The 121896-nt window shown below is 36.3% G+C and overlaps 1 protein-coding gene and 1 long non-coding RNA gene across 3 annotated transcripts; one reads left to right on the top strand and one right to left on the bottom strand.

Moving 5' to 3' along the window:
* Positions 1–10951: 10951 nt before the first annotated feature.
* SIM1 (SIM bHLH transcription factor 1) lies at positions 10952–95122 on the top strand. Of its 2 annotated transcripts, none has more exons than XM_074187237.1 (12): positions 10952–11281; positions 15848–16499; positions 28180–28262; positions 30240–30333; positions 30971–31075; positions 31164–31249; positions 31918–32117; positions 32703–32809; positions 33992–34139; positions 59579–59744; positions 85080–85482; positions 88648–95122. In XM_074187237.1, exons 2-12 carry the CDS (start codon positions 16325–16327, stop codon positions 89376–89378), a joined length of 2298 nt encoding a protein of 765 aa, XP_074043338.1. In that variant the 5' UTR covers positions 10952–11281; positions 15848–16324; the 3' UTR covers positions 89379–95122. The 2 variants fall into 2 exon arrangements, with proteins under 2 accessions (XP_074043338.1, XP_074043337.1); XM_074187236.1 differs by lacking the exon at positions 10952–11281 and adding an exon at positions 14546–15067.
* On the bottom strand, positions 29543–31452 carry LOC141487731 (uncharacterized). Its single transcript, XR_012468500.1, has 3 exons — positions 31108–31452; positions 30221–30376; positions 29543–29940 (listed from the first exon to the last, which is right to left on the bottom strand). It is a non-coding gene; the product is annotated as an uncharacterized LOC141487731 (long non-coding RNA).
* Positions 95123–121896: the final 26774 nt, after the last annotated feature.

Here is a 121896-nt window from a genome sequence, read left to right as displayed (position 1 = left end):
CAGTGCCTTCCAGACAGTTCTCTAAACATGAAATCTTTGGAACAGTCAATAATTAAAAAAAAATTTTATTTATTTTATTCTGAACTTAAAAATAAAACAAACATTTCCATAACATGGTAGAATAGAAATGAAAGATGAGTGTATATGAAGCTGAAAATTTAACAACTGTTCACTTTCAGAGAGAGAATTTCTTCACTATATCCCCAACACCAATGAAATCATAGCTTCAAAATACCAAAAGATGGTAATTCCTTCTGGAGAAACTCCTTTATTGATGCACTTCAGCAATTATAGTCTTATAAATTATACCCCAGCTGAAAAGAACTAGTTTTCAGTACATGTAACATTTCTTACTTAGCCTACCTTCTGGAATATTTAAATTAATAAATTCACTAGAAATTTTTTAAATGGGAATTGAATTTTAGTACACTGAAAATTCTTATATTAGAATGAAATTCTGAAATTCCACAATTCCAAAGTTCTATTTGGAATAGTTTGGATGAGGAACCTATGAAGATGGTGGTGGTGATGGTGGACTTGGTGATGATGATAATAGCCAACTTGAAGTACTTTAAGATTTACAAAGCACTAGAATTAGAATCAAAAGACATGTACTGGAATTCTAGTTCTGCTCCTTGTTGACTTGTTACCTTCCTGCCTTTGGAAGGTCACTTCATCTTCCTTGAATTATTTCTTCATCTGTAAAATATACTCAGAGAGTTGCCTGGGGCGCCAAGGGATTAAGTGACATTCACATACACCTTGCTTCAGAGGGAGGACTTCTTGATCTTCTTGACTTAAAGGACAATCCTATCAGTTATGCTACAATGCCCTATGGAAGTAATAAAAAAGACATTCAGATGATTGGGAGAGGACAACCTGGGTTCTATATCATAATGGGGAGATGGAAATCCTGGGAAACTGGTCCTTTTTGGGAGAGATGCTGAAACACTTCAAAACTGCTGTTGGAGATATCACAGATCTAGCTGTTGTAGGAGGCAGAGCATTATAAGAATGGATCGTGGAGGAGTTTACTTGTAACATGGCTTGGAATCATGGAGGAGAAGCAGAATTATTTTAAGTAATTACTCATACTAACTAGGTGCTAATCTTAGTTGTTTTTATGATGCTATCAAAATATAAATATAACAAAATTTAAAAGTCTAAACTCTTAAACCATTGTTTTAAATGTTTACACATCTAAATTCTAGCAATCTAGGACACAGCCTTGCTTATCCACTCCTACTCCCAGTTACAGCTCTGGGGTTTTAAAGATATTTCTATGGCACACCCAACTGTTTTATTTAACTGCTAGACTTCAGAAGCATGAGATAATTCAAGTCAACTGAATTTCAAAAAAATTAAAAAATCAGTGAGTTACCAATGAGCAGAACAGATCTTCATTAAACCAGAAGTTCCTTTGGATGTGACTCATTAATAATGTCTTGGCATAGTTATACAGACAACATGGTGCAGTGAATAGAGATGGCCTCATAATCAAGAAAACCTGATTCAAGTCCTAATTCTTAATCACATGTGTTGTGTGTGACCCTAGGCAAGTCTTCTAACTTCTTAGTGCTGGAAGCACCACTGTAAAACTAACTAATTTACAGATCAGTTGTTCATTTGCCCTAGGTTTTCTCTATAGCACACAAATCACATTGGGAAGAAAAAAATCTTATACTGAATTTTGTTATAAATATTGCTACCATATTTCATAAGAGGAAATTTGGTTTCTGGTTTCCCTCTCTAAATGGAATTTAAGAAATTGTAAACATATTATATTTATATAATAGAGTCAGAAATGGAAAGATAGTAGGTATATTATGAAGTCTTACAACATTCAATTTATTCCAAGTGAATTTTTTGCTCTAGTTAATCTCTACATTATTTTTTCTAAAGTTAAAAAAAATCCCACATTCCTATGATGGATGAAAATATGAAGTCATTTTAATTGTCTCCTCCAAATTCAGGACACCATGAACCTTTAAATTCATTTTATAAAACAAGAAACTGAGTCCCCAAAAGGAGAAGTGACATGGCCGAGGTTACAAAAGTAACAAATTACAAAACTAGGATTTCATCCAGGGATGTGCTGGGGCCAGCTCAAACCTGCTAGAGCCAAATGTTAAATTTTAGAGTGAATAAATAAGTTATACATAGAAACTTGCAAATACTGTACTTGATCTATTGTTTGTTGATTTTCTAAACTTAGGAAGTAATGGAGAAAATAAAAATAATTCAAATTAAACATTTTTTAAAATGGGTCCTGCCTTTTCAGACTCGATTCTAACCCAGATTGACTACAGCCTCAATACCTTAGCAAAACATGCAGCCTGGGTCAATATGCACCCAGAATACTTCTTAGTATGAACAGAACATATTAAAATATAATTTATAACTTATAAAATAGATAAAACAAAATAGAGATTAATTAATGTTTTATAAATATATTATAAATCATATATAAGAGTGTATTTTGCATGTTAAAATTATAACAATGTGTTATGGATTAATTAATACATTATAACATATAAATAAATAAAATACAACAAAGCAGAAATTATATAATATGAACTATGATTATTATTATTATCATGAGATAGTTACATGAAATATTTGCATTGTAGAAATTAGAATTTCATCCTATTTTTAAAATGATGTAATTCAGTTCTCTTAAAAGATTAATTACATTATTTTTAACCTGTAGTGAATCTAGACATGTTGTTCTAAGAAGAGTGAAAGTAAGAAATTTCTGTGTTTTTTAAAACTGATCTTTCACTGATCCTACTTTTGTAGATATCAAAGTGGTAGCCAATATCATTTAGTTTCTTCACCAACTTATGGGTGACTATTTAGGAGTAATCTCACCAGATTCTGGCATTTTGTTGGGGACAGAAGTAACTGGAGAAGAAAAGTCCAATAAGGTCTCAAGAAGCTGCCTCTTCTGACTCATCCTCATGAAATTGGTGTGACATGTTATTCAGTGTCCAAAAATAGAGTTTGATTGTCTGGCTCATGGATGTGTAGCTATATGGAATGTTCACATGGACTTCTGTTTATCTGGTGGTGAATGAAGGGTTAAAAATGTGAGTGTTTCTAAAGCTCCTCAAAGGCATACATAATAAACGATCTTTTCCCCCTCATAACATGTCTGTCTGCAGGCTGATCTCAAAATAATCTTCACAAATAGCACTGATCGGCAAATGGGTGATACTGACAAAATGTTTCAGAACTAGGATCTTTAAGATTATCTTGTAGACCAAAAATTTCAATTTACAACTGAGGAAACTGAAGCCTGAAAAGACATCCATTTATACAACACAGATAATTAGTGGTAGTGGAAACAATCATGGATCTCCTTATTCTCAAGCAAGTTCCCTTTCTACTCTTCCTTGATACTTTTTGGTCTTCCAGTTGTGGGAAGAAATGGACACAAAAAGCTCAAGGGAGCTCTCCAGTTTTCTTTGAAGAAAGAAGGAATCCTGAAAATGGGTCTCCCATCACACCTTGCAGTTGATGTTATTGCTCCAAGAACAGAATTCCTTTGAACTCTAAAAATTTTCCTTCATCTTCATTCAACTCCACTAGAAATTTAATTTAGCTAGAGACTAAGAATGTGGACTTTGTTAAAAAAAAAAAAAAAGAAAAGAAAAGAAAGAAAAAGAAAAAGAAAAAAGGGGAAAGAAATCCTATTCTCAAAGCATTTATATTCTATTTATACTTCCCCCACCCCCAACTCTAAGCCTACTCCACCAATACTCATACATAATTTTTTTTTTTAGTAAAACCCAAGTTAAAGGTTAGGGGAACTGAAAAAGTCAGAAAAATCTTAAAACTGGATCAGACAAACGCTAATTGAAATCAATAAATAATGCCCTGGACTGCTGGAACCATTACAACAAATCCTGAAAGAAAATACTTTGCCAAGTAATTAAATTGTGAACTCCCTATTATCATGAGGGTAACATAAAAGATATAGAAGGTGCCAAATATTCTATATTTAGTGCCCTAACCATAGTATTCATTTGATGCATATTTATTGAAAGATATGATCAATGTCATTTCAATTCACCATTGTCTTTTTCTTTAAAAGGCTTTGTAGCTATTCTAAGGCTTTGTCTTAATGTTCCTGAATCCCTATGAGACTATGTTACTGAGGGGCCTCCATTCTCAAGTTTTATAAGTATGCCTATTAGGAAACATGGGAGAAATTTTCATCTGCAATTTGGAAAACAGATAGTCCTGAATCCCATGGGGACACTTAAGTCATGGATAAGGCCATTTAGGTAATACTGTTGTTATTTCTTACCTCTTCTCCCCCACCAGCCAATTTCTCATTTATTCAAGTTTGAACATACAGAGATAAAGATCTCATATATGGAGAATCTGATAAGTGAAGTTCAGTTCCACCTCAAGAAGCAACATGGTTAAGAAGAAAAGCTAGACTTGAGTCTGGAGAGAGCTAGATTTGATTTTCATCTCTAACACAAAATGTATGATCATGGACAAGCCAATCAATTTTTCCATGACTCAGGCTCTTTAACTATCAGTTAGAGATAATAATACCTGTAGTACTTACCTCACAGCTTTGTTGGGAGAATTAAATGAGATAATGCATATAAAGTGCTTTGCAAATCAATGTGCCACAGAAATGATTAGTGCTTGAGAGGCATGCATTATCATTCTGGTTTTAATGCAAGACAGTAACATAGATTTAGAGCTGGTAAGAATCTTAGAAGCCATCAAGATTAATGCTCTCATTTTGTAGGTGAAAGAACTGAGGTTGAGAGATGGTAAATGACTTGCCCAAAGTCACAAAGATAACAAATGTCTAAGGTGAGATTGGAACTTTTATGTTAGAATTCCTGACTTCGAGTCTAATGCTCTATCTACTATATCACAATTATGATTTCCAGGATTCCTTTCAGTTCTAAAATTGTTACATTGTTTTTCCATTTCCTAAATGGAACCTACTAGCCAGGGCTATAATATGCTGTCCCCTCTGCCTAGATTTAATAATTTGAAACTATATTAAGAGTTTTGAGACATTGTTCCTCTCTAGTAGACACAGCCAGAAAACAATGACACTGTTTGTGTGTGTGTGTGTGTGTGTGTGTGTGTCTTTGGTGGGAAAAGTGGAGGGAGAAACGAAAGAAAATTCACCAACATTCTTTCAACCAATCCATCAACAAACACTTATTAATTGATTATTATATACTATCATTCTGCATTAAGCCCTGGAGGATATAAAGAAAAAAATATTTTTGCCCTCAAGGAGTTTATATTTTAATGGGAGGGAAAAATTGTACATAAATAGGCAAATTTAAGGCACATACAAAACATAACTTTTGCCAGATTGTTTCTTGCCATGGGGAGGAGGGAGAGAAGAAAGGGTGGTAGAAAAATGTGGAACTCATAAATTTGTAAATGGATGAATGTTGAAAACTACCTTTGCATGTAATTGGAAAAATAATATAAAATATAAAAAATAATTTTTTAAGTAAAATAAAATAAACTTGTTAAAAATACATACAAAAAGGGTTAAAGGTAAAGATAGAGGGTTTGTTATTAGCATCTAGGGGCAAACTGACATCTCATGCAAGGCTACTTGAAACTGAATCTTGAAGAAAGACAGAAATTCAGGGACAGTTAGATGACTTAGGAGATAGAGCACTATGCTTGGAGTCAAAGAGAGATGTGTTCAAAGACATTCACTAGCTTGTGATCCTGGGCAAGTCACCTTTTCTTTTTTGGTTTCAGTTTATGGGTCTAGAAAATGGGGATATATTTATGGGGGGTATTTCATTTACTCTTAAATAAGAATATTTTATTAATGTAAAAAGAACATTATTTGTACAAAATGAGAATAAATATTAAAGAAAAAAAATGAAGGAAAAAAGTAGCACCCAATGCAATTCCTCTCAGCAGTTCAGAGATCAAAATAACCAAGAGAGACCTGCCCTGGACAATGCCATCCACATCCAGAGGGAAAAAACACCAAAGAATCGGAATGTTCAGATGTTCACTTTTTAAAAACTTCTCATGTTTTTCTTCCTTTCTCATGGTCCCCCCCCCTTTACCTTTAGTTCTAATTTATCTTTCACAAAATGACTAATATGAAAATGTTAAACACAAATATATACATATATATGTATATATATATATATATATGTACATATATATGTACAACTTTTATCAGACTGTTTGCTGCCATGGGGAGGGGGAGGGAAGGAAGGGTGGTAGAAAAAATGTGTAACATATAAATTTGTAAATGAATGAATGAATGAATGCTGAAAAACTACCACTATCATGTAATTGGAAAAATAAAATAAAATTTCAGTTAAAAAAAGCAGCCAACTCCTAGGGTTATTATGAGAAGCAAATGAGATACTAATTGTAAATTGCTTAGCACAGTATAAATGCTATATGGATTTTAGCTATTGTTATTCTGGGAGTCTGAGGTAAAGAGGGAGCATGAGGTACAACTAATAGAAAAGCACTGAAAAATGACTGAACAACCACTATAGCTGGATTATGGCTATCATGGAAAGGGGTCATATGGAAGAAAACTGGGAAGATAGAAAGAAACCAGGTTGGGAAGAGTTTTGTTTATTTTTAATTTTTTTGTTTTTTTTCCAATTAATTAAAAATATTTTTTTTAAAGTTTGAGTTTCAGATTCTCTTCCTCTCTCCTCCTCCTATTGAGAAAGTAAGCAATTTGATTTAGATTGTATACGTACAATCATGCAAAACATATTTCCATGTGCCTTAAAAAAGATCAAGAAAAAAAAACAAGGAAAAATAAAGTTTAAATGTTATGCTTTAATCTGCATTTAGAGTCCATCAGTTCTTTCTTTGGAGGTGTATAGTGTTTTTTCATTTTAAGTCCTTCAGAATTGTCTTGGGTAACTGCATTGCTGAGAATAACTAAGTCATTACAGTTGATTATCATACAATATTGGATAACCTGTATAATGTACTCCTGGTTCTGTGTACTTCACCTTGCATCAATGCATTTAAACCTTTCCAGGTTTTTCTGAAATCATCCTGCTTATTATTTTGTAAATATTTTTTTAATTTTCCAATTACATGCTCATCACTTCTTATGGCATAATAATATTCTATGTGAAGAGCTCTAAATGCCAAATAGAGTAATTTATATTTAATCCTAAAAGTAATAGAGAGTCATTGGATTTAATTGAGTAGGGGGGATGAGATGATTAGATCTGAGATTTAGGAAGATTACTTTGGCGTCTTTGTGGAGGATGGAAACATCCACCCGAGCTCTTGTGCAGTTAGTTGTTTTTTTTTTTTAAATACAATTGTAGATATTGCTTGTCCTTATTTGCTTTCATCTTGTTAACTTTTGACTACTGATCCAGCCTGGAGGGGAGGAATTTGTTATGGTTTAACTCTGGATGCACAGAATAACAAGAACATATTGAACCTAGTTCATGGAAAGTTCTACCCAGTTTATACCTGGTTAATTTCGCAGCCAGAATGACAATAAATGTTAGATCACGATTGGGCTATAATTAGTAAGAGTTATTTAAGAATTAATGGGGTAAATGTGCGGCTAGTTGGATAGGCTCCATTGAAGTCTTCTCCTAATATGTCATCATGATGACATGCGGTTTAACCTCGGTTTTTGAAGGGTATGGCAGTGGAGAGAAAGCCTAGGAAGAGCCTCTAATCTGAAAAAGACTTTAAGTAGGAGATGAATGAGAGTTTCATTAAGTTCAGTCAATCCATCTCCAGGTTGTGATTATAATATACAAAGGGTCTTGTGATCTTTGGTTTCTTTCTTTTTTCTTTTTTTTGGACTGGGGAGAGGGTGAAGGAAAATGAGACCCAGAAAGAGAGAAAAAGAGATTCAGTTGAAGAGGGTCTTAGATTTCTTCTGGTCTGACATCTTAGACTAGAACATCCTAAGGCCTTTCTTTCTTTTGACCCTTAATTGACAAGATTCAAAGCCCTTAATAACTTTACATTATCTTCCTCTGCCTTGTTTCTCTTAACTGTTCTAGAGGTACAGATGACAGTTTGTGGTAGTGGATAAAAGGCTGAACTTAGAGTCATTAGGAAGATCTGAATTCAAATGTTACCAACACATAACTAGCAATGTGACACGGGCAAGTAATTTAAGTTCACATTGCAACTTTACACAGCCAGGCTTTTCAATTACCCACACCTTGTTAGTCAGCATAGATGGAGGGAGTTTCCATTCTGGGATCTGCCTTTACAAGAAAATAACAGGTTCTGACCTTTAAAAAAAACATGTTCAAGACTTATTGGGTATCCCGGCAAGAAAGGTCATACGAAGTACATATGCAGTGGGGGACTGTGTCCACCTGGAGGCACCCAAAGTATGCGCCAAGGAACTTCTCCCCTTTCAGGAGTAGAAATTTGTCAAATTTCTACTAATTCTTTATTTATTGAATTCTTTTTAAAGATTAGAATCTACATGCAACCATAAAAAAACTGGTGCACAATTTTATTATTTTCCAGTCATAGTGATCAGCTGGGGTTATCTGGAAGTTTGAACAGTGGTTGGAAAATATGTAGAGTTATTATATGAAGCAACATTAAGATTTACGTATGATAATTAAAACAATGAAAATAACATTGATTTATATTCATATAGATGATGAGTATATATGGGTATATTTATATGTGAATTTATAGGAAGATAATATTTCAATGGGCAGCACTTTTTGCTAGTATAAGACATTTCCTTCTGGAATAAGATATTTTCAGAAAATTTCAAATGTCTGAGACTTCAGTGCCCTAATGGAATAATAAATAATTCACTGAGAATATATGTTGTGATGTCACTATCAAATTCAAGAGAATTTTTAAGAAGGATTTACTAAATATGTATTTTCCACCTGATGTTTCAACTTTCATACAATTATGTGTGTGTGTGTGTGTGTGTGTGTGTGTCTGAAAGTGAGAGATACATATACAGTTTAAGGATTATCTCAATGTCTAGATAAATCTATTTCTTGAATTAAACAGCTCTAATTGTCCTTTCCTTTACCTGAACTAGTCCACCTTACTTTAGACTAGGGAATCATGGATTCTCAGCATTATAAAGTGTCTCAGATGACTATCTAGTGTTCAACTTCCATTCAGGAATCTGTTCTCCAATCCCCCAGTCAGAGATTTTGGAGAGGTAACAAATAGAACTGATTTGGGGCTGGTCTAAGGGTAGAAGAGTAGCAAAATAAAGTTATTTTTATAGGAAATAGTTCTGTTGTTTTTCTTTAGAAACACACACACATATCAGTGTCTATGCATTTCTACCTTCATAATGCCCCACACAAATACTTATGTGGCAGTGTTAGATTTTAGGATCTTGGTTAATCATAAATGTGTCCTTCACATTTATAAGGTCTGATTAAAGATCATAGAGCAAACACTTACCAGCACAAAATACAACAGGGGCTTTCCAACCTGTCTTTCATCTTTTAGTTCCCTCAAATCTGATTGCCATCCCGATCATCTCCTACCCAAATACTATCCATTCATTCAAGACCCAGCTCAAATGATACTTCTTCCAAGACTTCCTTGATTATCTCGGTTCTGGGGAGGAGAGAGTGGATTTTTTTCCCTTTATACATTCCATATAGTAAAAAGACAGGAAGTTTATGAAGTAGCTGGGAACATAAGCTCATTGGAAAAAGAGACAGAAGAGATTGCACTCATCAGGCTTTTCTTTCACTAGAAGAAACTGAAACCCAGAGAAATTGAGTAATTGACCTTAGTCCACAGTTATTAGGTATCAATACTCTTACCACTGTAACATACCAATCCTATAGGCAAGACAAACTTAATGAAGCTACTCTTCACTGTGACTGTTAAAGAGCATCTAAGTTTCTGCTCGTAAGAAATGCAAGATGTTTTTGTTATTCCTGTCTCAAAAAAGAGAAAGCAGTCAAGCTCTTTCTTGTTTTTAAAATGTTGGGCAAACTGGATCACCAAAATGAGAAACATTTGGTCACTTTGGAGAACTACTATTAGACAGGTTATTAGGTTTGGGGGACCTTAAAGTAACAGGCAGATTACAGCAGTCATAGTGTAATGTTTGAAATCTGGTTACCATAATTGTATCCTGGGCCTGCCTGATCTAACCTACAGGATTTGCCATCCTATTTCTATTTTTTTAAAAGCCATATTAGTGTTTGTTATACTACAGTGAAGGATGCAATGTACATTCTGGATAACGGCAGGATTTTCCAAGTGTCTCCTGAACAATTTAGTTTCTTTTTTTTTTCCCATTAGGAAGTTCCCACTGACCCTGGGATCAGGATCTACTTAAAATTCAAATTTCTACTTAAAACCCAAACTCTGAAGAATCCCTTTACTCTTAGCTTGCTTGCATAGATCCAGACAGGTTAGGCTTGGAGAGCTGAGGATTCTGAGGTGTGACAAACTCTTGGCCCCAGTGAGGGAGTGCATTTGAGCTCTAACTGAAAAGCTTAGAAAAAGTCTGTATCTCCCCCCCCCACACACACACACACATTCACTCACCCCAACTATCCCACTGCGTTCCTAAATTAAGTGGCCGTAAGGGGATCTAGCATTTTCTGCCGGCCTTGGGGCATGAAAAGGGCCAGTCTCTAAACCTGTAGAAGAGAGTTCCCTAGCTCCTGGCGGAGCGTGCATCTCACTACGTTGGGCAACATTGTAATTAAGTGGAAGTCTGGCTGTGTTTTTTAGCAGTGCAATCATTCTGAAGAGGCAACAAAGCGGGCTGCAGGATCGTAAATCTCTTTAGGAGAAATACAGAAATAAAGATTACAAGCCTGAATTGATTATAGAAGGAAGGGGGAGAGTGGTTTTAAATTGCCTTTCTCAACTCCGCCCTACCACTACCTCTCTCCACCCCACCCTTCCCTTACTTTTTCCACACTTTCCTTTGAAAGAAATAAGCCTCAGACTAAATGGCAAACCAGGGAGCTGTCCCATAGAGGACAGGATAATGAGCTAAAAGGCTCTTTTACGATTCTAGTTTAGTTTTTCCGAGGAGACTGGCAGGTATTGCCCTCCTGTGTCTTGAGAGGGCATTCCCCCTGATCTTTGCATGCCTGGGCTTTGGAGAAGCCATATATGTCAAGAAGTCCTGGAGTTCCTGCCTGATGAAGTCTCCGGAAATGTCTTTAGATTTTTCTTATTTTATGAAATCAAATGTAAAAATTCTCTGATCACATGTGGGTGAGCTGTGGCTGCAATTCACTTTCTTTTTACGGATACTGAAATGTTTGCAGTTTTAAAGGTGAGTGGATCCAGGTGATCTTGGAATATTGCTGCTGTATAGCTTAAATGACGAGCAGTAACTCCTCATCTCGTGTTTGTTTGTTTCTGTGCGTGTGTGTGTGTGAATGCGTGCATGTATGAAGGGCTAGCTTTTCTGCAGGATTTTATTTATTTATTGCCACTTTAACCGTGAGAAACTTCAGAGACGAAGAATAAATGCGTGTGTCTTTTTGTGCACGACTGTTTTGCGTGCGTGTGCACGAATGTTCAGGAGTCGATGCTTCTGGGTGTCGGAGGAGGGCGGGGCGAGAGTGAGGGTAACCAAAAGGACTCTCTCAACTCTCTCTCTCTCTCTCTCTCTCTCTCTCTCTCTCTCTCTCTCTCTCTCTGCATCGTATTCCTTTGCTGAGGTTCAAAGATTAGAATAACAGGTGTTATTTCTCGCTGCTAATTTGCCCTCTTTGGCAAACTCAGTTCCGAACCATTGTATGCTTGGGATTTATCGTGGTACCCAACTCTCATGACTGTGCATTCACTTTGTTTATTAAACAAAATAATCCACTCCATTCTTGGACAAATGAGCTTCATTGGGACTCTAGAACAGCCCTGCTTAGCCCACCATGACGTCGGCCTTTGAATTGATTCGAAGACTTACATACTAATTTTGTCCACCTTGCTACAGAGGACTAGATATTGAATTTCTGGTGGGTCAAATATACCTTACATCAGGTAGTCGGGGCACTGATAAGACTTCATACAGTCACTAACACAGATTGGCATTATATACCATAGAAAAGGAGCGGAAGCCAAGAAGTCGTTTTGAAGTTTGGAGTTTGTTATTTTAAAGCAACGGATGACATGTCTGCAATCTCTTTAGAAAACATTTGAGGTTAGAATACACACACTAACCTCTCACGGTTCCCATCTGGATTGGTGTTACTGAAAAAACTGGATACGTGGTAATTGTTCTTCACGCGGCTGCTCCTTTTTCACCCCGCTGCTTCGCTGAGGGAGTTACTTTGTTGATTATGGAAGGTTCCTTTACAATTCTCTCCTTTCCTCTCCAGCCCCCATTAAAATGAAATCAGGTCTGATTTCGTCTCTTAAAGTTTGGACTTTGGGGGTCAAGTGTAAAACAAGTGAGTTGTTTTCTTCCAAAAGAAAGAAGAAAAGCAAGCTTCTGTTGAAAGTATTTGGTCGCTTGAATTCTTCTCAACCCAAGAAGTAATCTGTGAATTACTATAATCTCTATATTCCTTCCTCTTTCCCCCTCCTTTTCCTTTTTCCTTCCATCCCTTTTTTTTTCTTTGCTACTTTCTTTCCTGATCAAGAATTCATTGATTTGATATCTAAAGTGAATCTTTCACAAAATCTCTATGTTTGATTTCTTTTTTCTTTACCCAAAATTGAAAAACAATCAACCATTTTCCTCGGCGCCGATGGTTGTATGTCCTGGACAGCGTTCATTCTTTTTCTGCCCAGATGTTGCCCAGATGTGTAAATACCCTCCAAGAGACGCCCTATCATTCCAAGAGTTTTCTGCCGTAGGATGGCAACGAGGTGGCAGATGTCGATATTTCTGAGCAAACACTTTTAAAGTTTTTCAGAATATTGGTAAAATGTCAGGCATTCTTCCCTGATGTATTTGTTTTTCCCGAAGCAGTTCCCGTTATAAACCAAGGGGTATTTGATGTTTGTAGTTGTTTTTCTCACCTTCACCTACAGTATTGTGAATGAATTGCCTTTCATACACCTGAAGCAGCAATAGCTTGGCCCAACCCAGGCACAAGGCAACAGTAAATCGAGAGGCTATTTAGGAATTGACGCATCAGTCTGGAAGTCATTTGCCCGCAGTACTAATTGATTTCTAGTATTATAAACATTTTCCGTACTGTCCACTGTTTCCTCTTGTGATAGTGGTAGAAGTAAACTGGGTGTTTTAAAATATAAACTGTTGCAGCATCCGTAGTTGCGTTATAAGACCCGTGCAAATACTTGCTAGAAAAGTTTGAAGCAAGGTTATTCATTCTCGGTGCCATTGTGTAGAGACAGCCCCCCTTTTTATGGAAAAAAATTCCTTGCAAAAATAGGGATTTTTTAATCGTTCCCCCAAAGGGTGTCTCTTTCCATACTATGTATGAATGAGCGACTGTGATTAGCATCGTGGGTTGTTGGGGTTATTTCACCATTAAAACAATGTATTATTTATTTTGGCCTGGATCATAATCCTCCTTGCTCCTTCCCCCAAAGCTCCTAGTAAGGAAAGTTGAACTTAAACCCTCTCTACCTCTACCCCTAACCACGAAAAATAAAACAAGAAACCTGACTCATATGCACGGATGTACCCTCATTTGGGACTAAATTTAGGAGAGATATTAAATATCCCTCCTTTAGCGTGGAAGGCTGTAGCTTTGCACCCTTCAAGGAAACGCGGGAAAACACTCAGTCGCCCAGGTTCCTGGTTCTCAGGGCTGGCCCAGCCCGTCTGTCAGAACCGTCAGAGAACAGCAAGGTCTTCTTGAGGCGATCAGAAAAGCCACAGCTCACATTTCACGAGGAATACCTTCAGGTGGTGGTGGAACGTGCGTGGAGGTGGAGGGCAGCGAAGGAGTAAGCAACACACACACACACAAACACACAGAAGCATGTAATCCTAGTTTTAAAGACTAACCGCTCTACCCGGTAATAAGTTAATGGCATTAACTACGGCAGCGTCCCCCCTCCCCCTCTCCAGTCCATGCACACTCACCCCCTCCCCTGTTCTCAACTGGCTTCTGTTCCCAGGCTGTTCCTGGCAACTTTGCGTCTTCGGCTGGGGAAGTGTGACCCTCGCAGCTTGCCGGCTTATTGCCGCCTGCTGCTGCTACTGTTAGAACTTGACGGCCCGCCCATGCACCTTGCACCCCAGAAGCTGCCAGTGCTACTGGACCGCCTCGGGGACTTCCCCAAGGGCTAGGCCTCCTTGTCTGGCCGCAGGTTCGGCCACCTCCACTAACTGCACGAAGGAGATCTGAGAGGTGGGAGGCCAGAAGCACCGACAACTTTCCTCCCCCACCCCCACCCTAGCTGCTATCTGCACACCCGCTCCGCCCCTTGCCCAGAGAAGGCTACAGGCTGAAGACCAGGCAGGCCGGAGCACCGCCCGGGCCACAGCAGACCAAGGGGCCCGAGAGCTGGAGCAGCGGCTTGGAGGGTCCGGGTCCGGCCAGCAAATCCCGGGATCCCCTGTGCTCGCCCGCCCCCAGAGCTCGGATCGCATTAGGAGCCCTGGCGGCCACGCGGGTCAGAGGGCGGACGCTGCCCCCCGAAAGAGGAGGGGGACTGAGAAAGGGGAGGGTAGCTGGGGACGTGCTAGCGTCACTCAGCCATCCGGCCAATGAGTATCTGGCTTTGGAGTCGCTTCGGACCAATAGGAAGAAAGGGGGCCCTGTGAGTGGCATTAAGGGAGGGCTGGAGACAGGGAGACTAGGAGTGAAGTTGAGGCTAAAACCCTTTAAGCTATAAAGAAGTTATTTGGGGTATATTTTTGCTTTCAATTAAGCAAAACTGCAACTTCATGACAATTACCAAAGAAGATTCTAAGGCCCGAATCAGAACCTATAATATCTTCTAAGTCCCCTTCTCCCACGCATCTCCCTAAAAAAAGAAAACCAAACCCCCAGACCTAATACCTAATATAAAGGAAGCAGAAACCCTCTCTGCCTGTGAGTAGCAGAGAAGAGGGCAAGTTTCTCTAAGTGGATGGTAGTAATGGTTTCGATTAAGAGATGGGCTCCTTACCTACTGCAGACTTCGGGGACTGAAGGTAGGTGGAAGCAGAAGACTTATCCCCCCAATGTTACGGTGGGCTCCTTTATAGACTGTTTACCTTGGGCTAGAAAGATTAAGATAGACACCTCGTTGGATGAGCTTTAAAATGGTCTATGACCTTTAAAATTATGGGGGAGGAGGGGGCTGGTGCTGAGGGACCAACCTGTTATTTGTGTTGTCTTTTTGCCTTTACTCCTGAGAAAGAAGAGAACGCACTGGGTCCCGTTTGCCTTAAAGTTTAAATCAATTAACAGTCTATGTCACTCAGTGTCTTAGAAACCAGTTCCTAGCTCTCATGACAGAAAACCGGGACCGACATGGGTACATTCAAAATGTGCTGAGATTTAGCCAGTGTGTCACTGTTTAGGGGAATTTCTACACTGTCTTACTGGCACATTTAGTCCAGTTCGGAGACCTGCTGTTCTGACGTTGAGGGTGATGGTTCATCTGTCTTGGGACTGGGGGGGGAGAGGGCATAAGAGGCGAGAGCAGGGTAACAGAATTTATTTATTTGAACATGAGTTATTTGTAGTTTGATCAGGTTCACACGACCGGAGGAACTGAGTAGCTGCTAGCGAGAGGAGCAATGTGCGAGTGTTGTGCTGCGGAACGCTCAGTTAAGCTAGCCGCTTTCTCCAGATCTTTAAAAACAAACAGAAACCGCGGAAACTCCCGGGCACCTTCTTGACCATTTTCTCCCGGCCCCAGCCTGTATGCATGTGTAAGACTATTCGGCGGCACATCTTTTACCCTTTCGATGCTGTTGTCTTTACAGTGGCCTGAAAGAAGTTGTATGAATACCTGATTCACCTTCAAGAAACCGGAGCCGTCCTTGTGGCCTGGGGATTGAGAGCTGAAATTAAAAAGACTGGAATTAGTATGTCTGTTTTGCGAGGACCGACGTTTGCTGCCTGGAACAGAAGAGAAGCTTGGTTCCTCGATGGTCCTATTACCATATAGTGCCCTGCAGACAGACTTGGTTCTCCAATCTGCCTTGGAAAATCACCTTTCCTATCCTCTTGTTTCCTACCTTTTGATTTTGTTTTATTTTGCTTTTGGTAAATATTTTTATTGTCCAGCTCGGGTCTTTTATTGCTATTATATATCCCTCAAGTTAAAAAAGACGTAAACTACTTCACTCAAGGTATGTTTCATGTTTTTGCCAAACATGACCTGTAGTTGAAAATTTCTGTGTTTTTTTGGATGAATCTGCGGAGCTTAAATTCAAAGAAGAAAGGGGGAAAAAGACACAATGAAAGAGAAGTCCAAAAATGCTGCCCGGACTAGACGGGAGAAGGAAAACAGTGAATTTTATGAACTGGCTAAATTACTACCTTTGCCCTCAGCCATCACCTCTCAGCTGGACAAAGCATCCATAATCAGGCTTACCACCAGCTATCTAAAAATGAGAGTGGTTTTCCCAGAAGGTAAGTGACTTTGCTTAAATTCGATTTCAGAAAGAACATGAGAAATGTTTTGTAAAATATATTCATATGCTGATAAATATTCCATACCATATGTGTAAATATACTCATGTGCACGAAGATTTAAGTTGTATACACATGTGAATATGCCTAACAAGAATGGGAATTTATTGAGACTATTTGCACAAGGACCTTCCTAAAGTCAGTGTTAGACTTTGCCTCTTCATTCTTTCCTCTTCTGTTCCATTAATACTTTCACTTCACTCCAGAGATGTTTGGCTGGGAAGCAGACCAACAGTGCTTTTGTCAACACTTCAGACACTGAGCTCAACTGAAAGTGTACTCCTAAAGCAAACAGGACTTTCTTTTTTATTCCCTAAGTGAGAGTTGCATCCAGTAGAAAACACATGCATTGCCAGCATGCTTAGTTGTATGTGCACAAGAATAGACACTGAACGAAGTACACAGATTTAATATGGGTGGGTAAATTCTATTGGGAAATCAGCCAAATCTTTCAAGACTTTGCTTCTTGCAAATATTGGAGAGGTACCATCTTCAGGTTGACTTTTTGGACTCAGCCCAAAGGAACCTTACTGCTTTGGAAGCTTGGTGATTTTTGGCATCTGAAATTTCTGAAAACCATTTCTTGACTTTGCTTTCTAACAGTCTCAGAGATGTTCCTGAAGGACTGGGCTAACTCAAAATTTAATGAAGTAACTATTTCTAACGCCCTTTTCAGAATAAGTTAAGACATTGCAGTCAGTAACCCGTTTACAAAGTAAGCTCTTGTTGGCTGACTGTGAAAGGAGCTGTGGGAGAATTGTCTGACACGTTTAAGAAATTGTTCAAAATAATCAGTTTCATCCAGGATATAAAGTCTGTGTGTGGAGGGTCAGGAGTCACCCCAAAAACCAATAAAAAAATTCAGTGAAATAAAGGAGTATGTATGAAACCTACCTAATTAATTGTTACTCTAATTAAAGATGTAGCTGTTAATCATGGAAATAAAAGCCCTTAATATTTCCCCTTCCTTAATAAAAATAACAAAAATAGGAAGGAAGGAAAGAAGAAAAAAGAACAAATAGGGTTACAAAAATGTATGGAGTTTGTTTAGGGTAAACAGAAAGTTTGAAAAAGAGAAATAGATGGCTCATAAGATCTAATGATTTTAAAATAATTAAAGCAAGAATCACTCCAGTAATCCTTTTTAGTGCCTTCCCTCTGAAGCTATGCCCAATTAATCCTATATAGCTCATTTGTTATGTATATAGTTGTTTGTATATTGTCTCCCCAGCTAGATTGTGAGCTCCCTGAGAGCAGGAACATTTAAAATATATATGTATATATGTATATATGTATATATATATATATATATATATATATAGTATCCCCAGTGCTTGAAATATAGTAGGCAATTAATAAATGTAGCTGATTGACTGACTAACAAAGATAGAGAATTGTGTTTATTTATGAGTGAGCCAGTATCATTCCTTAGGGAGAAAGGAGCTCTGGGGTTTTGTTTTTTTTTGGATTCTACTGTTTGGGGTTGCTGGCATTTTTTTAAAATGGGAAATTGGAAGGAAATGTGTGAAATTTGTGTTTCACTTAACTTGTTCAGAAAAAAAATTTAATCGTTCATCTGTTGGAGGAACCAGCCTCAGAAATGTGTGTTGTCAATCCAGTCTGGGCTAGAAAGGAAACCCTTTGGAAATCTCCCTGAAACTAAAAATATTGTTCTAAGTCAATTATATCTTAAATAGCTTTCCTTGAACCAATGGGCGTCATAGACTCAAAAGTCAGTTTGAAAGCTAACTAAAGTTAGCACTTGAAAAGGAAAATTTTTTTAATTTAAAATTATTATCGCAACTCAAATTCCATTTTTGCATGGGAAATTACTGGAGAGAAGATAAAGCTAGGCTCCAGTCTTCTGATTTAAAGGAGAGAAAAGACCTGGTTTGTCTTTTATATTGTCAGCACCCACTTTATAAAAATAAAGCTATTGCAAACTCTGATGGCCGTGATGGGCCTAAAAGGATTATTAGCAGTGATTTGTCAACTCCTGCAGTCTCAGTAGGCTACCTTTCTTCGTGATTTCTAGCAGGTCTCGTCAATTATTGGTGCCTATGTAGCGAGTTGTTTGATCAGAAGAAGCATATGGTACTGCTTGTAGGGCTGTAAGTAATCATGGGAAGAGAAGAATAGCGGATCCCCGTCCCTCCGTGGCCAAACAGAATGTCTACATGCACTAGGGAATTGTGTGGCAAAGTGCATAGGAGCCGGAGTTGCCTCCCTCCAAAGCATATGCTAATTTGTGCCGGAAAGAAATTGAGGAGGAGCTTATGATCAAAGTTGGGTGGGGTTGTGTGGTTTTCTTTTCTTTTTTCTTTTTTGATGGTGGTTTTTAGTTTTATTTTGCCTTTTAAAAAACTGCAAGCTTCCTTAATCTAATGAAGTGCGAACAATAACTCAAAATGAATTAATTAATTAACGCGGAATACACTCGAGTCAACTCTAGATCCTAGTCAAGATTTAAGTTAACCAACCTTTCTTTAACTGCCAGGGGCTGTGGTTTCCGCAGTTCCCTCTTCCCACAATACCACCTCGCCCTGCGCAATCTTTTCTTCTGGTTTGCGAGTGACGGTACCTTTATGGAGATAAAGGGGAGAGACAAAGTGCTAATTCTGGGCACCTCATTTATAGTTATTGATGAGCTCATAATTCACTGGAGGCTGAGTGACACCAAGTCGCCTGATGCAGGATTATCAGAGAAAAGTTGAAAATACAGGAGGCCTCGAAATAATCCATTCCCAGCATGTGCTGGGTGGGTTTCATTTAATGTGGATAGCTGGATTGAAACACTTTTAAAAAGGAAGGAAAGTTTCAGAGTCCGGCTCTGCCAGCAGGGGGTGCTGAATTAGGATGTGGAGGAGTAAAAGAGGGAATAGAGACAGAAAGATAGGGTTGGAAAGCTGAAAGGAACAGTTAGTACTAAGGGGAGGGTAAATTCTTTGATGCTTTGAGAAAGGGAACTGTAGAACTAAATTAGAGTTGTGAGACTGTCCCAAAGACTGAAAATTTAAGTGATGTCGAAAGTGACTTACATATCACTCATAGTCAACTTTAAATTACACAACTTTGAAACTCACCCTCAACACATGAAACAGCTTGAACATGTATAACAATTACTGTAGAAGCTAACTCCATGTGCAAATATCCCTTTTTGGAGGCTGTTTTTCATGTTGCTTGAAAGAAAAAATAGATTGTATACAAATATTCAACATTTTCCCTCAAAAGCAGCGAGGAAGGTCAGAAAATCAAAAAAAGGAAATACTCCCATTTCCATGGAAGCCTTCTTTTAAAGAACTCAAGACTTTTAAATAGAAAAGTCTTTCTAAAAAAGTCTTCTAAAAGCATAGTTCGCTGACTATTTTTTTTGTTCACTGACTTAATTAAAAAAAGATATAAAGACTGCTAAACTGTTTTCCAAGAACTCTCAGGATTTTAGAATGGTTAGCGACTTCAACTCCCTGTGATTATGACCCAAACCCAAAGAGATCAGTTTCTATCAGAATCTTGAATAGAAAGAATGAGAAAAAGGACAAAAGAAGGAAAGGGAATAAGGAAGGAAAAAAAAAGAAAGGAAAGCTTAAAAGAGGTTAAAACTTAAAAATGGAAGGAAAAATAAAGGAGAGAATAGAAAGGACAGAAAAAAGGAAGATAAAGGCAAAGAAATGACCGAAAGAGGAAGACAAGTGGGAAAACAGGAAGGGAGAAAAAAGAGAAAGGAGGAATATAATGATAACAAGAAAGTAGGGGGGGAAAAAAGTGAAGTTAGCTGGTGGATTAGGTCCCCGGGGGAGTTTAGAATGCAGCCGCTAGAGCGGAGACTCTAATATATAAACCCCAGCAGAAGAAAACTAGGAAGATTGCTGTGAAATCATTAAAACGGCCATGTCTTCCAACTGGTAACATAATCTTTTCTTAAACAGCCTTGCAGAGGAAAAACTGAGACGTGTAGAAATGAATAAATCTTTAGTGTATCAAAGACTGGAATGGGGAAGGAGTAAAGAGGGACGATAAAAGGAAGGTTACAATCTTTTTTGTATAAAGTGGGTTCACCCAACCTTAAAAGAAACATAAATGTGTGAGTGAATTAACAAAGCATTTTGCTTGGAAACAGTGGGTAACTCAGAATAACCTCTGAGAGGCATCAGACACCGTTTTGTTTTGCTCAGCTATTTGGCAAAATCCCTACCATTTTGGTGTCAAGATGGCTTGGAGAAAATAAAAACAATTGCAGATTTGAAATTAAAGTCACAAAAAGAAGGGCACACTCTCAGAGGACTGGAGGGACCATATTTAAACAAATCTTTGGGTGTGGAAGTGTGCTCTATTATGTTCAACTCAATATTCAAATAATTAATCATGTTAGATTTTAGGAACCAAGAACTAAAAGGGAACAAGAAACCCCCCTTTCCCACGTGGGCCCGTGATTTAAAGCTGTTTTCCCTACCGCTCATGGAAATGATTGAGCATTAGGTTTCAATGTTTATTTTCTTACAGAAGTTTTTCTCATTTAAAAGCCTTTAAGCAGCAATTTACTCTCCACGCTGCTTTTCCCTGTTTAATTCCAGTTTTGACGTAACCTTAAAATGCGAAGTGCATGAGTAAACTTGCCGAAAAGGCAAGATGTATGTGTCAGAAATTACAGATCAGATCAGTAGGAGAACACATTTTTTTTTTCTTTTTAGGAGTTTATCACTTGGCTTTTTCTTTAAAAAACAAAACAACACAAACAAAAAACCCCCAACACACGGTTCCTTCAGGCTAGCCGATGCTTTCATCAAACAGTACAAACACCGGCCTGGAATTGAAAAAGGCCTAGATCTTTCTCTGGTCTGTTTCATGGTATCGGGCTTGTGAAAAAGCCCGGTTAATCTCTGGCTAAGGAAGTTTTTGATTTAGTGATTTCCGAAACGACTTTGACCACTGAGCAGAAGAGTTTTAAGGTCAACTCTTGGCTGGGCTTGCAGGCCCTTCTGGCTATATGTTGCTCCTTTCTGCACAGCTGATCCGCTTGGTATCTAAAAAGGTCCTAGACTCTTCTCACTTGGGTACCAGAAAGCTCGCATTTTAGTCATGCCAGTAATTACTCGAATTGGGGAAATCATTCTTTCAGGCTTCTCAAGTAGAAGCCTCAGCCTTATTTAGAAGGCAGGCCTCACTAGAACCGGTGTCTACATCCTGAGGCATTAACTTGGAATTCAGAGAAAATCGCCTAAATTTGGTACCCAGGTGGCAGCGATTTCCTTCGCACCCTATTAGATGCTTCTTGTGGTGTCCTTTTCCGGTGGTGTCCTTTCTAACCCATCCCCCGACAAAAAAACAACATCCATGTTCCCTAGACTGATTCTGTTTTTTCACCAACCCTTTACATTCAGCCACATTCATTGAATAGGTTGGGGTTTTCCAGGACCGAAGAAAAGGTGTTCAGGTCTTGGGGGGGGGGGGGGTGAGAGAGAACCAACCTTTCTTCATCCATTTCCATCTCTTCCCGTCGCCTTTCTTTTCCCTTACTACCCGTCTTGAGTTCCCGAGAACCTGGTAAAGCTCTCCACCAGTAGCTAGGCCTGCCTAGGAGAACAATGCAAAAGGTACGGTTTATGAGCTGACTGGGAACTAACCGAGTGTTATGGGGAGTGAGGTGAGAGGCGAAGAGCTGATACCCGACAGTCATTAAGGTTTATGAAGCGGCTTCACCTGGTTCCCCAAGGAGTTGCCTCTGGCTGCGGGAGCTTACAAGCCTTAGTCTGCTTCGTAGCCCTGGGAGAATTTCCTCCCTCTCTCACCTTCTCCCCAGCCCTCTGACTCCGGCTTGGATGAACCGAGATCTGCAAGCACGGCAGCAACGGGGCCCCAAGCCTAGGCCTCCTCTGGGAAAACTGCAACCAGGGCTTAACAGGGTAATAACAGTGATTACTCACTCCCCACCCCCTAAGCTCACCTCCTAGAACTGGGGGAGGGGGGGAAGAGGAAGGAGCAGAGAGGCCGGGAGAGGGACAAAATGTCCTAGCTAAATGGCCTCCTGGAGAGTCTACTGAGTTTAAAAGTTACCGAGTTAAAGTTACTTCCTTCCTCTTTTCTCTCCGTTAGCTCCCCCTCTAATAATAATGGAGATGATCGCTGGGCCGAGAAGTCTGTCTATCCGCGTGGGCATGAAAGGATGCTGGTCCTTGGGGGACTTTTCCAGCTTCTGTTAGATTTGTCCCTCCCAACTACTAAAGGCTACTTGTTATGTAGTCACTTCTGATTAAATGTGGAAGCGGCGTGTTGAACTAGCCGGAGTGGGGAGGACTTGGGCGGGGAATAAGGGGACCCAGTTTACCGGGTAGCTGGGGGTTGAGCTGAGTGGGCGCCGCTTAGACCCCTGGGCCACTGAGAGATACCAGTTCCCACCCGCCTCCACCGCTCCCACAACACATTCTCAAGGCCCAGTGACGGGATCAAGGAATTGGGTCCCCACATTTGCCGCAGGGCTAGAAGATTGTACCCAAATGCAGAAATAGGAGCTAGAGCGATGCCACGGGTCTACCAAAAACTTTGCCCTCCAGAAAGAAAAGCTCTTTTGATACCCACAGCTGAGGTTGACGGAAACTTTTGAAAAAATATTTACTTTTCTCCTCCATATTTTAAACAAGTCTTCCATCTCAATCCCCTGCCTGCAAGCCCAACAAGCTCTTCTGATCTTTTCCTGGGACAGAGGTATTCATACGCTGTTTGATTTGGCAACCAGAATCACAGACTGTCCTCTTGATCAGGCCCACATTCTTCTTGAAAGGTTTTCCCTGGCGGAAAAACGTGGCTCAGATCTGTAGAAAAGGCCAGCTAGTCCAGAAATCCTCTTTCTCTCTAGAGACAATAACCTGTTTACTCAGAGACATACAGATCTCCAAAAACAGAGTCCCCCTCTCCTAGATTCCTTATTAAGAATCTGGGTAGGAAGGGAGGATGGGACAAGGCAAAGCTGCTAACCTCTAGGGTTCAGATTACAGTCTTAGGGTACAAGTTGGTGACTAAACTTGTTCAGAGTTTTTTCTTAACCCTGCATACCTAATGGGATTTCCCTTGCCTTGTGCCCTACCTCAGTTCCCTTTCCCTTTTAGGCACTGGAGCCACTAGTTCCAGTGAGCAGGTGGGCTGAACTCTAGCATGACAGGTCTCAAACCTTGTCTGTCTCTCTTGGACTGAAGAAAGTACAGGAGGTAGGTTGGGTATGGACTATGTACATTGGAATTTCACTTAAGGTAGTGGGCATCTGGATCTCCATGTGCAACATTTTGAGATGCAATTTCTTTTTCTGCTCTTCCCATTGTTTTCCTTTTAGTCCCCAGTCTCACTCCATCTCCCCATTTCTTCCTGAGCAAAATCTATGACTGAAGATTGCATTTGTCCTGAGGTTGAAAGTGGATAGGCATCTTTGCCAGTAATCATTGGGTCATGTTCAGGTCATGACAAGAGATGAGTGCTGTGACCTTCCTACCCCTGTCCCCTGTCCCCTATCCCACATGACGGTTGAAAGGACTATCAGGAGCAATGGAGAAAACTGAAGTAGCCCTAGCAAAATTATCAAATGAATTTGTGATATATTCAGTATAAATATTCCCTACAACTATGCAGATCGAAATCTATCCATCAACTTGTACTTATTGCAAAGGAAGAAAAATGTGTATGTGTATTACTTTTCTGGGGGAGGGTTAAAAAAACAATAATAATACCAAGCACTTCTTTTCCTCCTCCTCTTCCTGTTTGAGTGGAGGAAGCTCTGATGCTGGGGCCATAATCTATATTTTGTCAAGGATATGAAATTCATTCTAAAGGAAAAGCTCGATCAATTTATTTTTGCTGCTTGCAATAACACAGCTGGATGATGCTTTGAGCCTATGCTAGACTGGGGGCTCATCATTCATTCGCCAAGAACTGGCCTAAATGGTGCCTATGGGATTAGGTCAATTTTAGTGGATCTACTTCGCCTCATTTGGTTACTAATTGGTTTCTTGTTTTATAAATCGAAATCTCATTTTCAGGAAATTACAAAACCCGTGCAGTCAGTCCATTGAGGTAATCCTTGGGTCAGGGGGTATTTAAATGGAAATGGCTCTACAATGCATCAAGTATACAGCAACAGAGAAACTTCTCCTAGGTTTTCTAATGAAATGTGAGCTAGTCCTTTAGATCCATAATAGATACATCCCCCTCTAATGCTACTTATGTAAATATGATAAACCAGACTTAAAGGGGAAATGGGGGAGGGTAAAAAAAAGCAAAATTTATCTGCTAAGGTTAATGTGGCATATCTTGGAAATCTTCCAAAATAGATTATGTTTTCCTTTGTCTTCGACCACTTTAGCTGAGGAAAATCCTTTTGCCTAAAAAACGATTTAGTTATCCTCTCCCTCACAGAGCTACTTGTTCCCCTTGCAAACCCTTTATTCCTTCGGCCTCTCCAAATTACAAGGGAATCTTTAGATCTAGTTTCCACTGTAATCCGGCAGCAAAGGAAGCTGCTTCCCTTCTTGTTTTTTAAAAAAAGACAATCAACGGATTTGCAGAATTTTCTGCGGTAGGTCAAGTGCAAAAAAATCACAGCTTACCCCCCTGATTAAAAGAAATTGGACAGAGAAACGGATCCAAGGACCTACTGACTTGACTGTATAGGAAAAGAGCATGTTAGGAGACTCTCCAACAGGAACTAAGGAAGCTGAAGGGGGGTTGCTTTGTTTTATGCACTCCCTTCTTCCCATTTTTTCTGGTGGTGTGAAGAGGAGAAGACTAGCAATTGGGAAGGTGCCCCATGAAGCACAAAGAATTAGGGTTAGGAAAAGTCATGCCAGGTAAAAAAGAGGGCACATTACATAATAAAACATTAACTCAATCCCAAGGTAGAGATTTTTACCAGAAACTTAAGGTGCAGTGCAATACTCCGTGAAAAAAAAGTTCATTAAAAATAAAGAAAAAGAGGCCTGTATTAACCTGTAATAGAAATGAGCTATTCATTAACTTGCAATGGAAGTTTTACTTTCCCTAGTAGGAGCATACTAATTAGACCCGTAAACTTGGATTAATAATCAGCCCAGAGCCTAAAGCAGGAGTACTGAACCAGTATATCATATGTAGCCTACCGAATTTGTGTCTTTCCCAGTTGCTCAGGTAGGGAAACCTCCTTAGACTGTTTTCCATCCATCTCTTGCGAACCTTTTGTTTTTAAAAAGAACATAAAGTGTTTCACACTTGATTCTGGACTGATTCGGAAAGACTGTTCATTCTCCAAAACTGCGGTGACCCTCCGCTCTGGTCTACGGGTTCGCACCTTACTCACTACTTTTTAACCTGAGGTTTCAATACATCAGAAAGCATGTCCTTGTGGGTAGCTGTCGCTCAACTTGTAGGTACCTCGATGATCCGACACTGTCACTCAAGTCAGGCATACACACAGTGAAGGCAGACAATCCTTCGCTGCAGCCCCACAGTCAACACACACTTTCCACTCCGCCTCCCCTCGCATCCACTTTCTGATAATGAAAAGAAGGGCAGTTCCGAAGATCAGAAGAGAGGAAAAAAGAGGAGAATTGACAGGGAAGTTGAGGAAAGGGACGAAGGAGAGGAAAGTGTCAGACAAACTGTGTGTTTGTGTGGATTCACGAATTGACGTGGGGTCTCTTTGCATAAAAGCTCAAGAGAAAATTTGTAAAGAGGATGGAGGGGCCAAAACTGAGGCTGGAAAACAAGGTCAAGGGAAGGGTCGGAGAAGGATTGCGTTGGGAGAGCTTTAGCTAGAGACCAGGAGGGATGGAGAAGAATCAAGGAGGGTTACAGAAGAGGGAGGTAGGCAGGGAGCATTAATGTTTGCATAGCTGTGGGGAAATCGTTAGGTTTATTTAGATGTGCAAACACTTAGGTAAATCGGGTCCAGGATGAAAGAGAACTAACCGTACTGCGTTGCCCAGATTTTGATCACTTGTTTATTTGTCCCTACTTCGGTGCATAAACGGGAAGTAGCACCTGGCAGGCCGTTTTTTTAAACAATCAGATTTCATGCTCTAAATTAGAGCAGTAGTACCTAGCCCCTGGTAAGACATCATAATGCACGTGTTTGTCATTGTGTACTTCATGGTGATTTGCACTGTACTGCAATCAATCACTTTTTTTTTGTCACGTTAAGCCCTGTTTAATGGGGTAGGCATAAAAGGTTTTAACTGCCCAGTTTAAATTATTTCAGCAGCAACATTGTTAAAAGATATTACCCATAAATAGCTTAACTCCGTCTCGACCAATTCCCCATGGCTTTCCTTTTTATATCAGCAAACGAAAAAAATACCAGAAATACTGTTATGTACTATAAATACATTTAATGTAATATATGTACACATAATAGATACATACACAAAATATAGGTATATATCTTGTATGAGTGTATATACACGTATGGATTATATATTGAGGAACGAAGCAATTTATCATTCCGACATAATCGGAGAATTTGACTGCAAAATTTGAGAAGTCTAAGACAGTAAGGAAATGGAGTGCCTATATTTCTAAAATTTGATATTTAGAGGTCTGGGGAATGAGGTCCATATTTCTAGTATTTGATGTTTAGAGGTCTGGGAAATGAAATCAAGAACAGTGTTAATATTAAGGCATCATCTAGACCTCTAGAACCTCTTGGTGCCCCCAGGAAACTAACTTCAGAAAAGTATATGAAAGGGAGAAATTGGGATGAGGGTGGGAGTGGGGAAAGGTTGACTGGTGTTTGCAAAACCTGCGACTGGCGACAGAGCCTAAGAGCTACCTCAAAGCTGAAAGCAAACTCATTTTTAATAAGGGGGGATTAATTTCGGAGCTTTAAGGAGAGGAGAATGACAAGAGAATCATTAAGGCCAATCAGAAAATCCTGTCGGAAGCTAAAATGACGAAGAATTCCTAGATTACTCCATGTGGATGTACACAAGTTCTTTCTGTGCTGTTAGTTTCCTTCTGTTCTTGTTACTGATGAGGATGAAAAATGTGAATGAAGAATAAAGTGGGTTTTTTTTTCTTGTAGACACACAAATGAAGTACGCAAAACGCATCGATAGCACACAGTATCAGGGGAATCGCTAAGTAGTTATAATCAGATGCAACCCCAAACGGACCATTTCCTTTATCCTCTATTATGGTCGCCTCACTGTTTCCGGGGAGGGAGGGAGATGTTGAAGCTGGACAAAATAGTTTGTTCCATCTTTCTGTGGCTCCTTACTGTAAGAGAAACCCGACGCTTTCTTCAGCGAAAGAAGCAAGTTAGGTGAGATAGGGTAGTGTGAAGGGTCTGATTATCTTCATCCCTGGACTCTGGCAACCCGACTGGAGTTCACTTAGCCCTTGGAATTAGAAAGTAAGGTCAGTTCCACAATCCATCGCTATTGTCTTTCTAGTTTTACTGGGGAATGCTATTTATGATCACTCGCTACACCACCATATGGCACTTGCCCTAACAGTGCTACTAATGATCCTAGGCACAGTATTTAGGGTGGTTGCTGATGCTGCCCCCCCCTCCCCCCCAACAACCGGCAATTCTTCCCACGTGGAGGACCCGGAATCTTGTCAACCATTTCTATTTAAGAGTTTTCTCTGTGTCTTCCGTACCCAGGGCTCGGAGAAGCGTGGGGCCATTCGACCCGTACCAGTCCCTTGGATAACGTCGGTCGGGAGCTGGGGTCCCATCTCTTACAGGTAACTGGCCTTGAAATCAAAACCCCATTTTCCGAAAAGATTAATAACGACCGCGGATTCTATTTGTAGCTTGTGTAATTCTTTAAAAACCGTTCATACATCAAAGGAAGTAGAACTCAATTCTGGATTTCTTTCCTTTACTATCAGTCTCTCTTGTTGTCTGTATAACTTTATTTAAAAAAAAACATTTCTCGGGTCTTCCATTTTGCATTTTTGTTAAGGTCACAGTTCAAAGCTTACAGGTAGTGTTTCCTTAGGGATGATGGGGCAGGTTAGCAGGAGTGGAGTTGGGTTGGCTTCCAATTTTAGTAGAAAGTAAGCTCTTGGAGGGCAGATTATTATTATTATTATTATTATTTTTAATGGTATCCCCAAGCAAATAGTACGGTGCCTTGGAAGTTTAGTTGATTAAAAAAAGTTTATAGAATTGGATTGAATAAAATACTCATCTTTTTTGCTCCACCTTTTGTGCCATCCAGACATACATTTCTGGTCTGCGGACAGACAAGTTTCTCGGACCTCTCAATTGTACTTTTGTTAGGTGCCTGATGATCGAAAATACACGGCCTTATTTTCTTAGATCTCTTCCCAGAGATCGATAGACAGAGGGAGAGTCACAGACACCGCAAAACTCCGTGGGGTTGGACAGATTTCGGTAGGCCTTTGAAAAGGTACAAGAAATGTGAATAAAAGTCCTTCATAGAAACAGAGTTCTTTTGGCCTGCATATGTTGTAAGAAACAATGTCAGCCACAGAATCTCGTCCAGAGTGCTTTTTTCGAGGCCAATGACTCAGGAAATAGGGAAATGCAATCACCTATTAATGAATCTAAAAATTTGATAAGATTTTGAATAAATTTGCATTCCAAAACGAATTTTCATCTGCTGTCACAGCCCTTCTTCTGTCGGACACTCCGCCCCTCCTCTCCCAGACCCCAGCTTCTGTATTTAGCATTGTAGAGACACGCACATGCGCAGGTGCACACCATACTACATTCAGGTAATGTGTATGACCAATGTGTAGGTCCTATTATAGCATTGTTTGCAGTGCAGACCGTTTTAAATTGCCCGTTGCCCACTTAAGTCGCAGAGCAAATATTTAAAATAGTAAAACTCCCGTTGGCATTTTTAGGCTTGACACTTCTCCCTGCTCCTTCATCCCCTTAATTGTCATTCAAGTCCACCATGAGCTTCTTGACTGATAGCCTTGAAAAGAAGTTTGAAGCTTTGAAACTGAGAACTGATTTCTCTTTTTCGGGGCCATATACCCAAACCCTCCCTGAAATAATTTCATCAACCTTAAGAAACTGTATTTATTGATGGTTATGTAATCAGGACACAATAAGAGATGAGTGCCTGATAAATGTAAATGTACACATACATGTATGCATGCTTATCTCTTTACCTAGGATGGACCTAGGAGGAATAGGATAGATTCAGAGCATAAGGGGCAATATGGGTGGCTGCTATTATACGTATGTGTACCTGAACTTCTTATTTTCTCCTAAACCCCGAAGCCAGTTTTTCATTCTGACCAAACAAACCCTTTTATGTTTCCAGGAGCACAACTTATTCAATCCACTTCGTTTACACCTGCTTGTGGTCTTTACATTCACTCCACTTGGTGTTTTCTCTTATTCATTTTTCTGATCTGCTGCTTTTGTTCTCTTTCTTAGATCCTGGAAGGCAAGGGTTAGGGTTAAAATGATTTCTCCAAAATGCTCTGCATTAGAGAAGAGCTTAAGGAGTGTTGAAGGACTTGGGTCACTTTTAGCCCTCTCAGGTGTCATGCTTCCTATTCTCAAGGACCAGTTAACTTTTCTTGGTTTCTTCTTCCCTCTATATTGCCTTATATTTGCTGGGCCTCATTCCACCCCCCCCCACCCCCACAGAATGCTCTGACTCTTAAAAATGCTCTCAAGTTAGTCTCTAACTCTACCTCTAGGGTCTCTTACGTACTTTCTGTCTCCTTCCCTAGACCTTGGATGGTTTCATCTTTGTGGTGGCTCCGGATGGGAAGATCATGTACATATCAGAGACTGCATCTGTCCACCTGGGTCTTTCTCAGGTAGGTGGGTAGGTTCACAGATCCTCAGTTCTTCATTCTTTCCCCTTCTATGACAGTGATGAGGGAATAAGAAATAGTTTAGGCTTTTATTCTCTTCAGGCCACTTCCCTGAAAGACTTTACTTTTTCTGAAACCTGGAAGTTTCCAATGGGCAGGGCAGAATTGTATCTTTCAATGAGACACACGTATTTATTTATATGTTTCCAGTGCTAAATGAAGTTTCCAGATACGAATCCCAACTTTACTGTTTACTGTCTCTAGGACTTTGGGTAAATACTTTACCAAAATAAATGCTTATTCAGAACCCACTTATATGAGAGGCACTGGAGATACAAAAGGGTAAAAATGACAATCTTTCTGGGCTTCAGTTTCCTCATCTGTATAAATAAAGGTGCTTGGACTAGAGAAACTTTAAGAACTTTTCAAACTCTTGTTCTCATTATTCTGTTCCAAATTATATGAATATTTTCCCCAAAGAACAGTTAGAGAAATTTTAAAGAGTTGTTATAGGATGAAAGTCTACCCTTTCAAGAGTAAAGAACTCCCTGCCCACTCCATCCTCCTCCAGCCAAGCTTTTTTTTTTCTTACTTTTCCCTAATTCAAAGCAGGTAACTATGAAATCCTTATATACAACAGGTAGAACTGACTGGGAACAGCATTTATGAATATATCCACCCAGCTGACCACGATGAGATGACTGCAGTGCTCACAGCCCACCAGCCCTACCATTCCCATTTTGTACAGGGTAAAGAACATACTTATAAACTCTTAACATACCTAATTCCCCTCAGCTTTCCCCTTCTCACTCAAACCTCTCCCCTTTTCTCTTTCAGAGTATGAGATAGAGCGCTCCTTTTTCCTGAGGATGAAGTGTGTCTTGGCCAAGAGGAACGCTGGTCTCACTTGTGGGGGTTATAAGGTGTGTGTTTGCTGGTGGATTCTGAAGTCCCAGTTGCTGCTGCAGCTGCCAAGAACTCCCCTCGCCCCTCGTCATATTGTAGTGGTGGAATATCCTGGACAATGAGATTTAGGAGGACAATTATGTATGTATGATTTAGAGAGAGGACATCTGGGCTTAAAGATGATTTTTAAAAAGACCAACAATTCATATTATTTGCACACTTGAAGCATTACTATATTCTCTTGGAAAAAGGATACACCTGGAGAGTAAATGTGTGAGGATTTGGGGGAGGAGAGGAAGAGAAGATGAATTAGGGAACTCTAGTGTGGAACACCCCCCCCCCCCAAAAGGAATTTACTGATCTGAGGCAGAAATGGGCTAAATGATTTGCTCCAGGTTGCTACAAAATTACTCCTAAGTATAGACACACTTGTTTTGTTTAGGGAAATACACACAATCTAACAATTCATCTTCTAGGAATTTAGATTTTTAAACCTTAATCTTAACTTTTTGCAAAAATCTTGGTTTATAGGTCAGGGGTAGACACTTCAACCAGAAAAGTGAACTAGCCCCTCTAGAGCCCCTACAGTGCCCCTTGTCCCCTCTGGAGTGTCTGAAGTGGGACTCTGACTCAGGCAGAAAGGGTGGAGATGGTGGAATGTCTCAATTTCCCTCTTTCTTCGCAGGTCATTCATTGCAGTGGTTACCTAAAGATCCGCCAGTATAGCCTGGACATGTCCCCTTTTGATGGCTGCTACCAGAACGTGGGCTTGGTAGCCGTGGGTCATTCACTGCCCCCCAGTGCTGTGACAGAGATCAAACTACACAGCAATATGTTCATGTTTCGTGCCAGTCTGGACATGAAGCTCATATTTTTGGATTCCAGGTAGGACTAGGCAGATCTGGTACTGAAACTGAAGCTGTCCTGCAGCTTACCTCAATGCCTTAAAAAATACCTGCCAAAAGTATGTATGTTGGTGAACCATTGGGCTGACAGAAGTCAGAGACAGGTTCTGGTCCTGGCTCTGTCATAGCCTCCTTGCACAGGTGTTCCGTGGTGAGAATGTGGTTAAATGTCCTAATTGTTCTGGGCTGGTGTCCTCATCTGTTGCATCACAGGTTGGATTTAGCTTTACTAAAGTCCCTTTCTGCTCTAATGTTGAATTCCATTCTCTGAGCTGAACGCTTTTCATTTAGAGGAGCTAAGGTAGTTAAAAGTACTTTACATTTGCAATCTCATTTCATTCTTTTATGGGTCTGTGGATAGGTAGAAAAGGATAGATAAAAATCAGCTTCCTTCAATTGTTACCCAGGAGCTAACAATTGAGGCTCAGATGTGAAGTGACTTGCGTACCGTCTGTAATGGAATGACCATAGTAGAGCCAATAAAAGACCCAAGTCTTCTTTTCTCCTAGTCGCCTATTTCAGTGTCTTTCCCCCACTACTTAATTCCCCTTCTTGTGCTCCTCAGGGTGGCAGAACTAACCGGCTATGAGCCGCAGGACCTGATTGAGAAGACCCTTTATCATCACGTCCACGGTTGTGACACCTTCCATTTGCGCTGCGCGCATCACCTGCGTAAGCCATTTCTCATCACTATTTAACATTCCCTCCCTTCCCTTCTTCCCCCACCTCCCCATGGAAACGTCAACCGTTGTACTGTCCCTTTTGGGAACAATTCTGGTGACTGCTTAGGAAATAATCCGGAGTCAGGGATGTGAGACCTAAGTGCTCCAGGCTTCCAGAGACGAGGCTTTTCGGCTTGAGGAAAATGGATCTTTATAACAAAGATCAAACCCAAACGAGCCTGTATCTTCTCTCTTTTGCCGCCCCCCCCCCCCAAGTAAAGTCAGCGTAGCTCCCCTAGCAAAGGCTTAGGCATCCGGGATTGTTAAAAGGAGCCCTTTTATTTAACAACAGTCTCTACTACCAATAAACAATCCCTAAACTCAATCTACAAATAGAGGTCACGTATTTGTAAGCATTGCGGGTCCCGCACTCCAGGCTCGGTTTTTTTAACTTTCGCTGAAAAATCTCCACAAAAGGAAGAATATGACAGAAACATTTTTTTCCGGATCTCTTCATTATAAATACAGATTTTGGCTCAATCAGTTTCGGCAAATCTATAATTATGCCCGTGGGCCCTTTTTAAGAGCTTAATCTCCGAGCCTAGAAAGGAAGTAGGAAATGGAAAAATAGGAGTCTGATTTAAGTTTCCAGGAAGAGGATTTACCACCAAGCCCCTTGGGTTAGTTGAAAGTATGGATTTGGGGTGTGGATATCTTGTGGTTAATACCCAAATATTCCATTTTTCCTCCTACTGCAAACAGAGAAGTAATCGAGCAGGTGAACGGTAACTTTAGCTCCTCTCAAAAAAAGGGGGGGGGGGAAGCGTGTCAAAATGATCGAATGAATTTGATACAAATTAACATTGTCTGATCCTTTAGTTCTGTAAATTTCCTGTGGTCTTCGTTTCCCTGGTAATTAGTATCCCTGTCAAGATTCTTCCTAATTCCCCAGACCCCCAGTTCCTTGCTGATTATTTCAGTTATGATTTTTGAGTCTGCCCAACATCCAGGAGAGGGCTTGGTGGCATCTCCCAGCTTGTAGATGCAGCTGTTGCTTCGGGGCATCGGCGTTGAAGGGTGGGGTTATGTTTAATCAGGAAACTGGAAATCTAGCAGACTAGTCCCGGGGTTTTGGTACAGTATTTTCTGTTTCCCACTCTGCTTTTTTCTTTGTTTTCCTCTCTCACCTCAGTGCTGGTGAAAGGGCAGGTGACCACGAAATACTACCGGTTCCTGGCAAAACACGGGGGCTGGGTGTGGGTACAAAGCTACGCCACCATTGTGCACAACAGCCGTTCCTCTAGGCCTCATTGCATCGTCAGCGTCAACTATGTGCTCACGTAAGTTCAATGATAAGTTTCCCGCTGCCATTTGAGGTTGCTTAGACGGGAGGATGCCCAGTGACCGTTTGGAATGTCCTTTCTGCTCCAGTCACACTTAGAATAATAAGAACAATAGCAGACAGCTAGTGTCTAAGCTTTATATGTTCTCTCAGTTGATCTCGTCCCCCCCCCCCCATCCCATCTTGTCATACCCACCTTTTTCACAGCTAGGGCGCTTAAATTTAGAAATAGAAAAGATAAAGTGAGGACACAGAGAAAGGCAGGCTCTAGACACTATCCAGTTAGACTTTTAGTAGTTTATAGGTTAAGCTTGAGAGGAAATAGCTCCACTTACTACTTGTATTTTTCTGAAAAAAGCTCTCTTTATTTTTATTTCTCAGAGGAGGATTTAGGGATTTTCCATCCTCAGTACATATTTTGTTTTTTAATTTCTTTTAAGTGTACCCTGCATGAAATAAAACTGAGAGAGAGAGAGAGAGAGAGAGAGAGAGAGAGAGAGAGAAGAGTGAGAGAGTGTTTCTCCGTAAGGAGCCATTTATAGTTAACAAACAGGACATCTGTTTCACTTTTTCAAATCTGGGGTTTGAAGTTCTTAATTTTAACCAGAGTCTCCAATCAAAGCTGAGAGTTTTGAGAGACTGATTCTTACACTGAACCACAAAGAAGGTTTAAGTGACCAAAAGGGTCTGAATTTAACCCACAGAAAGAAAGGAGATTCAAGTTAATGCTGAAAATCTTGGCTAACACTCAGCTCTTAACTCTTCCCCTTGTACTTCTGGATTGCAAGGGTATGAGATCCCTATGTATGGGATGCTACCTGCTGGTACTTCAAGACCTTGGGCCAGTAGGGCCAGGTCTAATCTCCAGCAGGCTGACTGAAGTTGCAATATTTGATTCATATTTTTCCCCCTGGAAATAATCATAGTTTCTGGTTGCCAGTATGCCAATGCATGCTAGGTCACGTGGCCTGTTGTGTTCTTGGTGGAGAAGCACGTACTCTATGTGAGGGCTGGGTTGCCTGCTTCATTTTTAAGCCTAAGTGGAAAGACCTTTTTGGTTTGGTTTACCTATTTTGGGGGGAAGGGGAGGCAGGAAATAAGATGGGGAAATAGAAACGATGCTGATTTTAGGGTATGGCAATCATCATGCAAATATTGACAGAACAGAGGCTTAGTAGAAATGAATTTTTCTATTGGAAGGAAATGTGTGGATTCTAATTGTATGAATAAGGGTAAATTCATTTCAGGTTATTTTAAAATATAAAGTTAAAAAATGTAGTGGTTGGCAATATTGTACCTAGTAATAGTACTATTTATTCTGTGCCTTATTTGATAAAAGAATTCAGCTTGATGGACTTGGGAAATGAATTTGGTTGAGATGAGGGGTCAGTGTCTGGGTAGGATGATTTGTAGTTGTGAACCTTCTTTAGCATTCTCCTTTTCTAGGAAACAGAATAAATGATTCTGTAATGGTAGGAATACTGTAAGGTTTTAACAAAGACTAAGACAAATCAGTAATGTTTTGGTTACTGTGCACCCCTTCAAAAGATAACCATTTATTTTATGTTTGCTATTTTTAATATGATTAAAATAAACATGAAGGAAAATGGCAAAGTGCATGTCATATAATAAAGCACTTTTGGGAAGCAAAAAGTATTAAAGAGTGAAAAATGATGTCTGCCTACCATGAAAAGGAAGCTTACATACTTGAAGAAGGCACTTTGTATGTCTGAGACATAACCAGTATTATATATATCCTGTTTCCCTGTGGATGCCTGTGGCTAGTAATCATTTTTTATCAAACAGCAGGCTACACAGTCACATAGGCCCATATAAATGACCAGAATGCCAGTTAGATCTCCCAATGGGGAAGCTTAATTTACGTTTAGAGTCATTTTGAAAAATTTTGTTTTGTTTTTCAGTGAATGTGTACTTTCTTTTTTTGTTGACTCTGTCTTTTTTCACTTTGCATACTTCTTCACTGCCATAGAAATAGGCTAGAAACTATACATTAAATAAAAGAGGCTTAATGACTACAGAGCGATGATTTATTGAAGGAAAATAGTATGTCACATTTTTTTTAATGTTTTATCCCTCCCAAATGAAAAGTCACAGAACCACACAGAAGCCTGTATAAGTCTACATATAAAAGATGAATAGTTGAAATTGATTGCACCATTATGGGTTTATAACGCCCATTTCTTTGTACAGAAATCCTCAGGACAATTTTCATAACCACTAATGGGGAAACCACAGTAGATAAAATGTCATCAGGCAGCTCTGTGTGTGCTGACGGGATTTTCATAATGAACAGGTTGCAGTTTGTTTGATGTGTACATCACACATCTGGTTGGAAGTTACTAATTTACATTGTCTTAGCAAATTAAATAGATGACTATTGATTCTCAATGGTAGCAGCAGACTAGAACTTACATTTGTTTTCTGTGCTGATTCTTTATGAAGCACTAGAATGATAAGTGAGTTCTTTCCAAACACAACACCTCCAACAATACTTTTAAAACCACAATCCTCCAAATAATTTGAAATGCCAGATGGATTCCAAATTTAAGCATTTGAGAGCATATATAATATAGAGCATTGCTATGAAACTTAAGAATGTGTAATTCAAATAGGCCTTGACTAAATGAAGATGTCTCTTTAGTGAAGCCTGTTTACTCCTAGTACATCAGAAAATTTGTTAAAATTTCAGATCAGCTGTCACTTTCTTTTTAAGCACATTACTATCTTCCCCTCCCCCCATTAACATGTACCTAGAAAACTCATATAGTATTTTCTAACATTTTCACTATGAATTAATCTATTTAAGACTCTTGGATTGTTTAAATTAATTGCTTCATCAGTGTGGATAGGAAAACTATTATTTCAGAGGCAGATGGCAAATGTTCTGGTGCTATTATTGGTCCTTGTGTGGCTTCTGTGTGATTTGGAAAGACTGGAAACTATAGTGTAAAGATACTGTGAATTAATATCTACTGGTGGGTCTAGGTCCCCGAGGCTCCATGACATTTGACTAGCTCTTCATTCCTTGTTCATGTTTTTCTCCAGCATGCCTATCATAATAGCTGTATGGGCAGCATTTCTAAGTTGTTCAAATGTTTTGCAATATGGTAAACTGTAGTAAATGTCTGCTTTGTGATACTTTTCAGAGAGGCCTTTGAATGAAGTTTGTAGCCATTAATCAATGAAGTTTGGAAATACCATGAGTCAGGATGGGGAGTAGGAAGAAAATTTTTTTGGAAGAAAGTCCATTTTTTAAAAGAGTTAAGTAGTTTTCTTGAATTCATATTTTGAACTCATTCATCATTTGAATTCATTCATTATCTTGAATTCCTTTCATTGAGACTTTAATTAGAGAGATTACTTATTCATACCCATATCTGTTAGCTTCTTTTTATTTGGATAGGAATATTTGGTCTTGAAATATATTGGTAAAGAAAAATGTGACACACCTAATAAACCCTAAAATATGTTTTCTAAAAAGAGAATAGAAGCAAAGGCTTTGATGTAAATATAATTTTTATACATTCAGAGTGTTTTCCTCCTACTTAAGAAATAATATAATTTTTATGATAAGGTTGAGCTTTGCTTCACCAGTAAAATGAAAAAGATTATGTGAAAGGCTCGTATTATAACTATATGTTTAAATATATGACTGTCTGTGTCTGTATATATGTATGTGTATACATGTATTTATATATACATATAAAACTATTTTTGGAAGTGTTTTATTTGAAACACTATAGTATTTAATTTGTTGGAAATCCACTTAGCACAAATATGGATGCTATTTCTCTCACTTCTACTCAATGACTAATATCTAATACTCAATAGTCAGAAATAGCTTCACAGAGCTTATTTTTTGCAAAAAGTGCTTGCATTTAAATTAGAATTCCATTGAGAATTATAAATTCCAGTGAGAATTATTGACAAAGCATTAATATTAAGGGTAGAGATTTAAAATAAAAGATATTTGAATTAGAGATTGATTTGATAATTAGTAACTCAGGCATAGATTTAAATCCCTAAACCCTACTGGTATGTGCAACATTGTTTCAGGGACAAGTGCTATTCAATGTCTTTCAGTGATTATTTAAGCACAGGAAAGAAAATAGGTATAGGTCAAAAACATTTTCTACTTTAACTTTTTATTTCACTGTAATTAAAAGCAAAATAAATCCAGGTAATTTGTATTATAGCACGTAACATAGTTTTTGTTCAACATTTCTGTGAATTTATTAAAAAACAAAAGAGACTGAATAGAAGGAAAAGAGAATCTTTATGCCCATATCACAGATACTAGAATTCTTTTTGTTTAGAACATCATAGGCCTCATGATTTAAAAAAATGCATCTCATTGCTAACTTACTTTTTAATTAAAACCTTAACTTTTCTCACACGTAAACTGTAGACAGTATGGAACTGAAATTGTTGGCTTTTCTTGACATATTAAAGACTTTTGTATGCATTTGAAGGAGGCTATTTTCATGTGCATATTTTCCATTTTTATATAAGGTACTTTTAGCAAAACATTTAAAAAATGGATTTAGCTAGTAAAATACAATTCTAGACATTAAATTTATTCTTAGTGTATCTAAAATCTTTTACTTAAGAGATCATATCAGATTCTTTTAGCCTCTCAGAGTTCTGTAAATATGAAAATAATTTATTCCCACCTACCAACTCCCCAAGCTGGGGAATAATTGCAGTATAGCAATAATCTTTTTCTTAACACTAAAAAAATGTTTATAACAGTAATACATACTCATAACTTGGATTATATCTTTAATTGTACATAATTTCTATTATAATATTGTATATAAAAGTCCAAGTTGTCTTCAAATGATCTTGTTTTATATAACTCAGTGATTAAAAACACAAATTGGAAAGATATTCTATATGAAAGATAAATTATTACTACCTTTTGAAATTTTTTTAAAGATTATTATATAAAATAATATACATTCAGTTTAGTTCATACCATTTCTTGCACTTAACATTAAAAAGGGATTGCTATTTCATTTTAAAGTAATTCCTTCTTTGTAAAAATTATAATAGCCAAATATGGATATTATATATATATATATACATATATGTATATATATAAGCATTCACATATGAAATGCATTGTATGTATATATTTACAAAGCCACATATACATGAGAGAAGCTATTTTAACAGAGAAGTAACTGCTGCTACTTGTTAACTTGTTTTTGCTACTCAGTGTTTTACTTTTTCCTCTTCTTTTCTATCATTTCAAAGCATCAAATACCAAAAGCCTAGTTTATGGAAAAACCCTAGGAATATCTGTGCTCATGCTGGTTTGAATTACCTCTGAAGATTAAACAAAAGTTCTTTGACTTGTGTCCTTGATCTCCTCTATCCCCATGTATGTTTAGGTCATGTTAGTGGAGTTACCTTCCTTTTTTTGTATTCTTTTGAGAAGTATTGGCAAGGTTCCATAGCCCTCCAACTTCTACCTAGGGGCTAGCAGGTGAGAAATAGCTCAGTTTGCTTCATAGGAGTTCACCCTCCTCTCATCATAGCTATTGCCTGTCAGCTACCTCAATGCACTGTTTTCTTCCGCTTTCTCCTATGCTCTTGCTATTGTCTAAGACTTCCAGTAGTTTTTTCTTGGCCATAGTCATTTCTATCTCACTTTCAAGAACAGAGACCTAGATAAGTTCTTGCTAAATTGGAACTTGGTTGCCATTCATTTATTACCTCTTAGCCTGACAAGCAAAAAGAATATAAGATGTTTTTGTCTGACTTACATCATAGGCTTTAAAGGAGCTCCATCTAAATTGTTATTCTTTGTTTTCTGGTATAACTTCACTAATGTTATTTCAGACAGATGAAAAATTCAAGTGATAGGTTTACTTTAATGGGAAAGTTGACAAGAGTTGACTTAGTCAACAGAAGTTTCTGAAAATACCATGGTAAATAATTTAAAAATCTTCCCATTTCTGTTCCTTTTCTAATCTCTCTCTCTCTCTCTCTCTCTCTCTCTCTCTCTCTCTCTCTCTCTCTCTCTCTCTCACACACACACACACACACACACACACACACACACACGCAAACATAAAGTTGAGGAACAATGAGAAAGGTGTAGAGCTTGATTTTGTTTTGACTTTTTACCTATAATTATGATTTTTTCAAATCTGTATTTGTATCAGCAAACCATCTTCTAAGAGTGATAATGCAAAACAGTCATGATTTTGGATGTGTTAGTGATGTTTTCCGACTTCTCCTTGTACCTACCCTCTCTTCTTCTCTTCTATTTTCAGAGAATGAGATGCTCTTCCCACTTGTCATAACTACTCTTTCAGGATTCTGATGGTTTCCTTTCTCTCCTTATCTTTTTTTTCCCTCTCATGTTCACGTCTCTCCCATCAATAATATAAAATGAAACAAAACCCAAGCAAAAATAATATCTTTCTTTGACAACTTTCTTCAACTTTCATCCTACTTCTTTTCTCTCTTTACTACTAAACTTCTAGAAAGAATAGTCTTATACTTGCTGTCTTCATGTTATTACGTACTCCTCAGGCTCAAGGTGAATTTATCCAAGGGAATAAAAAGCTGAGTATATTCCTGTTCTCTAGGATAATTTGACTGTTTTTCCTTTTTTTTTTTTTTTTGTTGTTCCTGATCTTTTTTCTGGGGGCAATAGAGAAGAAAAGATGGGAAAGAGTAGCAGTGCTTGACAATCAACCAGGTCTTTTTGGATTATTCATTGTCCTTTTCCTGGTCTCCAAATCTGGTGTTCCCCTAAGCCTTTATCCTCAATTCTCTTTTCTATTTTCTGTACTCACTCCTATGATTTTAGTCATTCTCACTAAGGAGATTATTCCCAAATCTATATTCTAGCCTTAGTCTCCAACTAGGCTTCAGAGTCATAGCTCCATTTGACTGTTGGATATCTGTCTCTAGACTGGTCAGCTAGCACTTCAAGTTCAACATGTCTAAAACTGAAAATATCTGTCCCTAGCCTGCCCAAATCTGCTCCACCCCTTCCAACTTTTGTTTATGGCAATGCTAGTGAATAGAGTGCTGGGCCTGGAGTCAGGAATATCTGAATTCAAATATGACCTTAGATATTTACTAACTGCATAACTCTGAGCAAATCACATAACTTTTACCAGCCTCAGTTTCTTCAAAAATATACTTATTATTGAGGATCAAATAAAGTATTTTTAAAGTGCTTAGCATAGGATATGACACATAGCAAGCACTATATGATTGCTAATTATGATGATAACTCAAAACTTCAAAATGCTCTGACTCTTTTCTTCAACCTCTTACTTCTCTCTTATTTCCAGTCAGTTGTAATTTTCACTGGGCAGTATCTTTCACATCTATTCTTTATTCCTCATTCACATGGCCACTCATCAAATCTATGGCTTCATTATCTTTTATACATACTATTGTAGTAGCCTCCTGACTTTTTTCTCTTTTCTCTTCCTCATTCAATCTCTTCTTACAGCTGCCAAAATAATCATTCTAATACCCAGGTCACTATTCCATTCCAAAACCTTCAAAGATTGTCAGTTGTCTTTAAATTAAAATATCATTTTCATTTAAGGCTATCTGAAGCTCTAAATTACCTTTCCAATTTCCTCCATTTACCAAATTAGCTTTCATTTTATGTTCCAACCTAACTGGACTATTTACTATTCATCTATTTCTTTCTATTTTCTCCTGCTTTTGTGTACTCCTAAAAATGATTAGTACTCCTAGTCTTTTTACAAACCTGCAAGGTGAAATCTTCCTCTTTTTCTAAGGCTCAGAGGCTCAAAGGGAATCACTCAGTAAACCCTTCTTTAATTTCCAAAATTGAATGTGGTAGCCCCCCCTTTCTTATTCCTTTGAGGTCTTTCTTTTGTGTTGTACTTACTTGTATATTTGATTCCTCTATTAGAGGGTAAGCTCCTTGAAGGCAGGGATCATGTTGAATTTCAACTTTGTATTTCAGACTTTTGCATGTCCTTAAGCTAAAATGGATCATATTATAATAGTATTTACAGATGAAAGAGATCATTTTGTCTAGTGCCCTATTTTGTAGAGTGACATTCAGAGTTTAAATAACTTATCCATTTTCACCCATGGAGGACTTGAGTTTGGAATTGGGACTTGAGACTGGAACCTGAGCACAGGTCTTTTAACCCTAAATTCATGCTCTTTCTATTACACCATGATTTGTTGCATGCATGTGTTTTAAACTGCAGGTTTTATGTAGCAACTTGTCTTCAACATCATTTTGCCATTTATTTCCCATCAGTTAATGTACTTTGGAAGAATGAAAAGTTAAGTTGGACTTAATTTAATGGAAAATTTTAAATTCTCATACATTGAGAGTTAAAGAAAATTCTTATGCTTAGTGTTCTCTTCCTGTGAGTGTTTTTCTAGCTTTTAAACTACCAACTCCCCACCACCACAACATTTAATCATTGTGGAGTCTGCCATTTGCTAACTGAGAAATAATGCTGTAATATTGAATAATATAGTCCAACAAGCATTAACTAAAAGCCTCTTCTGTACCAGACATTGCAGACAAAAGGACAGTATGAGAATAATTCTATCATGAAGGAGTCTATATGTTCTGTAGGAGAAACACATGTAAACAGAAGTATAGAAATATATTATACACACACACACACACACATATATACACACGCATATATTTATTTGTGTGTTTATGCATATTAGATGTGTCTATCTGACTATCTACCTAATAATTTCAAGGGGGAGAGAAGTGAGGATTAAAGTGAATTGCTTTCAGGTATTTTTAAATCCCTTTTCCAATCCCTTCCTTTTCTTTGTTTTTTATCTTCAATAAAATTGATAGAATTCCACACTATCAGAAATCTTTGTGATTATTTAAGCCCTTGTTTCAAAGATGAGGAAATTGAGACCTAGAGAATTTAGGTGATGTACTTAAAGTTAATGGTTACTAATTCCCTTGCATTCATGTTGGAGACCCTTATGGATAAGGTAGCAAATAGTAACATTCATAGGTCTTTGATGAGGCCTCTCTGTTTTTTGTTGTTGTTGTGTTTTGCTGAATTTTATCCCTACTTATTTTGTAGAAAAAAAAATTTGCCTATGTTCTTTCTAGTGAGGTCCTTTGGTAGAGGTGTGATTTCATGACTATGGATACTCCCTTCATTGATAGAGTGCCAGTTGGGCCGTCCATCTGTTCTCTCTCATTCTCACTTCATGACCAGTCCACCTTTTTTCCAGTCACACATATTCTTGACGACATCTTTTGCACCACTTCTTAAACATGTTGTGAGTGATAACTTGCTGTGGCTTAAGTCTTCGTATTGCCCTTTGAGTTGTTTGTAATTTTAATTCTTCAGAGATTATGGTGTTCCATGCTTCCCATTCTTCTTACCCCTCCTGGGAGAATATTGGTGTCAAGGATATGGGCTTTCGGATCCACAGGATATCTGCTGTCAAAGAGAGCATTGTACAAAGTTTATAAGTGCACTCCAACTTCATTTTTCTTTATTTGATTCCTAGCCTAAATAATTATCCATTTATACAATAGTTAAAAGATAAATTTAATGATACAGCTTTACTAATAGTCAGACAACAATTACTAAATAACAACTGCACTGAAGGACATCAAAAGAAGTAGAAAATAAGGTCTCTCCTTTCAAGAGGCTTAGATCTAGTTAGGTTTAGTTAGAAAATCTATTTCAAAAAAGAATTAATAAAAACAATGAAAATATTATTATACAGAATGATATAGAAAGTCTTTTTTAGATTAGGTAGCTATTAAATACAATCAGTAATACTTTTTAAATTAGATTCAGAGGGTGATGACTTTATAATCTATGTTTTTGTCACAATTTGTCTTTATTTTTAACTTATTTGCCAGTCCTGATCATGATATTTTTATTTTAGAAGGTTGTGGAATGATTTCTTCCCCCCCCCTCAAAATCTTTACTTATGTGACATGAAAATTTTGTCAATATGTTTCAGTATACTTAAGTATTACATGAGATTTTGTAATTCATTTAAGTGGGATTTATAGAGACACAAAAATGATGTATCATACCAAGATTTTGTTCAAATGGTTACATACTTGTGAATAGAAGGATTATGTTTTAAAAAATATGTAGAAAATATTTTATCTCATTTTATCTTTTCATTTTACCAAAGAATAAACTGAGATTCAGGTTTAGTGACTTGTCCAAGGTCACACAAGTACTGAGAATCATAGGATAATAGATCTAGAAGGAAAGAAATATAAAGTCACTGACTCTAAAAGCAGTGATTTTTTATGCTATCTCTCTTTAACAGGTATTTTATGTATAGATTAATATTGTTACATAGAAGGAGAAAAAACATTAAAATGTGTTCCATGTTTCAAAACTGCAGTACCTAATAATAAATAATACTACTTGTCTTTTTCCTATAATTGTGTTTCAATTACAGAAATAGTTCCGGTGTGATAATATTTCTAAAAATAAGAGTGTATTCCAGTAAAATCTTTTTGAGTCAGAAATTTTATAACTTCAAGTGGAATATATTTTTTATAATTTATTATAAATTATTATAATATTTTTTATAATTTATAACTTCAAGTGGAATAAATAACATTCTCGTACTACTTTATCTAGGTATAGGGACATTTTTCAGTTCATTATGATTGTATCAACTTAGATAATAACTTAATATCATATTTAACAGAAATTATATCAGCATTAGTATTAATTTATATTAATATATTTATTATTATTTTATTATTATATCAATATATTATATATATAATTAATATATAATTATATTTAATATATTTAATCTTGGAGCAGAAATACAGGGTTGGGATAAGGAAAGGGGACCTGATGTGTCAGGTGAGAAGATAGGGGCCTGGCTTTTGTTTTTGTTTGCTGTTATAGATGGCTGTTAACAGACCTGTCCTTAGACCAGGGTAAGTTCTAGGTTCTGGAAAAAGTTGGTGATGTTCTTCACCAAACAGCACTAAGAGCAGTAACAACCTCTGAGACAATGTATTTAGCAGGAGTCAGCTTCAGTTTGTTCTTCCTAGGAGAATATGTCTGTCTTCAGGGTGGAGATCAACAATTCATCCTTTCATTCTTTCCCTTTCATTCCTATAAAACCCAAAAAGAAACAAAGAAGATTGACTTTTAGTTGGGCTAAGCAGGTCTAGTATTACTCAAGGGCTTATTTGCCTCCTTCCCTCAACTTTAGTTTGCTTCTCTCCATAATTCCTTTAATAAGACAAAAAGCTATTCCTATATAAAAAAGACCTGGTTGTTATAACACTACCATCCAAACAAATTTCAATGAAAATGTAATCACTTAGCCAGTAACTAGAAATGATGGTTGACAGATACTTCACTGTTTTAATGGAGAGGAAGTGATAAAGAGCATTGAGTCCCAGAAGCAGGGGAAAACTAGGAATGTCTAAGATAGACTTCAAAAGTTTCACAGAATTGCCCAATTTGGGCACTGTTTATTTCTATTTGGGTAGGGAGTCAGCTCAGAGTTCTGTACTAAGGTATTTTTTGGAATGCAGTTGCAAATACTCCTAGTTCTACTTCTACTAGTTTATGTGTAGCGCTTGGTTTTGTTTTGTTTTGTTTTGTTTTTTTAAACATGACTGATGTGCCTAAGATAGATTCTAGGGAATCTATTAATGATAGTTTATTGGAGTATAAGAACTGGAATTGGAAATCCATGTAGCCCAATCTCTTTATTTTATAGATGATGAACTTGAGAGGCCCAGGGAGATCAAAGTACTTGCCTTGGGGGTAACCAAGTATAAGGTATAGATGAGGTTTGGACCCATGTTCTTCGACTTCAGCACCTGTACTCTTCCGGATAATGTGTTTTAGGGTTTTTTTGGGGTTTTTTTGCAAGGCAAACGGGGTTAAGTGGCTTGCCCAAGGCCACACAGCTAAGGTAATTATTAAGTGTCTGAGACCGGACTTGAACCCAGGTACTCCTGACTCCAGGGCTGGTGCTCTATCCACTACACCACCTAGCCACCCAGATAATGTTTTAAATATATATTTATTTTTTTATTCTTTAAGATGTGTTGGCATAGTTTTTTAAGGTTTAAATTTTTTATTTTTTTGGATGGAGGGTTAATGGGAGTAACTCAAAGCTATTGGTCCCATGCATGAGAACTATAAAATATAAGGATTCTGAAGAGCTCAAGGTAGAGACAAATTCAAAAGTACTTTTGCTACTTTGTGAAGAAATCTGAGCTAAATCAAAATGGTGAAATGATGGGTCAGGAAGCAAACTAATGATTCTGGGCCAAGCTCATCATATAGTTTAATGCCCTCCTAAAACTAGGACCTCTACAGTGCAGCTGAGGGCCCTTCTCAGTTTGTGTCTGCCTTAACTTGTTTTTTGCCCTGGCTAAAATTAAGCTGATTCTTGGTCAGGACACAGACATAGATAGCCTTATGATATTGAATTTGGGTGTTACGTATTAAGACCGAATTCAAATTCTTTTATTCAAACATTGATAGTCAAGTTTTTTGATACTTATATTTTTCTGTGACATGAGTAACACTGTTTGGTTATGCTGTCAGAGAACAGCTTTCTTGAAACTAATTTGATCTTGAGTTTTGAAATTTTTTTGACAGAACCCATCAATGCTGCTTCAAGGGACTTAGAACTACTACTATGGAAACAGGGACATTTTGGAGTAAAATAGAGGAAAATGAGCTTCTTTTCATATTTAAAGATGGTCCTGTTTGAACAGCAAGGTGGTGCAGTGGATAGAGCACCGGCCCTGAAGTCAGAAGGACCTGAGTTCAAATCCAGCCTCAGACACAATATTTACCTAGCTGTGTGACCTTGGGCAAGTCACTTAACCCCATTGCCTTGCAAAAACAAAAAAAGGGGTCATGTGTGTTAAGTATTTTTGACATACGATTTCTTGTTTTATGTCTTGGGGCAGGGGAATATCACTAGTACTGATATTTTTTTCATGGCATCGCCAGGGTTTTGTGTAATTTTCTGAGAAACCTTATCCTAGGCTGTTGGTAACTATGATTTTTCCCTCTTCTGAAGATATAGTTGAAGGCACTTGTATTGTTTTTTTAAGTTTAAGGCAATGGGGTTAAGTAACTTGCTCAAGGTCACACAGCTAGGTAATTACTATGTGTCCGAGGCTGGATTTGAACTCAGGTCCTCCTGACTCCAGGGCCAGTGCTCTATCTACTGTACTACCTAGTTGCCCTAGGTATTGTGTTTTAATCATAGACTTTCTCCTCAAAGTCTCTTGTCATCCCTGCTTTATGTCATTCTTCCTTCCTCTTTGATTTTGCTAATTTACCAACTGTTGTGTTGCTATAATGGCTAAAGGGAAGAAGCAAACTTGAGTTTGCTTGTTTTCCATTTTTGTTAATTAATTGATATTTGTGTCCTTTAATAATCTCAACAGATAACATTAAAAGGGCAGTTTTCTTGCAGAACCAATAAAGTACAACAGCAGTTTTTTTTTATTCTCATCTCTTGTAAACCACTAAGAGACCAACACTATGGAAACAAACAGAATTTGTAATAACTGTTGAAATCTTATCACAGCCTGGGTAGAATGCAGTACTAATTTGTTTTACTGGATTTGGATACTGCTGAACCCCTGTGGGGTTCCAAGGATGCTCTGGGGGATGGTGACTCAAAGCTACCCAGAGCATATGTCAATCATCAAATTAGGGTAGTTAAAGAAATAGCAGGGTGCAGGGTAGTGCTATTTTTTGAGGGCTAACTGTAAATCAGGTAAAAATGTTAGAAAAGCTAAGTGTTGTTTCATGGTAGAGTCTTCCTTGTCTAGGCATCTCCTATTTTGAATGAACTATATATACCTGAATTGTGGTGGAGCCTTCTGAGCTTGTATTGTATTGTATTCTGAGCCACAGTTGGACACTTTGCAACTTGATCACAGGATTGTGATGTCATTTTGGTTCTCTTCAAGCACAAAGTACAGCAACCAAACCAAACCGATTTGAATAAGAAGGCTCTTCTATATGAACTCTGGTATGGGAAACACTTCAATCTGTGTTTCTTTTTTATATAGGGAATGATATACAACATATTAAAAATAATTCTTTATAAAATATTTGTCTCAATGAGTTGGGGCTGATTCTGAGATCCACATTTAAAGTTTTCTACTCAATGATTATATTACTTTAGGTGGGTCAGTCAGCTTTTTGTGGGTTTTCATTAACAGTTTCTGGCACATAGTAGTTGTTTTATAAATGTTTATTAATTGATCTCTAAAATAAGAACATTGGAAATGAATTGCTTTCTCATGTCAATAGGACTGCTCTCCCCTCTAATACTACTGCTCAAGAAGCAATAAAGTATGGAACACTAGATTTGGAGCTAAAGAATGTGGGTCCAAATCTTAGGCTCTCTCTTTTTTTTTTTTGTTAAATCTGTGTAACATTGAGAAAGTCATCATTTCCTCATCTGTAGGACAAAAAGGTTGTTGAAAAGAGGTAAAGCCATGTCACAGGTGAAATTAGGAAGTAGTTCGAGTTTGTCTTTATAGCCATTATCTTTCCTTTCCATCTGCCTTCTCCCCTTCTCTCTGGGACCTATTGATGTTCTCTCAGTTACTGAAGTTCCTCAGATGCTCTCCATTTTCCCAAGTCAAAATATGTTTTCAGGGAAGAAAAAACTGATAAAATAGGTCTCATATTGGAAGCAAGAAGAACTGGGTTGAAGTTGCATATCAACATATAATAGCTATGTTATCCTGGGATATTCACTTAACTTCAGTGTCCCCAACATCTATGTAAAGTGATGCTATTCAGTTAGTTCCATATCAGTGAAATCACAGGTATAGACCAAGAAGAAAGGAAAAGAAAAGGGAGAAAGAATGAATGGTAGAAATAAAGGAAAAAAAAGCAGGAAAAAAGAGAGTGAGAAATGTGATAATAAAGAGCTGAAAAAGCTTAATATTTATGCTTCTTAGAAGATATTTTAATGGAAGGCAAAGTCTTAAATAACAGAAATAAATCATTATTGGTGGAATTTTAGACAACACACTTGAGGACACTGTTTTTCAGTGTTTTCCCATATCCTTCAGATCTCATTGTATTGGTAACCTAAATGTAATGTCTAACCCCATTGAACAAAATCTGTAAACCCTATGTGTTTTTGCATTGATCTGTGACAGTTCACATAAAGATAACTTAAAAAGAGACTCTCATTTTTATGCAACCCAAAATTCCCCAGCAATCATTCATTTCCCCCCACAGATATAACAAAAGCTTGCATCCCAGACCATTTCTAATAATTTGTGAACAGTGAGGCACATAACAACAATGGTAGAACATGTGTTCAATTAAGTATTTTTATTCATGAAACGCATTTCAAATTTATTTTAGCAGTTTAAATAAAAGAGTTTAATGTATATTTAGTCAAGCATTACAGGAGTAAGGGCTTAAGCAGATTAGAAATAAATGAATCCAATTAAAGAACATGTCTTTGAGATTTGATATGTCCTAGGTATGAATGAGCTGTTTGCATAGCAACAGTAAAGAAACCATTAATGATTAACTATCTGGAAGAAGCTTAATCAACGATAAATGCTATCGAACATACCACAAAATGTTTAAGTTAAATAAACGGAGATTTGTACATTTAAAAACATTGTTTGCCTCAGTAAAAATTTTTTTGACATACTTTTTTTTTCCCCTCGTTAAGTCCAAAGTATTGTGTTCACTTTATTTATCATTAGATAATAGTTTCAGCCACTGTACAATGTCAGAATGACTTTCCCAGGGGCTGTTGAAATGCTCTGTTTCATAATGTGTTGTGACAAGAAAAGCATTGCAACTCCAGAAGGAGGTAGAACTAGGGTCTAGACTAGATATGCTACTAACATTAGCCATGTGAGACTGAGTAATCCCTTCACCTCTGCAGGCTTAAGTTTTTTCATCTGTATGTAAAGTGAAATAATGGCTTTCAAGGTCCTTTCCAGTCCTATCATTCTTTGATCTGCTGTAAAATGTCAAACCAAACCTTGACTGATTCAAGTGTCATTACCTTGTTCTTTCCCTATTTTTGTTTTCCTGGGATCATAGATTTGCTGGGCTGGAATGGACCTTTGACTCAATTTAATTCCATCCCTAATTACAGAGAAGAAAACTAAGGCATAAGGAAAGGACGTTAGAAATAAGGAAGATGTGGTAAGATAGTAGTCTATATGAAAACAATTTCGATATTTCAGTGAATTGATAGCATTTTTATCTTAGACTTCTTAAGAGATACAGTGTCTGGGACTAGAAAGATGATGTCTGGTTATACTCTGTCAGCCCATATGTCTGGCATTGTGTTCAGTTCAGTGTGCCAAATTTTAGGAAGGACATTGGCAAACTGGAAAATTTCTAGCATACGGTTCCAGCATAGTGAGGATCCTGGAGAAATAGTTTAAAGAATTGAGGAGAGAGATTATGGGTTGACAGGGTAAGTGTTTCACAATTGCTTTGGGGATGGGGGCAAAGAATGATGTATGTATGACACACTTTTGTTTTTTTTATCTACATTATTAACATTTCCCCATCACTTTATTAAATCTAGGTATTCAAAAAAATAATTAATCAAGCCCAACTTTGTAGCTGTAAACGTTCACACTGAAAATTTGACAACCAACTCTACATCTGGTATGAGCTAGATCAAGCACACTTCTGGGGTGTTGAAAGTAAAAGTGAAAGATAGTGGTTTTATTAGACCTGAGTTCAAAAGTAGTCGAAGACTGTTACTAACTGCATGACCCTGGGCAAATCACTTTTGTCTGCCTCATTTTCCTCATCTGTAAAATGACTTAATGTAAGGAAAAAGCTTCTTAACAATAAAAGATATAAAATAATGAAATGAAACTACTTAAATGCACTGAGTTCTTCCCTCAATAGAGACCTACAAGAAAATGTTTTCTTCCTGAAACTTCTGTAGAAATTCCTGTTGAATTACCTTTACATTCTGAGAAACTTGGATTCTGTGATTCTGGAAAGCGATTTACTAAGGTATCGCACAAGTTGCAAGTAGCAAAGCCTTTATTAAAATCCAGGTTCTTGGACTACAGACCTAGTGCCCATTGCACTATTTCATGAGGATATTACTTTTTTGGCCACCTTCCTAAAAAGTGGTTGAGGTTTGAGGAAGGAAAGTGATTTGAAGTCTTGTAGGATTTAAAAATTTTAATTTTCATAGATGAATATCATAGTAATATAGCATGTTTTTATTTTTTGATCCCCTATATTGAGCCCCCCAAAGCAGCAAAACAGCCAAAAAAATTGGGAATAGCAAGATTTGGAGAATTAACAAATTGAAGAATATAATTCATAATAAGTAGAAGCTATCTACAAATAGGTATATAAGGTACTCTGAGCATGAAAAATCATGGATGAGATCCAAAGAAAAATAAACTGGGGTTGATTTAATTTAGATTATGTGTATTTTTAAATTTATTGGTGATTTAACTATTTGCTCAAACCACAGGGCAAAATTTCATTGCTTCTTTTCATTTTTGGTAATGGTTTAAAATACTTTTTTTTCCCAAAGAGGGACCTGGGAAACTTTTGTGTGTGTGTGTGTGTGTGTGTGTGTGTGTGTGTGTGTGTGTGTGTGTTTTCATGGAAACACTGAAGTTGTTTAGCCTGATAACTGCAAGGTAGGGAAGATAGAAAAACAGAATAGAAAGTGAGAACTCTATGTGGGTGAGAGAAAGGGAAAAAAGACTAGGATATGGATATGGATGGATAAAAAATAAGCATTGGATAGAGGAGAAACAAGGCAGCCGCTGCAGGTGTAAGAGACATGTTACACAGTTGAACCATGTGGATAAGGGAATGTTGGATGAGAACAATTAGAAGTATGCTAGTTTATGTGAGTATTATATCAATAATGATATGAACTATTTGTGTTTGAACTGTTGTAGTAATGTCTGAGATACTATTGGTCTGATCACCCACAGTCGGATACAAGATAAGTGATGTTATTTTGATCCTCTTTTGAGAAAGGACAAGAACCAATCAACCACCCATATGAATAATGATTGCCTATCTTTGCAGCATTTGGGGGTCTAGCAAAAAGAGAGCCCCTGCTAGAGGCATATGGAAGTATGTGTCTGGGGTTTTTGACTTAAAAAAGTGTCCTTTAGATTATTTTAGTAGGAATTCAAAATTTCAGTTTATAATTTGAGGAGGTAATTGAGTGAATTCATATAATTTGCCTGGATCTCACATTTGGAGTAAAATTTTTTCCTCCAAAAAAAGGAAACTCACTTTTGGAGAGGAGGGTTTCTGAGATAGTTTGACCAAATAAGCAAACAATAAAAGGAAAAATGAGTTACATTACACTGATTTTGTCATGCTTTTATAGCTATGGATTTTTATTTACCTTCTGTCTAGGAATGAACACAAATACATACTTATGTTTAATTTAATGTAGTGTTTTTTCAAAAATCAGTAAATTAATCATTTAAAAACAACATGATACTAAATCATCAGTGTGTCTGAATTTTTTCTTTTTCTACTTAATTTTCTTTTCATTATGGACTTTAGGTTTTTGATGTCCTATATCAAGTAAGAATGATGTAAGAGAATTACTTTCCTACCCATCAACTTTCTTATTCAAAGTCATTATTATAATCATAAGTAAGAAATATTTTAGAACAGAACAATATAATTCTATATAAATCCACAAGGTAACCATTTTTGTGAATACCATCATATTTAATAATTTATAATATAGTGAATTAAACATTTATTTTATTATTCAGGATCATGTAGAATCTTAGGGATCATCATGAGTTAAAGAACATACAAGATGGGGAATAGAATCCATTTCTACAAAGTGTACTAGAAGTTATGCAGTAATAAATCCTTGACATAAGCTTGTTTACTTGGCATTGGCCTCTCATAAAAAGCAAAAAGTTACTGGAAAAATTGTTCTGTTTATTTGAACTTTACGGTTTGGGTTTTGCATAAGTGGCAATTTATTATAATAAAGATGATGTGAAACATTTGAAAATATTTATTGTATGTTTACTGTATTTTGTAAAGAATTTTATCACATGATTTGGGGTAAGGAGATAGGTATTAGGTACTCACAGGAATGTCTAGTTGAAGAAGGGAAAACCTTCCCTCCCCCCCACCACAACTCACCCTCTATATCCAATAGGATAAGGAAATATATAAAAATATATAATAATTGATATAGACAGTAGGTTCTTCAAGATTTCTGAAGTGGGAGAGATCATCAAGATCTGGGCTCCCCATAAGAAGTCACAATGAAATAAGACTAAAGACAGTATTAGGACTGTTATGAACTAGATTCTGTTTTAAAGGGAGGAACTTAGCAAAAGTCCAAGGAAAGTACTTGTTGATTGCCTTAGATGTCCTATTATTCATGTGGATATTTGTACAAATGGCATTCGGCTATCCAATGCTCTTTAAAATGTTTCTTAGTCTCTGGTTTTAACTTTTAAAAATATTTGATGACGAACACTTAGATCCTTTCTTTTAGACATTGAAATAAAATCATGAGTTTTAGCCAATAAATATCATTTATTTAATTTATTTTTTTTGGTAAACTGAACTGGGTGATTTTGCTAGCAGCAGCTTTACAGTGGATCTGAGCATGCATAGGAATGGAAGAAGATAGATGGATGTTACAGAGTCAACGTTTATGTAAAGCAAATTATATTTGGGAACTAGTAGAAGTGCCAAATCAAGTGGTGAAAACCACAAGGAGGAAACACAAATCCACTTATTAGTATGAAACCATTACATTTCCAAGGGTGCCTTAGTGTAATTTCCCTGCAGGACTCTGTTGTCTGTGAGGCCCTCACAGTAAGGAATCCTGCTTATCAGCCTGAAGGCTGGGCACCATAGGAGCCTGGAAATGAAGCACAAAGTAAGTCTCTCTGCTGCAGAGGTTGGAACTGTGGACAGTTAGTCATGGTGCCAGATTATAAGGAAGGTCATGGACTTCGTGTAAGAGTGACTATAGAATCCAATTAAAAAGTTTAGTATAGGCAGTCATTCCCACTTAATCCCATCACTGCTTAATGCAATACTCTGCTTATTTCAATCAACATCTTTTTGAGCCAAATCAGTTGTATGTCTTTGTTTTCACGTTTTTCAAAGTAATTTGATCACCTTCGGCTGTATAAAAAAATGGATAGCTCAATTGGGAAATCTGGCAACATCTATTAATAATTATAATATAACATAAAATAGGCAAAGAGGAGCCAAATTCTGTTAGACATTATGCAAAAATATCAAGAAGTAAAATAAAAAGTTGTCTAAAATGGAGATGAAAAACGCTGACTGATAACAGGAAGAAAGAGAAAGCTTCAAGAATCCCCAATAAGAACAAACTCAAAATATTTAGATCTACAATTCAGGTGTTTGCTTTAAGACCATAGAGGTTGTTCTTCATAGTGTTATGAAGTACACAGTTCCAGACCCTTTCTTAAGTACTACCAGAATGATTTTATAATCTTTTTTTTATGATTGGTACCAAAGTTTATAGCAGGGACTCCTAAAACTGTCTTAAAGGAAGGATAATCTGTTTGAAGGAAAAATTACAAAAAATATTTGCGAAGAGAAGGGGCTACATTGAGTAGGTTAGTAATTGTGTGGTGGAATTGTGTTGTGTAGCATGTTACTTGAGTGTAGGCTAAAAAGACCTATGACAATGAGATTACACAGTTGTTTTACAAAAAAAAGGTGAATCTGGAACCATTTTTAAAGTTTAAAATAAAGTCAGATGACACAATTTGTGACTTGAGTGGTTCTTGCCTTCCTATAGTTGAATGATACTATGCTTGCTCACTTGTGCAAATGGGGGACAAAATTGGTCAATTCCAAGCTATAGTGATTGCAGATTATCTATGTTCCACAGCTTTTAGATCCAGAACCCCATTGGAGTAGTTGCAAAGCTAGTTTTAGAAAGCAGAAGACTAATTCTCTGATATCCAACAGTAGGAGAAAAAGAACTTTTGTCTTTAACTTGGTAGCAATCATTTTTTTTTTATTTTTCAAGGCAATGGGGTTAAGTGGCTTGCCCAAGGCCACAGGGCTAGGTAATTATTGGGTGTCTGAGGCTGGATTTGAACTCAGGTGCTCCTGACTCCAAGGCCAGTGCTCTATCCACTGCACCACCTAGCCACCCCCAGCAGTCATTTTAAAATATGAGTCCAATGGCTTATTGTATTGATTTTCTTACATTATTGTATTTGAGAGAATTGAACTAACTCTTCCTTGAAGTGATCACCACTCTATAATGATTTAACTAAGGTCTTTTAACAAAAAAAGCATTTCTAAGGAGTTTTATATGATGGAATTCATGCATTATAGATGTCAAAACTCTGTTATCTACTGAATGATCATCACGATATACTAAATTCTTTTATCTAAAGCACTTTTTTACATTTAATATTTATTTTTTCTCACTTACATGTAAACAACTTTTCTTTAACATTTGGCTTTCTAAAATTATGAATTCGAAATTCTCTCTCTCCCCTCCCTCCCTTCCCCCCTTCTTGAGAAAGCAAGCAATTTGGTATCGATATATACATGTGCAGTCCTTAGTATGCATACTTTTAAGCTTAGCAGTTAAGACTTTATCTTTGCAAATGTTTTAATCCCTACACTGAAGTGAATGGTCATGGAAAATTAGAGTAAAATAGTAGAAGAATCATAATCAGAATATGAGCTGCTTGAGTAGGGATTATTTTATTCATTGTGTTTGTTTCCCCAAAATTTTGTGTAGTGCTAGGCATTTGTTGGTATTTAATAATTATTGGTTGATTGATAAGTAGTTTGTTTCAGTGGAAAGAGCTGTGATATTTACTAAAATATAGAAATCATTTCCTTGCTATGAACTTGAGGGATTATTTACTTCAGAATTCTAGAGGGTGTCATTATTTTTGTTTTTAATACAGAAACAGCAGTTTTTTGATTTTCTATATTTTCATTTTCTTTATATAGTGAATCAAAGCATAACTATTTCCCATTTTATATGTCTTAGTAACCAGAATTGAAGAATTCTATTAGTGTCTTTCATCACATGGTTTGGAACTAATGCTTCTTTTTACAATCTGGTGGCATGTGTGGTGCTTCTCTTCCTTCATGCAAATGTTTTGTTTGTCTCCGAAGTTAGGATTTGAGAAAACAGCCTTGTGATAGCAGTGGTCACGCATCAGTGACATATTCATTAACAGTGTGGAGAAACTCAATGTGTAACATACAAATGGGGGGATGAGCAGTGTTTTCCATTTCTGGGCTCTCATCTGTGCTTTGTGTATCTGTCGAACTACTCTTCTTGATTATCAGAAGTAGTTAATTCTTCTAACAAGTTTCTTCCCTATTCATTGTTCTTTTTAGAAGCATTTCCCAGACTTATAAAAATAAAAATTGCCATAATGAGAGGTGATAACCTATTCATTTAATAGGTTTATTTGTCAAACTGTTAAGACTTACTATATTGTCCCCATTATGAATATTTTGACATTTTTGGCCATTTATTAATTTAAAGAGATTTTTCTGAGTACTGTTTCAGGACTAAAGTTCTATTCCAATTGCTTTTTTTTTTTTTTTAATGGCATGGGGATGACAACTTCTTGAATAGCATGTCAGTGGATTGTGAGTTCCTGCAGGACAGGGACTGACTTAAACCTTTCTTTGAATTCCCAGTGTTTGACACAGAGTAGGCTGGGTAACTAGATGGCACAGAAAATAGAGTCCTAAGCCTGGAAATTAGGAAGACTCATCTTTCTGAGTCATCTTCTGGAGAAGGAAATGGCAAACCACTCTAATATTTTTGCCAAGAAAACACCAAAATGGAGTCATAAGGAGTTGTATACGACTGAACAAGAATGAATAAATATTTATTGATTAGAATGATTGAGTATAAGATTTGGCAAGTCCTTTCAAACTGGAGAGGCTTTGAGTAGGGACCACTTAACAGATTATAACTGTGGTTGGAAGATCAGCCTAGTTTAGATTAGAAGGGCTCCTTACCAGGTTGGGTCATAGGATGATGAATTTTTCAGACATAGCTAGAAACACTAATATGTTATAGGAGGGTTGAGATTTGTATGGGCAGGAGGAGTATCCACACCAGTAAAACATATTTCCTTAATATACTGCTATCACATGAGAAATGCTCAGTAAAAGACTGTTACATTGTATTGAATCCAGAAATAATGGAAAATTTTTAGAATATTCTAATTATTGTTTCAATATGGATAGGAAGCTGGTCTTGAAACCAGGAAGACCCAAGTTCAAGATTCCCCACTATGACATTGGCTATGTTTTTCTGGGTAAATCACTTAACCTCTCAGTGTCTAGGCAACTCTCTAAGATTTTAAATTGCAGACAAGGTACCTGTCTATGCTGATGGAACACTTCACTCAGGAATTCCTTGTGTTTATAAAATCACATCTAACTTATGATCCCACTTATCTTGGAAATTTGACTACATTCTTTGTGTTTTAGAAGCAATTAGCTGGTATAGTAGATAGAGAACTGGACCCAAAATAACATACCTCCCATGGTTATTATGAAAATATAATAGGATAATATTTGTAAAGAACTTTACAAACTTTCAAGCATTATATAAGTACTAATTATTACATTACAGGGCAAAATAAATAAAGTTTTCTTTTTTTCTTCAATGTCTTTAGCCTCAATGTGATTGAGCTATAATATAGATGTAGTAGTCATTTCAGAGATAGTCACAGACATTTTCAGGAGCTCATAATCCTTACCATAAACCAACCCTTTTCCTATCAGGGCACATTCAATTTGGATCTTTGTTCTTGAGTAAAAATTCACAGTAATACTCAGGATGCTCTTTGCAAGTGAATATCTCTGTGTTTTAATAAAAAACAATTTACAAGAAAAGATACATGAGAAACAGGAGACAACAGTTATGTTCCTGATTGCCTAGCCAGTAAAGGAGAAACCAGGATACTTTGCCTTCTGCTTTTTCATTGCTTTTTGACAAAATGGCAAATTATGGAAGATTCTAAACTGATTGTTTAGGTACCTGCTTGTTCAGCAGACAACCTTCACTTACCTTGCTTTCACAGTGGACAGCGAGGTGACTGGGTACTTCATAGGATATTTTGGATCTGTCCATGAGTTTTTTCTTATAAAGGGAGACCATTTGGTTAGCAGATGCCTTGTTGGGAAAAAATAACTCAACTCTGAAAGGCTTTCTTACTCCTCCAAATTTCTGCTTTAGCCACAGAGATACAGGAAATAGTAATCAGAAGATATTTCTTAGCACTTGCTGTATATACTAGGTTCTATACTATATGTAGGAAATGCAAAGATATATGAGATGTGATCTCTGCTCTCCAGAAGTTTATAAGGTCTTGTACAGTTTTGTATATACATGAAAACCAGGTACAAAGATTAAAAACCAACTAGTCAGGAAAGATTTCACAGAAGTATCAGATTTGATTTGGGACCTGAGATAGATAGGTTTGTGATGGAAAGGAGATAGAGAGGTCATTAGAGTAAGGAAAAATTGCATGAGCAAAGGCTTGAAGAGTATAAAGTCTGTTCAGAGAACACAATTTGACCCCCCAAAACGGTATAGTAGATAATAAAACTGGAAAGATAAGGGTTAGAAAGCAAATGATAATAAATGTCTGACAAAGGAATCTGGAGTAAGTAAAATCCTTGTTTTTTTTAACCAAACCTTGATTCATCAAACAATTATTGAGTACTTGCCTAGACAAGATACATAAAAAAGTTTTAAAAAGACATGGGTTCTCTTCTCATAAACCTTATAATCTAGTAACTATGAGTTATTAATTCATATTTTCCTGTCTTCCATATTTTTATTCATTTAGGAGGATTTTTACTTGTCCTGAGTTAGTGAATAGGAAGACAGTCTCTTAAATGATTATTGTAATATTCTAAAACAGTACTACAGTACAGTTCCTTGGAAATCGATAATCTGGGAGCTGACACTTTGAGGGGCTTTCATTTCTAGTGTGGTTGCATTAACGTCCCAAAGTACATCATCTAATTTTTACTCATCAAATAACTATGTTGCAGGAAGTCCAGTAGAATTTAATCTATTGTTTTGAACTTGAAAAGATAATAATATAATAAAAATTGATGAATTATGAATTGGTATAGGTTAGTTACATTAATCAAATATTATAATTATTCTGTGATAACTATGATAGCTAAGTATAAATTTGTTGGTTGAATTTTTGTTCCTTTCTTGTGATTAACATTAGAAAATGTAAGAAATTTGAAGACATTGTCCATTTTTCTCATCTTTTCAAATACTTAAAAATCCTCACTTGTTTCAAACACAGACTTTTATTTCTAATGAAAAACTCATGACTTCAGTATTTAAGTCTCTACTTTTTTTTATTCCTTGCAGAGATACAGAATATAAAGGACTGCAACTCTCTTTGGATCAGATCACAGCCACCAAACCATCTTTCTCCTATGCCAACACCACACCCACCATAACTGACAACCGAAAGGGGAACAAACCCCGCCTCTCAAACACAAAATCAAAATCCAGGACATCTCCATACCCTCAGGTATGTGTGAAAAGGTTACTGTAGATATTTTTCTTTTCATTTGATTTGGTTTAATTCTGTGTTTTAGGAAACCATGGAACTGATTGGAATGAGTCAACTTTTGAAATTTCCATATGTCTAGAAGTTTTTCTTCTCATTGATGAGTTTTTAAATAACCTGTTTCCTCTTAAGCCATGGGACTTACTCTCTTTCCAGCTAGCAGAAACAAATTTCAGAGGATACCCTGGTTTGGTTTGGTTTGTTTTGTTTGGTTTGGTTGCATTTCTTTCAGAGTACTGAATTACATGGAGCAGTCCATAGCATACTCCAGCTTGTTGGCTAAATATCCTTTCCAAGAAATTTTATGCTAAAGAATTTTAAGGAAGCAGCCAATTTGCCAAGATATAGAAAGGGCAGGAGTTTGGAATACAAAATTCTAATCCTATGACCAAGAATTGAAGGGGAGCAAAGTAAGTGACTTAGGCAAAAGAATCAAGGATGTGATCCCTGGTGCAGTTTAGAAACAGATGGGCTGTTCATGAAGAAGCAGAAAGGCTATTCCAGATGGTAAGAATGATCAAAAAAGTAGCTCTGTACTCACTTATCTTTGTCAAAGGTGTGGATAGAGACCCAGAGGTAGTGTCATAGAAATAACAAAAAATAGTAATAGAAATGAGAAGAAATAAATGTTCTGATTCTTTTTTTGGTACACAGGGTCTAGAATTTGGCAGGATAAATCAGAAAGTGAAGGAATATCTTCTCTTACCTGAAGAATTCACTAGAGGACTCAGGATTCTAAACTTCAAATACCCAATACCCTGTGGCCCTCTCAATTTTTCATTTTATCTTCAAAGAATCATCTCTAGTTTCCAATAGCTCCCTTGAGCAGCAAAAGCTAAGCAATGGTCTCTGAGGTTCTAACAAAAAGAATAACTTTATACAACAGAACAAAACTAGATTTATGAGATTTCCCTTTCCTCAACTTGTCACTTAAAATTTTTTTGTCTGTTAACATCCTTTAAAAGGAATGAAATTGGAATGTCAGTGACTTAAGGAATTATCAAATCTTTATGGCTAAGTGAACCTGTTGCCTGATTTTTTCATTGCTGCAAGCACTGATTGAGTTAGAGAGGTTTAAATTTTTCCATTGGGGGACTTGGTAGTAAAGTTTCTCAGTGCTAAAGAAGAAAATGACAATTTTTCATTAACCTCAGATGTTGATCGGCATATGCCTTCAATTTTGAGGACTGAAATCATTGCAAATTGTATTGTAGTTAAAATGACTATAGTTGACATTCCCTCTCTTTTAGGTAAAGATCTTAATGAAATTTTTCTTAGCTTTTGTCAAAGATTTTTACTCTTTATTTCAAAATTTGGGAGAATCTGTTCTGCCCTCATATAACTTTATCTAACTTCCTTTACTTAAATCTAAGTACTGGACTATATATGAGGGGAAAAATAGATTCTGAAAAACTAGGGTAAAGAGAGACTTGTTCATTATTGTATATGTCTTTTAAAAATTACAAATTTGGAACTAGAATGCAGGCTCCTGATTACTAATCTAGATGTATCACTGAGACTGTTTTATGGTTTTTCTTAAACATTCAGTTTTATGCATCTCAGATTAATATTGCCTTGTTCATATGACAAATGGAGTGCTCAAGATTTTGCATTCTTTTGTACTCTTTTGGGACTACTATGCAGTGAAATCTGGTTAATCTTCTCTGGTGAACACCTGTACACTTTGAATTTTTATAGGATGGTATATTTTCAGTGTTTCATAAAAGTGAATTGGGTAATTTAGCCGTTATGTGTCTAATCAAAGTTCTCCTTCAGGTTTAGGTAGTCAGTTAATTCTGTAGAATGTGGTTTAAATGTGGCTCTTGGCAAGTCCTGTGCCATTACTGAGGGAAAATAACTGAAATGTACAAAGTCGTATATATATATATATATATACATATATATATATATATGTATATATATATATATACACATACACACACACACATATATATGTGTGTGTGTGTGTATGTGTGTGTGTATATTTCATAGTGTTGCAATTAATAGTTGAAGGTTCCAATTTCTAGTCTTTATTACAAATGAATAAATAGGCTTTTCTGTGGGGGAAAAATAGTCATTTAATTTCTCTAGAATATTCCTATTTGTTCCAAGAGGTCCATCTGCCTCATAGTATTTTTCTGTACTCATTAACCTAAGTTTGTCATATAAATCAGTAGTCATTTATCAAGCACCTATTGTGTGTCATTTCCTGTGTGTGGTGTTGAAGATACAAAGACAAAAATAATATCTACCCTTTAGGAGTTGTCATTCTAATAGTGAAAAAATATGTACTTAGGATAGTTTTAGGATAGTATTTGCTTTCATAGTAATCAACAAATATTTATTAAGTAACTCCTATGAAAATGTACATTATTCACTGCTCTGAGATATAAAAAGAAGTGTACTGCATGATTCTTTCCTTCAAAGAGCTTACAGTTTAATTGGGAAAATAAGATACATACACATGAAAAATTAGACAATAAATACTACAAGGTTTTAAATATAGAATGAAAATCATATGAATGAATATGATAGTTTAAAATAGTTTAAATAGAATAGTTTAAAAGAATGAGAAACCACTTGATGGTCAAGGGAGTCTTAATGGAGAAGCAAAATTTGAAAGGCAAGATTTGGGTAGACATCATGGAGAGGATTTGGTTTTGTCTGTGTGTGTCTGTATGTGTGTGTGTGTGTGTGTGTGTGTGTGTGTGTGTGTGTGTGATCATACAATAAAAATGTATTTAAAGGAGAACTGTGACTATGCCAGCCTATATAGTGTAGAGGATTCATGTTGAGAAAACATAAAGATGGAGATCAGAGTGTAGAAGTGTTTGAATGCTAAACCAAGAAGTCTAGATCTTATTTTGTAGATTCTGGGGGAACTTAACAGTTTTTGAATTGCATCCTAATAAGGTTTAATAAGGTTAATTTGGAGAAGTACACAGGATGGATTGTAGAGGGGAGGTTGAAAGGAAATGCAGTAAAGGGAAAACAGTATTGTAGTAGTTCAATTGCAAGGTGCTGAGTGAGTGAACTAAGGTGGCAAGAGTGGAAATGGAAGTAATGAATAGATTTGAGAACCAGACAAAGAAAGAAGTAATAGTATTCTGTATAGTCAATTTACTTTAACAATTCAAAATGTATTTCTGAATTACTACTAAATTCAGTCTTCTAGGTGTGCTAGGGATCCAGAGAGAGAATAAATAGCAACCAAATAGCCTTTGCTCTCAGGGAGCTTACATTCTACTGTAAAGGTGCAGTTTTACTTATAAAACTCTGATGTAAATTCAAAGTAACTTTAGAAGTAAGATAGTACTAAAACTGAGAGGATCATAAAAATTTAGGAGGAAACATCTGCATTTTTCCTCCAAAGAAATTAGGAATTATTTAAAAAATAAACAAACAAAACACCAGAAATGAGAGTTGGAATGTTGAGTTGGGGATTAAACCAGCAGGCCTATTTAACAAAAAAAATGTTGTTATTCAATTGTATTTGACTCTTTCATACCCCATTTGGAATTTTATAAGTAAAAATTCTGGAGTGGTTTGCCTCTCCAGCTCATTTTTATGAATGAGGAAACTGAGGGAGACAGGATTAAATGACTTACTTGCACAGGGTTGTAGAGCTAGTAAATGTTTGAGGCCAGATTTGACCTCAGGAAGTCTTCCTGACTTCAGGCCTTACACTCTATCCATTGTACCACCTACTTGCCCCTTAACAAGAAAGAGTATTTTAAAGGGAATAATAATAAAATAAGTCTTAAAGTATAGATGAAAGCACGATTGGGAGCAAAGCTGAGATGCCTTCCTGAACCTAGAAGCTATAAGAAGACACTAAAATTTTTTGAGCAAGGAAGTGACATGGTTAAATTATGCTTTAGGAATATTAAATTACCAGTTACATTGAGAATTGATTTGGATAAGGAGATTAATTAGGGGACTGTTAAAGCAGTTTGGGTGAGCAGTTATGTTGGTCTTAACTAAGGTGATGGCCATGTGAGTTGAAAAACAGTAAAAACTGTAAAAATTTGTGAAAGTGGAAAAACTTGTGAAAGTGGAATTGACCACTTGGAAACTGATTGAATATGGGAATGCTTATTGTGGTATTGAGTTTTTAAAATAATGCTATTTTTAAAAACAATGACAACAACAATAAATAAAACAAAATCTGTGTGGATTCATACTCAGTTGTTTATGTTCATAATCTTGGGGCTGAGGGGGCAGGGGGAGAGGTCGGGAAGGGACAATGATTTATATTGAATATTCTGAGTGGAAGTATCTTAGGATTCCTAGGATCACAGTTCTAGAGGTACTAGGGCTCTTAGACATCATTTTGTCAAGTTCTCTCATAAATAAAAATGAGGCCAGGAGGTTAAGGGATTTGTCTGTGATCACACAGGTAGTGAGTAGTTAAGGCAGGATATGAACCTCAGTCCTCTGACTCCAGCACTAATCTGTTTTAATTAATAGATATTTATTTAGTCCCTGCCATGTGCCAGACACTGTGCTGAGCTCTTGAGATATAAAAAAAGGCAAAAAACACTTCCTTCTCACAAGGAACTCATACTCTAATGGAGAAGACAACATGAAAACAACCAGGTACATCCAAGATAAATACTGGGTTATAAAAGCAATACCACAATACCTGAGAAGAGAAGATACCAGGAGCTGGGGCATTGGGAAAATTGCCATGCTATAGCAATTCTTAAGGACATAGAGGAGATCCTGTGCTTCTAAAAAGCATTTACATGATAGTGTGCAGATTCTATGATATAAATGCTTTGTCTTCAGGATTTTCCTATTTAAGAGCTTGTCTTTTTAGGAATGATCAGAAATTTCAACTAGTTCTGAGAGGAAACAGAAATGATAACGCAACATTTTGATTGTTGTTCAGAAAACATTTATTATAATTAAACTAAAAGGAATACATCCCACTCTTTACAAACCAAACCACAATTTACTGGTGTGATCACTTAAATTCAAGTGCTTAGGGTAAACTGATGAGCATTTTCCTATGTGAAATCTGAGGTTTGATAGATTTAATTGAATAATTTCCCCACTTCTAAGACTATAGTGTCAATTTCAAAACCATGTGGAGGGTCCAATGCCATCTCCATGCTGAGATCTGAATGGTGACTCCCAAGGGACACCAAGAGGTGAAACAAACCCTTAGATACTGAACTTTATCCAAAACCTTCCCCATCCCACAATTTTTTTTAAACCAGGGAATGAAATATTTTGTCATGAAAAAGGTTCCACAGATATTAGAAGTTTCAAATGGAAAAAATGAAATTCTACTTTTTGGTGGGGATCAGTTCTCTTTAGTGTCTCTACATAAGCACTATATATTTTAGAACTTTGACCCTGTCCCAGTGAGGAAAGAAGATACAGCCTTATTCACCAGAAACTCATGAATACACATATTGGCACAAACATGCATGCAAGCATATATCAAGTTTAAAACTATAAAGAGACAAAAGCTGTATCTTAAGTATATAATCATACTACTCTGATATGCCCAAGGAGTTAAAAAATGATCCCAGAATTTACTTTTATGCCAAAAAGATGTAATAAAAATAGCAAAGGGAGAAAAATATCCCCAAATGACTTCTTTTAATTGATGGGAAAACATTAGGGTATAGAAACAAGCCTGTACCCTGGGCTAACACCCTCAGAAAAAAGAGGTTAGGGGCCTTAAAGTTTGAACTCATCTAGAGGAGAGAGGAGGAGTCAGACACTGCTGTTTGATTCTCTGTGTGTGACTTGCAATACCATTTTCATTTTTGGTGAGGCATACTTATTAGCATGGGTGAGATCAGAGTCAACTAGCATTTCTCTGTCCTCCTAACCAGATTATTTGTGGAAGTAAATGATGAGCCAGCCCTTCATCCCATATCTTGGTGTGATGATCCCCTTGGGAATGAGTTCAGACTTGATTACATTATAGTCACCTTAATGAATGGCTCAATCAACTTTCCACCTCTTGTAATACTATGGACAGGAGAGGTCAAAAAAGAAAGCCCTTGTTTTGAATGGTCTTGGAAAAACTCATATAAGCATCATTGAAGATAATTTTCAACAATTCTGCTCAGATCTATTGGGTTGTATTCACCCATCTCCACTTCAGCTGAATTATCCTGCCATTGAATTTGTATTTATGGAAATCATATATTCATTATATGCATATCATTCAGAGTTCTTTTGATCCAGAAATACTGAATATATAGAACTTACTTTCCAGCTCAGTCTAATGCATAATATTAATATTTCAGGCTAGCATTTATAGATTTAACTTGCTATTTCTTACTTTATCTGTATTTTACATAGCTACTTACATGTTTCCATGTTGTTTCCCCAGCTAGAATATAAGCTTCTTGAGGGCAGGAGGTGTTTTGTTTTTGGATTCTTACTATGTATCTCAGTACCTGGCACATAGTAGGTCCTTAACAAATTTTGAATGATTGATTACCCTGGGTCTCGTGGCATAGGAAAATGGCTTCTGGGCTTCAAGTCCTTCTGACATACTGGCAGTGTGATCTTAGTCCAGAAAGTTTCCTTATTTAGGGCATCTTTTATTGCAGTGAAAACATAAGTTCAATGCCTATTTCTTTCCCTGTTCTTTAGTTACTAAGATGAGGTGTCAGTATTAGGGAATAGAAAACAGGGCTTAGAGTCAGGAAGAATTGAATTCACATCCACTCTCAGATACTTCCTAGTTGTGTGATCCTGGGCAAATCCCCTACCTCTGATTGCCTGACAAAATGAATTCACTGGAGATCTTTACCAAAAATCAAGCAAACCCAAATGGAACATCACTGGAATGATTGAACAACAAACTAGCTACATTTTATTAGATACCCATATGTTTCCAAGAAGTTTATGGTTAATTTGATCAGACAAAAATCTTCTAAGAGGAATAACTAGGAAGCAATATATTAACAGCTAAAGACTTTGTAAGAGTTCTTTGATTTCTGGAACAAATGATAAGCTGGATATTCATCACAGAGCCAAGTCTTTATTTTTAGTTAACATTTTGCCACTTTTTCCAACTCTGAGCATCATATATGATCTTGGCCATGTCACCTTGAATGCATTTAATTTCACTTGATCTTGAAATCTAACCAGAATCAGACATGGTTAGTACAAAGATGGGAGACAGTTGGGGAATGAGAGTTATAGGCTTTTCCTTAGAGAGGCAGTGTGGTATAGGAGATACTTCACCAGTCCTGGAGCAATAATATCTGTGTTTAAAACTTACTTCCAAGGCTGACTCCCTTTGTGACCATAGATAAGTCTGTATTGGTTCTTTTTCTTTTTAAGTAATATTTTATTTCCCCCCCATTTAATGTAAAAACAATTTTTAGCATTAATTTTTAAAAATATTTGATTTCCAAATTCCCTCCTTCCCTTATTCTCCTCCCTCAGACAATGAGCAATGTTACATGGGTAATAGATGTGAAAATCATGCAAACAAAATTTCCATATTAGCCATGTTGTGAAAGAAAACATAGACCAAAAAACTCACTTAAAAATAAAGTGAAAAATACTATGCTTCAATCTGCCTTTAGACTTCACTCAGTTCTTTGAAGGTGGATAGCATTTTTCATCATGAGTCTTTTGGAATCAATATGTTATTTGAGAATAGCTGAGGCACTCATAATTGATCATACAATTTTGCTGTTCCCTTGCACAATTTTCTCCTGGTTTTGCTCACTTTACTTTGCATCAGTTCATATATATGTCTTTCCAGGTTTTTCTGAAATAATCTTGCATGTAATTTTTTAATAGCACAATAATATATCACAATTTTTTTTCAGCCAATCTTCAATTAAAGGACATCCCCTCAATTTCTAGTTCTTTTCCACCACAAAAATCTGTTTTTTTGAACAGATAGTTCTCCACCCCCTTCCCCTTCTTTTGATCCCTTTGGGGTATTATTGGATCCAAAGAGGTTACACAGTATTAATTTTTTAGTTGAAATTTTGTTTTATATTTTCAGTTACATGCAATGGTAACTTTTCAACATTCATCCACTTGCAAATTATTAATTTCATGTTTTTCTACCACTCTTCCTTCCCTCTCCCCTCCCCTCCCCATGGTGGCTAATAGTATGGTAAAAGTTTCAAATGTACAATTGTGTTTAGCATATTTCCATCTTAACCATGTTGTGAAAGAGGAATTAGAACAAAGGGGAAAGAAAAAAGTCTTGAGAAAGAAAGGAAGAACATAAAATAATTTTTTTAAAAAAGTGAGCATAATATGCTTTGCTCTGCATTCAGACTCCATAGGTTTTTCTCTGGATAATGGATGGTGTTGTCCATAGCAGGTCTCTTAGAATTGTCCTTTATCTCTGAACTGCTGAGAGGAGCTACATCCATCATAGTTGATCATCTCACAATAGTGTTGTTAATGTTTACAATGTTCTCTTGGTTCCACTCACTTCACTCAGCATCAGTTCATGCAAGTCTTTCCAGGCTACTGTAAAGTACTGTTGCTCATGATTTATTTTGATTTTGATTTTTTATTTTATTTTATTTTGTTTTTGCTCATGATTTTTTACATAACATTAGTACTCAACATTCATATACCATAAATTGTTCAGCCATTTCCCAATTGAAGGACATCCTCTCAATTTCCAATTCTTTGCAACTACAAAAAGAACTGCTATAAATATTTATAACATTTGATATTTTCTCTTTTTTAAATGATTTCTTTGGGATATAGGCCTAGTATTGGTATTGTTTGGTCAAAGGGTATGAATAATTTTATTGCTCCTTGGAAATCCAAATTGCTCTCCAGAATGACCGAATCATTTCACAACTCCATCCACAGATTGCACCATATTACTGCCTTTTGGCATAGTTCCAAATTACTCTCTGGAATGGTTGGATCTGTTCATTACTCCACCAGTAGTCCATGAGTGTCCCAATTTTCCCATATCCCTTCCAACTTTTATCATTTTCCTTTCCTGTCATATGAACCATTGCATCTCAGAGTTGTTTTAATTTGTATTTCTCTAAACAATAGAAATTTAGAGCATTTTTTTATGACTGTAGATAAGTGTTCTTAGTAATTACAAGGCATCATAGTGATGAACTATGATTGATTATACACAAGAAATGGCAAAAAGATTTAGCAAAGAAATGAATGACTGAAAAAGGGATAGCTTAGTTATGCAACAGGACCCATGAATATACATATATTATATACACATACACACACATATACCTATACACACTTATATTTGAATTCAAATGTGGCCACAGACACTTGATACTTAATAGCTGTGTAACCTTGGGTAAGTCACTTAACCCCATTGCCTCACAAAAAATAAACAAAGAAAAAGATAAAATAATAGCAATTATTATTTTTACGTATGAGGAGAGAATATGGTCATTTCCATTTATCATAGACACATATGTATTTACCTGTAGAAGACATAGTAATTTATAACCTCATTATTATTTTTGAATACATAACTATCAGAACTTTTCTATTATAAAGTCAGAGATACTTTGATTTCTGTTTCTGAAGGAAAGTATTTTAAAGATATGCTTAAATCCTATTTTTATCAACTGGTTATTGATTTTTCCTTTTATCATAATCTTATCAACTGGTTATTGATTTTCCTGTTTATTGTTTTTCCCTTTTATCATCATCTCATCAACTGGATTGTAGGGCATTGTTTGTGTTTACATGACCATCTGCCATGGCCATATCAATATTCCAATGCATTGATTTTAACCTATCACATTACTGCTTAATGGCTGCTCACTGGTCAAAACCATTGATTAGCCTGTCATTTAAGATATTCCATTACCTAGATCCCAACCTCATCTCACTCCACTTCTCTTTGTGAATCGAATATCCCAGACAAATCAGACTATACTTTAAGTATTTCAGGTACGGAATGGCTGGAAACTCTTGGTTAATGCCATTCTTTCCACCTATCAAGTTTTGCCCACCATCCACATTGAATAAAGCCCCAATCATCTTTAAGCACTGAACTCAAATGCTATTTTGCCATAAAGTTAATCTCTTATCTATTATCTAGAAGCAATATTTTCTTTTTTTTAATTTGTGATATTCAACTCTTACTATGTATGTTGCTTTGTTTCCTAGACATTTGTGACCAGTTAGATTGTAATCAGTCTCTTTTCCAGCATATGGCAATATATTATGTTGCACATGCTTGATAATAAAGAAACATTTCTGAATTTAAAAAAATAAGTGGATGAATTTATTGAGCACCTGTTGTTGCAGAATGCAGAAATAGTTACCCTGGGGGTAGGGAGTTAGGGGTTGTACTCCAGATCAGCATATCAGGGGAACTCTCCTGATGACTCCCATTACACCATAATCATATTGTCATTATATTCCAAGGTTTGGAAATAGTGAGAGAAAGTGTACCCCTCAATCCCTTCTTGACCTTTTTTATTAAGATTCAATTTTTTTTATGCTCAATGGCCCTAGAAGATATTATTGAGGTCAAAGCATATATATATATATATATCCTTCCTTCATAATATATCTTACTTACATTCCTTTTTTAAAATCCCTGCTGTAATTCAGACCTTTATCATCTTACTGCAATGATTTTCTAATAGATTTCCTTGCCTCTAGTGTTTTCTCTTTCTTGATCCTGCCTAATGAATATTTTTAAAGGGCACCTTATCAAGTTATTTCCTTGCTGAAAAACATAGGCTACAACTTTGTGACCTGGCACACCAGTCTCTTCATAGTCTAGTCTCAACCAATTTTTCAAACTGCATTTTCCTCCTATTGCTTCTCAATGCCAACTTTCTATTCACTTCAGTCAAACTTGTTTTCTCACTAAATGTAGTATCCACACTGTTTTTTTTTCCTTCAGTTATTATTCATACTGTTCTTCTTTTGTCATTACCTATCTCAATCCTTTCATCCTATAAGCTCATTATATACTTCTCCGTGAAGATTTATTTGACTATGCCAATCATAATTATCTTCTTCTTAGATCCAAAGACTTACTTCTTATTAATATGATCATATTCTACTCTGTAATATAGTTTAAATTATTTATTATATTGTTTGGCTTTTTTCTTGCCAGAATATAAACTCCTTGAGGACAGTGACTATGCTTTGCAATAAATTCCAAGGAACCTAAGAATACTCCTATGTTAAGTGGCCTAAATAAATAACAAATATATGAGATTCCCATTTGCTTGTTTAATTCATTTGCAAAGTAGTTATGAGGCTTATTGTAAATTACTACTGGAGGCACTGGAGGGAGCCTAAAAATTAATAAGACGTGATCTTATTCTAAAGGTGGTTTGTAATTGAGAGAGGAGGGAAGACCCCAAAGATAATACAAAGTAGATTTTTTAAGTGGTCAAAGAAATGTAAAGCACTGGAAGAGTTCACAGATGGCAGATGTTACTTTTGTCTAGAAAAGAGAAAGTCATGTTGACAAATAACCAGCTAGTATTTGATAGTCAAGATAGATGTAGTGCATTCCAGACATGTACAAATGAAAGTAGAAAAGTTAAATAGATGGTTAAGGAGATAGGATTCTAGTTAGGATATTGCATAGGATACATTTAAGAAGACAGAAAAAGGTAAGGCTGGAAATTTCGACATGTTCCAGACTATGGAGTGCTTTGTTTGACCAGTTAAAAGACTTTTTACTTTATTTAGTGGGCAGTGAGTAGCCACCAAAGGCTAATTGCATTGTCCTACTCAGCAATAGCTCCTGTATGAAAGTTAGGAAGGCCTGGATTAAAATTTTGCCCTATGTATTTGTTAGGCATGTAAAAAATCATTTTGTGAGCTTCAGTTTCTTCATTTGTGAGATGTGCATAATAATTACCTCACCAGGTGGTTGTCAGGTTCAAGTGAGGCAAATCATGAAGTAGTGTTTTGTAAATTTTTAAAAACTGTAAAAGTGTCAGTTGTTTTGTGATCATTGACATTGACTACCGAGGAGAGAAATTGAGTATTTGAACTAGGGTGATAACAGTGGGAATGAAAAGAAGGGAATTAATGGAGGGAGATACTGTAGAAGTTGCTCATCCTTCATTCTGAAGACCAATGACAGTACAGATGCTGTCTTGACTTGTGTTTTAATTACATTGAGATAGAGTTGCACTAAGCCAGCAGTCTTATTCTTTCTTTTACATCATCCAGTGGGCAGGAGAAAAGTTAAGATGACTGACAATGGCCCGTAGTGCAACCTTGGCACTGACCAAACTCCATAGCACCTGCCTTCTTAGCTTTTGGAACAGATTATTCTCATCCTCTCATTCCTCTTGGAAAGTTTTCTTATGCTTTGGGTAGGCATCCCCCTATGTCACCAACAGGTTTGAGGTGTGTTTGTTGCCATCAAATTCGTTTAGTCTTTTTGCCAAGATGGTTCACCAGAGTATGACTGCTATACATAATACATCTTGGAATCACAGGTGAGAGGTGAGTCAAGTATATAACAAATGTTGATGAGCTTTCCTGTAAAGGACCTAGCATCTCTCACAGTAGAGTTGTTAGTCTTCCTCAACACCCCATACACTAGATGACTACTTAGGTGAGGGTGGCTAGGAAAGGAGAAAAGCTGTTTTTGAAGTTTCTTGCCTGGACTTTTGGGAGAAAAGGAACACCAGTAGCAGCAACAAGGAGAAATAATGGGAAAAATAGAGGGAAAATGGTTTGCTCCTAAACTCACAGGGAGTAAATAATTAATTTAGTTAATTATTTATTCAAACGTAAGTTCTCCAACTATCCAGTGCTCCTTTGACTTTGTCATATTGCCTCCTTGGAAGGTTTTTCACAAGAGTCACACTACACCTTACTCCTCCACCAGTAAAAGAAGAACAACAAAGTTATTCTTATAATTGCCTGCTGACAAGATATATTCACATCATCCTTTTCCTATATGGAAAAAAAGATTTTCTGACTATGTAATATCTTTCTAAAATACTTATTAGTACCTTAATATAAAGTTTCATCTTTTTGACTTTCCAAATCTTTGATTGCTATTCTATAGATACTGTCTGTCTTAAATTTATGAGCAGGGAATTATAAAATATGATTTAATGGTTTGAAAATTTGTCTTTCTGAGCAATGCATATCATTTAGATTCAATTAAAGAAAGAGAACTTAAGGCATTTAAGGAAAGCAGGAAACATCTTTTGAACACAGAGCTTGAAACTTACCATTCAAGTGCCATTTTGAGAAGGATTAGAGAAGTAGGAAGAGAATCAAATGATTTCTAGGGACAGATTCCTAAGTGAGGACAGAAGATCCAAAAGGAAGGAAGCATTTAATAATGCATGGTGCTACAGATAAACTAGGGACGCTGGTGATTATGAAGTCACTGGTGACCTTTGAAAGAATAGTTTCAATAGAGTGTGAGATATAGAAGCCAGATGCAGAGCAATTGATAGAAGGGAATGAATGATAAGAAAATAGATATAAATATCACTCCCTTTTTCTAGAAGTTTGACAATGAAAGAAAGAAGAGAGGTGTTGTAGTAAGTTGTTTGAGAGGATAGGAAGGTTATAGCTTCTACATAGGTCTTCAGATTTTACAAAGTACTTTTCAAATCTGTGGGATAAGTAATGTAAGCAGCAAGACTACAGCTAGAAAGTGAGAGTAATAGAAGTACAAGTCTGATTATAAGTCAAATGCTTTCCCCATTCCAACACCTTGCCTCTAAGGAATAATAAAACTCAGTTCCTGTCTTATTACGATCTAATGGGTGTTTAAATAGAGTGCTGAGAGAATAAGCAAATAATAATATCACAATAGATTTATCACAGGAATATGGCAAGCTCATTAGAAATATATGAACAAAGAGTAATGTGAATTCTCAGGAAGCAGAGGAATTAGAACTGGAAGGAACCTTAAAGGTCCTTCAGCCCTCTCATTTCAGAAGAAATTGAATTAAAAAAGAGAAGGGGCTTATACAAGGTAATATTAATAGCAAAGTTGAGATTTGAACGCAGGTTCCTTGGCTCCAAAGTCGGTGAATTCTCTTTCCACCCGCCACACTCCTATATGTAAATAGATACTGATAGCTATAGATGAGGGGTTGAGATTAATTTTGAAGCACATCAAAAAATTCAACACAGGTTGGGGAAATCTAGATGAAACATTTTTGTATTCTCAATCTGCAGTACCTAGAAGAGCTTGTCAGCTAGCAAAGAACCAGGGCCAGTTCAAACAAAACACCTCTACTATTTTGCTTATCAGCATGGAATTTGTCATCTTGCTCCCCAGAGAATGGGTGGTGGAGCAGGGTTCTTCAAACTCTAAATGTCACCGGTCTTCTAAATAAGCCTAGGTGGTATGGTGCTTACTTGTGCCTCTGTGTGTGTGTGTGTGTGTGTGTGTGTGTGTGTGTGTGTGTGTGTGGTGTGCACACATGCACGGGCATGCAGTTTGTGGAGGGGAGATAAGACTCCTAGACAGAATGCGGAAGTGTTGGAGTAGAAATTAGGGTCAGAATCTTTCAGTGGAAATTCATACATGGTGGCTATGACTCTTAAAGAAAGATGATGTGAAGAGAGAAAGATTCTTTTAAAGAGAAGTTGCAAACATTTATGAATGGTTGACTTCTTGATTTCCAGTTGGCCTCTCGATTTCCAGTTTGCTTCTCTAAAGACTTCAGAGACAAAATTTCCCCTTGGGTCAGATTGGCCCTTGTCTTGATTTAGTCCAAGAACTTGTTTCCCTCCTAATAGAAGAGCTCATTCAGTCTCGTGTATTTTTATTTTATATATATATAATAATCCATAGAATTAGTCTAATTTTTGTTAGCTCTTTTGCTTGAATAAATAAAATAATTTGCAATGTATAATTTTTTTTGTATGTCTCTCATTTAGTGGAAGAAGCTAAGCTGATGACCATAAGCTAAGGGCTACCTCTCCCTCCTTCCTCCCCCACTTCTTTTTAAGAGCAACTAACTTTTGAATTCCTAAAAATCATATTCCTAGACAACTAGAAAACTAGTATTTGAAGGGCCTGATAGATATATAAACTAAGTCTGATACATTTCAGGGAAGGAGGTTGTATGACGTTATGACCTTTCTCCTGCCCTCAAAGTAAAAGTCACAATCTCCCTTGGAGAGGTGTGGACCAGATTCCAGTGATATTTATCTGTGCTGTCTATGAGCTGTATTTTTTACAGTTAGATAACCCATGTAGACATACATATATTTCATGGTCATACATCTATCCTACACATAAATGTAGTGAGGAAGGTTTATTACAGCAAAGTCTGCTCAATGAAATTTCATAATGGCTAAATTTATGGAACTATGACTTCTGCTAAAAGCAGCATTCTTCCATTCAAAATCTAAAGAGGATGGATTGTGCTTCCTTTGACTTTACAGAATATGATTTCACTCACCCATTATGGGAGCCTTTAAAAGAGTAGACTTTAAGCATCTATAATCAGGAATTTTCAAATTTTCTTCTTAGATCATTCATTCATTCATTCCTCCTCATATTTCTGGATCACCTTGCCCAGCATTATTACATTATTAAACATTATTATATTTTTACCCCAGAAAGGAAAAATTGTGATTATATATATATATATATATATATATATATATATATATATATAGTTTAATAGCTAATATCTGTTGTTACTCTTAAGGTTTTAGGTTTTTTAACTTCTGTTGCTTGACTTAGGAGAAAAAAATTGTTAACTCTAAGTGAAACTAAAAAATGAATATGTATATATATACATATATATATACATATATATATATATACATATATATATATATATATATACTTTGATTGAAAGGGATTAATTAAGTTTCCTTTTTTCACTCAAAATTACAAATCTCATGGACTCTCTCTCTACAGGTTTGAGGTAGGGGATGGAGTTAGTAGTGACTGCCAGTTTGCTAGCAGAGTTGGAGCAGACCCTGTGGAATTGTACAACCAAGAACAGCCTATCTTCTTTCTGTCTTTCCCCTCAACCTCTGAATAAACCATTAAGAGACCAAATAAAGCTGCTCTAAAAGAGGTGGAGCAGGTGGCACCACCTGTACCCATCTCATTCAAACCCGTCTAATCTGCAACTTAGTTGCGGGCAATCGGATAGTGACTTGGAAAAATGGGTAGACAAAGTGGAGTGCTTCTGGCTCATAGCCTAAGCTGGCTATGGATAAGGATTACTATTAAAATTAGTGCTACTGGTCATGGAAAACTGGGATTTGCCCAATTGTCTCTAGATGTTTTTGTATTATCTCGACAAGTTGGGATAGGCAAGCATTATCATTTCTCTCTCTCTCTCTGTTCTCTGAGCAGGGTGAAATATTAGGATCAAATCATGGGTAATACTTGTTTAAAAGAATCTGAGCAAGAACATCTTTTCAGATCTTTTTTCTCACCTTTGGAAAAGTGCGTTGTTGGGAGTGTGTGTGTGTGTGGGGGGGGTTGCAGTGGGGAATGAATTTTATGGTTTTGGATCCAGTTCACTCTGCTTGTAACTCTAGAGGAGAATCCCGATAGAGTTACATTGGAAGTCAATCTGGCCCTTGGTTCCAGATTGCCAATTCCTTTCCAGCTGCATATCACATTGACATCAAATGAGATGTAGATTACTTACTTTTTCTGTGAGAAAAAGGAATGGGTTGAATCCCAGAGACATTACTGTGGGGGCTTGAACTAAGGAAAAATCTCTGCTATTTTAAGGTTCCTCTGCAAGTTGCTTAACAACCTCATATGTCTCTATTAATGAAATATTCAGAGATTTTTCAGGTAAAACATGGGTTTGATCCTATTCAAAAACAAAAAGATTGAAGTTTTAGATTAAAATGAAACAAACATAAAGTCCTGAACATTAATTGACTATTTAAGAAATTAATATGGATATATCTTATTAAAATTACATGTTGGAAAGCAACTGGTTTTAAATACTCTGGTTATCTATACTCAAGAGCAAGGAGTTTCATTCAACCTTTTGTGTGTCATGGATTCTTTTGGCCATACAGTGAAACTTATGGACCTCTTCCCAGAATAATGTTTTTTAAATGTATAAAATAAATTACATAGGATTATAAAGAAAACCAGTTATATTGAAATATAACTATCAAAATGTTTTTGAAAACAAACCCAGGTTAAGAACCCTTTTCTAGAGTTACAGAAGAAATAGTTACGAAGATTTGGAATCTGTGTGTAAATTAAATCTTCCATAGTTATTTTGAATAAAAATAAAAAGAGTATTTTTTTTATTAGTAGGTTCATTGCTACTAGAATGCATACTCTAGCCTTTTTTTTTAAGGTTTTTCACAAGGCATTGGGGTTAAGTGGCTTGCCCAAGGCCACACAGGTAATAATTAAGTTTCTGAGGCTGGATTTGAACTCAGATACTCCTGATTCCAAGAACAGTGTTCTATCCACCATGCTGCCTAGCCACTCCTCTAGCCTTTCTTGAAGGAGATTTTGTTTTAATTTGAATTCCACAATGGTTCCAATAGGCTAGCATTTTCTAAAGTTAAAGTACTGAGAGATTTTGAAGGTACCCTGAATTATGACCAGATTTTCTAAATAGATCATTTTAGATGACTAGGAATGCCTGTCACCAGTTGCTTTTTAAGGCTAGACCATATCATCACATCAACCATATTTGAAAATATTCTGTTTTAAGGTTCTATTTCATTGTGAATAAAGAACTTTGGGCTATTTTTCTCCATAAAGAACAATATTTACTACTTATTAATAGTACATTTAGTAATGATAAATACACAGTAAATGGTAAGGCAGCAAACAACTCTCCTCCCATATTATAATTATTACAGTAAACATGCTGCTATATGTGGAAAAATAAATATAAATTTCACCTATTGTTGCAACTTCAGCTAAAGTGTTCCTCAAAATGCCTCAAAAAACAGTACTCTGGTTCAAAAGAAGTTTTATCAGATAGTCTTTTCAAAAATTTTCTTTACAAAAGTCTAGCCACATTTACCTTTGTTGAATTCTGCTACCTTTATAAGAGGTTTGTGGGCTTATTTGACCTTTCTAATAACTAAAACAGCTTATGTGATAGTAGTTTTTGAAATGCATTTTATTTTGACATTAATTCTTTTCTTCTCCTCATGTTTATCTTTAAGTAACTCTTAGCAACTTTTAGTGTGCTCCAAATACTAAAGCAAAAATCTTTTTTTTTTTGTTATAGTAAACATGACTCCTGTTTGAATGAAGAATCACCAGCAGTGGGGGTTATTTTAATGGACATGCTGTATTACTTTAATCTAACCCTTTCACCATCTGTTCTGCCCATAACAGTGAATGCAAAAAAGAACATATTTTATGTTTCAGGGTTACATTAGTAAAAAGTAAGATAAAAGTGATTTAAAAGCATGCATATGTTCTTAGTACAATGCAGTCTGCATCTGTGATGTTTTTTCTCATGGTTAAGACACAAATCAAGGAGAAAGCTGCTCACGCCTGATAGAGTGAAAGTTTTCATGGAAAACAGGACTTTACCATAAGAGGATTTCACTATATATTTTATAGCTAAAAATGATAAAAACTTGAATGAGCTGCCAGGAAAAAAATAGATAACTTTAGCGTTTATTATATGAACATCTGGCATTTTTCCTGAGCTGGGTTGTTGCCTTCATATCCAGATGAATGCTGAGCACCTGCCTACAACGCATTGTTGAGAAAAGCATGAATCTTAAACATACTACCCCAGGAGGAATGTTCATGGTTATACCTACTGCACACATTTTCCTTTTGGGTTGAGGGCTTGATTAGAGGAAGTACCCAGCAAGGATTTCCCAGAGTGGGAGTTTCAGTTTAAAGCAGATCCCTTTGGGAAAATTTGCTAGGATTTCATAACAGTCAGTATCTTCTATGATTTTTATCATTTATTTAACCTGTGAGAATTGAGTCTAGTCTGTCTTGCTCAAACATGCCTCCATAAGGAATCTATTGGGAAAATAATCATTTTTGGATAAACCTTTATCCTTAAATCATTTGCCTTTTTGCCGGGAGGCTGAGCCTAAATTTCCGAAAGTAGTTTAAGCCTCAGGGAGACACAGTTGTCTCGTGGATTGGGAACCCAAATTGAGAGGCAGCAGGCAGTGTGACTGTGGTTTGTTTTCTAAATACAGTCACCTGTATTTAGGAGGGGAAAGTTTTACAGTTAAACATGTAGATCTTCCTTTATTTATTTTCTTGATGAGATGTTTGTCCTTCTTTCTCATGGAAGACCATAACATCAGGGTAGGTGGTGCCATAACAAGCAGATGAATTGAATTTGAGTGAGGGGTTGCTGTGCTAAGTCACCAGCCTCACTTTCTCCTCTGGTGCCATCTGGATCCAGTGGCCATATATGAATCAGGATGACTGGGATGGCCCTGGCTGTGAGGCAGTTAGGGTTAAGTGACTTTCCCAAGGTCACACAGCTAATAAGTTTCAAATATCTGAGGCTGGATTTGAACTCCCATCCTCCTGACTCCCAAGGTTAGTGCTTTATCCACTGTTCCACCAAGTTACCCTTTGATTTATTTTCCTAGTTAATCAATTGTGTCATGGTAGAGAGAAGGACCTGAAAAACCAGAGTTCAAGTCTTATCTTCTGTAACAAGGGTCAGATCCTAGGCAAGTTTAACTTTTCAGTACTCCCAAAAGACTCTTCTAAGACTATGAGTTGTACTCCTTAGCGTTTTCTTATCACAAATGCCCAAGCCTATTAAACTTAGTTTCAAGATCAATTAGATTATTAGGAATGACTTTTTTGAAAAGTTAGACTTGAGGGATGAAAAATGATTGGAGTTAGGGGGATTAAGAGGGGAATTAATATTGTGAGGAATATTCAATATTAAAAAAATCACCTTTCAAGGAGAAAGAATGGTACTAGTTGCAATAAAATGAAGATATAGTGATTTTCAGTGAGATTACATCAACTGACCTGTGGAGCCTGATTCAAAATAGGGTCCAAATATTTTCTTTTTGGTTCAGAATTAGAGTCTTATGGTTCCTCAGTCCTAGAAATCAGAGAAAATGTCACATGGATTCATTATGTAAAATGACTTTGGCGAAACTTTCTTTTAATAGAAAGGTTACAGATTTCAGAAGTTTATAATGTCCCATTTTATGCTAATTGGTTTAGAATCACTACACAAGGAACATGGTTATAAGTAGTTTCTTGGAGAAACCTTTACATGGACATGTAGTTTGCAAAGAATTCATGTCCATTTATTTTCATCTTTAGTTATAATCATATCTCAAAGGATTTGCTTTTTGTTTAGAACCAAATCCTATTTGACTTGAAAAAGATTAATTGGAAGATAGAATTTGGAAAACTGAGCTCAGGTTTTTAAAGTAGGTTTCTTTCCCAAAACTATGGCACTGACTCATGAATCTTTGGTTAAATTATTTCAATTTTTAGGTCTTTTTTCCATATTGGTAAGAACAATCAATCAATAAACATTTTGTTAAGCTTCTATTCTGCTCCAAATCCAGGGCTAGGAGCTGGGCTAAAAAAACAATTAATGAAACAATTCTGCTCTCAGGGGGAATATAGTCCAGTGGGAGAGACAGCTGTATGTATAGATATCTATGTGTGAATAAGTATAAAGGAGTTCAAATTTTCTTACAGAAGTAATGGAAAGTCATTGAAGTTTATTGATTAGGGGACTACATGATCAGACTTACTGCTTTGGAAAAATATCACATTTGAAGAGGATGGACTGGAGAGGGGAGAGATTTGAAGCCATGAAATTGTTATTGCAAAAGACCAGGAGAGAAATGATAAGGGTGGTAGTTGTGTGAGTAGAGAGAGAGAAGGGGTCTGATTAAAAGAGAGGTAGGTGCAGAAATAGCAAGATTTGGCAAATGACTGAATATGTGTTAGTAGTGGGGAGTCGAGGATAATACCAAAGGCTCCAGACAACACAATAAAGGAAAGCCTCATTTTCACTTGATAGTGTTTTAATAGAATTATCATAACTTTTTTCATAAAATGAAAACATCTGCTGATTACATGTATATAATGTGAACTCTTTTCAATATTTACATATATTGTTCTTGTTTGGTCCTTGTGAGGATTCTGGGGGATTATAGAGCATTCTCCTTTTGTTGATAGAGAAACTGAAGTCATTTGAAATAAAATGACTTTCTCAGGATCTCATGGTAAGTCAGTGACGCAGAATCATGACTTGAATATGGCTTTCTCATTGATCTCTCAATCTAGTTCTCATCTAAGATTCTGAGGCATTCAAAGTTTGGATTTTATGTACCTTATATTTAATTAGGTACTGGGGATATGATGGTAGACTATGATTATTTAATGTAGTTCTAAGGTAAAATTTAATTAATACACATTTCTATTTTCTCAAAGATCTTTTTTTAAATGGAATTATTGCCTCAATTTTTCTGTACAAACCAAGACTTTATTGTTCTGTGTATATGACTTGATTTCTTGATTGAAAGTTGATAAATATGCAAAATGTGCTACAAAGAAGAACATATTGAAGAATAGCAAGATTTTTGATAATGTTATAATTTTCTTCTTTCAAAGAAATGATGCTGATAACAGTTCTTTGTGTTTATGATTTGTGACAGCCAGTAATACTACTCCAAATTTGAAAATTTTGAGCTTAGGTAATAGGGAATATCAGAATAATAATTTTCAGTCTAATATTTCCTTCCTGTAAATTGGTATTCGCTTTTTGATTACATATTTTTAATTGCACATTTCCATATGTGTCTTCTTCACTAATTATCCTTCAGGCTTTTTTTTTGAGGATTGGTTGCCTCCCCTGAACTAACAAAGCACTTTATTTTGGAGAAAATCTTTATTACTATTCTTTTACATTATTATTATTTGCACTGTGTGCACTTTACATTTATATATATCATTGTGCCCCCTACTAGCTATAATTATAAGATGCTCAATAAATATGTAAGAAACTAAATAAACGCTTGTTGATTTGAATTGCATTGAAGAGACTTCTCCAATTTAACCAGACTGGTCCTCAGACAAGAAATATACAGTTTTTCTCTGGAGTAATAGGTAGAACTTGAATGTTATTAAGAGTGTTCCTCATGACAATCTTCTGATATGGTGGTGCAGATATTATCTTCATTGAACAAGTGAGGAAAGTGAGGCATAGAGAGATTAAAGGAGAATTGGACGTATTGGCTTCTAAGGCCTCTAGTTCCAAATCTATGATCCCTGGTTTACCCATGGTCATACAGATGGTCTGTGTCAGATCTGGGATAAAAATTCGGTTTTTTAACTTAAAAAACTGAAGAACTTTATTGGAATCCCTTGCCTTCTTTCTGAATCTCGGTTTCCTCATTGTTAAAGTGGGGATAATAATCTACTTACTTTTCCAATTTGTTGTGGGCAAAATTATTGTCAAGGTATACAGCCACTACATAAATGTGAGTTGTTATCTATTGTCTTAAATAGTTATTTGGCACCTACTAGAGGGAAAATTTTATCTATGATTGGGATGAGGGGGTAGGGGACGATATAGGAAAGGGGATGGAAAGGCTCTATATTAAGCACTAGAGCCATTCTTCCTGCCCTAGGGAATTTATAATCTAGAGAAATTGCTCCCAAAGCAGATGAATGTGGCTCAGCAGGCCGATGCTACACAGATTGTCAGATTTTTGGCTGTCCTTTGAATTCCAACTACCACCTGGAAGGGTTTGCTGCTATTTGTGTCTCTTTTTCTCTGAGTCAATATGTCATATTTACTTAGAGTGAACCATCACACCTCTGGCTGTTTGTACCCTAGGGCAGCCTATCTGCTGCTATTGTTTCTCAGTCATTGGCATGACCTCTTAGTCTCCAAATTCTGCTTTAGAGTATCCTTGAAGTGTTTCCCTGTTGTGCCTGCCTCATGCCTGCCTGCCTGGGTTTGCCTCATGTGGAATTTTTCTCCGTGAATGAGGAACAGAATGTTCCTTTACACTGAGCCAGTAGTGCTTTCTCACATGCACTCACGGTAAGCTTTTTTCTTTCTGATAAAGCTTAAAAGTCTTGACTAGAGTACTTCAGAAATAGGCCAGGTTTATACTTTTATAAAAACAAAGCAGAATCCGGGCAACCCCTCTCTTGGAGGAACACAGATGGTTTGAATTTCTCCAAGGGCAAACATATGGTGACGACTTCTGTATGGCAAATGAATGGCATTCAGATCCCTGCTGATGGGGAAGAGAGTGGACACTAGCTAACCACTTACCATGTTGAATGCAAAGGTGGCTTCTTTTGAAAAGACAGGTCTGAAGTTTGTTCAAAGAAAAGGTAGTTGGGATTTTGAAGAGCTGCAATATGAGAAATCAGACTTATGTCTCCATAGGCACCAACCTTGTGTGCTGGGAGAGCTGTAATTTGCAGCCCTCTTTTTGCTCCTTTTGATAGAATAGACTGATAGTCCATTTGTGTAGATTATAAAGAATTAATAAAATGATTTGAAACAATGAAGGAAAATTGTAAATTTGAATTTGTATAAAATTCTGAACTCTATACATAGTGTTTGTTAGGATTTTTTATAATTTCTCAAACAAGATCTTTTTGACTCCAAAGGACACTGGTTCTTCCTATTCAAACATAGGAATGAGACTATTGTAACTCTCCCTTCAACCCTTGTCTTTTAGGTCTTCAGGATTGTTTTTCAACAGTGTAAATATTTCCCTCCCTATACTTTCCCAAAGACCCCAGAAACAATAAAGAGAAAGAGAGGTCCCTGGGGAGGCAGTAGGGTAGACTAAGACAGTGGGGGTGGCCTAGGGAAAATTTTTCTTGGAGCCTAGGTTTTAGGCTTCTTCTACAGAAGCATAATCTTCCTCCCCCTGCTCTTGACGTGGATTAAGCACTGATTACTATATTACACCTTGAGGATTGGATAAGCACCTCTTTTCTCCACTTTGGTATTAAGATTCTCCACTGACATCTTACTATGATGGATGCCTCATCAGGGAATTTAGGCAACATCAGGGGGTCTTGAAAACAACATTTGTTGTTCAGTGATTCTTCTTGATCCCAGTTGGGGTTTTCTTGGCAAAGATATTGTAGTAGTTTGCCATTTCCTTTGCTAGCTCATTTTTCAGATGAGAAAACTGAGGCAGAGACAAACCACAGGAGTTTCTTGAAAGCTGGAATGGTTAAGGATGGTCATATGTTATGTGACTGTTATTGTAGGGTTAGCCTAGCTAAATTGAAAGAAGTGCTCATTACCACATTGGCTGAAGTGTGGTGAAATTTCAGCTGCAGGATCTCACAAAGACCATCTACTAAGAGGTAGGTAGAAGGGTTATAGGAGAAAGGTAAAAGTGTTAAAGTTTGTAGTAGAAGAATGAGGTGTTTGCAGAGGGGGTGCCAACACTAATGTAGTGATTAAGCCTTAAATAATGAAATGACTTCAAGATAGCATTATTAATTCTGTTCATTTCCATGGACTTGGAACCTATATTATGATGAAGTAGCTATGGTCAGGATTTTACTTTTTTTACATTTCCCCTGATGAAATTCTCAAGGATCTGGTAGACAGTTAACAATGCACAGAAGATTTCTTTGTGTGTGTGTGTGTGTGTGTGTGTGTGTGAGTCCATTCTACCTTCTGCATATTATTTCATCATAGAAATTAGGAAAGAAGTGGTGGGTGGTAGTAGAAAAGTTTAGGTGAACTATGCTGGAGCATTTGGCAGGTATAGAATAACAAGGTATTTTGCAAAGAGGTTTCAGAGAGGAGCATATGATATGTAAGCTAGGACTTTATTTTTAAACTTTTAACATCTATGAGTATTTTTTCCTTTTTCTTGGTCTTAAAGGACAGATCTTGAGACAATAGATGAAAGTTGCAGAAGTAGATTTTTGTTCTGTGATAAACAAAAATTTCTAAACAACTACAACTGTCCATAAGTGGAATAACTGCCTAAAGAGATTATGAATTCTTTGGAGGACTTCAAATCAAAAGTGGGTAGTTGAACTTTGAGGATGTTCTAGAGGGAACTCTTTTTATTGTATGGTTTGAATCTCTGAAATACCTACCAGATTTAGGATTCTTTAGTACTATGGTGGTGGAAATGTAGTTACAAAGTTTAAAAACATGGAACTATATCCAAATACATATCTAGAATTGAGATATGGAACCAATATTTGTGGACATGTTAGATACTTTTTACTACAATTCTAAATTGATTTCCATAGTTCCTGATTTTCTTCATGTTTTCTTTTACACTATTGAGTTCACTATGTAAATTTTCCTTCTGGTTCTACTTATTTGGTTCTGCATCAATTTAAACAACTTTTCTTAGAAACTTATCTTTTTCTATTTTATCTTCTAGTATTCTGGATTTCACACCGAAAGATCTGAATCGGATCATGACAGTCAATGGGGAGGAAGCCCACTCACAGATACTGCATCTCCACAGTTATTGGACCCCTCGGAACGGCCCAGTTCTCAACATGATGCTTCATGTGCCTATAGACAGTATTCAGATCGCACCTCTCTTTGCTATGGCTTTGCACTTGACCATTCCAGGCTGACAGATGATAGGCATTTTCATACCCAAGCCTGTGAAGGAGGCCGTTGTGAGGCAGGTCGATACTTCCTTGGCACCCCACAAGCTGGGAGAGAACCCTGGTGGGGCTCTCGTTCAGCACTGCCCCTAACCAAGTCCTCCCCAGAAAGCAGAGAAGCCTATGAGAACAGCATGCCACACATAACCTCTGTTCACAGAATTCATGGTAAGAGTAGTAAGGAACAAATGAAAAATGTATATGAAATTCTACAAATCTTTAAGCAATTATGATGGAACTATTAGTAGTAGATGTAATACTGGTAATACAGACTCTGCTTAGAAGGAATCATAAATTTCAAGGTTGTAGTACAGCTTAGTATTCTAGATGTGGAAATATATTTCTTTGTCCAAATGATTTTCCATTAGATTTATAGATTTGCAACTCTGTGCTGCTTGAGATAGTAACAAAGCTAAGAACAGAAGCTTTAAATAAATTTACATTAAAAAAACACCAATTGGATCTGTTTTTAGTGTTTTGAGTTTTTGAGAAGAAAGTATTTTAGTGCCTTAAAATCAAGAGTATTGCATTTGTAGGTAAGGGAGCAAAATTCAATTCTTATCAGTTCTTATTTTCCACCTTTGTGGCCTTGGGCATGTTAATTAATCTTTCTGGACCTTGAATTTCTTTATAAAAATAAAGGAGTTAGAGAGATAGTTTCTGAGATCCTTCCAACTATAGATTTGTGATCTGATGGTCTTTTTTTTTTAACGTTTGTTTTTTTGTTTTTTTTGTCTTTTTTTGCAAGGCAATGGGGTTAAGTGGCTTGCCCAAGGCCACACAGCCAGGTAATAATTATGTGTCTGAGGCCAGATTTGAACTTAGGTACTCCTGACTCCAAGGCCAGTGCTCTATCCACTATGCCACCTAGCCATCCCCAATGTGATGGTCTTTTTGATTCTGTTAAGCATCTTCTGCATTCTTTTGATCACTTGGAAAGTAAAATAAAAAACCAACCTGACCATGTAGAAAATCATTCAGAAAGAATACTGAGAGTAAAGGATATTATGACATGTAGAGCACACTTAGAGTTTTCACCTTTGTATTATTATATGGAAACTGAATGGTATTGCAGGCTCAGGAAAATGGAAAATAAAATTAAATTGCTTAAGGTCATAATAGGGTTTTTGGATCAGGTATACAAAGTAAACAAGGAATAAATAGATGACCAGCTTTTTCCCAACAGATTTGAGTTCAGGAAAGTCTCCAGAATTCTTCCTGTTTTAAGTTTTTTAAAGACATAAGATTTATTAGATATAGATATAGATAAATAATAAAGAAAAAGATTAATTAGAAGACCCTAGAACTTGCTGCTATTGTTTGCTGTACTCCCATAGGGTACTGAACATTTTATATAGGTTAACTATGTTAAATACTCAACTTGTGTCTTATGTTATCCATCATGTTTCCAATTCCCCCTGCTTCACCCCCTTTCCCACACATACCCCAATAACTTTTCTATCTGCTTTCCAAATTCTTATTTTTATTTTCTACTTTTGTCTAGTTTTATTAAAAACTAAGTAGATGTCATAGAAGGGGAAGGAAAAGGAAAAAATGTTTATCAAGTGCCTACTGTATGTGTACATAGCCCTAAAAGCATTACATGAATGTGAGTTATAGTGACAAGACAGGGGTTGGGGAGAGGACCCCTAATAGTTGTGGTCTGGAAGAAAAAAGCTAGAAAGAAAAAAATTAGCAAGGGAAGTTTTAAAACAATTAATGATATGATTGTAGTATTCTTCTAGAGGAAGCAGGATGATCTGGTGGAAAGAATTTTAGGTTTGGGTCAAGAGGAAAGATTCAAGTTTCAGCTTTGCTATATACTGCAAAATATACATACATACATACATACATACATACATACATAGTAAATGTGTGTGTTACTGAACAAGTCATTTTACGTCTCTGAGCCTCAGTTTCTTCATCTATAAAAGGATGGTATAGAATTAGATAGTCTCTAAATCCTTGATGTTACATGTCATACTATGCAGTCTGCAGATTTATCTATATGCTTTTCTGTTTCTTCTTGCCTACTTTTATATTGATTTTGGACTGTGGGGATCTGATTTTCTATAGTAGATATTCTGTATGTACATTTTCCCTCAAAATCCTAAAGAAACTCTCTACCTAACTCTGGCTTTTTTACCCCCCCTTGCTTGGATAAAGTTCCTAAATGATAGCATTGAGTTGAAAAGAACTGATAATCTGAGATGCCAACTCTACAATGACATATGCTTATTGTATGGATTTCAAAAGGGATATTGATTTTAGTTCCTTTTTTATATCAACCATGTACAAACGAATCTCAGAGCTTTTATTTTGTAGTAACAAGATATATTTAGACTTTCAAAATTTAGGCAGCTTTTTCTTAAGTTAACAATTACTACATTGATATGCTAATCTAATTCCTCAGGCTCCTGCAGAAGTGACCTAGGTTCTTGACATCTATCCCAGCAAAGCAGAAGCTTTTGCAGATTCTTCTAAGTTGAGAAATCTTATAGACAGTTATCCTAATTAGCTCATGTGGGAAATAACATTGCAAGGATTGCTGTGAGGTGATGAATTGTAGTTTAGCCTTCTTATTGTACAGGTGAGGAAATAAGAGATTCAGTTAGTTTAAGTGACATGCCTAGAGTCATTTGAAGTTAGGGATTGGTAGAGCTGGGCATGGAATTCAGGTCTTTTGACTCCAAGACTCCTTTCCAATTTACCATAATTTCTCCCTTCAGTTACATTTACTTTCTGGTAAACTTGCCTTTTCATTGTTGAACCTCTAGAGCTTTTGAGAACTTAGGATCAATTACAACTTCTTAGACTTAGAGGTAGAAGAGATCCCAGATTCTATCTAGTTCAATACTACTTTTACAATTGAAGAAACAGATCTAAACAGGTTACCGGACTTTTCTAATTTTGCTCAGGTAGTAAATATAAAAAGTAGGATTTCAACCCAGTTCTTAGGACAATTTTTGTGTTCATTCTGCCCTGTGTATCTGTCCTTTGCCTGACTTTTTTTTTATTTTTGCAAGGCAATGGGGTTAAGTGGCTTGCCCAAGGTCACATAGTTAGGTAATTATTGTCTCCGAGGTCACATTTGAACTCAGGTCCTCCTGACTCCAGGGCTGGAGCTCTATCCACTTTGCCACCTAGCCATCCCTAAGCCTGACTTTCAAATGATTGATGAATTGTTTTTCTTTTATAAACATGTTATATTGTTTATATATTTGTTATATATCATGATATATATTGCATATATATATATATATATATTTATATATATTTATTTTTTTCTTTCCTAAGAATCTGTGTTTGATTCGTATGTGGTTCTTTCTCTAGGGAGAGGTCACTGGGATGAAGATAGTGTGGTCAGTTCTCCAGATCCTGGGTCTGCCAGTGAATCAGGTGACCGCTATCGTCCTGAGCAGTATCAGAGCAGCCCCCACGAACCCAGCAAAATTGAAACTCTGATAAGAGCTACGCAGCAGATGATTAAAGAGGAAGAGAACAGATTGCAGCTCCGGAAAGCCCCTCCTGACCAACTGGCTGCCATTAATGGAGCAGGGAAAAAACACTCCCTTTGTTTTGCAAACTACCAGCAGCCGCAGCTGACTGGAGAGGTCTGCCATGGCCCTTCTCTTGCCAACACTTCCCCATGTGAGCACCTTCAACAAAGAGAAGGGAAGATGATGAGCCCTCATGAAAATGACTATGGCAGCAGCCCCACCGCCTTGTCTAGGATAAGCAGTCCCAACTCAGATCGTATTTCTAAATCCAGTTTGGTATTAGCTAAAGACTATCTCCATTCAGACATGTCACCTCATCAGACAGTAGGAGATCATCCGGCAGTCTCTCCGAACTATTACAGTTCTCATCGGCAGTATTTTGATAAGCATGCTTATACATTAACTGGATATGCCCTGGAGCACTTGTATGATAGTGAGGCCCTTAGAACCTATTCCTTGGGCTGCAACGGCTCCCACTTTGATGTAACTTCCCATTTAAGAATGCAGCAAGATCCAGCACAAGGACACAAAGGGACATCTGTTATAATAACCAATGGGAGCTGATGTTTTTCTTTAAAAAATTGTGCTTTAAGGATATCTTTGAAACATAGTTGGAACATATATGTTTTAATGCCCTTGTTACCAGCATTTAATATACCACAGTATGTTAGAGAGAATAACCTAAGCTACTGAAGCTACTGGGTATAAATTGACACGTTACTGTAAAAAAATATAAGAAATGCACTAGCATTCAGAGTTACAGTGAATGGAGTTAAAGTGAACCTGTCAGTTGCTCCCATGATTTATGGGAACCAGAATGGATAAAGTCAGAGTTAAAAATACCAGTGTAGATCAAGTGAGCAAATTATGCACATTGTTTAAGTACAGGTTGGAAATGCCACAGAGGGAAGACCCCATGAGCTGCATGGGCACAGATCACTACTCAGACAACCGCTATGCATCCTTGACATGCAAAAATTTGGAATGTAGATCATAAAGCACACATGCCAAAAATGGGTAACTTTTCCTAACCCGAATGTGATTTCTTCTTCATGATGTGAAGAAGTTGTTGTTCCCCGAAGAAGAGAATGAGAGATCTCAGAGAAGGGGTTTCTTCCCTGTGGTCTCTTAGTCATTCTGACACATTTAATATAGGCATAAATTAGGGATATAGTTCTGGATATGGCACTGGACATATTTCTCACATGGTATCTATTAGAAGCAATCAGGAAATGGCAATTTTCATTCTGCTTTTGAGTCAAACAAAGGGATGTGATTGCACTGACGTAGAGCAAGGGCTGTGCTAAGTAATAGAAATTAGACATTGAAACATGCATCAAGAATTGAGGGCACTCAATTAAAAGAAATTCAGGGGAGGCAATGAAACAAGAAATAGAGATAAATGAAAAAATTTCCAAGAACAGACCATTTCAGACTCAGACTGTGTGTGCCATTAGTAATCAACACATTGAGTTTTTGAAAAAACAGCTACAGAACAACCCACCAGGAAACAAGGCTGATAGAGAGGAAGTGTGAAAAGTAATTAAGAAAAACAAGGGAGATACTGCATGAAATGATTGGAAGTGTTTGAAAACATTGCTAAATATGATTGCACAAATGTAAAAACACATGGAAAGCCAAGACAGTGAAGAAATAATCTGGCTTCAAAAGAATGTTTAAGTCAAAAGCTTAGAATAAGACATAGGACCTTGAGATATAATATTTTGAATGAAGGAACAGACAAAGTATTGCAATATTTGCCTACTTGAATTTGTTGTTGTTGTCGCTGTTTTTAAAGACAAATACTGGCATGCTGGGAGAATAAGAAAGATCACTTGATTCTTGACAAGAAGTACTAGTCTTTGTCAGGAAACCTAGGTTTCATTACTGACTTTATCACTAATTTGTGTGAATCTCTGTAGATCATATAACCATCCTTCCTAGTTCTCAGGTTTATCATTTATAAACAGAGAGGTTATATTAGATAACCAATCTCTAAGGTCATTTGTTTTTTTAAAAATCCTGTGATTCATTAGTTCAGGAAAATTGGATTTAATTGAAAGATTCTGTTGGTTTGATCTTTCCTGACTTAGGAATGGCAGGAATTTTAATTTCTGGGTGGTGTGCCATTTACAGTCATATGGATGGCCTGTAATTGAATCAGATCATTTGAATCTCCTAGGTATTTTAAATTCTTCCACATATGTTTAGACCTAGCCAAAATATATACTGCAAGATCTGACAAAGAAATAAAGGAGAAAAATAAATTTAGATCTCAGAAAATTCACCAGTTTGAGATATGTTCTAGAAATCCATGGACAGTATATGACATAGGGAGATAATTCATAGATTTATTCTTTCCCCATTTTTCATGATGTTCATTTTATCCAGTCATATTCTTGACTCCTTTAAGGAAGGAGTTTTAGACATTAGAAGGAATTAACCTATAACACTGAACAGATTTAGAATATACCACTATTTTACAAAGTTCATTTGATAGTCCATAGACAGGTGTAAACCTGAAGGATAGTACTCTGAAATTCAGTATTGGCCTGTCATAAGTAAAAGCAATGGTGAAATTAAAAAAAAAATCCATGATGGACATTTTTCTTGAGTCATTTAGTGTGTTATAAAGACAAAAAAGATAAGAGAAAATTAATAATTTTTGTAACCGACTGTATTGTCTTAAACAATTTCAATGTCTAGTTAAAAACAAGTACAATTCAGAACAACACTTATATTCTGTATGAATCACAAGTTAGAAGAAATGTTTTGGAGAACTTTGACCACACTGGGGTACTTGCAATGGCATTCTGGTACCTCTGTTAGAGAAAGGATGTTTTGGAAGTGTTAAGGATTTAGCAAAACTGAGTGTGAGAATTCAAGAGCCAAAGATATGGGTGAACTGAAATACTTAGCAAATATGGCCTACTTTAGAAAGGAAGTTTGTACAGATGGGCCCTTACTGATGTGTACACATTCTACAGAATATGGCATAGACAGATGCTAGAAAGAGTAGTTGAAACATAAGAACCAAGGAAAATGAACTTATGCTAGAGGAAAGACTGGCCCTAAAGGAATTTGGGTGGAATTTTTATGTGGAGGCTATTTAATAGATGGAGAAAGTAAACTATGAAATTTACAGATAGAAGCAGCCTGAATAAATAAAGCTTATAAGAAAGGCAAGACCAGCATATATATAGGGAAAGGCAATGACTGACCAAGTTATATCTTGGTTGAAAATTATAGTTGGTCCAGTTATACGCATATCTTTGTTCTATTTAACATACCAGTGATAGCAATCTTTAGTAACAATCCTATCACCTAAGATTAAAATATAATTTGCGAAAAGTGGAGTAAAAAATATGCAGCATTGATATTGTGTTTGGCAACATGCTATGACAAGGCAAGGTCAGAATAACTTAGAACAAGTCCCACTGTATTTCACTCTAGTAGAAACTTTAGTAAAGCAATGTACAGAGAATGTTAAACTATGTTCCTAATTCTTATTAATACAATAATCACAAGAATATGATTCACATACTTTGTAGACACTGTTTGTGTCCTTTATGTATTTTATATAAAGTGAAAAATACAGAGCCCCAATAGCTTGATAAGTTAAATTTAAGCTCTGACTGGTCTTGGGTTATAATCTTTGTTTTCCATCTCTTTGCTAAATGCTGAGAACCATGGCATTGAACTTGAAAAGGCAGTATCTTAAAACACTAATTACAAAGAAGTATAATTTTTATACTCTTTTAGGAATATTAAATAGGCACTATATCTTGTGCCTCTGCCAATAGTACTAAAGCTTTTTCTTTGGCATTTTTTTTAGACCAATCCTCCCACTTAATTCAGAAATTTGCATAGCTGAGTTCAATTCAATGTTAAGAAATTCTCCTTTGGGGGTGGGGAAACCACGTTGTAATTAATGAGTGTGGAAGATGAAGTACAGTTTTCCTTGTTATTTTTCTAATCTATGATTTTCGCCTCACCATAATCCAGGGCAGACATTTCCGGATGGATTTCACCTCTACCTGTTGGTTGATGTTTGCTGTTGAATGGAATATGCCTTTATTTCTAAACATAGTTGCTTGATACTAGATAATATGATCCCCATTGAAGTGACACTTCTGATGAGAATTGTAAATTATGTGCCAATAATGTTATCCTAGCAACACCATTTCCTCCCCATTTGTACTGGATGATTTGAGGAATGAGAATAAGACCATTTTGCAAGATTCTTAATTCCCTTAATTCTCTTTTCCATCTATTGCTATGTATGGAGAACTCCCACTTACTAGGGAGCTTTATATGGAATGTTTCATGAGTGAATAAATAAGAAGCATTAATTAAGTGCTTTTTGTGTGCTAAACCCTGTGGAGAGGAAGGATGACCTTCATCTAGAATTGGCTTGTTCTCTTTTTGAAACCGAGCAGAATTTTATTATTCTTGTTGCTAACCAACACTAGAAAAATGTCCATGAATACTTTATAATAATAATTTTAAGACATATATTTTCTCAAAACCTGGATCAAATAACTTCTATGAATGTCAATTTCCTCATTTGTAAAATGAAGAATTTGGATTAGCTGACCTATTAAGGTTCCTTTAGTTCTAAATCTAGGCTCCCAAGAGCAAGGAGATTAGAAAGAATAAACAGTGAATACATCTAAGCATTCAATTTTATGAATGTTTGGCTTTTTTTGGTTGCTTTTGAATTGTTTCAATCATGTTCAATGTTCAATCATCCCCATTTGGGATTTTCTTGGCAAAGATACTGGAATGTAGTTGCCCTTTCCTTCTCCAGCTTATTTTGCAGATAAGAAAACTGAGGCAAATAGGGGCAAATCGTCTTAAGATCACATAGCTAGTGTCTGAAGATAGATTTCTTTACCTCATCTCAAGAGCAAGAATTGAGTCTCTCTAAATTTTCAGATTATGTCAATGAAAAACAACAGTAAAAATCATTGAATCACTCAGAGACTTGGGTATTGGATGAAAGCCTAGTTATTGTATTGCATTTGAAAAATCGAAGACGTCGCTATTTTGGGTTCACTTATTTTACTTAGGAGGATTGCATACATTTCTATTTTAGTTTTTCTTGAATTTAAAGAGTTTTAATTTCCAAAATTTACAGTAACTTCCTCTCCCCCTTTCTTTATTGAAACAAGCTACCCAAAAACATGTATTATTTTCTAAACAGAAGAATAAGGGAATGTAAAATTTTAAAGTGCTTCAAAGAGAAGGTGGAATGATCCAAAATTTGATGCATCAATTTTTTATGTTTAGGGACTTAAATTCAGGAGACTAATTCTTTGAAAGAGTTATTTAGAAAGCAAATCATCATCATTACTGTAACCAATTCAAGGCAAAATAATTTTGTCTGTATGAGAGTGTGTGCCTTGTAAAGGGGGACATTTTCAATGTGGTGCTCATTTTTTGGGTGCAAAATTGTACGGTTAGTACTTGGCTCCAAGAGGGGAAGATGTGCTCGTTTCCAAATAAGAGCTTATTCGGGGTTCCTGCAGCAGGATGCCATAAAGAAATGTTAGTAAACACTCAATCATAATAAATGAAGCAAAGATAATTATCTACTGTGTTTCTTAATAAACTAACAAGTCACAGGAAATTTCAGAATTCCCAAATTGTCTGAGGAATTCAAACCAAATTTGTGTAATCTTAAAAAATTGTTTAGATGGAATTAAGAAATGGGAATTTACTTTCAATTTGTCCTATTCCATAGAATCTCTCAGAGTTGGAAGGGATGTTAGTGGTCAATTAACCTGGTCTATAACCTGAAAATAACAATAAATTGCATGTGAATTTATGTTATATTCCATTGGGTTTATGATGGAAAGGAAAGGAAATCTGCTTGGAAAATTATTTTAGTGTTAAAAATTAATTCCAAAGGGAAACATTTCAGCACATGAAACATAGGAAGGTGCACTTCAAAACTTAAATTTTTCTGTCTTGCCTTTGAACTGGCATTTATAAAAAAAGGGGGGGAGGAAGAAAGGAAAAAATAGCAGAAGAAAGGATTATATTGTTAAAGGGTGAAAGTGATCCCAGATATTTCCAATGCCATGCCTTGAATATAGTTTCTAATGACACTGTGGCAAAACACCTGTGGCTGGAGGTTTTACTTTGGAATGTAATTTAGAGAAAAATTAGCAACGTCAACAATATCTTGCAGAGTGTTCCCGTTTATAATTATTTATATTGTAAATAGCTTTCTGAAGTAAATTTGAAGTTAATGTGCATAAAATGTATTTATTATGTGAAGATTTTTTTTGGTTTAAAATATAGTTACCAATATGCAATTTTTGTCTGGATTCATGAGTCTTGTGATCACTAATACATAGAATTTTAGAATTTGCAAAGCAGTTTCCACACACTATCACATTTAAGCCTCAAAAATTCTATGAGGCAGGTACTACAGATATCACCATCTCTATTTTATATTTGGGGACACAGAATGGAAATGACTTGTCCATGATTACAAAGATAGAAGACCAGGCCTTCCAATATCCAAATCTAATGCTTGATGTGGTCTCAGGAATTATTTCTTGAAAGATAAATCTGTAGTATTAGTCTTAACAGAAAAATATGTTAAAATAGTATCAATTTTGGAAATTAAACTGCTTTTTCAGTGTATCACTAGGGACACTATGAAACAGTTTGCTGGTAGTTCTTGGCACCTCCTTTGGAATGTAGCCAGTGTGAGTTTCCCTCAGAGATTTCTCACATATCCCTTTTGCCCTGGAGACTGTCAGCCAGGATCCACACTCGGGCCCCTGGGAGAGATTCACACAGTGCTCTAAGAACTGAAGGCAGTTTTGTGTGCTTTCCATAAAGCAGTTTTACAAAGCCCATTAAATGTGTCACAGAAGGGTTAGCCAGTGCTGGCTTATTGGCCACTGTTTCACTATAATTCTTGAAAAGTGTTTTATCTTAGGGCTTTTCTGTCCAAAAATGATCTAGAAACAAAAGTACAAGGATTTTCACTTCTATTTTGCTGAAAATAATTTCACTCAGTAACTTTTCTCTTTATGAGTATCTACATGTAGTCTGATGTTTGATTTTTTTCCTTAAGTGTTTAAAAGGAGTAAATTTTTTAAAATCAAAATTCAATAGTATATATGAACAAAACAACTAAGTTGTTAACATTATTTTGATTGAGCTGCCAGTTCCCAGGAAAGTAGTGGTTTTGTTGAATAGGCCCTTTGGTACATGTTTGCAAAGGAGGTGAGGTTATTGGTGGGGTGATGTTGCTTTTTCTTCATTAAGCAAAATGCAATGTCACTATATATAGACCAGGAGACTAGAGCCTAGGAGGAAGACTTAAATTTGTATAGTCTCTTAAGGATTTATGCTATTTTCCCACCTTACTGCTGCATAAAACATTTCTGATATTCCTCTTCTTTTCATGGAAAGTTGAATTCACACAAACAGAACAGTATAGCCAAGATTCTTGTGACCCCTTACACTGTTTGACCTGTTTGAGGGTTTGATTATTTGGATAAGCTTGGCAACAACAACAATAATAATATTAACAGATTTCCATTCAACATTTCAAGTGAGCCTCCAATCAATATTTATCATTAAAATATTTGTCATTAAAATGCTCATGAAATATTTCACTTCTCATAACACACTGGAGGAAACACCCATTAGATTTTTTTTTAAAAAGAAAAAATAAATTCAACTCTATAAAATGTATAATATTCTAGGAATGGTTGGATTCTTTTGAGTGGGATGTAATAGCCATTCTGTAGCTATAAAGATGACAAAATATTAAAGCTAGAACACTTTTGATTTCTAAGTTTTCCACACTTGAATAGAAACCTACTGAAGCTCATTAGGTCGGTTATCACATGGAACGATCATCACCACTCCACCTCCCCCCCCCCCCCCCAACCAGATGGATTCTTATAAGTAACTAGCTTGGGCTTCCTGTGATCAATCTTTCAGGTTACAGCAGGAAAGATGCAAACTTGCAGGTGCCAACCAACTGAGAAGCTACAAAGGAGGCCAGGACACTTCCCTGAAGTTTTGTTTCACTTTGTGTCATCAGAGTAGTTGACCTTATTTAGTATGGCTTCGCCTTTTCATAATTATGCTTTATAACCTAATATGTGCAGTATTTACTGATGGAATTAGATCCAGTGTAGAAGAAATGCAAAACAGTCACTGGTTTGGAAGATGACAAAATTTCTGCTTTGTTCAGATTTTGCTTTAGGTCAGGCTCCTGTGCATGGAGTAATTCCATATGGGAGCCTTTCTTGAGCTTCATCTAAGTAAACCTTAAAGAGAATCTTGGCAAAATCCCTCAAGCCATAAGGAAATCATTCTGAGCTTCTGGTGAGGATTTCCTGATAGCTTTGTTTAGTTTTTAATTTTTTTTTTAAAGCTGAATCCTAAAACGTCTTTTTATGGATAAAGTCCCCAGGGTTCACTTGGGAATGGCTAATTGGAAAGATACAGCCATAATGTAGAAAAGAAATCACATGGAGTATAATTGAGCTCCTTTGGATGACATGGCTCTAATTCTCAATTTTCAGCCCTTTCCTTGGTTAGATGCCCCATTACTCAAGGACCGGGAGTGATTAGTTAGCGGTGTCAGGCTAAATCTATTTTTTAATTAAAAAGGGGACGAAACATTCTTGGGCATACTTGCAATTATATAAGAGAGAAGCAACAGTCAGTTGTTTTCTTTTTGTTTTATTTTGGGAGGAGGAAGGGAAGACATGGATTGTTTTCTTCATCACATATACAGGATGTCCCAAAATTCTTAGTGAAGTCTTAAATTTTTAACTTCAGAAGTAGAAATGCTACAAACTTACAAAAATATAATTTGAAAGTTTAATTATTCATATTTCTTTTGCATGTATTTAATTTTATGAATTTTAAAGAAAAAAATTTAATTTAACAAGACATGGTACCTTGTCACATATGTGACAGTCTTTGGATGATGCTTTCTTAAATCAGTGGATTGATAGTGGAGGTCCTTTTGCTCAAACTACCTCAATCGCCTGATCTACCTCCATCAGACACTTTTTTTAGAGAGTCTTGTCAAAACAGTTGTGTATGCATCACAACTTTATTCTCTAGATTAAGTCCAGGATTTTAAATGCAATCCTTTCAGTCACTGAGCAGCAACTGGAGAAAGTTTTTACAAAGATCAAAAATTGACTTCAACACTATATAGGACAAGATGGTGATTATATTGAAGTTTAATAAGAAACATGAATGCTTTAAAATTTTAAATAATTGATCTTTTAAATTTTATTCCTATTAGGTTTATAACATATATGCTTCTAGCGTTATTAAAGCTCAAACATGTACTAAAACTTTTGGGACATCATGTATTTTTAAGAGCCTGAAAGTTTTTTATTTATATCCTTTCATCTGTTAGCTTATTTTGAAACATTTTTCTTTAATGATTTCAGATTTTGATGCTTGTAATACAGTCTGCATTTAAGAACCATGCCTTCTCCTTGGGCACTAAGTGGGGACTCTTTTTCATGTTACATGTGTTGGGAAGTAGAGGTTGCCCTCCACTTCTATACTCACCTAATAGTACTGCATCTCCTTGAGAGTCTCACTGTCCTAGAGCAATTATTTAAATGTGAAATGTAATTTTCCTTCTCAGATCCTACCTCTCCAATTTCTCCTCCAACTAACAATGATAATAGCTCAAATTTATAGAGAGTATACAGAGGATTTTACATACATTGTTTCATTTGGTCCTCACATCCACCCTATGAAGAAATACTAATATTATCCCCATTTTACAGATGAAGAAACTGAGATAGAGGGGTAAGTGACTTGCCCAAGATCATATAGCAAGTATCAGAGGTAGGATTTCCTGTCTTTAGTCTTTGATCTCTACCAACTTTCAATTTCTTTCTTCCCATACCCTATGAAAACAACAGCTCCCATTTATACAACAACCAATTAGGAGACATTGATGAAATTCACTTTTGCCAAGACTTTTGCCAGATACTGGCTAGATGATGGGGCTACAAAAACAACATCGAAATAATCCCTTCCCTTAAGGAGCCTACACCTCATCAGTAGGAAACATAGTATGTAGTAAATAAATGTGGTAAGTATATAGCAACTACATATTATATTTACTAAGTATAGAATATAGTAAGTATAATAAGTATGTAGAGATTACATGGTATGGTATATAGAAAATAAATTGAAATAGGAACTGTACCTGTGATTTCATTGGAATAGGGACTCCCAGGTGAGTCCTTCTCTGCAACAATTGACTGTATCACTAAGTTTAAGTGACTGCCCATGGACACATACGTAGCTATTGTTTGTTTTTGTCCATCCTTTATTTTAAAAGAGGATTGATATCAGGAGAATGATGTCTTGACTTGCAAGTAAATTGGATTTAAGTGAGGCAGCACTATGCAAAGTCATCAGCTTCACTCTCTCCTCCAGAGTCATCTGAGTCCAGTGGTAAGACATAGGACAGGACAATTGGACATGACCCCTAGATGCAGTGGGACACCTAGGCTAAGGTCTTTCCCAGATCTTAATTTATCTAAGGCAATACCCATTTAGTGGTTTAAGGCTAGGTAGGAAAGGAGCAAAAGGCAGCCTAGTACACCTCAGAGAAAGAACTGGAACTCAGGTCTTCCTGGCTCTGAGGTTGACTATCGTTTCCACTATATCTACTATATTGTAGATATAGCCTCGAGTGGGAGGAAGTGGAATCAGGAAGGGTATTATGTAAGAGGTTGAGCTTTGAAGAAAACTAAGAATTTTAAAAATCCCTAGGTGAAAGTAAGGAAGGAGTACATTCTAAGCATGGGGGTCAGTCTATGAAAAGGCACAGAGATGGAAGATGATGGGTGTGAGGAAGAACAAGAAGTAGAGTTTAGTCTGATTAGATTGCCTAGAAAGCAGAAGAGTAATGAAGGAAAAGTCACTTAACTGTTCCTACCCATTGATACAGATGATATTGAAGCCTTTCCCCAAGAAAGGTAATGATAAAAAGATTTCATGTATACCAAAGTAGTCACAGAAGCATTTTTGTGTATAGTAGGAAAAAATAGTGGAAAAAAACAAAAGTAGATGGCCTTCATGGGACTAAATAAATTGTTGTATATGAATGTAATGGAATATTATTATGCTATGAGAAATTATAGTTTGATAAAGTAAAGAAACATGGAAATATGATAAAGAGTGAAGAAAGTAGAACCAAAAGGGCAGTATATGCAAAGACTATAATAATTCTAATGAAAAGAATACTAACAAGAAATCAAATATTGTGTAATCACAATGACAAATCTTGGCACAGAAAGATGAGGAAACATATCTCCCTCCTTTCCTGAGAAAGGCGGTGTTAGGAATGTGTATTACTGCATATGGGGTCCCTATGTTTATTGGTTTAACCAAGTTGCCTTTCTTTGTTACAAAGGAAGGCTCACCAGGTATTGGTGGTGGTGGTGGTGGTGATATACATAAATGACTGTGATACAAATCAAAAGGTTTTACTTAAAGCCTAAAAAAGCCCCATCTGATTTTAAATAGAAGGGATGTGGTAGCATCTTATAGCAACTAAAATCATGTGAATAAATCAGAACTCTTAGAGCAACAGCCTTGATCATCTCTCCCAGTATAATCACTTCATTGCCTGGGATTTAGAGAGGCCTAATAAACTTCTGTAGTCTGTTTTAAAAGCAGTGGGACACATCACATAACAATGGTTTTAAGTTGCACAGAAACAGAGCATGCGAGCTAGATCAATGGTCAGTCAATGGCTTAAAAAGGTTCTACAGGTCTGGTGAGTAACTGGGGAGATGTGTAAAAAAGACCCCAGAGTACCCTTCATTCACTTGGGTCACTTATTGAGTTATACTTGTTCTGTTTGAATGGGAATATCCAAAATTTTACTGGACTATAATAGCTTGCAATTTACTTAAGAAGTCATTGGAAAATGATCCTTTCTGCAAATTATAAAGGAAAATGATTTAATCAATAATAGCTAACATTTATATAGTACTTACTATGTATCAGTCACTGTACTAAGTGCTTTACAATTATTATCTCATTTTTTCCTCACATAAAATCCTAAAAGTAGGTGTTATTATTATCCCCATTTTACAGAGAAAGAAGCTGAAGCAAAGAGAAGTTAAATGACTTGCCCAGGGTTATGCAACTAGTGAATGTCTGATGGATAGATAAGAATTCACATCTTCCTGAATCCATCTGGCTATCCCTATATCACTGATGATATGTGTTTATGTGTATATATATATACATATATGTATGTGATGATATATATTATGCTTACTTGCTTGATTATAGTTACTCAAGCAATCCAAAAAACTTTATGACAGAGGAAGACTATGATTACATACAAGTGACTCAATCTCTCCATGCTTTGGTTTTCTAGTCACCGAATGGAGAATCATGAAATCCATAAAAGACCTGCTTTTCATCACAATATGCAGCAACAAAAAAATGTATTGAAGACATGGTTGCAAATTTGGGAAGATTTTATTGATCTCAAAAAACATTTTACATATATATGTATATATACATATATACATATATATATCCTAAGGTATCATTATCATAAACATCAATAACATGTTATTCAGACATTTTGCTGATTTAGATAAAAGGTCATAAAGACAACTTTCAAAGCTTAGAAACCAATCCTCTCCATTTATTTAAAATTTCTCCTTTCCTTAGGCTCAAAGATTTTGATCTAGAAGGGGTTTTCCCATTTTATAGATGAGGAAATTGAGGGTTAGGTTCAAGGATTTTCTGAAGATCATAGGGAATGACAGAGCGGACAAGCTATAGTATTCTCTAATGGAAAATCCAACATTTTCTACTGAATCATCCTGACTCTTTCTTCTTTTTAAACTTCTAGAAAGGCAGCAAAATGCCATGAAAAGAGCACGTCATTCAGAGGTCCTTTGTTCAAATCCTAGTTCTGCCACTTGCTTCTTTTGTGGCCTTGAGCAAATTACTTAACTGATCTGGGCCTCAGTTTTCTCATCTATATAGCAAGAGAGTTGGAACAGATGACCTCTCCAGTTCTTTCTAGTTCTAAATCTAAAATCTTCTTTCTGATCTGCACACAGACCACTTTTCTGACTGTAAACTCCCTAAAGGGCAAGACTGGGTGTATTAAATTTGCTTGGTCTCGATCTTTGTGCTGTAAACGTAAACTATTTTTTGATGACAACCTATCTAATTGTGGGACTTTAGTTTTACAACAGAATAAAATGATCTGACTGTTTGAAAAAGAAAGCTTTCATCACAAAGGGAACCCAAATGTTTACTTGTACACAAAAGAGTAAACAGGGCTGGCTATGCATGAGCCAGGATCGATGCCTCAGTCGAATCCTCTCATGTCATCAAGCCGAATGGTTTCAAATAGGAACACAAAGCCCATGATGAAACTTTGGCTAGACAGTAGAAATTGTGACAGGGCTATTTTTGAAATGATGCTCTTAGGAAAAGCTGCTGATTGAAATCAATACCTCAAGACGAGGAATCTGAAAAGACCATTTGTGAGACCTGAGAGGGTCACCGAATAGAAGTGTCAGTTGCTAGTATTCAGACCATGCAATTGCTTTCAGCAAGGTGCTCGGTGTTTACTTAAGTGACTTCTTGTAGCTGGTGGCTAGGCATACATTGAGAAAGTATCCCTGTGATTTGGGCACAGAGGGAGGAGATAGAAGGGGGAGCATTGTCCTGGAAATGAATATATTTCAGTGCTAGATTGGATTCAATGAATAGAATAGCATTTTCCCCCCTCTCTCCTTTCTCCTGGGGGGAATATCTGTGAAAGCTGGGAAGATTAGTACATCTTTTAGAGATATAACAAACACATAAACAGAATAGGACCCACCCCCAAACATACATGATTAACTATTTCAGGACCAAGTCCACTGAAAGCTGTAATTTATATGAAGAAGGCTCAAGGAGAAAAAAATAACTGCCAATATTTCCAGCTGACTCAGTAGAACATGATATCATTTTCCTTTTATTAGATGTGGCATCTTGTTTGCACTTGTGTTCTGGGGGCAAATTGAATGGTTGATGTGCTTTTTCAGTTTTTAGTTTCTTTATACAGAAGTAACCAGAGCATTTATAGTGAATTAAGATGAAGATGATGGTGACATTTTTTTTGAATAGTTATTAGCCTCCCATTTTTATACATCTCAATTTTTATTTAAATATAGGAAAATCCATTATTTCTTTGCATGTCAAAATGAGAAAATTGCATTTCAGGAATGCCAGTATATAGAGTTTAGCTATTCTTATTCATTCTGTATCATTGCTTTTGAGATGACTGACAAATAAATTAGCTTCAGTTTTGTACTGTTCTGAGTTCAACTCTCCTCTCTTCTCATTTTCATTGGACAAATCTCACAGAAATCTTTCAAGTGATTACCTATGAACCTTAGAGATTATTTTGCCCAGGAGTTCTTAATATATTTTGTGTCATAGGCAGTCTGAAGAAGCCCATAGACTTTTCAGACAGAAAAAGGCTCTTAAAATTGAGGGAAATACTAAATACTAAAGCTTAAGGTTGGTAAAAAAAAAATTAAAATGTACTTTCCTTTACCTCCCCTATCCAAATTCATGGAAACCCTGAAATCTAGACTGTCCAGGTTAGGAACCTGTATTATAGATCAACTTCCTCATTTGTATGTAAATACAGTGTGCAAAAAAATAGCACTTTATTCAGAGTCAGAGGTCCTGGATCCAGTTCTTAGTAAAGAAACTTATTACTGTTACAATTGCTACTACCTCACTTCTATTTTACCCTTAAAAGTATACAGCATGCTTTACATGTATTAACTCATTTGATCATCATGATATCCCTGGGAGGTAGGAATTATGATTATAAATCCCATGTTTTGGATAAGGAAACAACCTGAGAGAAGTGGCAGGGTCATATAGCTAATAAGTAGGATTCAAACTCAGATCTTTCAGGTTTTTGGGCCACCACTTTGTTCCCTATACCACACTTAGCTTGGGAAAAATTACCTAAGTTCTATGGGCCTCAGTTCCTCAACTATAAATGAATGGGTTGGGCCTAAATGACTTCTAAAATCCCTTCCACTTCTAAGTCATGATCTTAATGAAAGACCCAGAGAAGTGAGATGATTTGTCTAGCTTAAAAATTGAACTCAGCTAGGGATATGTTGGCATTAGCTCAACTGAGAACAGACAGTTGTTTAATGATTAGTGAGAGCATTTGCATCTCAGAAATTGGCAAATATTACAAATCAGGATATGAGTTAATGTTTCCTTGACTGTTAAGAAGTAAGAAAGTGATGGAGAAAATATGAATAATACATTTTTTTCTAGAGATCCAATTGTTAAACATTAATCAACACACCACTGAACTCAGGTATTTTGAATTCAAGTTAAGTGCTTTCCTATACAATTTTGTCCCATTATTTCCCCCATTAATTTGCCTCATTATTCAGTAGACTTTAGTTGGTAATAGATTCAAATAGTGATGAGCAGATTAGTGTATTGGGGGTGCTATGCAAGCATGCATTTATTAATTTGGGGGAGTTGATGGGTGGTTAGTCAATGTCTTTTCTTCCTGATCTGATGGGCCACTCTTCTCATTTGAAAGCTACCAGGAAAGAAGCCAAAAGATTGAATCCTTAAATCTTTTGTATATGCACTCAAATTAGCTCAACCTCTCCTGAGTTATCAGTCCTTTTTATTAGGAGAGTTTTCATAATCAAATATACTAATACATAATTATCATGGCCAAAATCAGTTAGTTTTGACACCAGGCAAAAATATCTGCACATGATTAAACAACTGAACCATCACTGAGCAGCCCTCTTTTATATAGGTATATTCACAATAATTATGGTGGAGGACTCTAGCTCCTGGAAAATCAAATAAGACATCACACAGAAAGTGGCACTTAGTAATTGGGAAAGATAAGGGATTCTAAGAGAGATTTTCTTGCAGGAATGGGGGACAGGCATTGTGCAGGCAAAAGGAAAGCCATAGAGATGAGAAATTGAGTGCTAAATATGAGAAATGGTAAGAAGTTTAGCTTGACTAGACCACAGAGAATGTGTAAGGAAACATTGCATAATAATACTGAGACTATATTGTTGTGGGTTTTGAATGCTAAACAGTAAATTTTATATTTGATCTTTGAGAGAATAAGGAGCCACTGGGGCTTTTTGAAAAGGGAAGTGACATGGTCAGACTTGAGTTTTAGGAAAATCTCTTTGTAGCTTTGTAAAGAATAGTTGGGAGTTTAGAGAATTGTAAGGCAGAGAAGTTATTGCAATAGACCAAGTGAGATGAAAGGCTGAATTAGGGGTGTGACTATGCAAGTAGAGATTAGAGAACATACTCAAGAGATGCAAAGGTAGAAATGAGAAGATTTTTTCAAAGTATTGGATATGTGGGATGAAAGAGAGAAAGGAGATAAGGGTAGCTCAAAAGTCATGAACCTGAGTGATTGAAAGGATGATAGTGTCCTCAACAGAAACAGGGAAGTTCAGAAGAATGATATGTTTTAGGGAAAAATAGTGAGCTCTATTTTGTAAAAATTGAGTTTTAGGTGCATACAGTATCTCAAACTGTCCAATCAGTAGTAGCTAATTTGGGGCTGTAATTCTAGAAAGACTGGCCATATGGATTTGAGGAACCATTTGTCTAGGGATGATAGGAGGTGATGTCATGACAAGCATATGAATTAGATTTGAGTGTGTATGGGGGGGGGCTGTGCTAAATCAACAGACTCACTTTCTCCTCCAGAGCTGTCTGGGGCCAGTGAACAGATATGAATTAGGACACCTGGAAATGGCTCTGAATGCAAGGCAATAAGGGTTAAGTGACTTGCCCAAGGTCACACAGCTAGTAAGAGTCAAATGTCTTAGGCTAGATTCAAACTCCTGTCCTCCAGACTCCAAGACCAGTGTTCTATCCAATGCACCCTCTAGCTGCCCTGAATGACTTAAATTCCATAATAGACAGAAACCACCAACTCTCCAATGGAGATAGAGACAGTCACAGAGGTGGAAGGAGCAGTAGAACTGAAATGTTAAGAATCAGCATGTATTAGAATAATGGGGGCGGCTAGGTGGCGCAGTGGATAAAGCATTGGCCCTGGAGTCAGGAGTACCTGGGTTCAAATCCGGCCTCAGACACTTAATAATTACCTAGCCGTGTGGCCTTGGGTAAGCCACTTAACCCCATTTGCCTTGCAAAAAAAAAAGAATAATGGGAAGATGGGGTCTTCCATATAGTGATGTTGTTAGGTATTGCTCTTCAAAGGCCATGCTGGAGTATTGCTCCTTAGACTAAAAACAAGGTTCTTAAACCTGAGTTCTATGAACTTGCTTTAAAAATTATATTGATAACTATGTTTAAATATAATTGTTTTTCATTATTAATCATGTGTAATTAATTCATCTATCTGAAATATTATTTTGACAAGAGGTACATAAACTTTATCAGGCTGTCAGAGGATGTATAACAACAAAAAAAGGTAATAATCTCTTGCCTAAAATATGACGTTTTAATCACTTACATTACAATAGATTTTAAATCAATCCAGAGATGGAAAAGAACTTAGAGACAACCTAATCCTTCTCCCTCAAAGAATCTACTGTTCACTTGTACTATCAAACAAGCTCTTGATGTTTTATCTATAATATTCAGAGTTAATAAAGATCTACTCAAGTCCTTTCTCCAGCCCTTAGTAACTATATGACCCTGGACACACCATGAGCTTTTTAATCATCAGTTTCCTCATCTGTAAAATGGAGAAGATGATTCTTGCACTACTTACCTCATAGATAACAAAAGTATTTTGTACTATTATTATTGGCATCATTTGTTGGGACAAGTTGAAAGCTGTACTACAACAGAAAACAGTTGGAAGCTTGTATTTGTAAATTATGTCTCATTTCTGGCTACAATTAAATGTGAGAAACACATGGATTCTGAAAAGCCTAAGGTAGCCTCAAGATTTTAAACCTTTGCTATGATGGTTTCCAGATCTGAATATTTTCATTCTCCCATATAAAAAAACCTTTGATTTTTCTTTTGGAGGTTAGGCTAAACATAGTTTAGCTACTGGATATTTTAGCTCACTACCTTTAAAACACATAGAGAGACTGTAGCACAACTTTAAACACATTTTAAAAAAAAAGAACATTGAAATGTATGCAAATGGCTAATTTTTATTGTCATACTTTACTTCAATTTCAATATTATTCAGCATGTTTTATGTTTACAGAATTATTTAGGGTACAATCAAGAATACCATAATACTGTCTTCATAAATGGGCACTGTTTTAAAATCCAAGTATAATTAGCAAGAAGATATTCATAGGGTAGATCTGACATTATTATGATGGCAATATAAATTCCATGAGGTAAAGGAGAACCAGGGGGAAGAACGGCTGAAAATTTATCATGGTCTGATGCATTTGCAATATGGATTGTACTTATCTTTTTATTTGCCACAGACCATGTAAATGAGGAACAACCGAATGGGGATTCCAATAATTTAGCATCTGCAGCTTACCATAAATTATATTGCTCTGAGGGCAAGAGAAGGAACAGAAATTTACCAGCAGCTAATTCTATTGACATGATTTTGTAGTCAAAGGCCATGGGTACCTTTGCACAAATGATGAAAAAGGGATTCTCAAAGAGGAATGGTGAAAAATGAGCTTTTCTCCTTTTCCACCTTTATTAGGCTTGACCAGGCTTATCTTTACCTTTTGCTGATGACTCTTTAAAGGAAGATTTGACAATCTACTGAGATTTCCTCAGTAAACAGAGCCTTTGTCTAAGGGTCAATTTGGAATAACAAGTGTCCCAATATGATTTTGTAGGGAGGGATTCAAATTTTTCATTGTGTTATTCATTTCATTAGTGAATAAAGAGATTTCATTTAAATTGAGATAAAAATACTTGAGATTGAGGGCAGGGATGTGTGTCTTTTTGTGGTAAGCACTCCCAAACCTATATGAATATTTCTCTATAACCATTGCTTCCAAGACATTGAATCAGAAAATTTGTCGAGAACTCTACCACTTTCAGAATGATAGCTTAGTCTTCTTAAATACTTTGAAAGTTCTGTGATCTTACTGATGGGTATTTTCTTTTAGGAAGGAGGATCACAGGATATAGTAGGGTTTTTTAAATATTGTAGGATTCTTGTTCATGTCCTAGAAACATAGATCTAGGTTACAAGGAATTGTAGGAATCCAGATTCATCCCTTCTTCTAGATGAAGTAACACATGAAGACTAACTTGCAAAAGGTCAAGCAGGTAGTTACCATTAGTTGGGATTTGAACCAAGATTCTTCAAGAGTTTTTCTACGGTACTATGGGAGTCTTCCACATTATGAAGACTGTCCCTCCCGCCCAATGTTCTGGGGATATTCTTGCTTCTAAGTCTATTAATGTGAAAACATACAAGAAACTCCTAGGCTGTCCATCTATTATTCCCTGCTCTTACTACATGATTGGTTCACCTCCATTTCTCATCACTTATCTCTCTGATGATGGGACAGTTAGGTGGTACAATGAATAATGTGCTGGACCTACACACACAAAGACTCATCTTCTTGAGTTCAAATATGACCTCATTCACTAGCTGGGTGTGAACCTTGTCAAATCCCTGAAAATTGTTTGCCTCAGTTTCCACCTCTGTAAAAATGAGCTTGGAAAAGCAAGTGGCAAAAGACTCTAATATCTTTGTCAAGAAAACCCTAATAGGGTCATGAAGAGTCTGAAATGACTGAAAGGTGACTGAACATCTCTTTTATGTTATCCTTTCCCATTACATCTTGCATGCTATTAATCATTGGTAAAATGTTCCAACATTTTTCACCTACCTCTACTCTCCACAGCCCTTTAGGTGACCTGTAATTCTGCTTCTTCATAGACCGTGATATTCTGTGATTTGTAGTCATACAGCATCACCAGGAAAATATTAGTGAGAAAAAGCTAGGTTTTTTTGGGTTGCAGAGTGAAGCCTGAGATCATTGAAAGCTCCCTATAATTTCCTAAGGAGATGCAATCTGCTCTCTTTTTCCTGTTCAATTCTGGGCCAAGCTCAGTGTCCATTTTCACTGTCTTTCCAAATTATATGTACTGATAAACCAGGTAAATGATCTATCCATTTAACTATATATTGTGATATGGAAATTATTTTATTCTATTTGATTTCCCTGTGGAGTGTAAGACTGAACTTTTGAGTATTAATGTATCTCATATAGAATATTACAGAATAATATGAAGGAAAAAGTTCTCTTTTTCTCCATGAGCTTACTAATTAACTGGAAAAGCTATACAGACATATGAAATCTAAAAAACACATGAAACAGAAATCTCTTGATCAAATACAAAGCAAATGACAGTTATTGGAGCTATTAGCTTGGCAGGACTAACTCTGTTAGAGATCTAGGGTGGGTAAATTGGCATTTTGAGAGATTTTGAAATGTGTGGAATTCAGGAGGATGAGGAAGACCTTACACTATACTTCCAAATATTTTCTTTATGATCTTCAATGCTTAATTTATTTTTAAAAATTTGTTTTTATTATGAAACTAATAGATGTCAACAAACATTCTAATATTTAAAGAACAAAAAGAAAATTGTATGTGAATCTGGAAACTTGTATTTAGTGTACAATTTATTTTTTTAAGTAAATATTACTTTTAATTAAAATGTACCTACTTCTGAATTTATTTTTCTTCTGTGTATTTTTTATTCTTCATTGATGCTTTTTAAAAATAGTTCTGAAATTTTCCACTAATTCCTTCCACATCTCCCAATAGAAGCACACTCTTCCAACAAATAAATATCACCAAAACAAATCCACACCTTGGTCACAACTGAAAACAAATGTCTCATCTGTACCTCTAGTTCATCATTTCTCTCTTCAGGCTGGAGGCATACTTTTAAAAAAAATTTTAAGTTACTCTGATGTTTTGTAAAGTTGTTTCCCTTTATTTTACTGTAGTCAGCATATAAATGGTTCTCATGGTTTTGCTTAGTTCATTCTGTTGTCATTTCATACACATTTTTCCAAGCTACTTTGAATTATTCATATTTGTCATTTTATGCAACACAATGGAATCGAAAGAGTTTAGATTTAGAGCTGGTGGTCATTAAGTCCAACTCTTATTTTACAAATGAGGAACCTGAGCCAGAGAAAGGTTAAGTGACTTGTCTGGCATAACATAGCTAGTAAATATCAGAGGGGGATTTGAGCTCATATATTCCTTTTTTAATGTCACTTTATTTTACTTTATTTTTTCCAGTTACATGCAAAGGTGGTTTTCATGATCCATCCATTTGTGAGTTTAGAACTCATATGTTCCTCACTAATTCTGGCACTGTTCACTATGTCATTAATGCTGTATTCATTACACCAAGTGGTTACCTAGTGTGATATATGAATGCAATATATATTTCATTCAAATATAATTTGTTCAGCTATTTCCCAGTTGAAGTATATTCACTTTATTTCCAGTTCTTTGCTACTACCAGAAGCAGCTATGTGGCACTGAAGACAGAGCCCTGGGCCTAGAGTCAGGAAGATCTGAGATCAAATCAAGCCTCAGAGATTAGTGAATATGACCCTGGGCAAGCCTTGAATTTCTGTCTTTCTCAGTTTGCTCAATTATAAAATGGAGAAGAAAATAGTATCTACCTCACAAGATTGCTGTGAAGTTCAAATGAGATATTTGTAAAGTGTTTAGAACTTTATCTGGCATATAGTAAGCATTTGACAAATGCTTATTCCCTTTTCTCCTCTCTTCCTATCACAAAGAATGCTGCAATAAATATTTGAGTTTTTTTTTTGACTTGATGTGCTTAGGATTGGATCAAAGATTATGTACAGTTTAGTTGATAATTGTTTCAAATAGTTTTCCAGAATCATCAATTCATAGTTCCATCTAGATTATATCTGATTAATTTATTTTGCTTTTACTTCTGTTAGATAATGTCAGTCATATAGTAACTAATATATATTAACATTGGCATGAAACTAAAACATCCATTATTGTACCCTGGATAGGGATAAACTATGTTCTTTCTTGGGTCTTATTTCTTGAAGTCAACACTGGTGGGTCCTCAGAGTTACAATCTCAAGCATGAACTAACAGAGTCATCTCTAATAATTTGAGAAGCTTAGGCTAGGCTTTTTTTTCCTTTTCAATAGCCATATTTCCTGTCTTCACTTTGTAAGTTGGATTTTCAAGGTTTGAACATTCTGTATGCTACAGCTTAGGTGTAACTCCAGATTGGTACAGAGAATACTGAATGTATACATGCATCCATGTATATATATAGATATGTAAATTCATACATGTATATATATATATATACACATCAATATATGATATACATATGGGTATATCTATATCTCTATGTCTCTCTGTCTGTCTATCCATCTCTGTCTCTCTCTGTCTCTGTCTCTCTCTGTCTCTCTCTGTCTCTCTGTCTCTCTGTCTGTCTGTCTGTCTGTCTGTCTGTCTGTCTGTCTCTCTCTCTCTCTCTCTCTGTCTCTCTCTCTCTGTTTCCCTTTCTCATTCTGTATCAGTCTGCAGTTACACCTAAGCAGCAGAGATGCTATTTGAGAACTTGAGGGGGGAAAATGCATATGTGAGAGGAAATATTAGGCACAAAACTCTTTCTAGACCAACTCCAGCCATGTGAGGAGAGAGAGAGAGAGAAGCTGTCTATTCAACATGGCCTTGATTTCTAGCTTGCCTTCTTGGAGATTATGAAATTTTTCCTGGATGAAATAGGGGGCCTCTCTCCTGGTTAAGCTGAGATTTTGTCTAACTTTCATCTAAATACTTATTCATCAGTGTATTTTCTAATATTTTTAAGCTATAGGACTTCAATTTCTGCTCTCTATTTTGCTTGTTTAAAAGTGTTTACTTGGCATTTGTTATTTATAATATTTTGTGTAGACAGCATTCAGTGAAAAGGAATCAAACTATTTAGTATAAGCTAAAGCTAGCAATCAGGGGAGCAGTTTTCTGTTTTGAACCAAAGTCATATTTCTAAACCAATAATATTCAAAGGGAGCATCTTTCTACCTACCTACCTATCTGTTTGTCTAGTTTAATATTTCTCTCAGAGAATGGAGGAAAGAATGTTCAATCTTGTGGACTTTTCCTGCTCCTTCAGGGTATGTCTCTCTCTTTTTTTTTTTTTTTTTTTAGGTTTTTGCAAGGCAAATGGGGTTAAGTGGCTTGCCCAAGGCCACACAGCTAGATAATTATTAAGTGTCTGAGACCGGATTTGAACCCAGGTACTCCTGACTCCAAGGCCGATGCTTTATCCACGACGCCACCTAGCCGTCCCTATATGTCTCCTTTTTACTGTCCCTATTTAGTTTAACCACAGGAGAGATAAGTTCACACAACAGGAAGGAGAGCTTTTAAACACTTTAGGAGGACAATTCCTTAGAATAGGAGGTTCTTATGCCCAAAGGGCAACAAAGATGTGCATACCCTTTGATCCAACAATAACACTACTGGGTCTATACCCTGAAGAGATGATGAAAAAGGGTAAAAACATCACATAAAAAATATTCATAGTAGCCCTGTTTATGGTGGCAAAGAATTGGAAATCAAGTAAATCCCCTTCAATTGGGGAATGGCTTAGCAAACTGTGGTATATGTATGTCATGGAACAATATTGTTCTATTAGAAACCAGGAGGGATGGGAATTCAGGGAAGCCTAGAGGGATTTGCATGAGCTGATCCTGAGTGAGATGAGCAGAACCAGAAGAACATTGTACACCCTAACAGCGACATGGGGGTGATGATCAACCTTGATGGACTTGCTCATTTCTACAACAATCAGGGACAATATGGGACTGTCTGCAATGGAGAATACCATCTGTATCCAGAGAAAGAACTGTGGAGTCTGAACAAATTCCAAGGACTATTCCCTTTAATTTAGAAAAAAACTGATATCTTATTGTCTGATCTTGCTATCTCTTATACTTTGTTTCTTCTTTAAGAATATGATTTCTCTCTCATCACATTCAATTTGGATCAATTTGGAAACAATGTAAAGACTGGCAAATTGCCTTCTGTGGTAGTGGGGGGGAGAGAAGTAAGATTAGGGGAAAAATTGTAAAACTCAAAATAAATAAAATCTTTATAATGGAAAAAAAAGAATGGGAGGTCCTACATAATCTTCCTCTCGCTGAAATAATAGAGGTCCTGCTTAGGAGTAAATTCTTTTTGACAAACTGATAAAAGGCAGACAATCAGTTCACTACCATTAGAGGTTCCTGATATATCTCTGTCCAGGTGAACTCACTCCAGTTGCGGGGTGTAGATAAGTAATAGGAACATGTTCCAGCTGTGCTTCTTGCATGACTAGACTATTCGTCCTTTGTGTATCTCTCTCTCTCTCTCTCTCTCTCTCTCTCTCTCTCTCTCTCTCTCTCTCTCTCTCTTTCTCTCTCCCCCTCCCTCCCTCTCCCCTAGCCTCTCCATAAAGATGATCAGTTTCATTGGCTAATTTTATGGTGGATGTGGCTTTAGTTGGTTACATGCTTGTATTTGTTTTCTTTTATTCAGGCATCTTGTATCAAGGAACCCTAAACACTTTCCTCTAATTTGCTCTGCTGATACGAATTATATTTGATTGTTTATACCTTGAAATTCTTCCCCCCCCACTCATTTATCCTCCCTAGACCCTCCCCCACCCACATGAGTTATGGACATGTCTTTGACATTTTACCATAGGGTCCTATTTCCAAATATGCCTGATTCACAGTGAAGCAATTCAGCTGGCTGTAGTCCTAGAGTACTATTTAGCTTTATAATGAGGGAAAGGATATTTTCACACTCTAGCTCACATGCTGAGAAACAACATAATTTGGTGAAATGCACAGCTGTGGGCATACCTCAGGGCAGCATGGACCCCGCCCCTTGAATGCATTGAGGAAGTCTTGGAGTGTGTAAGATTTGACTACAACAGCTGGCCTAGGACCACAAACAAATGCTAGACATAAAAACTTTATGTTGAGAATATCAACACTAGGAGGGTGGCCATGGAGCCATCAGGGAGAAAATGGAGGCAGTGAGAATAAATGGAAAACTTTGGTTCCACTTAGAATTTATCCTTCTACTCTCCTCTTTCCCTTCCATTCTCAGTTGAAGAATTTTTGAACAAGAGGTAGTTTTCAGACTGTGGTGATGAATATGTTTACTTATGCTAAAGGATGGGGGATTTCTAAAATTGTTTCTAAGTTTTCTCAATACATTGCAAAGTTTAAGTGGAAACCAGCAAAATGGAAAATTTGGCATAAATTGACAGCATATCTATGGCTTGGCTGATCTGAAGTCAGAGTGAGGGTAATTTCTCCTCTGATGAAGTCCCACAGAGTCATGGGGTGTTTCTATTTGCCACAACCATTTAGCATCATACAACATACAGTAGAGTAATTTTGATCAAATTATCACCACTAATTTGCAAATTACCCTAAGCAGACCCGAGGTGAGTTATGTGGTCAGAGCAGTCTGATGGCTGTCTCTGAGCTGCCTGTCTTGAATTGAGAAAGTGGAAATGTGATGTGTTTCTGGCCCTGCCAAGCTACCAAGAGAGCTTGGCCTTAATGCGGAACTGATTTCTGTCTTTGAGCGATAATAGCAAAATAAGCACTTCAAAAAGACCAATCCATCTCCTCTCCATAAAACGTTAATACCCTTCATCATACTAAAAAAGAACAAGCTTCTCACCCCCCTCTTATGACAAACACCAGCTGAGAAAAAGAGAAAGGAGAAAATACATTTGAATATCCTCATTTCAATCCATTTCTGATCCATTTATCCCTCACTGAAAGATCCAGAGAAAAGACTCTCCCATGAGCCTGTCCTGTGCTTTCAAATTGAAGGACAGAGTTGGCTTTGGGAAAGAGACCTCCAAGACACAGGAATAGGCTTTGGTATAGAAGACTGATGATAGAAAGTTTAGGACTGTTTCCTTGAAATCGGAAGATTACCCCCAAACTACTCCAAACTTTTCACTATCTGCCATTCCATGGGATCTAAGATTATAATTTTGTAGTCAAAGTTACTATCTTCTCAGATGAAATTTGGATTCAAAATTTGAATCTTATGTCATCTTAAAAATGACTTGTTTTGAACAATGCAAAATTTCAATGCAAACTTGCCAGTGACTTACATTTAAATTAATGAAATATATATCCATAAATTTCTCAGCTTTTTAATCATAAGCCTAGCCAACACGAACATTTAACGTGAGTCTAGTTAACATGAATATTTATATGAAGAACAAAAAAGAATTGTATGTGAAACTCTGGATATTATTATTATTATTATTATTTAGTATTTTTTTTGCAAGGCAATGGGGTTAAGTGGCTTGCCCAATTCCACACAGCTAGGTAATTATTAAGTGTCTGAGGCCAGATTTGAAGTCAGGTACTCCTGACTCCAGGGCTGGTGTTCTATCCACTGTGCCACCTAGCTACCCCAAAACTCTGGACTTCTGATGTAGATAATTTATATATATTAATTTAACAGGATAGTAATAAAATAACCCTCTTTCCCTCTGGCCCTTTCTGATCTTTCTTCTACTTTTTGCTGTGTATATAAAAATGTCATTGATGTGCTTTTATTTTATTTTTTTCCTTTCATCAATATCACTACCCACCAACTTCTGTGTATCCAAAATTAGAAGTCTTTCTTTATAACCATTGGTATAGTCAACCAAAACTACTTAATACAATGGCTATTCTGCTGCTAAGAAATGGGAAGCCTTTTTCATTCTCAGTCTTCTGAAGTTATGATTGCTCACTGCAAAGTGGTACAGTGGATAGAGTATTGGCTTTGGAGTCAGGAGGACAGGAGTTTGACTGTGACTTCAGATACTTATTGTGTGACCTTGGATAAGTCACTTAACCTTGATAGTCTCACATCTAGGGTCATCTCCAATAGTCCTGATTCATATCTGGCCACTGGACCCAGATAACTGATGAGGAGAAAGTGAGACTGGTGACTTAGCACAGCAATCCCTCACTCAAATCCAATTCATGTGCCTATCAAGGGATCACCCACCCGATGTCATGGTCTTCTTCAAGAACAAAGAGGGCAAACTTAGAAGAAACTGTGAACTATCTCATTAGAAAAACAACTGACCTGGAAAACATATCTGGAAGAGATAATTTAAAAATTATTGGGCTATCTGAAAGTCACGACCAGTAAAAGAGCCTAGACTTTATTTTCTGAGAAACAATCCAGCAAAATTGCCCTGAGTGTTAAACTATGTGTTTTCTTGCATGGGAAGAAGATATTGATAACTCATATGAATCTCATTTATTAGAGCATTTAGAAGGATTATATATAGACAAGACACAGGAGGGAGCTGAATATAAAGGTAGAAAATATTATAAAGATAGTCAATGGATGAAAAAGGAATGTACTGGGAGAAAGGGAAAGGAGAGGTAGAATGGGCTAAGACATTTCACATAACAGTCAGGAAAAAGCTTTTGCAATGGAGTTGGGCGGTAGGTAAGGGGGATTGAATGGGCCTTCTTTCTCATTGGAAGTGACTCAGAGAGGAAATAACATATACACTCTATAGGATATGGAAATTGATCTTACTTACCCTAGAGGAAAAAGGAAAAGAAAGGGATGAGAGAAAGGGGATGGGGGAGGGAAGGGGGGGTGTAGGTGATAGAAGAGAGGGAAGATCATGGGAAAGGGTAGTTAGATGCACCACACTTTTGAGCTGGGACAGGGTGAAAGGAGAGAGAGAGAATAGAAGAATGGGAGTAGGACGGAATAGAATGCAAGGAAATACAGTTAACAATGGCAACTGTGGGGGGAAAATATTGAAGCAATTTCTCTGATGGACTTATGATAAGGAATGTGACCTATCCCAGGCACAGAGTTGATGACATCTGAATAAAGACTGAAGTATGTTTTTTTCCCTCATTTTATTTTTCTTGAGTTTTTTTTAATCTTTTTTTGGGGGAAGGGGAATTATGTTTACTTTCACAGCAAGATTATTGTAGTGATGTGAAAATAAATAAATCATGAAAGATTAAAGAAAGAAGGAAAAGGGCAAACATGATCATCATTGCATTGATCAAAACTGTAAAGTCTTTCAAAGTTATTCATCTAGACAGCTAGGTGGAACTGGGTGGAACTAGGTGGAATCAGGAAGACCAGCATTTAAATCCAGCCTCATACACTTACTACCTGTGGGACCCTCAGTCATTTAACTTCTTTCTGACTTAGTTTCCTCAACTATAAAATGGGAATAGTATAGCTCCTACCTGCCAGGATTGTTGTGAGGATCAAATGAGATGAAAATTGTAAAATGCTTAGGACAGTGACTGATGCATAGTAGATGTTTCATAAATCCTTGTCCCCCCCAATATTATGATCATCATGTAAATTATTCTTCTGTTCACTTCATAACAACTTGTTTCCCTCTAAATCACTATTAGGAATCTTTGTATCTGCAGTTAAACAACTCCAAGGTATCATTTCATACATATCAAATTAGTAATATTTTTACACCATCTTTAAAAAATCTATTTGGTCAGGAGTAGAAACTTTAATCTCAGTATCCAGTCAGAATTCCATTCTAGGTAATCACTTTCTGGTCTGATTAGGTTTCTGTGTTGTTACCTATTTATAGTACTATTCAGAGGCAGGGAAATGTTGAGAACTAGAAGACATTTTCTGGGACAGAGTCTTTAACCAGTGCAGTGAAAAGGAAAGGGGAAAGGAAGGTCATAATATTATTTTGAGATGAAATGGATTTTAGACATTATCAAATCCAAATCCTCATTTTACTCATAAGAAAACTGAGGTTCAGAAGGGCTAACTTACTTACCCATGGTAAGTGGGCAGTATATGTTAGGGTCTAGATTTGAACCTATGTCCTCTGTTTCAAACAACTGAAGGAGAAGGATGAAGAGGGAAGAAAAATAGGTAAGAGAAGTTGGAAAAGTCATTTTTTTTACAATCTAGATGCTTTCAGAAGATATCAGTATATTCTTTGTGTGGAAAATGGCTGGGATCCTCCAGTGATATTTTTGATTTTACTCTCTTGTTCTGTGGTCAATTAAGAAAATATTATATATATATGCCTTATTCTGAAAAAAAGTTTTTTCTATTGGTTCGACTTTTTCCTACAGTCACTTGTATTTTTCAAGATAAAAAGATTTCATCCCATTTACCTCAAAAGATGTTTTTTCTAAATTACCCATGTTTTACTAGAAAAAAAATCATTTAGTAGACTCTCTTTACATTTCATATTGAAGGACTCATGAGACAGAAAAGAAACTTTTGAGTTTAAATCATTAAATAGTTTCCCTTTTTCTAGAGTTTTTTAGTTAGAAAATTCTTCCTAAATATTTAAATGGTGAAGTTCTTGTACTTTCCTTGTGTACTTCTTGTATAATATCCCTAATCACCTAAAATAACATTAACACTTAATATACAAATACACCAATGATCCTAAGTAAATTCATATGGAAATGTCTACCAATCTGAAATCAGATCATCAACTAATTAGAACAAGGAACAAAATCAACATCAAGTTAAACAAAAAGTAAAGAAGGAAGAAAATGTTTAAGTAATGCAGTAATCCAGAAACATTTACGAGTCTCAGAGAGGCTTTTCTTATATCAGGTTATCTATTCTCTACCTTCTTTTGGAAATTCTCTTACCCAGTGCTTATTTATTATTTTTATGTAAGGCAATGGGGTTAAAATGACTTGCCCAAGGTCACACAGCTAGGTAATTATTAAATGTCTGAGGTCAGATTTGAACCCAGGTCCTACTGACTTCAGGTCTGGTACTCTATCCACTCACTGAACCACCTAGCTGCCCCCTACCCAGTGCTTATGCTTTCTATTTGATTCACTGTTATTTCCTTGTGTATGATGTCAGGAATGGAAAACCAAACATGCAATTAGACTCACCTAGATGAAAATTCCTATGAATACCTTTAGATGCACTAACAAGCTACTCTGGTCAAAAGGTAGCTGAAAGGCAATTATCTTGAAGAATGAAATAGGATCCCCAATAGATAAATGGTCAAAGGATATGAATAGATAGTGTTCAAATGAAGATGTACATATATATATATATATATATATATATATATATAAAATCATATGAAAAGATGCTCCAAATCATTATTGATTAGAGAAATGCAAATTAAGATAACTGAGGTATCACCTCATACCTCTTAGTTTGACTAAGCTGATAAAAAGGGAACATGATCAATGTTGGAAAGACTATGGAAGGATTGGAAGATTAATGCATTGCTGGTGGAGTTGCGAAGTGATCCAACCATTCTAGAGATCAATATGGAACTATGCCCAAAGAGCAATAAAACCATTCATACCCTTTGACCCAGCAATTCCAATTCTAGATCTATACCTAGAAGAAATCATAAAAAATGTGAAAAGTCCCATATGTTCCAAAATATTCATAGCAGGTCTTTATGTAGTGGCAAAGTAATTGGAAATTGAGGTGATGTCCATCAATTGGGGAATGGTTATCAATGGTACATGAATATTATGGAATACTATCATTCTATATGAAACCATAAATGGCTGGACTCTGGAGAAGCATGGAAGGAATTTCAGAATCTGATGCTGAGCGAACCAAGAGAATGATTTATACATTAACAACATTGCGAGATGATCAACCTGATGGATGCAGCTGCTCTCAGCAATTCAGAGAGCTAGGACAACCCTGTTAGACTGGCTATGGACAATGCTATCTCCATCCAGAGAAAGAAAAACAAAACAAAACAACATGAAAACATCCTTCAGAATCTGAGGAACACTACATTCATTTTTTAAAATAATATCCCTTATGTATTTCTTTCCCTTAATCCTAATTCCTCATATCAAAAATGGCTAACTTGCAATTTGCTTAACATAAATGTATAAATACAATATTAACCTGATTGTTCATCGCTGAGGGGAGGGGGGTGAGAAGGGAGGGTGGAAGGAAATTTTGCAACTTAGAAATATGCATAGGCAGATGGATGAATATTTAAAAACTTTCATAACATGTATTTGGAAAAGTAAAACATCAATAAAATTTTTTAAAAATTTAAAAAATGAAAAAAAAGAATCATAAGAGATCTTGGTGGAGGATGTCATCACTTAAGGTGACCTTTCTGAAAGACTGTAAGTAGTGTCCTTCCTCATTGACTGTTGTCTGAAGGCAATCACTCTCAGGCTTCAGTCTTTGATATCAAACTGTATCCATATCTCATTCTGACAACTGAGATCTCATTCTGTCTTTTATTTTTCTTGCTTCATTGTCTTTGCTTAACTTTGCAATCCTCTTGTGAGTTAAAATTACAAAATAGTAGAAAAGTTTGTAAAGACTAAAACTGCAGACATATAAGAAAATCTGGCTCCCCAATATGATTCCTACTTGCCTCCCTAGAGCCTTTGGAGAAAGAATATTTCCTTGAAATGAAATAGGGGTCTCCTTGTACTGAGATTTTAATTTCTTTCCCACTAGATGAACTCATTCATTCTTGGATATTTTGTTATATATTCTGTAAAATTTGTCCAATTTCCTTTTGCTATTTTGCTTGATTCAATGGACCTACTACTCATTATTTTTGATAGTCTTTTGTGTAATAGAGTTTGGTGGGAAAGAATTAAGCTGGAAATTATAAACTAAGAGCTTTTCTTCCCCTTAAGAGCAATCAGAGAAGCAGCTTTTGTTCAGAAAAATACTCATCTCCTCAGAGCAGCAATATTAAAGGTAGGAGTTCTTAAAAATCTATTTAGGATAGATATAATTAGGAGCTTGTTGGAGGCAGCTCATATTATCTCATGGGAGCCCATTGTTAAATTTTCAATATGAGCATTTGCAATTCAGATATCTGCAAACTCTACAAATAAGGGCTTGGTTTATTGTTTTATTGATTATCTTGTCTTAGGAAAGTGATGGAGGAAATGATTAAATTTAAAAGCATGTCATTTTTGAAACATATTTATAAGTGTGTACATTTTTTTGGGGAGAGAGATGATTGCTAAGCATTTACCAGCTCATTGCTGGATATAATTCTAGTCTATTGCTCCTTTTGAGGATAGATAGGGGAAGGAATATCATGTTCCTTCACATATTCCTTCGAAGGAGTGTGATGGACCAGTTACAAAAGACATTTGTGTCTCCTGAGAGTTTCACTTAAAATAATAGTTGATAATAGTGGAAGACCCTAACTTTCCCTTCTGAGAACTAGATAAAACTTATATAAATAAATAAATAAGAAAGACATTAGGAGAGGCATAGATAAGATAGACCTCTAGAAAAAAAAATTTCATGGAAATATAAATATACTTTTTTTTCAGCTTCTCAGACATTGTACCTCATTTAAAAAGATAAAATCTATATCCCAAAGAAAATTTTTTAAGAAGGGAAAAGGACCTATATGTATAAATATATTCATAACAGCTCTTTTTATAAAGACAAAGAATTGGAAATAGAGGGAATATTTATCAATTGGGGGATGAACAGAACTAGTTGTGGTATATGCTTGCAATGAAATTTTATTATAGTACAAAAAATAATGAGCAGAATGATTTCAGAAAAAGAACCCATGGTTCACTATGCTTTCCAACTCCAGAGAGAGAACTAATGAACTGAATGCAAAAAGAAACATATTTTTATTTTGTTTCTTGTTTTTTTTTTTTAACATGGCTTTTGGGGATATGTTTTGCACGACTTCATGCATATAAATGCTATGTTGTTTGCCTTCTCAGTGGGTGGGAAAGGATAAAAGGGAGGAAGAGAATTTAGAACTCAAAATAAAATTTAAAAAGATTAAAATAATAATTGATAATAATTAACATTTATATATCACCTATGTATTAGACCTTGTTCTAAGTGCCTTTGCAAATAGTTTGATTCTCCCAATAACCCTGGAGGAAGGTTCCTTATCTTCATTTTACTGATGAGAAAACTGAGGCAAATAGATGTTAAGTGACTTGACCAGGATATGTGTCTGAGACCAGAAAGCAATTTAACTA

This window comes from Macrotis lagotis, chromosome 5 (assembly GCF_037893015.1).
Source record: "Macrotis lagotis isolate mMagLag1 chromosome 5, bilby.v1.9.chrom.fasta, whole genome shotgun sequence".
In the NCBI taxonomy this organism is placed as follows: domain Eukaryota; kingdom Metazoa; phylum Chordata; class Mammalia; order Peramelemorphia; family Peramelidae; genus Macrotis; species Macrotis lagotis.
This window is presented reverse-complemented; position numbering and strand designations above follow the sequence as displayed.

Excerpts from the sequence above, each read along its gene's own strand:
- SIM1 (XM_074187237.1), top strand. The coding sequence starts at position 16,325 with ATGAAAGAGAAGTCCAAAAATGCTGCCCGGACTAGACGGGAGAAGGAA. Across the intron at positions 31,250-31,917 it reads TCACTTGTGGGGGTTATAAG|GTCATTCATTGCAGTGGTTA; the intron begins GTGTGTGTTTGC and ends CTTTCTTCGCAG. Across the intron at positions 85,483-88,647 it reads CTCTGTTCACAGAATTCATG|GGAGAGGTCACTGGGATGAA; the intron begins GTAAGAGTAGTA and ends TTCTTTCTCTAG.